Below are 123,072 nucleotides of genomic sequence, written 5' to 3' on the forward strand. Positions count from 1 at the left end.
AGATCATTTTTATAGAAAAAATGAGATTTTTTATTTTCACGGCTCTACGTTATAAACTTCTGTGAAGCACTTGGGGGTTCAAAGTGCTCACCACACATCTAGATAAGTTCCTTAAGGGGTTTAGTTTCCAAAATGGTATCACTTGTGGGGGGTTTCCACTGTTTAGGCACATCAGGGACTCTCCAAACGCGACATGGCATCCGATCTCAATTCCAGCCAATTCTGCATTGAAAAAGTCAAACGGTGCTCCTTCAATTCCAAGCTCTGCGGTGCGCCCAAACAGTGCTTTACCTCCACATATGGGGTATCGACGTACTCAGGAGAAATTGCACAACAACTTTTGTGGTCTAATTTCTCCTGTTACCCTTGTGAAAATAAGAATTTGTGGGCGAAAAAATCATTTTTGTGAAAACAAATGCGATTTTTTATTTTCACGGCTCTACGTTATAAACTTCTGTGAAGCACTTGGGGGTTCAAAGTGCTCACCACACATCTAGATAAGTTCCTTGGGGGGTCTAGTTTCCAAAATGGTGTCACTTGTGGGCGGTTTCCACTGTTTAGGCACATTAGGGGCTCTCCAAACGCGACATGGCGTCCGATCTCAATTCCAGCCAATTCTGCATTGAAACAGTCAAACGGTGCTCCTTCACTTCCAAGCTCTGCGGTGCGCCCAAACAGTGGTTTACCTCCACATATGGGGTATCGGTGTACTCAGGAAAAATTGCACAACAAAATTTGTGGTTAAATTTCTGTTTTTACACTTGTGAAAATTAAAAAAAATGGTTCTGAAGTAAAATGTTTGCAAAAAAAAGTAAAATGTTCATTTTTTTCTTCCACATTGTTTTAGTTCCTGTGAAGTACGTAAAGGGTTAATAAACTTCTTGAATGTGGTTTTGAGCAGCTTGAGGGGTGCAGTTTTTAGAATGGTGTCACACTTGGTTATTTTCTATCATATAGACCCCTCAAAATCACTTCAAAGGTGATGTGGTCCCTAAAAAAAACATGGTGTTGTAAAAATGAGAAATTGCTGGTCAACTTTTAACCCTTATAACTCCCTAACAAAAAAAAAAATTGTTTCCAAAATTGTGCTGATGTAAAGTAGACATGTGAGAAATGTTATTTATTAACTATTTTTTGTGACATATCTCTCTGATTTAAGGGCATAAAAATACAAAGTTTGAAAATTGCAAAATTTTAAAAATTTTCGCCATATTTCCATTTTTTTCATAAATAATCGCAAGTAATATCGAAGAAATGTTACCACTAACTTGAAGTACAACATGTCACGAAAAAACAATCTCAGAATCAGCGGGATCCGATAAAGCGTTCCAGAGTTATAACCTCATAAAGTGACACTGGTCAGAATTGTAAAAATTGGCTCGGTCATTAAGTACCAAATTGGCTCTGTCACTAAGGGGTTAAGGTACCTTCACACGAAGCGATGCTGCAGCGATAGCGACAACGATGCCGATCGCTGCAGCGTCGCTGTTTGATCGCTGGAGAGCTGTCACACAGACCGCTCTCCAGCGACCAACGATGCCGAGGTCCCCAGGTAACCAGGGTAAACATCGGGTTGCTAAGCGCAGGGCCGCGCTTAGTAACCTGATGTTTACCCTGGTTACCAGCGTAAAAGTAAAAAAACAAACAGTACATGCTCACCTGCGCGTCCCCCAGCGTCTGCTTCCTGACACTGACTGAGCTCCGGCTCTAACAGCACAGAGGTGACGTCACCACTGTGCTTTCATTTTCACTTTAGGGCCGGCGCTCAGTCAGTGTCAGGAAGCAGACGCTGGAGGACGCGCAGGTGAGCATGTACTGTTTGTTTTTTTTACTTTTACGCTGGTAACCAGGGTAAACATCGGGTTACTAAGCGCGGCCCTGCGCTTGGTAACCCGATGTTTACCCTGGTTACCAGTGTAAAACATCGCTGGTATCGTTGCTTTTGCTTTCAAACACAACGATACACAGCGATCGGACGACCAAATAAAGTTCTGGACTTTATTCAGCGACCAGCGACATCACAGCAGGATCCTGATCGCTGCTGCGTGTCAAACGAAACGATATCGCTAGCCAGGACGCTGCAACGTCACGGATCGCTAGCGATGTCGTTTCGTGTGAAGGTACCTTTACAAATGGAGAGGCAGTGGGAATAATGTTCTTAGTTATCTGGAGTCAGTCTGGTGGAGGTGTGAATTGTATCCATGTAGTGATTCATAAATCCAGGTGTTAAATTGAGTCCTAGTGTTAAAGAATTGAACATCTTCATTAGTTTGAATTCCCAAATTTTTCTTTCTCTGTCATCCTTAAAATGACCTTTTAGTATTAAGACTTTTAAATCTGTCATACTGTGTCCAGGTCCAGAGAAATATTTTCCCACAGGCGTGTCCATTTCATTCCTGATTGATCGCCCAATCTATCAATATATAAAAAATATTAATCGGATCAGTAAACGGAGTAACAAGAAAAAAATCAAAACGCCAAAATTACATTTTTTTGGTTGCCGCAACATTGCATTTAAATGCAATAATGGGGAATCAAAATATCTACCCCAATATGGTATCAATAAAAACATCAGCTCGGCACTCAAAAAGTAAGCCCTCACCCAGCCCCAGATCACGAAAAATGCAAACAGGTCTTGGAAAATGACACCATATATTTTTTTCTCACAAACTTTTGATTTTTTGGGTATTTGCGAACTCATAATGACCTGGGGAATCATAATAACAGGTCAGTTTTAGCATTTAGTTAACTTTCTAAAAGAAAAAAAAAAATGTGGAATTCCCCTAGGCATGTTTGGTGTCTATGAACTCGTAATGACCTGGAGAAATTTAGTGAACCTAGCAAAAAAGCCAAACAAAAAACAAGTGTGGCATTCCATTTTTTTTGCAATTTCACCGCACTTGGAATTTTTTTCCCATTTTCCAGTACACTATATGGTAAAACCAATGATGTTGTTCAAAAGTACAACTTATCCCGCAAAGAACAAACCCTCACGTGGCCATATTGATGAAAAAATGAAAAAGTTATGGCTCTGGGAAGAAGGGGAGGAAAAAAGAAACCTCATAAATGGAAAAATCCAAGGTGGTAAAGGGGTTGTCTGAGACATATCTCTTCCTTAGGATAGGTCATCAATCTCTGATTGTGGGGGTTCGAAACTCGGGACCCCCACTGATCAGCTGTTCTATGTTTGAATAGGTGGCAGATGTGCAGCACCCTGTCATGGTCATTATACAGTTGACGGAGCTGTGCTGTGCAGCTGCACAAGTGAGCGCATCCGGACAGCACTGAGAACATCATATTGGTGGGGATGCCAAGTGTAGCACCCCAACCAATCAGATATTAACCCCTTTCTGCCATTAGATGTACTATCCTGTTGAGGTGACCTGGGACTTAATTCCCAGGGACGAGATAGTACGTCATAGGTGATCGGCCGCGCTCACGGGGGGAGCTCGACCGATCGCGGCCGGGTGTCAGCTGATTATTACAGCTGACATCCGGCACTATGTGCCAGGAGTGGATACGGACCGCTCCTGGCGTGATCACAGCGTTCCGGCGGCATAGGGAAGCATTGCGCAGGGAGGGGGCTCCCTGCGTGCTTCCCTGAGACCCTCGGAATAACGCGATGTGATCGCGTTGTTCCGAGCGTCTCCTCCGTCCTCCTCCCTGCAGACCCCGGATCCAAGATGGCCACGAGGGTCCGTCCAGGTTCTGCAGGGAGGTGGCTTGCAAGCGCCTGCTGAAAGCAGGCGCCGGCAAGGCTCCAGCACTTCATGTCAGATCGCTGATCTGACACAGTGCTTTGCAAAGTGTCAGATCAGTGATCTGACATTATAGCATGGTGTCCCACCATGGGACAAAGTAAAAAAAAATATATACTGTATTATCATGTGTAAAAAAAAAAAAATCCTAAATAAATTAAAAAAAATTGTTCCAATAAATACATTTCTTAATGTAGATAAAGAAAAACAATAAAAGTACACATATTTAGTATTGCTGCGTCCGTAACGACCCGACCTATAAAACTGTCCCACTAGTTAACCCCTTCAGTGAACATTGTAAAAAAAAAAAACGAGGCAAAAAACAATGCTTAATCATCATACCGCCGAACAAAAAGTGGAATAACACGCGATCAAAAAGACAGATAAAAATAAGCATCGTACCGCTGAAAACGTCATCTTGTCTGGAAAAAACGAGCTGCGACACAGCGTCATCAGCAAAAAAATAAAAAAGTTATAGCCCTCAGACTAAAGCGATGCAAAAATAATTATTTTTTCTATAAAATAGTTTTTATTGTATAAAGCGCCAAAACATAAAAAAAGATATAAATAAGGTATCGCTGTAATCGTACTGCCCCGAAGAATAAAACTGCTTTATCAATTTTACCAAACGCCCCCCAAAAATAAATTCACGAATCGCTGGTTTTTGTTCATTCTGCCTAAAAAAATCGGAATAAAAAGCGATCAAAAAATGTCATGTGCCCAAAAATGGTACCAATAAAAACGTCAACTTGCCCCGCAAAAAACAAGACCTCACATGACTCTGTGGACCAAAATATGGAAAAACTATAGCTCTCAGAATGTTGTAACCCAAAAAATATTTTTTGCAATAAAAAGCGTCTTTTAGTGTGTGACAGCTGTCAAACATAAAAACCCACTATAAATAGTAAATCAAACCCCCATTTATCACCGCCTTAGTTAGGGAAAAATAATAAAATAAAAAAGTATTTATTTCCATTTTCCCATTAGGGTTAGGGATGGGGCTAAAGTTAGGGTTGTGGCTAAAGTTAGGGTTGTGGCTAGAGTTGGGGTTAGGGTTTGGATTACGTTTACGGTTGGGTTAAGGGTGTGTCAGGATTAGGGGTATGGTTAGGGTTGGGATTAGGGGTGTGTTGGGGTTAGGGGTGTGTTGGAGTTGGGATTAGGGGTGTGGTTAGGATTAGGGGTGTGTTGGGGTTAGGGGTGTGGTTAGGGTTGGTATTAGGGTTAGGGGTGTGTTGGCGTTAGGGATGGAGTTAGAATTGGGGGGTTTCCACTGTTTAGGCACACCAGGGGCTCTGCAAACGCAACATGACGTCCGATCTCAATTCCATCCAATTCTGCATTGATAAAGTAAAACGGTGCTCCTTCCATTCCGAGCTCTGCCGTGTGCCAAAACAGTGGTTTACCCCCACATATGGGGTATCAGCATACTCAGGACAAATTGGACAACAACGTTTGGGGTCCAATTTCTCCTGTTAACCTTGGGAAAATACAAAACTGTGGGCTAAAAATCATTTTTGTGGAAAAAAAAGGATTTTTTATTTTCACGGCTCTGCGTTATAAACTTTAGTGAAACACTTGGGGGTTCAAAGTTCTCACAACACATCTAGATTAGTTCCTTGGGGGGTCTAGTTTCCATTTTGGGGTCACTTGTGGGGGGTTTCTGTTTAGGTACATCAGGGGCTCTGCAAACGCAACGTGATGCCCGCAGACCATTCCATCAAAGTCTGCAGTCCAAAACGCCACTTCTTCCCTTCCAAGCTCTGCCATGCTCCCAAACAGTAGTTTTCTCCCACATATGGGGTTATCAGCGTACTCACGACAAATTGGACAACAACTTTTGGGGTACAATTTCTCCTGTTACCCTTGGGAAAATACAAAACTGGGTGCTAAAAAATCATTTTTGTGGAAAAAAATATTTTTTTATTTTCACGGCTCTGCGTTATAAACTTTAGTGAAACACTTGGGGGTTAAAAGTTCTCACAACACATCAAGATAAGTTCCTTGGGGGGTCTAGTTTCCAATATGGGGTCACTTGTGGGGGGTTTCCACTGTTTAGGTACATCAGGGGCTCTGCAAACGCAACGTGACGCCCGCAGACCATTCCTTCAAAGTCTGCATTCCAAAACGCCACTTCTTCCTTTCCAAGCTCTGCCATGCTCCCAAACAGTAGTTTTCTCCCACATATGGGGCATCAGCATACTCAGGACAAATTGGACAACTTTTGGGGTTTCTCTCAATTTTGAAAATTTCGCAATTTTCCAACTTTGAATTTTAATGCCCTTAAATCACAGAGATATGTCACACTAAATACTTAATAAGTAACATTTCCCACATGTCTACTTTACATCAGCACAATTTTGGAACCAAAATTTTTTGTTAGGGAGTTATAAGGGTTAAAAGTTGACCAGCAATTTCTCATCTTCACAACACCATTTTTTTTTAGGGACCACATCTCATTTGAAGTCATTTTGAGGGGTCTATATGATAGAAAATAACCAAGTGTGACACCATTCTAAAAACTGCACCCCTCAAGGTGCTCAAAACCACATTCAAGAAGTGTATTAACCCTTCAGGTGTTTCACAGGAATTTTTGGAATGTTTAAATAAAAATGAACATTTAACTTTTTTCACAAAAAATTTACTTCAGCTCCAATTTGTTTTATTTTACCAAGGGAAACAGGAGAAAATGGACCCCAAAAGTTGTTGTACAATTTGTCCTGAGTACGCCGATACCCAACATGTGGGGATAAACCACTGTTTGGGCGCATGGCAGAGCTCGGAAGCGAATGAGCGCCATTTGACTTTTCAGTGCAAAATTGACTGGAATTGAGATGGGACGCCATGTTGCGTTTGGAGAGCCCCTGATGTGCCTAAACATTGAAACCCCCCTACAAGTGACACCATTTTGGAAAGCAGACCCCCTAAGGAACTTATCTAGATGTGTGGTGAGCACTTTGACCCATTAAGTGATTCACAGATGTTTATAATGCAGAGCCGTAAAAATAAAAAATCATATTTTTTCACAAAAATGATATTTTCGCCCCCAATTTTTAATTTTCCCAAGGGTAAGAGAAGAAATTGGACACCAAAAGTTGTTGTTCAATTTATCCTGAATACGCTGATACCCCATATGTGGGGGTAAACCACTGTTTGGGCGCATGGGAGAGCTTGGAAGGGAAGGAGCGCCGTTTGACTTTTCAATGCAAAATTGACAGGAATTGAGATGGGACGCTGTTAGGGCTAGTGGAACGCACCGAGTAAATATAAATCATTTTATTGAAATAGATGCGTTCGCAGCCCGGGGTCCACCGTGCAGGAGAACCTGCTGCTAGCAAACGGTGGCACTATATGGCGGTATGAACTAGCTCTGTTAGTTTCACAGAGTAGCCGTGAAAGCAAAGCTCTGTGCCCTGTTAGACTTCACAGAGGTACAGGCTAACTACCCAAATGAGAGCATTCAGTGGTCATGCATGCACACAAAACTCCTCGCCGGAGGTGCCACCATTCTAGGGGCTTATTTCAGCCGGGTCCCTGAACACAAACTCACATGACCACACTGGCGCAAAGCACATAACTTAGAAAGATACTAGCGAGCCTTAAATAGTTGCAGCACGTACAGGACCTTCATAGAAGGACCAATGAGAGGCTGCTACAGAGCCTGCGCACCTACAGGACCTTCCTAGAAGGACCAATAGATTTGACTGCAGTATCTGAACATGTGACCCTCGATCTCCACTGAGAGATCTTACTCTGGGCATGCTCAGAATGAGAAAAGCAGGACTTAGTCCCAGAAGCGTCTGCTCACCGCTGCCCAACACTGGCTTCAATGGCAGAAGCAGGAAAAGCAGCAGTAACTCTTTGTACAGAGTCAGCCTGAGCGAGACGCTGGGACCGACATCTCCGCTGTGCAGGCTCCACTGTGGCAGAAGAATGGGAGACCGCAGCGGCGATGGCCCGAGATTCCCCCTGTGCAGAGGTGGGAACTTGACCCCTAACATTACCCCCCCTCTTAGGGCCCCCCTCCTTGGACCTCGCTACGCTCGAAGGCAGCAATGAGCTGCGAAGCCCGTATGTGCTCAGCAGGTTCCCAGGACTTGTCCTCAGGGCCATAACCCTTCCAGTCCACCAAATAAAATTTTTTGCCACATGCCACCTTGCACCCCAAAATAGCGTTCACCTCGTAATCGTCCGTAGACGAACCCGATGTCCCAGCAAATGACTCAGAAAACCGGGACAGACATGTACACCGGTTTCAAGAGGGACACATGAAAGGTGTCGGTGATACCCAGGCGTGGCGGAAGGGCTAAACGATAGACCACAGGGTTAACCTGCTCGAGGACCTTGAAAGGACCCAAGTGGCGAGGTGCAAACTTAGTGGACTCAACTCGCAGCCTGATGTTACGGGTGGAGAGCCACACCAAGTCGCCAGGAGCAAAGGTTGGAGCGGGGCGCCGATGTGCATCGGCGGAGGACCTCATTCTCTCCTTGGAAGCCCGAATGGCATCCTGAGTGCGGTCCCAAATATCCCGTGCCTCCACAGCCCAGTCTGCCACCCTGGAGTCAGCGGAAGACACGAGCATAGGCACAGGTACCCGCGGATGCTGACCATAGTTGAGGAGGAATGGGGTTTGTCCAGTGGAGTCGGCTACAGCATTGTTCAGTGCAAACTCCGCCCATGGTAGCAAGGATGCCCAGTCATCCTGCCTGACTGAGACAAAATGTCGCAAATATGTGACCAAGGTCTGGTTGGCCCTCTCTACCAACCCATTCGTCTCGGGATGATATGCGGAGTTTTGTGTTTTATGAACAACGCTGCCAAGGCCCGTGCAGAAGGTAACCGTGGTAGCGGCACCAAATGCACCATTTTCGAGAAATGATCAGTGATGACCCAAATGATGGTACAGCCGTGAGACTTGGGCAAACCCACTACAAAGTCCATCCCGACCATCTCCCAGGGCCTGTCTGCCACCGGCAAGGGATAGAGTAACCCAGCTGGCCGTTGTTGAGGAGACTTATTTTTGGCGCAGGAGACACATGCCTGAATATAATCTCTGACATCTCGGACCATATGTGGCCACCAGTACATCCTCGCCAGCAGCTCAGATGTCCTCTTTGTCCCAAAGTGTCCACCCACCCTGGACGAATGAGCCCAAGAGAGAACCTCCGGTCGCAAATTAATGGGCACAAAAGTCTTGCCCGGAGGCACAGACTCTAGCGAAACCGGAGCTACGGTTCTCAGGCTCTCCGAAGGGACAATAAACCGAGGCTCTCCTTCCTCCTCCTCAGATGACACAACAGAGCGAGAGAGGGCGTCGGCACGAATGTTCTTCTCCCCAGCGAGATAATGGAGGGTGAAGTGGAACCGGGAGAAGAACAAGGACCATCTGGCCTGGCGAAAATTTAGCCGCTGGGCTGTTTGCAAATATAACAAGTTTTTGTGGTCCGTGAAGACTTGAAAGGGAAAACGAGCCCCCTCCAAGAGATGTCTCCACTCCGAAAAAGCCATCTTCATCGCCAGCAACTCCCTGTCCCCGATGGAATAATTCCTCTCCGTTGGTGTGAAGGTCTTGGAGAAAAAGAAGCACGGATGCTTCCGACCTTGAGCATCCTTTTGGTAGAGGACTGCTCCTACACCAACGGAAGAGGCATCCACCTCCATTATGAACGGCTTATCAACATCGGGACGATGTAGGATGGGAGCGCTAGCAAAATGAGACTTAATAGAAAAAAAGGCCCTGGAGACCTCTTCAGACCACAATTTGGGATTTGCTCCCTTCTTGGTGAGGGCTACCAAGGGAGCTACCAAAGTTGAGAAGTGGGGAATGAACTGGCGATAATAATTAATGAACCCCATAAAGCGCTGCACCGCTTTAAGAGAATGGGGTTCTTGCCAGTCCATCACAGCCTGTAGTTTGGCAGGATCCATAGCCAATCCCTGGGCTGAGATGATATAGCCCAGGAAAGGTAAAGACTCCTGCTTAAACATACACTTCTCCAACTTTGCATAAAGAGAATTTGCCCGTAAGAGGTCGAAGACTCTGCCAACATCTCTCCGGTGGGAGTCAATATCTGGAGAGAAGATGAGAATATCATCCAGATAGACTTCGACCGAGGTGGAGAGCATATCCCGGAAGATGTCGTTGACAAAGTCTTGGAAGACGGCTGGGGCATTACAGAGCCCGAAGGGCATTACCAGATACTCATAGTGTCCATCTCTGGTGTTAAACGCCGTCTTCCATTCGTCCCCCTCATGGATGCGAATCAGGTTATAAGCACCCCGCAGATCTAATTTGGTAAATACCCTTGCTCCCCGAAGCCTATCAAAAAGCTCAGAAATCAGGGGCAGCGGGTACTTATTCTTAACGGTGATGGCGTTAAGACCCCTGTAATCTATGCAAGGACATAACTCTCCATTCTTCTTCTGCACGAAGAAGAACCCCGCCCCTGCTGGTGACACTGACTTCCTAATGAACCCTCTTGCCAAATTCTCCTGGATGTATTGGGACATAGCCTCCGTTTCCGGGAGAGAGGGGATAGACACGTCCCCGAGGAGGTTCTGCTCCAGGCAAGAGATCTATAGGTCAGTCATAGGGACGGTGAGGCGGAAGGGTCTCCGCAGCCTTTTTGGAGAAGACGTCTGCATAGGACCGATAGCATTTGGGAAAAGAGATCTGCGGGTATCTCAGTGGTGGAAACCTTGATGCACTCTTTCACACATCTGCCCTTACAAGCTTCACTCCAACCCAATATCCTCCCAGAGGTCCACTCAATATGTGGGGAGTGGAAACGGAGCCAGGGTATCCCCAACAGAATCTCATCCATTCCCTCGGGAAGGACAAGGGAAATAATCTCCTGGTGGGATGGGGACATGACTAACGTGAAAGGGACAGTCTGATGTGTGATTTGTAATGGAAGTGTTGACCCATTCACCGCTCTAACAGTTACTGGTTTGGCAAGCATTACCAGAGGTATTGTGTGGCGCAAAGCAAAAGCAGAGGACATGAAATTTCCCTCTGCTCCTGAATCCACACAAAGCTCAACTGTATGAGTGGATGAGCCTAAGAGGATTGTCCCTTTAAAGGACAACTTGGAGAAAAATGCCGCTGAGTCTAGTGAACCCCCTCCTACGGTCACTAGACGCGATCGTTTCCCGACCGCCGTGGACATTGATTAGCGTAATGTCCCAGTTGATGGCAATTTTTACACACCACCGGTACTCGAGCCGTCTGAGACCTAGGTCCCGCTCGAGAAACCTCCATGGCCTCATGGGAGTCGGACGCCAGAACAGGAGATTCTATTGGTTTGGCAAAGGTGGGAGCCAGCCCGAAACCTCTGCCTACACTGGGTCCGCTCCAACCTCCGCTCGTTAAAATGGAGATTGATGTGGGTGGAAATGGAAATGAGCTCCTCCAGTGTGGCGGGAATCTCCCTGGTGGCTAAGGCGTCCTTTACATGATCTGCCAGTCCTTTCCAGAACACCGGAATAAGGACTTTATCTGGCCATTCTAGCTCAGAGACTAGAGTCCGGAATTGGATGGCAAACTGGCTGACCATGGACGAACCCTGAGTAATTGCCAACAATTGGAGCGCGGTATCGTGGGTGACACGTGGCCCAAAAAGACCTGCCTCAGAGCGTCCAAGAAGAGAGGAGCACTCTGTACCACACGATCATCACGCTCCCAAAGCGGCATTGCCACTCCAACGCCCTGCCCGACAAAAGAGATATAATGAATCCCACTTTCGCCCGTTCTGTAGGAAAACGTGCAGCCAGGAGCTCGAGGTGTATGGAGCACTGGCTCACGAATCCCTGACATAGCTTACTATCACCAGCAAAATTGTCTGGAAGCGAGAGACGGGATATAGTCGGAGCAGGGGTGGCAACGGACAAACTGGCTGCAGCTACACTTGCAGCCTGAACAGCGACAGCAGTGACGTCCACAGCTGAGGTTGTACGCTCTAGAGCCGCCAACCTACCCTCCAGCTGCTGGATGTACCGCTGTAGACGCTGATCGTCTGCCATTTACTAGCCAGACCCTGGCGCTAGTATACTGTTAGGGCTAGCGGAATGCACCGAGTAAATATAAATGTTTTATTGAAATAGATGCGTTCGCAGCCCGGGGTCCACCGTGCAGGAGAACCTGCTGCTAGCAAACGGCGGCACTATATGGCGGTATGAACTAGCTCTGTTAGTTTCACAGAGTAGCCGTGAAAGCAAAGCTCTGTGCCCTGTTAGACTTCTGTCATGTCGGACGCTGTTCATACTAGAGCGTTCGACAGACAGCGGTAATTCCGCTTTTGTCCACTATTTGCTCAGTGGCATCGGCTAGATTTTGTCTAGCTGGTCCGGGATTAATTTAGCTGGTGCTCGGATTGGAAGCTGGGTCACGCCCACTGCCTTTAAATTGTTCTTCTGAACATTGGGCATCGCCGATTATAGCTTCTGTATTGTGCTTGGTTATCTCAGTCTGGAGTGGTGGTCTAGGAAAAGGAGTATCGTATCTGGTGGTGTATATTTCCCTTTGTCATATTTTCCTCCTTCCTATATTTGTATTTGTTTTGCCCTGTGCACTTATTGTGTATTCCTGAGTGACTGCGGCGTGGTGTATATTTTCCGTTATCCTTGTCTGTGCTAACTGTGGGTATTGGTTAGTGGTCTCTTCACTGGGAGGTGGGTTGTGGTTTCAGCCAGAGGTTGTAACAGGAGATAGGGTGAGGATGGAGGCCCAGACATGCACACCATCAGTGTAAACTCTGGGAGAAGGGTCAGTCAGGGTTTCCCAGAGTTGAGGGAAATCGCAGGGGCCCGGGTTATTAGCTCTTGCCTACCTAAGTTTCCCGTGACACCTAGGTTTCCCGTGACAACTTCACAGAGGCACAGGCTAACTACCCAAATGAGAGCAGTCAGTGGTCATGCATGCACACAAAACTCCTCGCTGGAGGTGCCAGCATTCTAGGGGCTTATTTCAGCCAGGTCCCTGAATACATACAAAAGCAATCTCCTCGCCGGAGGTGCCAGCATTCTAGGGGCTTATTTCAGCCGGGTCCCTGAACACAACCTCACATGACCTCACTGGCGCAAAGCACATAACTTAGAAAGATACTAGCGCATGGCTGTGCGGCCATGCGAGCCTTAAATAGTTGCAGCATGTACAGGACCTTCCTAGAAGGACCAATGAGAGGCTGCTACAGAGCCTGCGCACCTACAGGACCTTCCTAGAAGGACCAATAGATTTGACTGCAGTATCTGAACATGTGACCCTCGATCTCCACTGAGAGATCTTACTCTGGGCATGCTCAGAACGAGAAAAGCAGGACTTAGTCCCAGAAGCGTCTGCTCGCCGCTGCCCAACACTGGCTTCAATGGCAGAAGCAGGAAAAGCAGCAGTAACTCTTTGTACAGAGTAAGCCTGAGCGAGACGCTGGGACCGACGTCTCCACTGAGCAGGCTCCACTGCGGCAGAAGAATGGGAGACTGCAGCGGAAATGGCCCGAGATTCCCCCTGTGCAGAGGCGGGAACTCGACCCCTAACAGACGCCATGTTGCGTTTGGAGAGCCACTGATGTGCCTAAACATTGAAACCCCCCACAAGTGACACCATTTTGGAAAGCAGACCCCCTAAGGAACCTATCTAGATGTGTGGTGAGCACTTTGACCCATTAAGTGATTCACAGAAGTTTATAATGCAGAGCCGTGAAAATAAAAAATCATATTTTTTCACAAAAATGATCTTTTCGCCCCCAATTTTTTATTTTCCCAAGGGTAAGAGAAGAAATTGGACCACAAAAGTTGTTGTACAATTTGTCCTGAGTACGCTGATACCCCATATGTGGGGGTAAACCACTGTTTGGGCGCATGGGAGAGCACGGAAGGGAAGGAGCGCCGTTTGACTTTTCAATGCAAAATTGACAGGAATTGAGATGGGACGCCGTGTTGCGTTTGGAGAGCCACTGATGTGCCTAAACATTGAAACCCCCCACAAGTGACACCATTTTGGAAAGTAGACCCTCTAAGGAACTCATCTAGATGTTTTGTGAGATCTTTGAACCCCCAAGTGTTTCACTACAGTTTATAACGCAGAGCCGTGAAAATAAAAAAATATATATTTTTTAGCCCCCAGTTTTGTATTTTCCCAAGGGTAACAGGAGAAATTGGACCCCAAAAGTTGTTGTTCAATGTGTCCTGAGTACGCTGATACCCCATATGTTGGGGTAAACCCCTGTTTGGGTGCATGGGAGAGCTCGGAAGGGAAGGAGCACTGTTTTACTTTTTCAACGCAGAATTGGCTGGAATTGAGATCGGACGCCATGTCGCGTTTGGAGAGCCCCTGATGTGCCTAAACAGTGGAAACCACACCCCTAACCCTGACACACCCCTAACTCTAATCCCAACCCTATTCCCAACCGTAAATGTAATCCAAACCCTAACCCTAACTTTAGCCCCAACCCTAACCCTAACTTTAGCCCTATCCCTAACTCTAGCCCTAACCCTAATGGGAAAATAGAAATAAATACATTTTTTTAATTTTTCGCTAAGGGGGTGATGAAGGGGGGTTTGATTTACCTTTATAGCGTTTTTTTAGCGGATTTTTATGATTGGCAGCCGTCACACACTGAAAGACGCTTTTTATTGCAAAAAATATTTTTTGCGTTACCACATTTTGAGAGCTATAATTTTTCCATATTTTGGTCCACAGAGTCATGTGAGGTCTTGATTTTTGTGGGACGAGTTGACGTTTTTATTGGTAACATTTTCGGGCACGTGACATTTTTTGATCACTTTTTATTCCGATTTTTGTGAGGCAGATGTTTGGTAAAATGGATAAAGCAGTTTTATTCTTCGGGTCAGTACGATTACAGCGATACCTCATTTTTTTATGTTTTGGCGCTTTTATACGATAAAAACTATTTTATCGAAAAATAATTATTTTTGCATCGCTTTATTCTGAGGACTATAACTTTTTTATTTTTTCCTTGATGATGCTGTATGGTGGCTCGTTTTTTGCGGGACAAGATGACGTTTTCAGCGGTACCATGGTTATTTATATCCGTCTTTTTGATCGCGAGTTATTCCACTTTTTGTTTGGCAGTATGAAAATAAAGTGTTGTTTTTTGCCTCTTTTTTTTTGCGGTGATCACTGAAGGGGTGAACTAGTGGGACAGTTTTATAGGTCGGGTCGTTACGGATGCAGCGATACTAAATATGTTTTTTTTTTTTTTTTTTAAATTTAGATAAAGAAATGTATTTATAGGAACAATATATATTTTTTTTTGGAATTTTTTTTAATTTTTTTTACACATGTGAATTTTTTTTTTTTTTTTACACTATAACATTGCCCCGGGAGGGGTGGGGGGCATGATGTTATAGTGTAAGATCGCCGATCTGACACTTTGCTGTGCACTGTGTCAGATCGGCGATCTGACGTGCACAGCTCCTGGAGGCTTCCCGGCGCCTGCTCTGAGCAGGCGCTGTGAAGCCACCTCCCTGCAGGACCCGGATGCCGCGGCCATTTTGGATCCGGACCTGCTGCAGCGAGGAGGTAAGAGACCCTCGGAGCAACACGATCACATCGCGTTGCTCCGGGGGTCTCAGGGAAGCCCGCAGGGAGCCCCCTCCCAGCGTGATGCTTCCCTATACCGCTGGAACACTGCGATCATGTTTGATCGCAGTGTGCCGGGGGTTAATGTGCCGGGGGCGGTCCGTGACCGCTCCTGGCACATAGTGCCGGATGTCAGCTGCGATAGTCAGCTGACACCCGGCCGCGATCACGGGGGGAGCGCGGCCGATCGCATATGACGTACTATCCCGTCGGTGGTCATACGGGCCCACCCCACCTCGACGGGATAGTACGTGACAAGTCAGAAAGGGGTTAAATCACCCCCCTTTCGCCCCATTCAAAATAAAACAATAAAAAAATTCAAACCTACACATATTTGGTATCGCCGCTTTCAGAATCGCCCGATCTATCAATAAAAAAAAAAGATTAACCTGGTCGCTAAATGGCGTAGCGAGAAAAATATTCGAAACGCCAGAATTATGTTTTTTTGGTCGCCGCAACATTGCATTAAAATGTAATAACGGGCGATCAAAAGAACGTATCTGCACAAAAGTGGCATCATTAAAAACGTCAGCTCAGCACGCAAAAAGTAAGCCCTCAACCTACCCCAGATCACAAAAAAAAAAAGACGTTACGGGTATCGGAAAATGGCACAATTTTTTTTTTTTAGCAAAGTTTGGAATTTTTTTTCACCACTTAGATAAAAAAGAACCTAGGCATGTTTGATGTCTATGAACTCGTAATATAAACATAAGGGTGAATGACCTCGGGGAGATCAAAACATCCAACACCGTGGAGACACCATCACGTGTTTCTCAATGCAGTGATCCAGAACACTGCCCCCATCCCTGATGGGAAATATGCCACGGAAAAGCCACGGAGACACTATCACGTGTTTCTCAACGCAAGCAATGAATAGCCAGGTCTTTCACCGGGAAGGAACAACCACAGGAAGGGCAGCATCCAATAAAGGAAAACCTTTATTGGATGCAGCCCTTCCCATGGTTGTTCCTTCCCGGTGAAAGACCTGGCTATTCATTGCTTGCGTTGAGAAACACGTGATGGTGTCTCCGAGGCTTTTCTACTGGATCACTGCGTTGAGAAACATGTGATGATGTCTCCGCGGTGTTGGATGTTTTGATCTCCCCGAGGTCATTCACCCTTATGTTTATAGTCTTTTCACTAGGCACTGCTCCTAATAGCCAGTTTCCTACTCCACACTGATGAGGGGCAAATACCCCGAAACAGCTGTCTGTGGATGGATACCATGTTTTGGCATAGGTGGTTTTCCTTTATTGGATGCTGCCCTTCCCGTGGTTGTTCCTTCCCGGTGAAAGACCTGGCTATTCATTGCTTGCGTTGAGAAACACGTGATGGTGTCTCCGCGGCTTTTCTACATGCATATGAACTCGTAATGACCTGGAGAAATGGCAGGTCAGTTTTAGCATTTAGTGAACCTAGCATAAAAGACAAACAAAAAACAAGTGTGGGATTGCACTTTTTTTTCAATTTCACCACACTTGGAATTTTTTTCCCATTTTCCAGTACACAACATGATAAAACCAATGATGTCGTTCAAAAGTACAACTCGTCCCGTAAAAAAAAAAGCCCTCACATGGCCATATTCATAGAAAAATAAAAAAGTTATGGCTCTGGGAAGGAGGGGAGCGAAAAACGAACACGGAAAAACTGAAAATCCCAAGGTCATGAAGGGGTTAACATGCAAAGCACCCTTGGGGGTTAAGGGGCTAATGACCTATTCTAAGAATAGGGTATCTATATAGAAGTGCCATACAAACCCTTTTAATTTTCTAATAAATTCTGAATGTTAGATACACCATCAGTATTCTCCGCATATAGCTCTTATGACGATTTGTCCAAGCGCATTTAGTTCTTATTCCGTTCTCAATATTGTCAGCAGTTACTCACACATAATATAGTTAGCAAGTAGCAATCATGGTATGAAGAGTACTTAAGATAACAGGGTTAAAATGAAAGGTTATGTTCAGGAGCATGTGGAATAGGAGCTACAAAATATAAAAAGGATATGCCCTAAATGCCTGATAAGTGGAGGTTCAGCCTCTGGAACCCTCTGGTATTGAAAGGAACAATGTAACAGAGTTGCTTCCATGTTAAGTTGTTGTAATTTTATCACAAAGTTGGAAAACATTCTTAGTAACTTGAGTAAGTTAGTGAGAAACCGGTATAAATATTTTTTATTTATATTGAAAGCGCTCCCATTTATTGTCCATCAACTTATTACACATCATATGGGTCTGAATGTAGAGTCATGATTATAAAAATAGGGCAAAAGTAAATAAAAATGTTTTACATTTGTCTTAAAGTAGTTTGCGAGTATCAATATAATGAACCTAGATTGATGTGACCTTGTCGTTAGCTCTGTCTGAAATAGAAACATCAAGTGTTTTGCATTGCACTAGGAGGATCAGGTTCATCTTCTGAGATATAAACAGAAGCAATCTGGTCAAGGAAGAGTGACGATTGATCTTTGGTTCCCAAATTATGTGTTTGAAGAGTTTTGCCCTTGAAGCTCTTGTCTTCATGACGGTAATGACACCTGTGCCAGAGTTTTTGTTTATAGTCTACATAGTTTGTTTCTAAAACTAAGCAATGTTAGTGGGTTATTTTCTTAAGATTAGTAAAAATAAGTTAAACCAGATGTTTTTCATCTTTCCAGGATTTTGGTTTCCCTAAACACTACCAGTCAATGGCCACTTTTACCTGCAATCTCATCAATCTTTTTTTACCTGCAATCTCATAAAGACGTATTTTTAATTTGTTATGTGTGGTAAAAACCAGTGGCTTATTGTACCCTTTACCCATTTTCTATCTTTTTTTCAGGAATTATTAAACATGCTATGCTATGACAGGTGTGAAAGCCTAGGCCGGTACAATTCTCAGATTAGCTACAGTGCCATGTAAACTTTTAGGTTGTAAACTTTATTATGATGCGCTCTGTGGACAGAGGAACATCAAGATCTCTGGAGATGGACTTGTATGCTTGATAATTATTGATATTTTTCAACAGTTTTGTTTCTCAGGTCCTCAAACAGTTCTCTTCTCCTCTTTCTGTTCTCCATGCTTAGTGTGGCACACGCAGACACCAAATGCAAAGATGGAGTCAACTTCTACCATTCTTATGTTTTCAGGTGTGATTTTCATATTGCCCACACCTGTTACTTGCCACAGGTGAGTTTTTTAAAAAAATTATGTCCAATTTGCCTTTTTTCATTTTTTTTGTGCTGTTCCAATACGTACAGAGGAAATGTGTATAACAAAACATGTGTAACTGAAATATTTTATATGTGTAATTGAATATTTTTTCTTCATTGGCTTATCATTTACATGTCTATTGATCCTATGATTTTGGACCCATACAAACATACCTTCTTTCCCCTGTACTCACTCCTGCATTATGCTGAATGATGTCCATATGATTTGGAACAAAGGACTTATAGTTGCCAGAATTCGGTGAGTGCTGCTTTTCATTGTTCTACAATTTTTCTGATTCTATGATTTTCATAACTCCATGACTTTTCTATCTTGTTATTGCAATTTCAATGTTGAGGAGCGTATGATTATGCTCTGATCTAAATGAGCATAATGCCTGTTGGGCTTCATCATTGCATCTTCCTCCTTTTAGTCACCATCATGGTGAATAGTGGGGCATGTTGGGCTGTCAGCCATCCAAGCTAACACCTAAAGGTTTTGTGTTTTACCATGTGAAACCTCTATTGACCCTAGATTACTTCACTATGCTTCTGCCTACATTATTATACCGCATACCTGTTGTATTTAACCTATGTCACTGGTCCTTGGCTTATTTGACCATCCTGATTATGTCACAGTATTAAATCCTTGATCTGCCTGATCCCCTTTATCAACCTCAGCTAATCCAATATATTCTACTTTTCACCAACAACTCCAGTTCAACAATCAAACTTCACTTCATTGATATGTTTCGGCATAGATTTTTAATTGCCTTGCAAAGTGACTCTATCTCCAAACTACTCTAAGCAGTAAGTGGCTATTTGAAGTAGCGAGTTTCACATATCACAATTTGAGCCTCGGCACATATGTTAGGCATGAGGCACATTTTACTTATTGTAAGGTTAACATTTACTGGATTAACCTTTATTAATACAACTAAATCTCGATTGGATATTCTTTTCTCCATTACTATATTTCCATTCATTTCTATGGCACCTCAGTCAACTACTTGTTTTATGTAGCCTATTCAAAGCATACTGTGTGTCCTATGGTTTTATAGCAACAAACTAAATAGCAAAGCCACTAGAGACTCAAGGTCTACAAAAATTCAATGCAGGGTGCAGCCAGCCCATAAAGCAAGATGTTAGCAACACAGGTGCAGAATACCAGATCAACAGCCACTCTCCACATACCCACTCCTGGAGGGGGTGACTGCCCAGTATACAAGTGCACAATAAAGGCCCACATAGGGCGTTGTTCACACTGGTACTGCATAGTGTCTGGTTCACAGCCTATTAGTCACTCCCCTACTTTTCAATTAGGCGGGCTGGCCAGTACACTCTCAATGCATCCCAGTGCAACAAGTAGCAAGAAGTGATTATTGATTATTGCTGATGCATGTGAGGTCAATAGTATGGATTAACCTCAAAAGAGTACATCTAAATATCAACGACTTGCTATGTCAAAAGGTGCAAAATTATTTTTATTACTCAATAAATACACATAAACAAGACAATTAAACAAATTCATACACCAAAGTATTTATAATAAATGATAAGCAGGCAGCAGTGCAACCATGGGGCAATGGAGGCCAAAAGGTATAAACGGACAGGTGGAAGAACCCTGTTATGATCCTAGTGGCAAGGATGGCAAGTAGGACTAGCTAAGTAACTAAACCGACTACAAACTCTGGGGAACTGGTAACTGAATTGACCGCAACCTGATCCTATCCGCAAACAACTATAGGCAGCCGTGGAACGTTACCTGAAAATCCTAGACGTCTCTTCACGGCCTGAGAAACTGACTATTCCTAGAGGGAACAAAAGTCCTCACTTGCCTCAGTGAAATGACCCCAAAGATATAGAATAGCCCCCCACAAATATTAACGGTGAGTTAAGGGGAAAGCACAAACGCAGAGTTGAAATTAGATTTAGCAAATGAGGCCCGCTAACACTAGAAAGCAGAAAATAGAAAGGGAACTGTGCGGTCAATTAAAAACCCTATTCAAAATATCCACGCAGAGATCGCTCGAGCCCCCGCACCAACTAACGGTGCGGGGGAAGCAACTCTGTACCCCAGAGCAAACCAGCAGAAGAAATCACATATTAGCAAGCTGGACTAAACTCATCATACACAGAAATCATATTGCAGACTGATGAGCAAAAAATAATTAAACAGAACTTAGCTTCTCCTGAAGAGACTGAAACCGAAGATAATCAGGAGTAATCAGAATAGCACTGAGTACATTGACAGCCGGCAACAAGTGGAAGTGAAACAGAGCTAAATAGGAAACTCCCAAGTGAATAACGAGGCAGCTGATCAGCCAAAGACCCGCAGGATAACAAACAAAGCCACCAGGGGGAGCCCAAAACAAAAGTCACACAATACCACCTGTGACCACAAGAGGGAGCCTGAAAAAAGAGTTCACAACAGTACCCCCCCCCTTGAGGAGGGGTCACCGAACCCTCATCAAAACCCCCAGGGCGATCGGGGTGAGCCACATGGAAGGCACGAACCAAATCGGCCGCATGAACATCAGAGGCGACAACCCAGGAATTATCCTCCTGACCATAGCCCTTCCATTTAACCAAATACTGAAGCCTCCGTCTAGAAATACGAGAATCCAAGATCTTCTCCACCACGTATTCCAATTCTCCCTCAACCAGCACAGGGGCAGGAGGCTCAACCGGAGGACCCACAGGCACCACATACCTCCGCAACTACGACCGATGAAACACATTATGAATAGCAAACGATGCTGGGAGGTCCAAACGAAATGACACAGGGTTAAGGACTTCCAAAATCTTATAAGGACCGATAAACCGAGGCTTGAACTTAGGAGAGGAGACCTTCATAGGAACAAAGCGAGAAGACAACCACACCAAGTCCCCAACGCGAAGTCGGGGACCCACACAGCGACGGCGGTTGGCAAAGCGCTGAGCCTTCTCTTGTGACAGCTTCAAATTGTCCACAACATGATTCCAAATCTGATGCAACCTATCCACCACAACATCCACTCCAGGACAGTCAGAAGGCTCCACCTGACCCGAGGAAAAACGAGGATGAAACCCCGAATTACAAAAAAAAGGAGAAACCAAAGTAGCAGAACTAGCCCGATTATTAAGGGCAAACTCGGCCAATGGCAAAAAAGTCACCCAGTCGTCCTGATCAGCAGAAACAAAACATCTCAAATAGGTTTCCAAGGTCTGATTAGTTCGTTCGGTTTGGCCATTCGTCTGAGGATGGAAGGCCGACGAAAAAGACAAATCAATGCCCATCTTAGCGCAAAAGGTCCGCCAAAATCTAGACACAAACTGGGATCCTCTGTCGGAAACAATATTTTCAGGGATCCCATGCAAACGAACCACATTTTGAAAAAACAGCGGAACGAACTCGGAGGAGGAAGGCAACTTAGGCAAGGGCACCAAATGGACCATCTTAGAAAAACGATCACACACCACCCAGATGACAGACATTCTCTGAGAGACAGGGAGATCCTAAATAAAATCCATGGAAATGTGCGTCCAAGGCCTCTTCGGGACAGGCAAAGGTAACAGCAAACCACTGGCACGAGAACAGCAAGGCTTAGCCCGAGCACAAATTCCACAAGACTGCACAAAGGAACGCACATCCCGCGACAAGGAAGGCCACCAAAAGGACCTGGCCACCAAATCTCTGGTACCAAATATTCCAGGATGGCCCGCCAACACCGAAGAATGAACCTCGGAAATAACTCTGCTGGTCCATCTATCCGGGACAAACAGTCTCTCCGGTGGACAACGGTCAGGTCTATCCGCCTGAAACTCCTGCAGCACTCGTCGCAAATCTGGGGAGATGGCAGACAAAATCACCCCTTCTCTGAGAATACCAGCCGGCTCTGAATCTCCAGGAGAGTCAGGCACAAAACTCCTAGAAAGAGCATCAGCCTTTACATTCTTCGAACCAGGCAGGTACGAGACCACGAAATCAAAACGAGAGAAAAACAACGACCAACGAGCCTGTCTAGGATTCAGCCGCTTGGCCGACTCGAGATAAATCAGATTCTTGTGATCAGTCAAGACCACCACACGATGCTTAGCTCCCTCGAGCCAATGTCGCCACTCCTCAAATGCCCACTTCATAGCCAACAACTCCCGATTACCGACATCATAATTCAGCTCGGCAGGCGAAAACTTTCTTGAAAAGAAAGCACATGGCTTAATCACAGAGCCATCGGCGCTTCTCTGCGACAAAACAGCCTCCGCTCCAATCTCGGAAGCATCAACCTCGACCTGGAAAGGAAGAGAGACATCTGGCTGACATAAGACCGGAGCCAAAGAAAACCGGCGCTTCAGCTCCCGAAAGGCCTCCACAGCCGCAGGAGACCAGTTAGTAACATCAGAACCTTTCTTGGTCAAATCCGTCAAAGGCTTAACAACACCAGAAAAATTTGCGATGAAGCGACGGTAAAAATTAGCAAAACCCAAGAACTTCTGAAGACTCTTAACAGATGTAGGCTGCGTCCAGTCATGAATAGCCTGAACCTTGACTGGGTCCATCTCAATAGTAGAAGGAGAAAAAATGAAACCCAAAAAAGAAACCTTCTGGACTCCAAAAAGACATTTTGAGCCCTTCACAAATAAAGCATTGGCACGCAGGACCTGAAACACCATCCTGACCTGCTTAACATGGGACTCCCAATCATCAGAAAAAAACAGAATATCATCCAGATACACAATCATAAATTTATCCAGATATTCGCGGAAGATGTCGTGCATAAAAGACTGAAAGACAGAAGGAGCGTTAGAAAGTCCAAAAGGCATCACCAAGTACTCAAAATGGCCTTCGGGCGTATTAAATGCAGTTTTCCATTCATCACCCTGTTTAATACGCACAAGGTTATACGCACCACGAAGATCTATCTTGGTGAACCAACTAGACCCCTTAATGCGAGCAAACAGATCAGATAACAATGGCAAAGGATACTGAAATTTGACCGTGATTTTATTTAGAAGGCGATAATCAATACAAGGTCTCAGAGAACCATCCTTCTTAGCCACAAAAAAGAACCCCGCACCAAGACGGGAGGAGGAGGGGCGAATAAGTCTTTTCTCCAAAGACTCTTTTATATAAGTCCGCATGGCAGCATGCTCCGGCACTGACAAATTGAAAAGTCGTCCCTTAGGAAACTTACTACCAGGAATCAAATTTATAGCACCATCACAATCCCTATGAGGAGGTAGAGAACTGAGTTTGGGCTCATCAAATACATCCTGGTAGTCTGACTAAAACGCAGGGACTTCAGAAGGAGTGGATGAAGCAATTGACACCACAGGAGCGTCGCCATGAATTCCCTGACAACCCCAACTTGACACAGACATTGCTTTCCAATCCAGGACTGGATTATGAGTCTGCAACCATGGCAGACCCAACACTACAACATCATGCAAATTATGCAGCACAAGAAAGCGAATCACCTCCTGATGAACAGGAGTCATGCACATGGTCACTTGTGTCCAGTACTGAGGTTTATTCGTAGCCAATGGCGTAGCATCAATTCCCCTTAGTGGAATAGGGAATTTTAAAGGCTCCAAAACAAAACCACAGCGCCTGGCAAATGACAAGTCCATCAGACTCAGGGCAGCCCCTGAATCTACAAAAGCCATAACCGGGTAAGATGACAAGGAACAAATCAGGGTAACAGACAAAATGAACTTAGGCTGTAAAGTACCAATGGTGACAGATTTATCAACCTTTTTTTTGCGCTTAGAGCATGCTGAGATAACATGAGCTGAGTCACCACAGTTGCACAACCCATTTTGCCGTCTATAATTTTGCCGTTCACTTCTGGTCAGAATTCTATCACATTGCATAGACTCAGGTGTCTGTTCAGAAGACACCGCCAAATAGTGCGCAGGTTTGCGCTCCCGCAAACGCCGATCAATCTGAATGGCCAGAGTCATTGACTCATTCAGACCTGCAGGCGTAGGGAACCCCACCATGACATTCTTAATGGCCTCAGAAAGACCTTTTCTGAAATTTGCAGCCAGGGCACACTCATTCCACTGAGTAAGCACCGACCATTTCCGAAATTTCTGGCAGTACACCTCTGCTTCATCTTGCCCCTGAGAGAGGGCCAACAACGCTTTTTCAGCCTGGTTCTCAAGATTAGGTTCCTCATAAAGCAATCCAAGGGCCAGAAAAAACGCATCAACACTGAGCAATGCCGGATCCCCTGGCGCCAATGCGAAGGCCCAATCTTGAGGGTCACCACGCAAGAAAGAAATTATAATTTTAACTTGCTGAACGGAATCACCAGAGGAACGAGGTTTCAAAGAAAGAAACAATTTACAATTGTTCTTAAAATTCAGGAACCTAGATCTAGCTCCAGAAAACAACTCCGGAATAGGTATTCTAGGCTCTGACATAGGACTGTGAACAACAAAATCCTGAATACTTTGTACCCTTGCAGCAAGATGATCTACACTGGAGGCCAAACTCTGAATATCCATATCAGCAGCTGAGTTCAGAGCCACACCAAGATTAAGAGGAGGAGAGAAGCACACAGCAGCTAGACACACGGCAAAAAAAAAAAAATTCTCAAGGCTTCTTTTCTCCTGCTTCTGCCATGCAATTAACACTTTACCGACCGGCTGTACTGTTATGATCCTAGTGGCAAGGATCGCAAGTAGGACTAGCTAAGTAACTAAACCGACTACAAACTCTGGGGAAGTGGTAACTGAATTGACCGCAACCTGATCCTATCCGCAAACAACTATAGGCAGCCGTGGAACGTTACCTGAAAATCCTAGACGTCTCTTCACGGCCTGAGAAACTGACTATTCCTAGAGGGAACGAAAGTCCTCACTTGCCTCAGTGAAATGACCCCAAAGATATAGAATAGCCCCCCACAAATATTAACGGTGAGTTAAGGGGAAAGCACAAACGAAGAGATGAAATTAGATTTAGCAAATGAGGCCCGCTAACACTAGAAAGCAGAAAATAGAAAGGGAACTGTGCGGTCAATTAAAAACCCTATTCAAAATATCCACGCAGAGATCGCTCGAGCCCCCGCTGTTGTGAATTAGACTTTTTTGGCTCCCTCTTGTGGTCACTGGTGGTATGACTCTGGGATTGTCTTTCTCAGTTTGGCACCCACCTGGGTCGTTAGTCCAGGGGTGTTACTATATAAGCTTCCTGGATTCTCAGTCCAGTGCCTGGCATCGTTGTAATCAGATCCTTTCTGTTTGCTCCTGTCTGCTGATCCTGGTTCTTGCAAAATTAAGCTAAGTCGTGCTTCCTTGTTTTTTGGTTATTTGTATGGCTCTTATTTTCTGTCGAGCTTGTACTAAATGTGATTCCTGATTTTGCTGGAAGCTCTAGGGGGCTGGTATTCTCCCCCCGGGCCGTTAGACGGTTCGGGGGTTCTTGAATATCCAGCATGGAAATTTTGATAGGGTTTTTGCTGACCGTATAAGTCATCTTACTATATTCTGCTATTAGTCAGTGGGCCTCTCTTTGCTAAATATCTAGTTCATTCTTACGTTTGTCTTTTCTCCTTACCTCACGGTTATTATTTGTGGGGGGCTTGTATCCAACTTTTGGGGTCTTTTCTCTGGAGGCAAGAAAGGTCTATCTTTTCCCTTCTAGGGTTAGTTAGTTCTCCGGCTGGCGCGAGACGTCTAGAACCAACGTAGGCACGTTCCCCGGCTGCTGCTATTTGTGGTGCTAGGATTAGATATACGGTTAGCCCAGTTACCACTGCCCTATGAGCTGGTTTTTTATGTTTGCAGACTTGGTATGTACTTTTGAGACCCTCTGCCATTGGGGTCATAACAGTATGCCAGGCCAAAGTTGAATGTTTAATGCATTGCAGAAGTGGGATAATAAGAAAGGAAATTCTGAGTTTTTTTTTTTTTCCTCTCTTTGTTCCTCCCCTTTACCTCTGAGTGGCTTGTGCTTGCTGCAGACATGAATGTCCAGACCTTGATTACAAGTGTGGATCAGCTTGCTGCTCGTGTGCAGGGCATACAAGATTTTGTTACCAGTAGTCCAATGTCTGAACCTAAAATACCTATTCCTGAACTGTTCTCTGGAGACCGATTCAAGTTTAGGAATTTCAGGAATAATTGTAAATTGTTTCTATCTCTGAGACCCCGTTCATCTGGAGACTCAGCTCAGCAAGTTAAAATTGTTATCTCTTTCTTACGGGGCGACCCTCAGGATTGGGCCTTCTCGCTAGCGCCAGGAGATCCGGCATTGGCAAATATTGAAGTGTTTTTTCTGGCGCTCGGATTGCTTTACGAGGAACCCAATCTTGAAATTCAGGCAGAAAAAGCCTTGCTGGCTATTTCTCAGGGCCAGGATGAAGCTGAAGTGTATTGCCAAAAATTTCGGAAATGGTCCGTGCTTACTCAGTGGAATGAGTGTGCTCTGGCCGCAAATTTCAGAAATGGCCTTTCTGAAGCCATTAAGAATGTGATGGTGGGTTTCTCCATTCCTACAAGTCTGAATGATTCCATGGCGCTGGCTATTCAAATTGACCGGCGTTTGCGGGAGCGCAAAACTGCTAATCCTCTGGTGGTGTTGTCTGAACAAACACCTGATTTAATGCAATGTGATAGAATTCAGACTAGAAATGAACGGAAAAATCATAGACGTCAGAATGGGTTGTTTTTACTGTGGTGATTCTACACGTTATATCAGCATGCTCTAAACGCCTAACAAGGGTTGTTAGCCCTGTCGCCATTGGTAATTTGCAACCTAAATTTATTTTGTCTGTGACTTTAATTTGCTCATTGTCTTCCTACCCTGTTATGGCGTTTGTGGATTCAGGTGCTGCCCTGAGTCTTATGGATCTGTCATTTGCCAAGCGCTGTGGTTTTGTTCTTGAGCCTTTGGTAAATCCTATCCCTCTTAGAGGTATTGATGCTACGCCATTGGCGGAAAATAAACCGCAGTTTTGGACACAGGTAACCATGTGCATGACTCCTGAACATCGGGAGGTGATTCGTTTTCTTGTTCTGCATAAAATGCATGATTTGGTCGTTTTGGGTCTGCCATGGTTACAGACCCATAATCCAGTCTTGGATTGGAAGGCAATGTCTGTGTCAAGTTGGGGCTGTCAGGGAATTCATGGTGATTCCCCGCCGGTGTCTATTGCTTCCTCTACTCCTTCGGAAGTTCCTGAGTATTTGTCTGATTATCAGGATGTATTCAGCGAGTCCAGGTCCAGTGCTCTGCCTCCTCATAGGGACTGTGACTGCGCCATAGATTTGATTCCAGGTAGTAAATTTCCTAAGGGAAGACTATTTAATCTGTCTGTACCTGAGCATACCGCAATGCGTTCGTATATCAAGGAGTCTCTGGAGAAGGGGCATATCCGTCCATCCTCTTCCCCTCTTGGTGCGGGATTCTTTTTTGTGGCCAAGAAGGACGGATCTTTGAGACCTTGTATTGACTATCGGCTTCTGAATAAAATCACTGTTAAATTTCAGTATCCTTTGCCTCTGTTGTCGGACTTGTTTGCCCGGATTAAAGGTGCCAAGTGGTTCACCAAGATAGATCTTCGTGGTGCGTACAACCTTGTGCGCATTAAGCAGGGAGATGAATGGAAAACTGCATTTAATACGCCCGAAGGTCATTTTGAGTACTTGGTGATGCCTTTTGGGCTCTCTAATGCTCCTTCAGTGTTTCAGTCCTTTATGCAGGATATTTTCCGGAAGTATCTGGATAAATTTATGATTGTTTATCTGGATGATATTCTGGTTTTTTCTGATGATTGGGACTCGCATGTAGAGCAGGTCAGGATGGTATTTCAGGTTTTGCGTGAGCATGCTTTGTTTGTTAAGGGCTCAAAGTGTCTCTTTGGAGTACAGAAGGTTCCCTTTTTGGGGTTTATTTTTTCCCCTTCTGCGGTGGAGATGGACCCAGTCAAGGTCCGAGCTATTCATGATTGGACTCAGCCCACGTCAGTTAAAAGTCTTCAGAAGTTCTTGGGTTTTGCTAACTTCTACCGTCGTTTTATCGCTAATTTTTCTAGCGTTGTTAAACCTTTGACGGATATGACCAAGAAAGGTTCTGATGTTGCTAACTGGGCTCCTGCAGCCGTGGAAGCTTTCCAAGAGTTGAAGCGCCGGTTTACTTCGGCGCCTGTTTTGTGCCAGCCTGATGTCTCACTGCCCTTTCAGGTTGAAGTGGATGCTTCTGAGATTGGGGCAGGGGTTGTTTTGTCGCAGAGAGGCCCTGGTTGCTCTGTAATGAGACCATGTGCCTTTTTCTCTAGGAAGTTTTCGCCTGCTGAGCGGAATTATGATGTTGGCAATCGGGAGTTGTTGGCCATGAAGTGGGCATTTGAGGAGTGGCGTCATTGGCTCGAGGGTGCTAAGCATCGTGTGGTGGTCTTGACTGATCACAAAAATCTGATGTATCTCGAGTCTGCTAAACGCCTGAATCCTAGACAGGCCCGCTGGTCATTGTTTTTCTCCCGTTTTGACTTTGTGGTCTCGTATTTACCAGCTTCAAAGAATGTGAAGGCTGATGCTCTTTCAAGGAGCTTTGTGCCTGACTCTCCTGGAGTCGTAGAACCAGTTGGTATTCTTAAAGAGGGAGTTATCTTGTCAGCCATTTCTCCGGATTTGCGACGTGTGTTGCAGAGATTTCAGGCTGGTAGACCTGACTCTTGTCCACCTGACAGACTGTTTGTTCCTGATAAGTGGACCAGCAGAGTCATTTCCGAGGTTCATTCCTCGGTGTTGGCAGGGCATCCGGGAATTTTTGGCACCAGAGATCTGGTGGCTAGGTCCTTTTGGTGGCCTTCCTTGTCACGGGATGTGCGGTCATTTGTGCAGTCCTGTGGGACTTGTGCTCGAGCTAAGCCTTGCTGTTCTCGTGCCAGCGGGTTGCTCTTGCCCTTGCCTGTCCCGAAGAGGCCTTGGACACACATTTCCATGGATTTCATTTCAGATCTTCCGGTGTCTCAGGGCATGTCTGTCATCTGGGTGGTATGTGATCGCTTTTCCAAGATGGTCCATTTGGTATCTTTGCCTAAGCTGCCTTCCTCTTCCGATCTGGTTCCTTTGTTCTTTCAGAATGTGGTTCGTTTACACGGCATTCCTGAGAATATTGTGTCTGACAGAGGATCCCAGTTTGTTTCCAGGTTCTGGCGATCCTTTTGTGCTAAGATGGGCATTGATTTGTCGTTTTCGTCTGCCTTTCATCCTCAGACTAATGGACAAACGGAGCGAACTAATCAGACTCTGGAGGCTTATTTGAGGTGTTTTGTTTCTGCAGATCAGGATGATTGGGTGACCTTCTTGCCGTTGGCTGAGTTTGCCCTTAATAATCGGGCTAGTTCCGCTACTTTGGTTTCGCCTTTTTTTTGCAACTCTGGTTTCCATCCCCGTTTTTCCTCGGGACATGTGGAGCCTTCTGACTGTCCTGGGGTAGATTCCGTGGTGGATAGGTTGCAGCAGATCTGGAATCATGTGGTGGACAACTTGAAGTTGTCACAGGAGAAGGCTCAGTGTTTTGCCAACCGCCGCCGCGGTGTGGGTCCCCGACTTCGTGTTGGGGATTTGGTATGGCTGTCTTCTCGATTTGTTCCTATGAAGGTCTCCTCTCCTAAATTTAAGCCTCGCTTCATCGGTCCTTACAAGATATTGGAAATCCTTAATCCTGTGTCCTTTCGCTTGGATCTTCCGGTGTCGTTTGCCATTCACAACGTGTTCCATAGGTCTTTGTTGCGGCGGTACGTTGTACCTGTGGTTCCTTCTGTTGAGCCACCTGCTCCGGTCTTGGTTGAGGGCGAGTTGGAGTACGTGGTGGAGAAGATCTTGGATTATCGTCTCTCCAGGCGGAGGCTTCAGTATCTGGTCAAGTGGAAGGGCTATGGTCAGGAGGATAATTCCTGGGTGGTTGCCTCTGATGTGCATGCGGCCGACTTAGTTCGTGCCTTTCACGTTGCTCATCCTGATCGCCCTGGTGGTCTTGGTGAGGGTTCGGTGACCCCTCCTTAAAGGGGGGGTACTGTTGTGAATTAGACTTTTTTGGCTCCCTCTTGTGGTCACTGGTGATATGACTCTGGGATTGTCTTTCTCAGTTTGGCACCCACCTGGGTCGTTAGTCCAGGGGTGTTGCTATATAAGCTTCCTGGATTCTCAGTCCAGTGCCTGGCATCGTTGTAATCAGATCCTTTCTGTTTGCTCCTGTCTGCTGATCCTGGTTCTTGCAAAATTAAGCTAAGTCGTGCTTCCTTGTTTTTTGGTTATTTGTATAGCTCTTATTTTCTGTCCAGCTTGTACTAAATGTGATTCCTGATTTTGCTGGAAGCTCTAGGGGGCTGGTATTCTCCCCCCGGGCCGTTAGACGGTTCGGGGGTTCTTGAATATCCAGCGTGGAAATTTTGATAGGGTTTTTGCTGACCGTATAAGTCATCTTACTATATTCTGCTATTAGTCAGTGGGCCTCTCTTTGCTAAATATCTAGTTCATTCTTACGTTTGTCTTTTCTCCTTACCTCACCGTTATTATTTGTGGGGGGCTTGTATCCAACTTTTGGGGTCTTTTCTCTGGAGGCAAGAAAGGTCTATCTTTTCCCTTCTAGGGTTAGTTAGTTCTCCGGCTGGCGCGAGACGTCTAGAACCAACGTAGGCACGTTCCCCGGCTGCTGCTATTTGTGGTGCTAGGATTAGATATACGGTTAGCCCAGTTACCACTGCCCTATGAGCTGGTTTTTTATGTTTGCAGACTTGGTATGTACTTTTGAGACCCTCTGCCATTGGGGTCATAACACCCCGCACCAACTAACGGTGTGGGGGAAGCAACTCTGTACCCCAGAGCAAACCAGCAGAAGAAATCACATATTAGCAAGCTGGACTAAACTCATCATACACAGAAATCATATTGCAGACTGATGAGCAAAAAATAATTAAACAGAACTTAGCTTCTCCTGAAGAGACTGAAACCGAAGATAATCAGGAGTAATCAGAATAGCACTGAGTACATTGACAGCCGGCAACAAGTGGAAGTGAAACAGAGCTAAATAGGAAACTCCCAAGTGAATAACGAGGCAGCTGATCAGCCAAAGACCCGCAGGATAACAAACAAAGCCACCAGGGGGAGCCCAAAACAAAAGTCACACAATACCACCTGTGACCACAAGAGGGAGCCTGAAAACAGAGTTTACAACAGAACCCTAGGCACCCGGGTCAAAATTTAGATCACCGTACATGTTGCTGAATGCAATAATATATGCATGTACTAAAGTTATCCCACAAAAATTCCTAAGATGAGAAAAGAGAAAGTATCATGATGTCTGACAATTTCCATTCCTTATAATTGTAACCGAGCCAGTGTATGGGTATGAGAATATTGCCAAACACATTGTTACATAATTATAAAGTGTCACTTGTTCATGTAAAGGGATATTATAAGGGCCTCTTACCCATGATTGGTATACCAACACCCATACACTGACCAGGTTACAATTGTAAGGAGAAAATAATTGTGCACTTGTGACATAGCAAGTCTAAGATATTTAGATACACTCTTTTGAGGCTAATCCATACTATTATAAGGATATTTAAACTCTCTATGTTTCTTATTCACTCTTTATAGTCTTTGGAGAGTATCCTGCATAGAGTATATGCATTTTGTTGCACTGCATCAGTTCCAGTATGCTCTTAGAACTATTCTATAACTGTATTATGGATTTAAAAACATAAATGGATTACTTAGGGGGCAATGAAAATAAAATAAGGGCATATTGTAAAAATGATAAATAAGACCAAAATAATTCTGAATATTCCACATAAGTTTTAATAAAGTAATTGTTTACAATATAAAATATGTCAAGAATTCCAAATCGACATGGAGATGGGTGCAAACAGTAAGTACATTGTCTGTCCCTAACTCACAGTAACAGAAAACAGATGCTGCAAAGGAATTCTGGTTAATATGTTCTATGTAACATCATTTCAGCTTCCGGAAACAGGTGAAACAGATTTATTGACCAGAGAATACATTAATGCAAAGCATCAGTAGGCCTGCTCAGCAAACGTTGAAATGAAAGGCTGTATACACTTTTGCCATCACTTCTGTATTGTTCCAATGCATTATATTAACAGTAAGAAAACCAGAAACAAACCGCCTGTGTAGTCTGATCCCGTAGTCACACAGTATATTCTCTTTTTTCCCCCCTTTTTTATGGTTTGTGGGTAATCAAAATGAAGTGGAATAAAAAAAACTAGTAGCATATTAGTGAAAATCTAACACCAAATTCATAAAATTTCTACTTTAAATGCATTGGAGATGTTAAAAAAGTTGCAAAAGTGTACATGGCCTTTACTTTTCAAAAGTTACTTTCTTGGGGGACACCCAGTTTTAGAATATCCATTGATGTTGAGGTTTTTGGAAATTCTATATAAAATAGTTTTAGGTATTTCAGGTTTCATAAAATATGTTGTTTATTAGTAGTTGAGATTAATATTGGTTCACAAATTGAGCGTCATTGGGTAATTGGCTTGATAATAGTGCATGGTCCTTCTTCATGCATAGTAATGAGATGTTCAATATGTACGGTCTTTATTATGTATGCCAAGGAATGTGTTTGTATTATCATCGGTCATTACAGAAGCACTCTCATCACAGTTTTTATCCTCTTACTATATTGAAGTTATCATATTATATAGCACTGTGCACTTACAATTGCTCATTTTGCCATTATACCCAGTTAATTCCTCTTTTTTCCATTAGGTCTATGACATCACGTGATTAAAAACTGACTTGCTGAATCTTTCTAAGCTGTATGTAGAAACAGGAAGTCTCTTGTACCGGCATGAGTCAGCACTAGAACTACAAGTCTACATAACTGCAAAGTCATTAGCAGGGGGGAGGAGCAAAGCAGCGGAGTCAAGAAATGAAGGGTGATGTAGAATTGTAGTTCTAATGCTGCCTCATGCAGGGAAAAGACACTTCCTGTTTTTACATAGAGCTTAGAACGATTCTGCTAGTCAGTTTTTAATCACGTGATGTCATAGACGTAATTGAAAAGAGAATTATCTGGGTAGAAAGGAAAATTAGTAATTGTAAATGCACAGTGCTATATAATGTGATGATTGCAGTATACTAAGACGATGAAAAGTTTTATGGTGTGTTTTTTCTATGGTCATTGAGTTGTACACTCTGCAAAATATTGTGCTATTAACCAGATATTGCTGCATTTGTTACAATTTACACAACTGCTTATTTCATTACTCAAGACCACATCAGGAATAATACTCACATGACGGCTGTCGCTCCATTCATTTTAATCATGATTAGTAATGGATTAGCCTTAATAGTAACAGATTCACCTTAATAAATACACAATCAAAGTGTAAATCTTCCTCGTAGAGCCACTTAATAACACTCCCAAAACACAACGTGTATCTAACGTTTACTATACCGTTTATGCAGTGGATGGATATGTTTTAATATAAGGTGGGTTACAAACAAAAAGTGTAGCAGAGACAAAACTGAATGCTGACAAATATCATCTTCCCGAGACTTAAGGCAACTATGTACATAGAAAAAAAGGTCTATTTTGAAGAAATGCCTATATAACCTCTAAAAATAATGATTCTGCTGAGAAATAGTTTAGTGTATGTTATATGCCTTTTTAATATAAGTCTTGCATAAACAAATAATATAAAACAGCTTCTAGATATAAAAGTGTGCATCTCACAGATCTAAATGAGACTGGTATGTCACGTATTATCTCCGTTCTGCAGCTTGTGACAATAGGATTAGAATATCTTATGCTAGAAGTAGGGACCATTGATCTCTATAAAGCCCTGAATGCATTGTGTGTGCAAATTGTATCAGGTAAACAGAAGAAGACCTGAGACCAAATTGTATCAAGGTAAATCATTAAACTGCAGAAGAAGATAGACATTACAAGCTTTATGTAATGTGAGCCGTCACCTATTGTATTAAGACGACTGAAGAGTAACATGCAATACAAGGGTTAGTTAAATACTGACTTAAATAAATGCTCCACTAAGTAAAAATATAACAAGGCCTGAGATTTAAAAGTGGATACAATTGTATAATAGAAGAAAATACTAAAAAACGTGTCACTCTGTTAAATTATAGGAATTTTTTTATACATGTACAGCCTGTGCAATCTACTGATTTCAATAAAGGTTTGTTTGGTTGTTTCTTTTTTATCTTTTATTAAGTTCTTTTCTTATTGTATTTTTCAAAAGTTTAAACTGAATAACTGCTATGGAAACAGCTTTATTAACATATTTGAAAAAGGATTTTGTAAAGCAGACAACCACTTTAACAAAGAATATACATTATTAACTGATTTAACAAAATAAGAAAGGTTAGCTTCTTTTAATTAAAAAGGAATTACTAATAAATTGTAAATCATCTTTTGAAAATAAATACTAAATTCGTACCAGTAGATATGTAAATCACATGACTTTGAAATAACACTAATATGGTTGTCTTTTTGTTTTGTAACATTTGTAGCCTTTTTAATTTATTTTAGAAGTCTGTTACTTACTTATGCTGGTCACCATGTACATATTTTTGTAAAGAAATATGGTCCAACATACACAGCAGTATATATATATATATATATATATATATATATATATATATATATATATATATATATATATATATAGTCATGGCCAAAAGTATTCACACCCCTGCAATTCTGTCAGATAATACTCAGTTTCTTCCTGAAAATGATTGCAAACACAAATTCTCTGGTATTATTATCTTCATTAAATTTGTCTTAAATGAAAAAAAAACACAAAAAGAATTGTTCTAAAGCCAAATTGGATATAATTCCACACCAAACATAAAAAAGGGGGTGGACAAAAGTATTGGCACTGTTCGAAAAATCATGTGATGCTTCTCTAATTTGTGTAATTAACAGCACCTGTAACTTACTTGTGGCACCTAATAGGTGTTGGCAATAACTAAATCACACTTGCAGCCAGTTGACATGGACTAAAGCTGACTCAACCTCTGTCCCGTGTCCTTGTGTGTACCACATTGAGCATGGAGAAAAGAAAGAAGACCAAAGAACTGTCTGAGGACTTGAGAAACCAAATTGTGAGGAAGCATGAGCAATCTCAAGGCTACAAGTCCATCTCCAAAGACCTGAATGCTCCTGTGTCTACCGGGCGCAGTGTCATCAAGAAGTTTAAAGCCCATGGCACTGTGGCTAACCTCCCTAGATGTGGACGGAAAAGAAAAATTGACAAGAGATTTCAACGCAAGATTGTGCGGATGTTGGATAAAGAACCTCGACTAATATCCAAACAAGTTCAAGCTGCCCTGCAGTCCGAGGGTACAACAGTGTCAACCCTTACTATCCATCGGCGTCTGAATGAAAAGGGACTGTATGGTAGGAGACCCAGGAAGACCCCACTTCTTACCCCGAGACATAAAAAAGCCAGGCTGGAGTTTGCCAAAACATACCTGAAAAAGCCTAAAACGTTTTGGAAGAATGTTCTCTGGTCAGATGAGACAAAAGTAGAGCTTTTTGGGCAAAGGCATCAACATAGAGTTTACAGGAGAAAAAAAGAGGCATTCAAAAAAAAGAACACGATCCCTACAGTCAAACATGGCAGAGGTTCCCTGATATTTTGGGGTTGCTTTGCTGCCTCTGGCACTGGACTGCTTGACCGTGTGCATGGCATTATGAAGTCTGAAGACTACCAACAAATTTTGCAGCATAATGTAGGGCCCAGTGTGAGAAAGCTGGGTCTCCCTCAGAGGTCATGGGTCTTCCAGCAGGACAATTACCCAAAACACACTTCAAAAAGCACTAGAACATGGTTTGAGAGAAAGCACTGGAGACTTCTAAGGTGGCCAGCAATGAGTCCAGACCTGAATCCCATAGAACACCTGTGGAGAGATCTAAAAATGGCAGTTTGGAGAAGGCAGCCTTCAAATATCAGGGACCTGGAGCAGTTTGCCAAAGAAGAATGGTCTAAAATTCCAGCAGAGCATTGTAAGAAACTCATTGATGGTTACCGGAAGCGATTGGTCGCAGTTATTTTGGCTAAAGGTTGTGCAACCAAGTATTAGGCTGAGGGTGCCAATACTTTTGTCTGGCCCATTTTTGGAGTTTTGTGTGAAATGATCAATGTTTTGCTTTTTGCTTCATTCTCTTTTGGGTTTTTTCATTTAAGACAAATTAAATGAAGATAATACCAAAGAATTTGTGTTTGCAATCATTTTCAGGAAGAAACTGAGTATTATCTGACAGAATTGCAGGGGTGTCAATACTTTTGGCCATGACTGTATATGTGTATATATATATATATATATATATATATATATATATATATATATATATATATATATATATATATATATATATATATATATATATATATATATATATATATATATATATATATATATATATATATATATATATACACACACACACTACATGTGTGTATATAATATCTATAATACATAGAAAATTGATCAGTTGCATATACACACATATACACAGTATATATGTAATATATTATATATACATATGCGTGTTTCTGTACAGTATATATATATATATATATATATACACACACACACACAGTGTGTCCGTAAAGTCATGGTGCACTTTTGACCAGTCACAGGATCCATTTATAGTTTACATTTTGGTGCCCTTTCTCTGGCCCACTCATGTCCGACCCGTTCATGAAGAGAGATAACAAGAACCAATCAAACAACACAAACTCATTTAAGTTGTTGCTGAGCCCCCAGTCAGATTAACCCCTGATAAACTGAACTCTGATTAATACACTGCCAGGTCTGTGACATCATGCAATCACAAGCTTATGCCAGCTGTGTGGTTTTCCATGCCAGTCGAGAAGTGGACGGTACAGAAGAAAGCTCAGTGTGTTCTGTGGCTCGCTAAATTCAAATCAGTGACCAAAGTGCTACGTGAATATCGGCGGGTTTATAACGAAGCGCCACCACACAGTAATAGGGAAAAGCAGTTGAAGGAAACCGGCAGTTTGGTGGAGAAACCCCATGATAGGCCCATTTTTTTTCGCTGAGCGGTCTGTGACAGCAAACGCTTATCTTGACAAGTTGGAATTGTATGCAGTGTCACAATTTCCAGAAGGTGTCATCTCCACATTACGCCGCCATTGTTCGAGAGTTTCTAGATAGAACATACCCCCAGCAGTGTATAGGCAGGGATTCTGTCAAGCCATGGCCACCACGATCCCCGGATCTGACGCCCTTAGACTTTTACTTTTGCGGTTATGTGAAGCAACATGTCTACATTGAACGTATCAATATTAATCACTTAAAACAGAAAATCACATGTTATTCACTTTGTTACACCAGACATCCTCACCTGTGTGTGGCAAGTACTTCACTATCGATTGGATGTGTGTAAGGCAACAAATGGAGCCCACATTGAACTGCACTGAATAGGTATGAAACTGGGAGAGTTTTTCTTTTATTTAGAGCAGATTTCACATTTCTATCGTTTTTTGTTGCTTTCCAGTGACTGGTCAAAAGTGCACCATGACTTTACGGACAATATATATATATATATATATATATATATATATATATATATATATATATAACAAACTGATCAAATTTCTATCTTTCTCCCGTGAGATGCTACGTATTGTTGTGCACCTGATATATCTGGTTATTAAAGAATATGAAAGAAATATTATATAAAAAAAAATCCACCTACGTTTTGATAAATATATTACCTCCACATCTTACTGACCAGATTGACCTATTATCGTGGTTTTAGACCTATGAGAGGAAGTTCTTTCAAGGTTATAATATTACAAACTAAGTTCTAGATACCTATAATGCTCGGTGGAATTTGATTGCTCCTGATACCAGATTCCCAAAGGATCCCATTCGTCACAAGCAGTACAAACATGTGATGCCCTAGTACCCCATGACCAGCAGCACAGAAATGATGGCCTTTTTTAGTAATATTGAAGTGGAAAGCATTAGACAAGATGAATGCGATCAATATCATCTATCAGGGCTCTTGTAATGCATGTGACTTGCCCCTAAATTCTGCCTCAAGCATATGTAGTGTATAATCTGTTTCCACTACTGTCATCGGATCTATTTATCACGGCGTTATGACAGCTTTACTGTCAAATCCTGATGGACCGCATTGATTTTGGCATTTTTGATGGAAAGAGCAATGCAAAATGTGCTCATAGGAGTTTTAGATCCTACGCCAATCAGTTTTGTTATCAATGTGCATGAACATGGAGGACGTCACCCAACCAATTTGAGAATATTTCTATTGACCATTTAATACAATTTTGTTTTTCTTCTTTTTAATCTATTTAGATATGTGAGATGATTTAATCTCCAAAGACAAGCCCAGCAATACTAGTATCAAGTAGAATACTTTGATTTAAAGGGAATCTGTGACCAGTTTTGTCCCACCTAAGCTGAGCACATCATGATGTAGTGGCAGAGACCCTGATTCCAGCAATGTTTCACTTAATGTACTGCTTGCTGTAGTTTTGATTAAATGAGTCTTTTATCACCAGGAGATCATTACTAAAGAACTAATAAACTTACTGTAATGTAATCTAATCACGTCCACTCCATTGATTGGCAGCTTTCTGCCTATGCAAATTGAACACAGAGAGCTGCCAATCATTGGCGTAGGTAGGATTATAAAGAACTAACCAAGAACTTAAGAGGACTGCTAGATTGCTAGATCTGCAGCAGATAAAACAATGATTTTAGCAAAACTGCAAAAAGCAGCCCAGTAAGTGACACATCACTGGAATCAGGATCTCTGCCCCTACATTATGCTGCCTGCAAACGAGGTAGGAAACACCTTGTGACAAATTCTCTTTATGTATATAGGCATTTTTGGTTTTAGTGTAATTTCAAGGTCACTAGTGTAACAAAATGACTAAACTTTGTAGGAAACAGGATACAGGCACAGTATAGGTACCATTAAAAAACACCTTGACTTCACCAAAACCAGTACATAAAAGGTTTAGTTAACAAATGCATCACAAAAGTATAGAAAATAAGGATTACAGTTTTACAAAAAGCCTTATAGGAAGAGATTGCAGGTAACAGCTAAACCATCCGATAAAGGAAATAATTAGCACGTGTCTTCCAACAGATTCCAACAGCACCGATGAGCCTTGTTACCAGTTGTCAAGAAAATCAAATCCAGACTTCAAGAGTACACTACTAGTGTTAATCTGTGGAGGAAAGAAGAACTGTGGTAAAATTGTGACTGATTAAATTATTCATTGACGTCTGGATGGTTCTGTACATGGTGGTGTATGCTCTCAAACGTTATGCAATATCTGATCCTCCTAAAAATCGGTTAATATGCATTCTGTCATTAGAAAAAGAAAACAATAAAGACTACCTTGTATGTCGTAACGATGCCTAAAACATCTTTAACAAGTCCTGCAAAAAGGAAGAGCTCACACAGCTACAGCATAAAAAATAATAAAAATACAAATTATGACCGTCTGAAGATGGGTGAAAAACTTGGATCTCACCCTACACGTGAAATTAGGGCTTTAGTGTTTAAGTGTTTAACTGTAAAAAAAAAAAAAAAGATATTTTATCACAAAAATATACTTGTGACTAGTGTTGAGCGATACCGTCCGATACTTGAAAGTATCGGTATCGGAAAGTATCGGCCGATACCGGCAAAGTATCGGATCTAATCCGATACCGATACCCGATACCAATACAAGTCAATGGGACTCAAGTATCGGACGGTATTCCTGATGGTTCCCAGGGTCTGAGGGAGAGGAAACTCTCCTTCAGGCCCTGGGATCCATATTAATGTGTAAAAGAAAGAATTAAAATAAAAAATATTGCTATACTCACCTCTTCGACGCAGCCTGGACCTTACCGAGGGAACCGGCAGCGTTCTTTGCTTAAAATGCGCGCGTTTACTGCCTTCCGTGACGTCACGGCTTGTGATTGGTCGCGTGCCGCCCATGTGGCCGCGACGCGACCAATCACAGCAAGCCGTGACGTAATTTTCAGGTCCTGAATGCCTAATTCTAGGCATTCAGGATTTGAAAATTACGTCACGGCTTGCTGTGATTGGTCGCGTCGCGGTCACATGGGCGGCACGCAACCAATCACAAGCCGTGACGTAATTTTAAAATGCGCGCGTTTCCTGCCTCCCGTGACGTCACGGCTTGTGATTGGTCGCGTCGCCCATGTGACCGCGACGCGACCAATCACAAGCCGTAACGTAATTTTCAAATCCTGAATGCCTAGAATTAGGCATTCAGGACCTGAAAATTACGTCACGGCTTGCGGTGATTGGTCTCGTCGCGGCCACATGGGCGGCACACGACCAATCACAAGCCGTGACGTCACGGAAGGCAGTAAACGCGCGCATTTTAAGCAAAGAACGCTGCCGGTTCCCTCGGTGAGGTCCAGGCTGCGTCGGAGAGGTGAGTATAGCAATATTTTTTATTTTAATTCTTTCTTTTACATATTAATGTTGGTTCGATACCGATACCACAAAAGTATCGGATCTCGGTATCGGAATTCCGATACCCGCAAGTATCGGCCGATACCCGATACTTGCGGTATCGGAATGCTCAACACTACTTGTGACATGTTAAAGGAAATCGGTCACCAGTTTTTTGCCTTATAAACTATGAACACCACCTTTACAATCATCTAAATGGGGTTTCTATAACCCCTTTACACACACGTAGGTGCCTGTGCATACCTCCGAAAAAGTGCTTTATGCATGCAAATTGTGTGGTCCGGTATAATGGGCGAATCTAGATCGTGCTCAGCGCTGCACCGGGCACTTCAAATGCTGCCTCTTTTATTACGAAGACATCTCCTACATCATCCATATGGTGCTCATAGTCTCGCGCCTGTGCAGTGGGAACAGAGACCGGCAGCACAACGTCAAGTAATGTGCCGGCGCTGACTTTACTTGTATGTCACCAGCTCCCTGACTGTTCAGTATAGAGGAGTAAGTGGTGCCTGCACAGGTCTCTGAATCCACTGCCCGAGTCTCTGACTGCACTGCCCGAGTCTCTGACTCCACTGCCCGGGTCTCTGACTCCACTGCCCGGGTCTCTGACTCCACTGCCCGGGTCTCTGACTCCACTGCCCGGGTCTCTGACTCCACTGCCCGGGTCTCTGACTCCACTGCCCGGGTCTCTGACTCCACTGCCCGGGTCTCTGACTCCACTGCCCGGGTCTCTGACTCCACTGCCCGGGTCTCTGACTCCACTGCCCGGGTCTCTGACTCCACTGCCCGGGTCTCTGACTCCACTGCCCGGGTCTCTGACTCCACTGCCCGGGTCTCTGACTCCACTGCCCGGGTCTCTGACTCCACTGCCCGGGTCTCTGACTCCACTGCCCGGGTCTCTGACTCCACTGCCCGGGTCTCTGACTCCACTGCCCGGGTCTCTGACTCCACTGCCCGGGTCTCTGACTCCACTGCCCGGGTCTCTGACTCCACTGCCCGGGTCTCTGACTCCACTGCCCGGGTCTCTGACTCCACTGCCCGGGTCTCTGACTCCACTGCCCGGGTCTCTGACTCCACTGCCCGGGTCTCTGACTCCACTGCCCGGGTCTCTGACTCCACTGCCCGGGTCTCTGACTCCACTGCCCGGGTCTCTGACTCCACTGCCCGGGTCTCTGACTCCACTGCCCGGGTCTCTGACTCCACTGCCCGGGTCTCTGACTCCACTGCCCGGGTCTCTGACTCCACTGCCCGGGTCTCTGACTCCACTGCCCGGGTCTCTGACTCCACTGCCCGGGTCTCTGACTCCACTGCCCGGGTCTCTGACTCCACTGCCCGGGTCTCTGACTCCACTGCCCGGGTCTCTGACTCCACTGCCCGGGTCTCTGACTCCACTGCCCGGGTCTCTGACTCCACTGCCCGGGTCTCTGACTCCACTGCCCGGGTCTCTGACTCCACTGCCCGGGTCTCTGACTCCACTGCCCGGGTCTCTGACTCCACTGCCCGGGTCTCTGACTCCACTGCCCGGGTCTCTGACTCCACTGCCCGGGTCTCTGACTCCACTGCCCGGGTCTCTGACTCCACTGCCCGGGTCTCTGACTCCACTGCCCGGGTCTCTGACTCCACTGCCCGGGTCTCTGACTCCACTGCCCGGGTCTCTGACTCCACTGCCCGGGTCTCTGACTCCACTGCCCGGGTCTCTGACTCCACTGCGCAGGTCTCTGACTCCACTGCGCAGGTCTCTGACTCCACTGCGCAGGTCTCTGACTCCACTGCGCAGGTCTCTGACTCCACTGCGCAGGTCTCTGACTCCACTGCGCAGGTCTCTGACTCCACTGCGCAGGTCTCTGACTCCACTGCGCAGGTCTCTGACTCCACTGCGCAGGTCTCTGACTCCACTGCGCAGGTCTCTGACTGCACTGCCCAGCTCTCTGACTGCACTGCCCAGCTCTCTGACTCCACTGCCCAGCTCTCTGACTCCACTGCCCAGCTCTCTGACTCCACTGCGCAGGTCTCTGACTGCACTGCGCAGGTCTCTGACTGCACTGCGCAGGTCTCTGACTGCACTGCGCAGGTCTCTGACTGCACTGCGCAGGTCTCTGACTGCACTGCGCAGGTCTCTGACTGCACTGCGCTGGTCTCTGACTCCACTGCGCTGGTCTCTGACTGCACTGCGCCGGCCTCTGACTGCACTGCGCCGGCCTCTGACTGCACTGCGCCGGCCTCTGACTGCACTGCGCAGGCGCGAGACTTCGAGCACCATGTGGATGACGTAGGAAAGGTCATCGTAATAACCGATGCAGTGCTTAGCATGATCTAGATCCGCCCATTGGTCTGGGCCACATAATTTGCATGCAGTGTGGGACATCAATAAATAACTTTTTCGAGGTATAAAGAGGCACTTTGTGGGCATAAAGGGGTTGTAGGATCCCATTTTACATGATTTTAAAGTTGATGGGCAGGGTTTATAAGGCAAAAAATTGGTGACAGGTTCCCTTTAAGAGATTTTCTTTCTGAAATTTCTAGAGATTTAGGTATAACATTATTTAGCTAGATATTTCCCGTCTCTCCACAAAAACAAACTACAAATGTAAATAAAATCTTGGGAGAAGAGGAATCGGAGAAGAGACATAACATTTCATTTACTAACATGACTGCATTGCTAATGGGCACTGGCAGGAGATTACAGTCATTACGTTCCCAGTGTGTAAAATCATATCTGCCAATTATGAACAGTCACTTCCTTCCAAGAGGCATGCTGGCCAATTATCCCAGACAATTCTATTTCGCTGTGTATTTATTTATTTTGTGGATAACAAACCTTAGGAAAATTAGATTTCAGGGCCCATGGCTGTTGTGGCATCACAATGAAGACTCACCAGTACACAGCAATAATGAGCAGATGGCAGCTCGTCACATTAATGATCAGCTGTCGGCATCTGACCATTCTGTAGTATATTGCAACATTGTGTTTCCACAGCATACCTGTGTTTCTACTTAAAACAGATCTCCTACTTTTTTTTTGTTAATTTTCCTACATCGAAAATAAATTATTACATGCAGGAACAGTAAGAGCTGGAAAATAACAGCACTGTAATATGGCCACAAATTGTATCTTCAGAGGAAGAAGACTTGAACTCTATCGCCACCTATTGGAAGTATCAATCTTAAAAGTCAATATCAAGCCATTAATGAGCCTCGTCACATGACTAAGGCTGCCGTCACACTAGCAGTATTTGGTCAGTATTTTACATCAGTAATTGTAAGCCAAAACCAGGAGTGGAACAAATAGAAGAAAAGTATAATAGAAACATATGCACCACTTCTGCATTTATCACCCACTCCTGGTTTTGGCTTACAAATACTGATGTAAAATACTGACCAAATACTGATAGTGTGACGGCAGCCTTAGGATAAAAGCCAAACCAGATACTCCATGTGTAGATACGTGTTTTGGGGTGTTTGCCCCTTTCTCAATGCAAAGCAAGAGGTCTGATTTGACTGGAAGAAAGGCCTCTGATGAGGGTCTAAGGGTTAACCTCTCTCCTTGTGGAGAGTGCCAAGTCGATGTAAGGAGACTTATAGGCAATGCAATGCTTCTCTGTGAAATTAAATATGCAAAATGTCTCCACAAATAGGAAGAGGACAACAACTCTAGCGCCTCCTAGTGGAAGTAGCAAGCCTAAATATAATATGGCCCTAAAATCTGTAGCAAAGATTTCCTAAGTAACACTACTATACCATGACAAACAGTTCCCACATAATACTTACATATAGTGCCTATATAACAGTATGAAGACTTTATTATTCTTCCATATAGCACCAAAACAGTGAACACATAATTCTACTATACAGTGCCAACAGAAAAGGGCTAAAGAAGCGATCAAATAATTCTCTAAAATGCCTGAATAATATTATATTATAAATTATTAATAATAATAATTATATTAGAAATGGTCCTATGATTTGAATTTACACTAAAGCGATGGTAGGGTGGTACATGTCTCTAAATGGTGGAGGCCCAAAGGAGATTGCCTCCTTTTGACTAATATTAAAATTCCACTTTGATTATTATCATATCTGGGTTCCTCTAAAATCTACATGGAAAACATAGTGGGAAAATTAGCTACATTTGCTGTGCTTAATTAAGTAGTTTCCTCCAGCCTTTCTTGTGAACTGGAGCCATTTTTGTAATGCATTTAAGATCAGTCATCTGAGCATCACGTCGCCCTCAGTGAAGCCATGGGCAAAGTGCCCCATGACTTGGTTTGTAGGGCAAGCATCATTGTATGATGTATGATGCATCATGCCATCATACAAGCCCGGCAATCAGTGGCTTCCTCTGGTAAAATAAGCTGTTTCCTGTGGGTGCAGCACACTGCTGACCATCGGGGGGAGGGCTGTATTCTACAATGGGAAGCCCATAACGAGACAACTATGCAACAGAATCCCAAATAACCTACGGATACATAACCCATTTGTAACGAAGAGAAGCAATTTCAAAACCCTTTATATTTCAATTGTACCCATGCTCGGCATAGTGCTGAGTGAATATCCCCAGTATTTTCAGAAGGTAGAGGGACAAGTGCTTCCCGGTTTTTGCACAAGATCTGCCTCTCGTTGTTTTGTCTACCATAAACCATATTGTAAGAAGATGCCCATACTGTAAATTCCAAGAGAACACTTGTTAATAAGCCTGACTATTTTACACATCTTACACTGACCTGTGAAAACAGCTGAGGTCCTGATGAAGAAGCCTCATTTTCAGGTTCCTTACTGATTTCTGTCACTGGCGGCCTTCGTGCTGGTGGCTCTGGAAGAAAGACATCATCTAGAGTGCTGACAGAAGACTGACTTTGTCTTGGAGTCTCCAAAGCTAAAGAAACACTACTTGGATTGGTTGTCTTTGGCTGCTTAGTGACCACAGATGGCTTTTCAGACACAAGAGACTTCTCAGCTTTTTCTGGCTTTATCACTTCCTTCTCCTTCGGGAATGAATCTTGTCTACAGAAGACGGGAAGTGGTTTCTCTCCCTTTTCTAAGGACTTTATTTGACTGGGTGTCAAAGACTGAAATTCTGACGGTGAACCTTCAACTCTAGAACGTTCCATGCTTATTTTCCAAAATGCTGATTCTTCTTCTTTTCTGACTGGTGTAGACCCATCACAATTAGGTGTCCTGATTCCCTGAGATGGCTTGGCTGCTGAACTTCCAAGGGGAGTCTTAATTTGGTTGCTTTGACTGGCCGATTTGGGGGTTTGTTTCTGCTCACTCTGTATGACAGTGCTTGCTGGTTCTTGAGAAGACAACGAGGCAATGCTGAAGTCTATCTGACTCTAATGAGAAAGAAATAGAAGAAAATGAACAATGACAGGTTGTTACGATTCAATAATTTACATCATCCATTGCCAATAACACATGAAGATGGGGCTGGTGAGTATAATACAGGGAACTTAGATTAGTGACACCACTCCAGTGGTAAAATAAAAAAAAAGTGCTGGAGTGGTGCTTTAATTACATATAGCCATCCGATCACTGTCCAACCCCATTATGGCTAGCCAACTGGCTGTAAATAGCAGAACATTTAGCCACAGGCATTAAACGTGGTAAAATGATTATTTACCTGCCAGATCTCCTGCTGCGCTGTTGACTACTGAAAAGTTTTATTTGTCTGGTTACAGCAATGATGCATTGCAAACCCTATGACTGCTGCAGTCAATCAATAGCATCAGTGATGCATGGGAATGGCTGCACCGTCATACAACATGTCATTGCTACAGTCAAGCATTCAAAGACTGTTGACAAACTGGCAATACCTTCCCTGCCAATGGCCAATTTTTTATGTCCAAAACAAAAAAAATATTTTTTGGTACCAAATATAGTTAAAAAAACCACTAAATGTAGAAATGATGAAAGTAAACAATTAGTTTAATGAAGGTAATGGCAGAGAAAACAACGGGTTAAATATCTTACAAAGTCCTGTACATTCACTGGAAAAAGACTGGGGGGGGGGCAAACAGATGTAAGTCAGCCAAACCTGATGATTTTAGCAGGACTGACTATTGAATGTGAATGAGGGCCTCCTGTTTTTCCCCAGACAGATGATGTCAGGTTAGATAAGCATTAGGCAGTATGAAATCAAGTGCGAGATCCTTTTGTCCTAAGTGGAGATAAGCCACTGCCAAGGTCTGACACATGGTTTAAAGGGGTTATCCACTACTCGGACAACTCATTCTTGAATACTATGATCCTTAGTGTAAATTTTTCTGTGAAACAAATGGCTGAAGAAAGAACCTCCCCCATTGCGCAATCTGGAGCAGACCATACATGTTTTTATCCCCTTTGTCAAATACACATTTAGGAAATTTTAGGCAATAAAAAAAAAATATTGAAAGTGCTTCTTTAAGTTAAGCACTATATTCTTTAAAGGGAACCTGACACCCCCAAAATCGAAGGTGAGCTAAGCCCACCAACATCAGGGGCTTATCTACAGCATTCTGTAATGCTGTAGATAAGCCCCCGACGTATCCTGAAAGATGAGAAAAACAGGTTATATTATATTCACCCAGGGGCGGCCCCGGTCCGGGGCCTCCCATTCTTCTTATGATGACGTCCTCTTCTTGTCTTCCTGCAGGGGCTCCGGCACAGGTGTACTTTGTTTGCTCTGTTGAGGGCAGAGCAAAGTACTGCAGTGCGCAGGTGCTGGGCCTCTCTGACCTTTCCTGGCGTCTGCGCACTGCAGTACTTTGCTCTGTCCTCAACAGAGCAGACAAAGTATGACTGTGCCGGAGACGCAGCATGAAGACAAGAAGAGGACGTCATCGCAAGAAGATGGGAGGCCCCGGACCGGACCGCGACGCCCATCGGACCAGAACTGGACCGGGACCGCCCCTGGGTGAGTATAATATAACCTGTTTTTCTCATCTTTCAGGATACATCGGGGGCTTATCTTATTCCAGAATGCTGTAGATAAGCCCCTGATGCTGGTGGGCTTAGCTCACCTTTGATTTTGGGGGTGACAGGTTCCCTTTAAATACGTCAGGTCATCAGGTCACAAGTGGTCAGTTTTTACTTTTATTTTATTCCCGCCGCTTAATTTTTTTTCTAAATCTGCAATACAGAATACTCAAGGGAGTAGCGGGAATAAAATAAAAGAGAAAAAAAATGGCCACTTTTGACCAGACGATGGGTCGAATGAAATGTTAGCTCCATAGGATTACACTGTACAAGCCACTTCTGGCTCAGTGTGATCTGGGGAGTCAGAAGCCACGTGAGAAGAGGACTAGGGCAGCGCTGGAAACTGGGGAACATGACAATCAGTATTTGTTTGGTACTTACACTACATTACATAACAATTTAAACAAAAACAATTCTTGTAAGTTCTTCTTTATTATTATTAGTATTTATTATTATAGCGCCATTTATTCCATGGCGCTTTACATGTGAGGAAAGAACCTGTATGTTTCACACTTTCCTATGTTCCTTTTCTTTGGAAAATCTGTGTATGTATTTTTGGTTCCCTTCTTGTTGCTCTAAATAAGAATTTTAATCTCAGCCAGACCAGCTGTGAAAATAGCATTATAAAGAAAGGCCCATCAGAGACCCACTGTAAATGTTTGTATGAGTAATAGCAAATGTATAACAACTTGTGCTAACAACACACAAAGGTTCTGACACAAATGTTATATCTGGTAAGATGTGGGAAAGGAGACAAGGGTGCTCCTGAGCCTCTTCCCCCTTCCCTGCAGACCTGTATTCTGACACCCGACTTGGAGATGACTAGATGAGTCATTTGGCTGAAAACTGGAAACCAGGGATGCACTGCCTACCACCTACCTCTGTGTAACAAGAGATGCCAGAGCGCACAGGTATGCAAGTGTGTTAGCAAATGCTGCTTACGCCAGGGGTGTCAAACTGCATTCCTCGAGGGCCTCAAACCATGAGTCTTTTCAAGATTTCCTTAGCATTCCACAAGGTGCTGGAATCATTCTGTGCAGGTGATTAAATTATCACCTGTGCAATACAAGGAAATCCTGAAAACATGACCTGTTTGTGGCCCTCGAGGAATGCAGTTTGACACTTCTGGCTTACGCAGATAACTGCTATGCCACATGCTCTCCCCAGTCTTGGCAGCTACATTTCACTTTATCTTAGATCAAACAAGCTTAAATATAGGGTACATTCTGCTCATATACTTCACTGTTATATATATATATATATATATATATATATATATATATATGTGTGTGTGTGTGTGTGTGTGTGTCTGAGAACAGAACCTTCTAAATTATAAAGAAATCTCCAAGAAGTGAGTAGTGAATACAAAGACTCGGCTATGCAGAACACATTGCTCCAGCAACCAGCTGTGTAACTGCAGTAATGCCCAAAGCAGGTCTGCTTATCCTCCTATCTATAGTGATACATTTGAAAAAGAAATGGCCAGGATTTATTCTTATTCTATTCCAGCTGTTTCCCTTACTATTCTTTTTTTTTTTCTATTATCCAACATATTTTAAATCAGCTTTTTCATTTAGTTCTAATTTTCAAGGTTTTAATCAGGGGGTCAGGGGGATGTGACCCACATGTTTCTCTGTTGGCATGTATTAAGGCTTCTTCGCATAATTACTATTGTAAATTTCAAAACACCAAAACTATGGAAAATAAAGGAGACCATAATCCCTCAATTGCTAGGCCACTCCTAATTGAATATATCCTATAGAAAAAAAAAGGGAGTGATTAATCCCAAAAAGCTGAAACAAAATAATAGAGACCTATTTGAGTATAAAAAAAAAATAAAACAGCTCCTGCGAAGCGCGTGTTGGGCTGCAGGCGTACACAGGGTCATTACTTTATGGGTAAGCACTAGTCACTATACATTTTTAGACATACCGTATATACTCGTGTATAAGCCGAGTTTTTCAGCACATTGTTTTGTGCAGAAAGGCCCCACTCGGCTTATACACGAGTCATTGTCCAGAAAGCCGGCGGTGAAGGAGGAGCGGAGGAGCAGCGGCAGGAGACGGCAGAGGTTGCTGTAACTGTGCAACTGCTAAAGAGAAATGAATATTAATTTCTCTTCTAGTGCACAGTGATAGCTGCATCATACTCACTCTCCTCCACGCCGTCGCAGCATCTCATTGGTCTCTGCGCCGGCAGCTCTTCCTGTGCTGAGCGATCACGTGGCACCACTCATTAAGGTAATGAATATGCATGCGTCTCCACTCCTATAGTGGATCGCTCAGCACAGGAACAGCTGCAGGAAGCCAGAACGAGATGCTGCGACGGCGGAGGGTGAGTGGGATGTTTGTTTTTTTTTTAATAGGAAGCATGCATACCAGGATGGGGAGAAGCCATGCATACAATGATGGGACGGGGTGGGGAGCCATGCATACAATGACAGGATTGGGAGAGCCATGCATAAAACGATGAGGCAGGGGGAGCCACGCATACGTTGGGACGGGGGGAGCCACGCATACCAGGACAGGAAGGGGGAGCCACACATAGCAGGACAGTGACGGGGAAAACAACGCATAGCAGGACAGCGACGGGGGAAGCCACACATAGCAGGACAGCGACGGGAGGAAGCCACACATGGCAGGACAGCGACGGCGGAAGCCACGCATAGCAGGACAGGATTTCCGTGGCAAAATTAGGTGCCTCGGGTCGGCCTATGCTCGAGTATATACGGTAATTATATTTCGCCTATTTTATCTATATGTATTAAAAATTCATATTTTATACTCAAATAAGTCTCCATCATTTTGTCTCAGCTTTTTGGATTAGTCACTCCCTATTTTCTGTAAGATATATATGATTACCCTGTAAGTAACATGCCCTTGGTGAAGACCATACAAATTAGCCATACATAAGATGGTCCATATCCCTGGAATTGTTTGGGACATTTAAAAAAAAAAAGAAAAAAAAAAAAGAACACTCAGGGGAGCATAATAATAATAAAAATAATTTTATATCGTCAACATATTCCACAGCAATTTACCATTAATCGGGGACATGAACAGACAATACCATGCAATTCAAAAATAACACAAGGAGCGAGGGTCCTGCTCGCTAGATTACAATCTGTAAGAATAGATAAAGACGAAAAACTGGACACTATTGACCTGTAATAGGCCCTCCGTAAGTGACCCTCATGCTCCTTTTATATAATGTATTCACTGGAATATCCCAATTTGGCTTGTCAGCAAAGGCTAAAATCTCTGCTGGTTGCTGCTATTATATACAACTGGCATGTAAAAGTTTGGGCACCCCTGGTCAAAATTACTGTTATTGGGAACAGTTAAGCAGGTTGAAGATAAAATGATCTCTAAAAGGCCTAAAGTTAAAAATGATACATTTAATTTTTATTCTAGGCCCCAAAAAATATTTATAGTCATTTTTTACATTTTTAAAAATTACAAAAAGGAAAATGGACCAATGCAAAAGTTTGGGCACCCTTGGAGATTTGTGTAATTAGATTACTATGACCAAGGTTTCAGTCCTTAATTAGCCTGTTGGGGTTATGGCTTGTTCACTATCATCATTAGGAAAGGCCAGGTGATGTAAATTTCCCAGCTTAATAAAACCCAGCCTGTTGTGAATTCTGCTTTTGGGCTCCCTCCGGTGGTTGCGGTTGTTAATGCAGTTGCCCCTGAGTTGCAGTCCTGGTCAGGTGTATCTGCTGATTGCAGTTCTGACTGGGGTATTTAGGTGTGCAGGATTCATTAGTCCTTGCCAGTTGTCAATTGTTGTTGGGAGGTGTTTGACCTCTTCATGGTTCCTCCTGCCTTTCTGCCAAATCAGCAAAGATAAGTGTCTGGTTTTTTTTTCCTGTGACACACATGGTGTGTGTTTCACAATTCAGTGCTATTCTTTGTGTTTTCTTGTCCAGCTTAGATTGTGTCAGTATTTTCTCAGTCTTGCTGGATTCTCTGGAGTGGCAGATATACATTCCATGTCTTTAGTTAGATTGTGGAACTTTTTGTATTATCTGCTGTGGATATTTTTGGAAGGGTTTTAATACTGACCGCCTAGTAATCTGTCCTATCCTTTCCTATCTAGCTAGAGTGGCCTCTTTTGCTAAATTCTGTTTTCTACCTGCGTGTGTCTATTCTTCTCCTACTCACAGTCAATATTCGTGGGGGGCTGCCTATCCTTTGGGGGTCTGCTCTGAGGCAAGATAGCATTCCTATTTCCATCTATAGGGGTATTTAGTCCTCCGGCTGTGTCGAGGTGTCTAGGGTTTGTTAGGCACACCCCACGGCTACTTCTAGTTGTGGTGTTAGTTCAGGATTTGCGGTCAGTACAGGTTCCACCGACTCCAGAGAAAGTTTCATGCGGCTCCAAGGTCACCGGATCATAACACCAGCCTACTCTAACCTCTAGCCAACAAACAGCAGTCATGGGTTTTTCTAAGCAGCTGCCTTCTATTCTTCAGTGATAGCTGCTCATAGGATTGCTAGAGAGGCAAATCAGAACCCACGCTTGGCTGAAAAAACCTTCAGGAAGATTTAGCAGCCTCTGGAGTTGTGGTGCATTGTTCTACTGTTCAGGTACACCTGCACAAATATGGTCTTCATGGAAGAGTCATTAGAAGAAAACCTCTCTTGAGTCCTCACCATAAAATTCAGAGTCAGAAATGTGCAAAAGAACATCTAAACAAGCCCGATGCATTTTGGAAAGAAGTCCTGTGAACTGATGAGGTTAAAATAGAACTCTTTGGCGACAATGATCAACGGTATGTGTGGAGAAAAAAAAAGGACACAGAATTTCAGGAAAAGAACATCTCGCCAAACATTAAGTTTGGGGATGGATCAATTATTCTTTTGGGTTGTATTGCAGCCAATGGCATGGGGTACAGGGAAGAATAGATTCCAAGAAATTTCAACAATTTCTTAATGCAAACATAACACCATCAGTAAAAAAGCTGAAGTTGAAAAAATGATGGCTTCTACAAATGGATGATCCTAAACACATGTCAAAATCCATAATAGACTAACTCAAAAGGTGCAAATTGAAAGTTTTACAATGGCCCTCACAGTCCCCTGATCTGAACATCTCTGAAAATCTGAGGCCAGACCTCAAAATAGCAGTGCATGCAAGACAACCCAGGAATTTCACAGAATGAGGGATTTTCATCCATTCTTCCTTGAAAAATTGTTCTCAAACAACAATTGAAAGACTCTTGGCTGGCTACAAAAAGCATTTATAAGCTGTGATACTTGCAAAAGGGGATGCTACTAGGTGCTAACCATGTAGGGTGTATCTGCCCATTTTCCTTTTTGTAATTTTTAAAACATAAAAAATGACAATATTTTTTTTGCATGAAAACACAAAGGAAATGTCTCACCTTTAAGCCTTTTAGAGATCATTTCATTTTCAACTTCCTTAGCTATTCATAATAACAGTAATATTGACCAGGGGTGCCACTGTAAATAGGTTTCTAATATGGGGATCTGCCAAAACGAACAGCATCCTTCTAAGCGTTGCTTTAACAAAGCCACATTTTATACCCCCTGGTACTCTTAACGGGATGCCATAATCAGAAAATGTCCTATTTTTTAAACCATAGTTTTTTGTGTTATATCTGTCCAGGAGCAATTTGGTGATAAACAATGCTTTTTTTAGCATGATACCACAAACATTACAAAAGTCAAAGATGCTAAGTTGCTCAGTGAACAAAACATAACAATTTTAGGCCTATGGACAGGAAACTCCAGAGGTTCTACACGGGTTTGAGATTTTTGGTCAATCCCCAAAAAGCAGGAGGACCAACAAAACCTCAGAAATTGTGATAAACTCCAAGCTCTGAATAGACAAGAATGGGTTTCCATCAGTCAGAATTGGGCCCAGAAGCTGATATCTAGCCAACACTGCGAACTGTAGAAGTCTTGTAAAATAAGAGACAATACCGTAAATAGAGACTTTGCAAAAACTTTCGGTATTTGTTAATAAAAGTTTAAAAACTTATGAAATACTGATAGTTGTACTTCAGTAACCAAAGAAACATCTGTATGAAAGATCTAAAATCACTCAAATTGCAAATTTAGTGAAAACCAAAATTTGTATCAGTCACAAAGTTTTTGGCCACGACTATACATAAACACAATGGTCAGATACAGACCCAAACTATGCCTGTGAAAGATCATTGAGCTTTAAGTTACCCATCATTGTAATCGTATCTCTACTAATATGAAAACTGGTGTAAACGCTTCCTGAAAGGACAGGAAGTCTAAAGCTTTAAGAAGTCTCACTTGCCAGTGTGAAAATTGTAAGATTACTATTTTTGTCATTTAATAAAGACAGTGATGAAAATAAAATATGAAAAAATTATTTAAACACATACATAACACAAAAACCTTATTGAAACATTGTAATTTTCTAATAAGATCCCTTCAAAAAGTACCAAGGTGTAAATAATATGTCAACTTAAAAAAAAAAAAAAGTGTCATTCATGGTTAGACTCTGTGACAGAAACATTTAGCAGGATCCAGCTCTTTATCTCTCCTATACAGGGATCTGATATTTGTTTAATGGGCCCTTGGATTGTAGCCAAATGGCAGCTGTCTGGTGGAGCGAGTTGAGCAAAAAACCAAGTGAATCAGATCAGAACCATAAGTGAAGAAAAGGACAAATCCCGAACCAAGACAGTGGTCTGGGGAAGAAAAAAGTGAGGTCAGGCATCCAAGCGTATATGCAGAAGGGCATCTAGGGGTTAATCAGAGGAACTGCAAATAGCACCACCTGATCAGAAAAAGTAATTTAATGCAATATCAGAGCATCATAGTATCTATCTATATAATCGTCTAAGGGGTACTTCTGTCTGTTTGTCTGTCACGGAAATCCAGAGGCGCTGATTGCAACGGGCACAGTCCGGCCGCGAATTCCCCTTCCCTACTCCCCTCCAGTCAGTGCCCCCTCCCTACTCCCGTCAGTGCCCCCATAGCGGTTTAGCAGCCTGTTACACGGACTGCATTACACCGTGGCATAACGTGGTGTAACGCAGTCCGTTAACGCTGCTATTAACCCTGTGTGACCAACTTTTTACTATTGATGCTGCCTATGCATTATCAATAGTAAAAAGATCTAATGTTAAAAATAATAAAAAAATCATTATATGCTCACCTTCTGGCGCCTTTCCCGTTCCTCGCAACGCTCCGGTCCCAAGAATCCATTGCGGCAATGACCAGAGATGGTGTAGCGGTCTCACAAGACTGCTACATCATCATGTGTTATTGCCGCAATGCATTACTGGGAACAGAGCGTCGAGACAGGCATCACTAAAGGCCTGGGCTGGATCCGGGGGCCGCCAGAAGGCGAGCATATAACTATTTTTTATTTTAATTCTTTTTTTAACAGGGATATGGTGCCCACATTGCTACATACTACGTGGGCTGTTATATACTACGTGGGCTGTGTTATATCCTTTGTGGGCTGTGCTATATACTACGTGGCTGTGCAATATACTACGTGGCTGTGTTATATACTACATGGGCGGTGCTATATACTACGTCTCTGTGCTATATACTACGTGGCCTGTGTTATATACTACGTGGGCTGTGTTATATACTACGTGGGCTGTGTTATATACTACGTGGGCTGTGTTATATACTATGTGAGCTGTGTTATATACTACGTGGGCTGTTATATATTACGTGGTCTGTGTTATATACTGCATGGGCTGTTATATACTGCGTGGGCTGAGTTATATACTACGTGGGCTGTGTTATATACTGCGTGGGCTGTGTTATATACTGCGTGGCCTGTATTAGATACTGCGTGGGCTGTGTTATATACTGCGTGGCCTGCGTTATATACTGCGTGGCCTGCGTTATATACTGCGTGGCCTGCGTTATATACTGCGTGGCCTGCGTTATATACTGCGAGGGCTGTTATATACGTCTCTCTGCTATATACTACGTGGGCTGTGCAATATACTACGTGGCTGGGCAATATACTACGTGGCTGTGTTATATACTACGTGGGCTGTGTTACATACTACGTGGGCTGTTACATACTAGGTGGGCTGTTATATACTGCGTGGGCTGTTACATACTGCATGGGCTGTGTTATATACTACGTGGGCTATGTTATATACTGCGTGGGCTGTGATATATACTACGTGGGCTGTGTTATATACTACAAAGGGCTGTGTTATATACTACGTGGGCTGTGCTATATACTATACATATTCTAGAATACCCGATGCGTTAGAATCGGGCCACCATCTAGTAGCAAGCAATATAATTGTTAAAAGTGACAGGAAACTTAAATAGAATATGGGCAGCACACATTTACCCACAAAATAACTCATGGATTGGTCCACTGAGCAGCCCTTGTGCTTGGACAGTCAGTAAGACTAACTATATAACAATGCTGTAAACTACATTACTTGGGCATCGCCCAGACTGCCCAGCATCATAGTAAGTAACGCTACAAGGGTAGAGGATAGTTTAGACTGGACGGGCTTTAGGATGTTTCTTGCTATTCACACCATGTAATGGATAACAGCCAAGCTGCCAAACATAACTATTTCGAAACACAGGCTATGGTGGTGTATTAAGGTTTAAAATAGTATTGTCTGCAAGAGTAGGAATTTTCCAAACATTGACAGACACCAGATTGGAATGTGAATATATAAACTTCCACATACCAACATCTGGAAAGTCCAGTAGTTAAAAGGGAACGTGCCGCAAAAGATTTTGCTCAAAATCTAGCAATTTTTAGGATTTTTAACAATGCCACCTCCATAAAAAGAAATATGGCCTTGACATTCCACTGCTAATGTAGTATGTCAGTGTGTTAACTACTGCAATCCTACAAATGATAGAACCTCATCTCCAGCTTGCTCAGTTCTAGCTTGGAATGCTTGCTACTTCTGTTGTCCTCAGACCATACCAAGGAGGCCGGCAACACAGGCTTCAAATAAAGGATTCTTCTGATCTTTTTATACATTGTTAAATGTATTCCCATGAAGCTGAGATTTAAGCATCTGGCTGACAGAACTTACAGCTGAGGAAATAATTATTTGATCCCTTGCTGATTTTGCAAGTTTGCCACTGACAAATACATGAACAGTCTGTCATTTTAAGGGTAGGTTGTAGGTAGCATGTTGCTTGTCCAACTGCAAGCAGCCTGTGTAGCTTAAAACATGCTACCATGGCCAGCAGCATCTCCAGACTTGTATCTCATCGAACACATCTGGGGTGTCATTGGTCTACAATTGCAAAGGCCGCTGGATATATACGTTATGGAGCATATTAGGGTGTTTGGAGCAGGCTCAGGAGCTGAGCACACTCCACAAAGGGCAGCTGCTGGCTACATTACATAGCCGGCATCTGCTTTTAACTGCAGCCATCAGCGCTACCGCCAATCACTGTTGTTAAAACTATTAAATGCTGTTGACAATCACTAACAGCAGCATTTACGCATCGCAATGTGGGCCTGGCGCTCGTTCTGGTGCCCATTGTCCAGACATAAAGCAATCGCAGGAAGCCAATGAGTTGAAATGATAGCTGGTGACTTGCTGAAGTTTACTGTGTCCGTTAGGTTAATTCTCCCAGGATGTCTAGCCACAGGCTTGACATTATAGAAGCCTGTGATTTGTACTATATACAGCAATACTGGAATATTGCAGCATATGGTACAGACAATAAATCGATCACAAGTTCAGATTCACCTAAAGAGACTGAAAAATAAAGTGAAAAGTAAAAACAAACAAAACATAATTAAAATTTTTAAAATATATAAAAAGTAAAAAAGTATAACAAAAAATTGAATCACCAACCTTTTCCAGAGTTGAAAATAAAGATATGTAAAAACTAAACAAATATATACATATTTTATATTGAAGTATCCGTAAAAGTCCGATCTATGAAAATACAAGATTAACATGATCAGTAAACGTTGTAATGAGAAAAAAAAAATCACTAGCTTGCCCCGCAAAAAAACAAGCTCTTATGGGTCCATTGACCCCAAAGCATTATGGATCTCAGAAAATGGAGTCAGAACCCAATTTTTTGCTTACAGTTAGAAAAAAAAAAGTTATGGCTAATAGAAAACGAGGAGAAAAATGAAAAAAACAAAACAAAAATACAACACAAAATTGTCTGCATCCTTAAGGGATTTATAACCTTATTTTTTAATATTTTGTTTCCATTTTTTAAATATTTGCTATCATTAATATATCTATTGATCCATAATTGTACAACTTTTCCTTCTTGGTGTTGCAATTTCAATATTGAGGCGTGTATATAACCGGTCACAAAAAATATGTGTCAGTTCAACTCACCTCATATATAACCCCAAGATAAGCTGAGAGAATCACAGGCGGTGCAAGGTCAAAAGGAATCTGAGTTGGAATCGGACAAGCATGAACATCATTTCAAAGAAACCAAGGGGTGAGTAGTCCCGCACTCAAACTCCAGAAGTGATAAGATAAAGTATAACTTCATACAATCCCTGGCCTATTCTATCACTCCTGGAGTTTGACTGCTGGATTACTCAACACCTGGTTCTTTGGGAACGGATGTATGTACACTGTCTCAAAATCATTTATTTAGTAGAAATATATTCTTCACAAGCTGCAAAGAAAGCCCCTTTAAACTCAGTTGTAAAGGGCATATTATAATAAGATCAAGCATTGTTACGGGTCAATATGGGCATGTAAGTCATAGAAAGTGGAATAAAATGATATCTTGAAATCCGTAATCCAAGGTCTTATTCCAAATCCATATTTTTGTCATGTGAGCTGATAAGAGCTATAGGCCAGACACTGATCTCCATGAGACTCTGCCTCCAGAGCTTATTTTAAATAAAAAAATAAAACGGGGCATTACCAGTGTGATGTGTAATGGTTACCAGCGTGATGTGTAATGGCCGCTCTCTGCTCTCCTGATCTCACTGCAGAGGTGTGTGTGATTATACCTAACACATCTGCAGGTTCCTCTCAGCGTCCATCTCTGTTGCAATATGGCAGAGCTGTGAGAGCTGCTGCTGCAATTGTGTTTGTAATGAGACAAAGTTCAGTTCTTCTGTTTTGTGTTGGTTACAGATCTCACACTGGTAACTTCTCCTTTCATTCAAAGGGAACCTGTCACCAGAAATAATGCTGTTAACCTGCAGATATGCGATTAATCTGTACGCAGCCGACTGTTGGAGAAGAAAATGATCAATAATCTCCCCGGCAGCATTTGGCTTCAGTCATGGGGGTGGAGGCCGGTTCGGTCACCGCTGTGAGTATACAGAGCGGCCGCTGTGCCACAATGTAGAGCCAGTGTCAGTCAGGGTCTGGGAGCTTAGATTAGAGGCACTGGCATCACTCAAACGCTGAAATAAAAAAAACCCAATGGAGTGGTGCTTAATTCTGATCATATCAAATTAAAATCAGAATTGAACTTAACATTCAGGAGAAGACAAGAGGGACTATTGACTTAGACAGCATGTTGGGATTAACACTGAACAGCACTGAGCAGCTTGCAATGTATTGTAATACATACAAACTACAAAACAGTTAGGGTACCGTCACACAGTGCAATTTTGATCGCTACGACGGCACGATCCGTGACGTCGCAGCGATCGTATGATTATCGCTCCAGCGTCGTAGACTGCGGTCACACGTTGCAATCACGGCGCTGGAGCGATGCCGAAGTCCCCGGGTAACCAGGGTAAACATCGGGTTACTAAGCGCAGGGCCGCGCTTAGTAACCCGATGTTTACCGTGGTTACCAGCGTAAAAGTAAAAAAAAACAAACCGTACATGCTCACCATCTGATGTCCGTCCGGTCCCTTGCCGTCCGCTTCCTGCTCTGACAGATCCGGCCGTACAGTGAGAGCAGAGTGCAGCGGTGACGTCACCGCTGTGATCTGCTCTCACTTTCCGGCCGGCAGACAGTCAGAGCGGGAAGCGGACGGCAAGGGACCGGACGGACATCAGATGGTGAGCATGTACGGTTTGTTTTTTTTTACTTTTACGCTGGTAACCACGGTAAACATCGGGTTACTAAGCGCGGCCCTGCGCTTAGTTACCCGATGTTTACCCTGGTTACCAGCGAACGCATCGCTGGATCGCTGTCACACATAACGATCCAGCGATGTCAGCGGGTGATCAAGCGACGAAAGAAAGTTCCAAACGATCTGCTACGACGTACGATTCTCAGCAGGATCCCTGATCGCTGCTGCGTGTCAGACACTGCGATATCGTAACGATATCGCTAGAACGTCACGAATCGTACCGTCGTAGCGATCAAAATTGCACTGTGTGACGGTACCCTTACTTTTAAATGAAACCAGTTAAAGAAATGCTTCTCTTCATATGATACTTAAAATCAAACAAAAAAAATGAAAAGATATCCATAGTATTTAAGACTAAAATTAAATTTGGTTTAAGCTCAGAAGTCTATTTTTACATATTATTCAGTTAGTCGGAATGTATACTATTTCACAAGCATCTAAGGCCTCTTGTGACCAGAGGAAGCTGTTTAGTTTGGCAGGCTGGAAAATTTTAAATAGCAGAGAGAAAGGAATCTGATTCTGTCTCTTTGTACCTGAACATTAAATGAGAGAAGAACCAAAGAGACTGGCCAAAAATGTAAAAGGTCCAAGTCTATGTAAAGCCAAATATAGAATACCGAGCTATAGTTCATGGAACAACCTAATCAGCAGAAAAGCAGTACTTTACTAGTATTTTGTACTGAAAAGTTAACGAGTTGGCCACTCTGAAACTTTTTTCTGCTTAGAAAGAATGTGATAAAAAAAACAAGTGATGCCTTAGCAATTACTTGCCGCTTCCCACATTCAGCACCAGTCATATGAATTTATAAGGACAAAACCTAGATTCTTGAAACAGCTTGTTAGTCTTCATGAAGACCAGGCAACTGGGTTTTGCCCAAACCTTGTTTAAATATAATGATCTTTAGGTGCCTATTCACGCATTGCCAGAATTTTCACAGTTATAATTCTTGAATTCATTTAACGCTTCTGTAAAATCCACATCAATAAAGAGGATACAGTATGTACAACTAATCAGAAGAGGAGCGTGTACACGCAGACATGTAGTTTAAGACCTAGAAGATCCTCTTCCTACAAGTCTGCAGAGTGACTCTATGTGACTGCAGACTTGTGATTCCTCACATTGCACTTTGTGAAGATTGTCCGTCCAGGGAACAGTTGATCGTGTGACCGCAAGTACTTCTGGCCACATTCCAACTAGACTGTTGCCGGCCTTGCTTAATACATTTGCATTGAGTGAGGCCAGCCCAATTAGTCAGAATGTGGCTGGGAGTATGCATATCCCATACTTAGAGTCACATAACAGACCGCTCAAGGCACCAGCACCGGAGAATCCTCACAGAGCGCAGTGCACGCAATGTGAAGATTCACAAGTCTGCAGTCACATAGAGATATTACTGTATTGTAGCTTAAAACTGGACAACCCCATTTAAAGGGAATCTGTCACCCCAAAAATCATATATGAGCTAAGGCCACCGGCATCAGGGGCTTATATACAGCATTCTGTAATGCTGTAGATAAGCCCCCGATGTAACCTGAAAGGCAAGAAAAACAGGTTATATTTTACTCACCAAGGGGCGGTCCCGCTGCGGTCCGGGTCTGATGGGCGTCGCGGTCCGGCACCTCCTATCTTCATAAGATGACGTTCTCTTCTTGTCTTCCTGCCGCGGCTCCGGCGCAGGCGTACTTTGTCTGCCCTGTTGAGGGCAGAGCAAAGTATTGCAGTGCGCAGGCACTGGGCCTCTGACCTTTCCCTGCGCCTGCGCCCTGCAGTACTTTGCTCTGCCTCAACAGGGCAGACAAAGTACGCCTGCGCCGGAGCAGGAAGACAAGAAGAGAATGTCATCATATGAAGATAGGAGGCGCCGGACCCGGACCACGACGCCCATCGGACCCGGACAGCAGCAGGACCGCCCCTGGGTGAGTATAATATAACCTCTTTTTCCCATCTTTCAGGTTACATCGGGGGCTTATCTACAGCATTACAGAATGCTGTAGATAAGCCCCTGATGCCGGTGGCCTTAGCTCATATAGGATTTTTGGGGTGACAGATTCCCTTTAAAAAAGAAAAGCAAACTGTACTCATCGCCGAGTAGTAACCGTACAATGTCCTGCACAATATTCTACAGATGGGCTTTATTTTTCCCCCTCTTTCAAGTTCTGTATTCTTCAATGGACTCCCCTGACATCAATGGGACACAAAGAAATCAATGAAATGCCTATTGATAGATTTTAACCCCTTTCTGACATGAGACGTACTATTCCATCCATGATCCCTGGGTGAATTTGACCATGGACGGAATAGTACGTCTCAGCGATCAGCCGCGCACACGGATGGTGAGTGGCCGATCGTGGCCAGGTGTCAGCTGATTCTCACAGCTGACACCCGGCACTAAGTGCCAGGAGTGGTCAGAGACCGCTCCTGGCACTTTAAAGGTACCGTCACATTAAGCGACGCTGCAGCGATAGCGACAGCGATGCCGATCGCTGCAGCATCGCTGTTTGGTCGCTGGAGAGCTGTCACACAGACCGCTCTCCAGCGACCAACGATGCCGAGGTCCCCGGGTAACCAGGGTAAGCATCGGGTTGCTAAGCGCAGGGCCGCGCTTAGTAACCCGATGTTTACCCTGGTTACCAGCGTAAAAGTTAAAAAAACAAACAGTACATACTCACCAGCGCGTCCCCCAGCCTCTGCTTCCTGACACTGACTGAGCTCCGGCCCTAACAGCACAGCGGTGACGTCACCGCTGTGCTTTCACTTTCAGTTTAGGGCCGGCGCTCAGTCAGTGTCAGGAAGCAGAGGCTGGGGGACGCGCTGGTGAGTATGTGCTGTTTGTTTTTTTAACTTTTACGCTGGTAACCAGGGTAAACATCGGGTTACTAAGCGCGGCCCTGCGCTTAGTAACCCGATGTTTACCCTGGTTACCAGTGTAAAGTATCGCTGGTATGGTTGCTTTTGCTGTCAAACACGGCGATACACGGCGACCTAGCGACCAAATAATGTGCAGACCTTCTAGCAGCGACCAGCAATTTCACAGCGGGATTCTGATCGCTGCTGCGTGTCAAATACAGCGATATCGCTCCCTAGGACGCTGCAACGTCACAGATCGCTGGCGACGTTGCTTAGTGTGACGGTACCTTAACCCCCGGAATACTGCGATCGAACACGATCGCAGCATTCCAGGAGCAGGCAGAGGGCGGACAGCCCCTCTGCCTTTGGATCGGAGACCCCACAGTGTGGCGAGGGATCCAGATCGCTGCCATGGTAACCCAATGTCGTCATGACGACATCCGGGTTACCAGAGCTGAGAAACTTCCTGTCATGCGCAGTGCATGTCAGGAAGTCTCTCAGGTCAGTGTGCACTGATTGCAGCGCTGACAGCTTCTATAACATGCAGATGCTGCTTCATCTGCATGCTATAGAAGCGATCAGCCTGCAAAAAATGAGTGTCCCATAGTGGGACAAAGTGTAAAAGTTAACCCCTTTCAGTGAACAACATAAAAGAAAATAAAAAAGGCAAAAAACAATGCTTTATCATCATACCTCCAAACAAAAAGAGGAATAAAACGCGATAAAAAAAAGGATATAAATAAACATGGTACCGCTGAAAACGTCATCTTATCTGGCAAAAAATGAGCCACAATACAGCGTCACCAGCGAGAAAATAAAAAAGTTATAGCTGTCAGAATAAAGTGATGCAAAAACAATTATTTTTTCTAAAAAATAGTTTTTATTATATAAAAGCGCCAAAACATAAAAAAAAGACATAAATGAGGTATCGCTGTATTCGTACTGACCCGAAGAATAAAACTGCTTTATCAATTTTACCACACACGGAACAGTGTAAACGCCTTCCCCCCCCCCCCCCCCGAAAGAAATTCATGGATTGCTGGTTTTTGCTCATTCTGTCTCCCAAAAATTGGAATAGAAAGTGATAAAAAGACGTAATGTGCCCAAAAATGGTACCAATAAAAAACGTCAGCTCGTCCCGCCAAAAACAAGACCTCACATGACTCTGTGGGCCAAAATATGGAAAAATTATAGCTCTAAAAATGTGGTGATACAAAAACTATTTTTTGCAACATAAAGAATCTTTTAGCATGTGACAGCTGCCAAACATAAAAACCCGCTATAAGGTCTCTTTCACACATCATGATATTTCCGGTACCGCAGATGTCAGTGTCCGTGTGCAATACTTGCGGCACACGTGTGGCATGTGTGTGCCACATCAGTACCACATGGACGGGCATTAGGGAAAAAGCGTTGCAGTGAGCGCTGTTCCCTAGCGCCGAGTTCTGAACAAGGCTCTCATCATTCTCCCTTGCTCTGCCAGCGATCGGCACGAGCAGGAGAGAATTAGGAGAGTTACATTTAACCCCTTAACGACCACCGATACGCCTTTTAACGCCAGCAGTTAAGTACTTAAACCACGCTTTTTAACGGCGCTGAGGCTTAAGGTTATAGCGCCCCCCAGCGTCGGAATTTCTCTGTGGTCCCGGATGCTGGGGGTAGCCAACATCTCACAGAACATGATTTGGGTCGGTTTTTACCGACCCCGGAGTTGCAGTAAATGAAACCTCCCCTTTATCACCTCCTTAGTTAGGGAAAAATAATAAAATAAGAAAAATGTATTTATTTCCATTTTAGGGTTGGGCTAAAGTTAGTGTTGGGGCTAAAGTTAGCGTTAGGGCTAAAGTTAGGATTAGGGTTGGGGCTAAGGTTTGGGATTAGGGTTACGTTTGGGATTAGGGTTAGGGGTGTGTTAGGGTTAAGTTTGTGGTTAGGGTTATGGTTAGGATTGGGATTAGGGGTGTGTTGGGGTTAGGGTTGGCATTAGAATTGGGGGGTTTCCACTGTTTAGGCACATCAGGGGCTCTCCAAATGCGACATGGCGTCCGATCTCAATTCCAGCCTATTCTGCGTTGAAAAAGTCAAACAGTGCTCCTTCCCTTCCGAGCCCTACTGTGCGCCCAAACAGTGATTAATTATTATTATTATTTATTTATATAGAACCATTAATTCCATGGTGCTGTACATGAGAAAAGGGGTTACATACAGAGTTATAGATAACGTTTACAGTAAACAAATTTACAATGAAAGACTGGTACAGAGGGGAGAGGACCCTGTCCTTGCGGACTTACATTCTACGGGATTTACCCCCGCATATGGGGTATCGGCGTACTCAGGACAAATTGGACAACAACTTTTGGGGTCCAATTTCTCCTGTTATCCTAGGGAAAAAAAACATGGGGGGCGACAAGATAATTTTTGTGAAAAAAAAAATATGATTTTTTATTTTTACAGCTCTACGTTATAAACTTCTGTGAAGCACTTGGGGGTTCAAAGAGCTCACCACATATCTAGGTAAGTTCTTTAGGGGGTCTAGTTTCCAAAATGGAGTCACTTGTGGGGGATTTCCACTGTTTAGCCACATCAGGGGCTCTCCAAATGCAACATGGCGTCCGATCTCAATTCCAGCCAATTTTGCATTGAAAAGTCAAACAGCGCTCCTTCCCTTCTGAGTTCTGCCATGCGCCCACACAGTGGTTTTCCTGCATATATCGGGTATCAGCGTACTCAGGACAAATTGTACAACAACTTTTGGGGTCTAATTTCTCCTGTTACCCAAGGTAAAATAAAAACAATTGTATCTGAAGTACATTTTTGTGAAAAAAAGTTAAATGTTCATTTTCCAAAAATTCCTATGAAGCACCTGAAGGGTTAATAAACTTCCTCAATGTGGTTTTGAGCACCTTCATGTGTGCAGTTTTTACAATGCGTCAGTTTTGCGTATTTTCTATAATATAGACCCCTCAAAGTGACTTCAAATGTGATGTGGTCCCTTAAAAAAAAATGGTGTTTTAAAAATGAGAAATTGCTGTTTACATTTTAACCCTTATAACTTCCAAACAAAAAATAATTCTGGTTCCAAAATTGTGCTGATGTAAACATGTGGGAAATGTTACTTATTAAGCATTTTATGTGAGATATCTCTGTTATTTAACAGAATGAAAATTCAAAGTAGGAAAATTGCGAAATTTTTAAAATATTCGCCAAATTTCCATTTTTTTTTTCACAAATAAACGCAAGTAATATCAAAGAAATTTTACCACTATCATGAAGTACAATATGTCACAAGAAAACAATGTCATAATCACCGGGATCCATGGAAACGTTCCAGAGTTATTACCTCATAAAGGGACAGAATTGTAAAAATTGACCTGGTCATTAACATGCAAACCACTCTTGGGGGTAATGGGGTTAAGCTTGCAAGCAGGGCCCTCAATTCACTTGTACTTGTTGAATTATGTGTCACTCTGTAATGTCTGATATTGTCCCTAGTGAATTGTAAAGGGATGCAGAATATGTTGGTACTATATACAGTTATGGCCAAAAGTTTTGGCACCTTTGAAATTGTTCTAGAAAATGAAGTGTTTTTCCCAGAAAGTCATTGCAATTACACGATTTGTTATACACATATTTATTTCCTTTGTGTGTATTGGGACAACAACAACAACATCAAAAATGGCAAATTGGACATACTTTTACACAAAAACCCAAAAATGTGCTGGACAAAATTGTTGGCACCCTCAACTTAAGATTTGTTTGCACACACTTTGGAATACAGTCATGGCACCCTTGAATTTGTCCCAGAAAATTAAGTACCGTATTTTTCGGACTATAATACGCACTTTTTTCCTCCAAAAATGTGGAAGAAAATGGCGGGGTGCATCTCATAGTCCGGATGTACCTGTTCTGGCTGTGGTGAGGAGGTGCGGGAGCCGCAGCGGGTCACAGGAGGCAGGAGCCGGCTGCTGCAGCTAAAGCCTGTGCCCACTGCTAAAGAGAAATTATTATTCACTGCATTCCACGCCCATGGGCGTGGAGGGCCGTGAATATTCATATGTCTTTAATAGCATCCTGGTATGCATGGAACCATCCTTATCCTGGAATGATTGGCCTACATCCCCGTCCTGATATGCATGGCCTCACCCTTATCCTGGTATGACTGGACCCCATTCTGATATGCAGGGCCCCATCAGAAAAACATAAAAAAAAAAAAAATTACACTCACCTTACTACGCTCCCTCGCAGTATCTTGTTCCGGTGCCAGCAGCTGCTCCAAAGGTCAGCTACCGGAATACTCACTGCTCCACACATCGGGACTATGTGCGTGGAGGGCAGTGAGTATTCCATTGCTCTTTAGTAGCACGCACAGTGTTAGCAGGCTTCCTGCAACTGCCGGGCTTTCACGTGCCCCCGATATTAAAGGGAATGAATATTTAATGCTCTCCACTCCCATAGGCATGGGATGCAGTGAATATTCATTCCCTTTAGTAGCGGGGACATGTGACTGCCCAGCGCTGCAGGAAGCCTGAGGCTAACATTGCGCGCGCTACTAAAGAGCAATGAATACTCACTGTCCTCCATCTACATAGTCCCGGCGTAGGGAGAAATGAGAATTCCGGCAGATGTCCTTCGGCTTTTAAGCAGTGCATGACATCCCTGCCATAAGGGCTGTGGAGTTGGTAGGCCAAGGCTATGTGCACATGTTGCGGATCTGCAGCTGTTTTCCATGCGTTGTACAGTACCATGTAAACATATGGAAAACAAAATCCGCAGTGCACATGCTGCGGAAAAAAACACGTGGAAACGCAGCGGTGTTTTTTCTGCAGCATGTCAATTCTTTTATCGGATTCCGCAGCGGTTTACACCTGCTCCTCAATAGGAATCCGCAGGTGTAAAACCGCAGGTGGAATCCACACAAAAACCATGGTAAATCCGCAGTGCGAATTTTGCAAAAACAGTGCGGAAAAATCCACACACCAATCCGCAACGTGTGCACATAGCTTTAATCTCCGACTCCTCAATTTCGCTGACACCGACTCCAACTCCGACATACATGGCTCATGTTTAAGTTTAAGTGACAAATTTACTGTAGTAAAATGGTAACATCAGGCTTTAATCATTATTATGATACAATAATCAAGCCATTTAGATAGAACATAAAATATATTTATTGGAATACAACTTTAGAACGAAAAACTTTTTCTTACTTACAATTTATTATACACTCTGCAGTAAGTGTACAAAAAAGTTTTTAACAAAAACTTACTGAATAACATTTATGCAGTCTATGAATTTGTTCTGAGAAATAGTATCGCCTCCATCAGATCCTCCTTCATAGATGACCTCACATCTGACCTAATTATTTTAAGGCTAGAGAACAACCTCTCTACACTAAATTGGGTTGGTTGCAAAGCAGTAACCACATGGTTACTGTTTTCCATAGGTTTACACGGTACTGTAAACTCATGGAAAACTGCTGCGAATCCTCAGCGGCCAATCTGCTGCGGATCCACAGCAAAAATCAGCAGCGTGTGCACATAGCCTAACAATTTCAGGGTATAAAGGAATTACCTCATTTAATGATGAGGATGAAGGAACATGAAGGTACAGATGATTGACCTCGGGGAGACCAAAACATCCAACACCGCGGAGACACCATCACGTGTTTCTCAACGCAGTGATCCAGAACACTGGCCCAATATGCAAATGCATGTAGAGTAGCTGCGGAGACACCATCACGTGTTTCTCAACGCAAGCAATGAATAGCCAGGCCTTTCCCCAGGAAGGAACAACCACGGGAAGGGCAGCATCCGATAAAGGAAAACATCCAATAAAGGAAAACCACCTATGCTAAGCATGGTGTCCATCCACAGACAGCTGTTTCGGGGTTTTTGCCCCTCATCAGCGTGGAGTAGGAAACTGGCTATTAGGAGCAGTGCCGAGTAAAAAGGCTATGAAGGTACAGATGATTGACCTCGGGGAGACCAAAACATCCAACACCGCGGAGACACTGCCCCTGTTCTGGATCACTGCATTGAGAAACACGTGATGGTGTCTCCGCGGTGTTGGATGTTTTAGTCTCCCCGAGGTCAATCATCTGTACCTTCATAGCCTTTTTACTAGGCACTGCTCCTAATAGCCAGTTTCCTACTCCATGCTGATGAGGGGCAAAAACCCAGAAACAGCTGTCTGTGGATGGATACCATGCTTGGCATAGGTGGTTTTCCTTTATTGGATGTTTTCTTTTATCGGATGCTGCCCTTCCCGTGGTTGTTCCTTCCCGGGGAAAGGCCTGGCTATTCATTGCTTGCGTTGAGAAACACGTGATGGTGTCTCCGCAGCTACTCTACATGAGGATGAAGGAACGGCAGCAGCAGCACTGGCAGGACCCGAGTCCTTTTGCTCTTGGCCATCCTGTAGCTCATCCTAACTGCTACCTCAATCAAAGCTACTTTTCCTTTAGTAAGCTGTTGATCATCCATCAATACACGATGACTCTGGTCCACATAAACTGCTGCTAGAAGAGTTTTATTTTCTAATACCAGTGTCTCTCTCTGCTTCATTGAAGCAGCAATGCCATCCGTGATTAAAAGGAACCTGTCACCCCCAAAATGGAAGTTGAGCTAAGCCCACCAGCATCAGGGGCTTATCTACAGCATTCTGGAATGTATCCTGAAAGATGAGAAAAAGAGGTTATTTTATACTCACCCAGGAATGTTTCCGCTGCAGTCCGGTCCAATGGGCATGGCGGTCCAGTCCGGGGCCTCCCATCTTCATAGGATGACGTCCTCTTCTTGTCTTCACGCTGCGGCTCCGGCATACTTTGTCTGCCCTGTTGAGGGCAGGGCAAAATACTGCAGTGCGCAGGTCCTGGGCCTCTCTGACCTTTCCCGGAGCCTGCGCACTGCAGTACTTTGCTCTGCCCTTAACAGGACCGCCCCTGGGTGAGTATAATCTAACCTCTTTTTCTCATCTTTCAGGTTACATCGGGGGCTTATCTACAGCATTCCAGAATGCTGTAGATAAGCCCCTGATGCCGGTGGGCTTAGCTCACCTTCGATTTTGGGGGTGACAGGTTCTCTTTAAACCTCCTCTTTGGGACAGGCAAAACAACAAGTTCTTCCACTCCTGTATAAAAATGCCAGGAGTTAAATTCTCAGCTTGTAACTTTTCAGTCACTGTAAATGGGTGATGAAGAAATTCCTTCAGTTCAGCCACCTGTGTCCATTGACCTTCATGTAGTGTTACCTGGGGGCTGGCCATATCTACAAGGAAGGGATTCAGCTTAAACAATCAATCAATAAATCATTAAATAGGTGCTGCCCCACCGAGTGGCTCGATCCACAATTGCCCCTTTTCCAGCACGTCTCTTCAAGATGGAATCAATTTTAGGGGTTCTGGCAGCATAGCCCATTTCCTCACTTTGCTAATCAGAGTTCCAGCATGTCCCTCTTCCAGACAATCTCTTATTGCCAGCTGCAACATGTGCACAACACAGCGCATGTGATGAATAGGAAAGAGGTGTGAAGCAGCTTCAACAAGATCATCTAATTGTAAAGAATCATTTTGATGTTCTTCTGTAGTAATATCTGTTTGTTCCTCCGTTATGGGAATAGGACTGTGGCCTTCCATCTCCAACATACTGAATGTGGACTGTTCTTCTAGCTGCTGTTCACCTTCATTATTCTCATTCATCAGTTTAATTGTACTTATCATGTTTGCAGCATTATCAGTTACACTAGCAAGAACCTGTTTTTTTAGTTCATAATCTTGCAGCTTTTTCCACTAAGGTGTGGAGAAACTGGCTGCTGTGAAGAGCTTTAGTATCTTTTAATGCCAGCATCTTAGTAACAATTTTTTTGTTGTCACAAACATATCATTGATAGCAAATTATTTCACTTTGTGCGTGTGTAGGCATCCATTTTAAGAAATACAAATCATCTCTTGAGTCTTGTTAAGATCTTCCTTTTGGTTAAGGGCTTCTTCAATCACTAATTTTCTTATATTTTCTCTTTCAAGAGAAACACTAAGTTTGTGGGCCATTTCTCCATTAAGAGCTGTAAAAGCTTGTCATGCAGATAATGATAATGGTACACAATCCTTCACAATAAGCTCGATGAGCTGTCTTTCAAGCACATCTTCTGTCATTGTTGCAGTAACTTTGTCACTTACAAAATATCTTGTAACTGATGTTTGAGATGCTCTTTCCTCCTCCTTTGCCTGGCGGGAAGTGCTGGTCTCTGGTTTCTTGGTGCTGCTGTGATCTTTTTCAATCACAGCTTTGTAAATTTATGGGTGGCAGCGTTGGAAATGTCTTCTTAGATTGGAAGCTATTGAAGGAGCATTTTTATCACTGTCTGAGTATGCACTGATTTTGGCATCACAGCATTTGTTTTCATCTGGGTCACTTATACACTGACACACAAAATGTTTTTTTACCTTGGGTCACTGTAAAATGCTCAAATACAGCTGACTTCATAAGATGCTTCTGAGACATTTTGTAATTATGTAAATTCGCTCTCAAAATATTTTTGTCCTGTAAAAAATAGGGTATATTTTAATTCTTGCAAGAATAGGGAATCATGCACTGTATAATTTAGGATATAAATAAAACAATCTTTGCATACATCAATAGGACAGATGATGAGCATAAAGTTTGTAAAATATGTTAGATAGCTTTATGCTGAACTTTCAATGTCAGGCTTGTCTAAGGGTACAGCTCACTAAATGCTTCACATCATATTTCTTCACAGTCTATGAAGAGGGGAGGAGGGAGTGAGCATATTTGTGCTGAATCATATTGTGGAACACACACACAAAAATATATATGTTCTCATCAATCCTGTTACTGTATTTCTGAATTTGAGATGTTAGAAAATAGTTTTTCCTCCTTATATTCTATGTATAGTGTATATAAGTCATCAGGGCAGCTGATTTCTCCAAACATGAGCTAAGAGGAAAAACAAACTAAAACATCAAGCATACAGAGACAACATATACTGGACTATTGATTTATGCACAGTTTATTGAAAGTTTAGATATGCTTTAGGAAGTACTTACCTTCCTTAATCCTGCTTTCCTGTTCACTCCAGAAGTTCTGAGATGAATGAAGGCTTTCCTTCCCTGTGTGTTTGTGTTTGTTATTTTTTCCCCTTATCTGTAGATGAGGAGCTTCACTTATCATGAACATAAACTGCAGCACAGATTCATCTCAGCTAAAAGTCTAGATCTTAGATCAGGAATAGGACAGACATTTATAGGACATTTCATATCTTTCCCAAATTCTTATGAAAAAAATATTCCCTACAAACTGCATTGAACTACTGTACCCAATTTATGATATATTTTAGGAGTCGGAGTCAGTCCATTTTATACCGACTTCAACTCCACCAAAATGGGCTTAGACTCTGAATCCGACTCCACAGCCTTGCCTGTCATGTGCTGCTTACAAGTATAAATCAGCTGCTGGCACCAGAACTAGACATTGCGAGGGAGCACAAGAAGGTAGGTGTAATGTTTCTTTTTTTTATGTTTTTCTGATCATACCAGGATAAGGATGAGGCCATACATACCAAGGCGGGGATGGGGGTCAATCATACCAGGATAAGGATGGGGCCATGCATACCAGGACTGGGATGGGGGCCAATCATACCAGATTAAGTACAGAATTGACCATATTTTTTGCTTCAATTTTTTTTCCTAAATCTTCCTCTAAAACCTAGGTGCGTATTATAGTTCGGTGCATCTTATAGTTCGAAAAATACGGTATTTCTCCCAGAAAATTATTTTTTTTGTATTATTACAATTTTAAGATCCCTCCACAGGTGTTCAATGGGATTTAGATACGGACTTATTGCTGGCCACTGCAGAACTCTCCAGGGCTTTGTTTCCATCCATTTTTGTGTGCCTTTAGAAGTATGTTTGGGATCATTGTCCTGCCGGAAGACCCATGGCCTAGGACGCAAACCCAGCTTTCTTACACTGGGCACTGCACTGAAACCCAAAATCCGTTAGTAATCTTAAGATTTCATGATGCCTTGCACACAGTCAAAACACCCAGTGCAAGAAGCAGCTAAACAACCCCAAAACATCTTTGAACCTCCTCTATATTTTACTGTAGGTACTTTGTTCTCCTTCTAGGCCACATTCTATTTTAGGTAAACAGTAGAATTATGAGCTTTACAAAAAAAAATCTATCTTTGTCTCATCTGTCCATAAGACGCTTTCCCACAAGGATTTTGGTTTACTCATGTACATTTTGGCAAACTGCAGTCTAACTTTTTTATGTCTCTGTGTCAGCAGTGGGGTCCTCCTGGGTCTCCCGCCATAGCATTTCATTTCATTCAAATGTCGACACGTAGTTGACGCTGACACTGATGCACCCTGAGCCTGCAGGACAGATTGAATTTCTTTGGAACTTGATTGGGGCTGTTTATCCACCATCCGGACTATCCTGTGTTACAACCTTTCATCAATTTTTCTCTGCCGTCCACGTCCAGCTAGATAAGCTACAGTACCATGGGTTTTAAACTTCTTGATTATGTTGCACACTGTGGACAAAGGAACATCAGGATCTCTGGAGATGGACTTGTAACCTTGAGATTGTTGATATTGTTCAACAATATTGGCTCTCAAGTCCTCAGACAGTTTTCTTCCCTCTTTCTGTTCTCCATGCTTAGTGTAGCACACACAGACACACAAAGATTGAGTAAACCTCTCCCCTTTTTTATCTGGCTTCAGGTGCGATTTTCATATTGCCCACACCTGTTACTAGCCATAGATGAGTTTGAACGAGCATCACATGCTTGAAACAAAGTAGCTTACCCACAATTTTAGAAAGGTGCCAACAATTTTGTCTGGCTCATTTTGGGGGTTATGTGTAAAATTATGTCCAGTTTGCCTTCTTTTCCTGTTTTTTTTTGTGTTGTTCCAATACGCACAAAAGAAAAACAGTTTATATGATCTCCCCATGTTTGCGTGGGTTTCCTCCAGGTACTCCAGTTTCCTCCCACACTCCAAAGAAGTAGACTTTAGATTGTGAGTCCCAATGGGGACAGCGAAAATAATGTCTTTAAATCGCTGTGAAATTAATTGCGCTATATAAGTGAAAAAAATAAATAATTAAATAAAATAAATGTCTATACAAAACGTGTAGTTGCGATAACTTTCCAGGAGAAAAACCTCATTTTCTGGAACAATTTCAAGGGTGCCAACACTTTCGTCCATGACTGTAAAAAGATGATGATTATTATAATTATTATGAATAATAATAACATGAGCAAAACTCAATAAAGGCTTGGTGAAGAATAAAAAGTGTAGTGAATACTGCACAGATTTGACCAGGAGCAGACCATCCTGACTTTGCAAACACTGAAAATTGCAGAAGGGCTGAAGGATGGGCAGACTCAGACTGAATTAGCTCATCATAAAGAGGGCCCCCTTATGGGTCTGAAAAAAGCTGCTGGTTCCTTTGGTGGTGAAAGTAGGCCCATTTTACTGTTTGAGCCCCTTTGCAGCAATGGTATGTCTGCCCCTGGGCTGAAGTTATCTCACAATCAATGTGTGGAGACAAAGTTCAGTAGGTGCTCTCGTCCGCTGGCCCGGCTGTCTTAAGACTGAATGGACCAGGACTCATCCCACTAAATACATGCACTCCTTTTCCAAGGGCATAATACCATTCAGACAACACAAGGTGAGGGTCAACAGTGTGACAATTTATTGAACCACCAACAGACAATAACATATACAACAGTCCCATCAAATATCTAAGATGGCACAAAATACAGGGTCTCACCCTTCTGCTGACTTGCCTGGATTAGTGCAGCTGCAAATTTGGGGCTTCCATGTCCGACTACCCCCACCAGTGGCACCCCCCTTTTTGGGGGGCAGTCACAGAGAAGAGGTGAAGACAAGCTTAAGAAGCTGACAATCCATTAAGGTATGTGGACAGGTGATCTGTCCCAACCTGGCTTCTTCGACCGACTTTGTGGGGTCAGAATACCGGACGATCCAACCTGGCTTATCCAAACATCTTTGAGGGTTCAGTGATGGTCAATGAATCAGATCTGTATTCAGGGCCGGCCTTTGCCCTGTGCGGCCGCACAGGGCGCCAAGGCTCGTTAGCATACAAGGGGCGCATTTGAGCTCAGCAGATTAATGTCACATTACATCACAATGTAGACGCTTAATGGCCTGAGGGCGCCCGCACCTCTTGTGGCGCCCCCCGCCGCGCCATTTGCGCTATCTGTATCTGCTGCTCGCCTGCTCCTGCCCAGTGCCGCCCGCCCTGTCGCTCGGCTCTCTGCGTGTGACGTAATGTCACACGCGCAAGCCGTTCTCCCCGCTGGGCAGGGACAGCACGCAGAGGAACTTTAGTTCCGCCTTCTGCTGTCCCCGGCGGGAGAGAACGGCTGCACAGCGTGTGACATGATTACGCCACACGTCCCCGCTCGTGCCCCGCCGCTCTCTTCCCGGCACTGAAGAGCAGAGCAGAGGTGGACCTGAGGAGCCAACTGTTACTCAGCCAAGCAAAGCGTGAGTAATAACCACCTCACATGGCCTCCACTATGCTGGCGGTCGCCCCGGGGGGGGTTGGGGGGGGGGGGGGGTTGGGGTGCAGCCTTATTTTTTGGTGTGTGTGGAGGGTGGGGTGGGGTTGGGGTGCAGCTTGCTTTATTTTTTGCAGAGTGTGTGTGGGGGGGGTGGGGTTGGGGTGCAGCTTGCTTTATTTTTTGCAGTGTGTGTGTGGGGGGGGCGGGGTTGGGGTGCCGCTTGCTTTATTTTTTGCAGTGTGCGTGTGTGTGGGGGGTGGGGTTGGGGTGCAGCCTTATTTTTTGGTGTGTGTGTGGGGGGGTGGGGTTGGGGTGCAGCCTTATTTTTTGCAGTGTGTGTGTGTGGGGGGGGGGCGGGGTGGGGTTGGGGTGCTGCTTTATTTTGCAAACGTATTATGTGTGGGGGGGGTGGGGGGTTGGGGTGCAGCTTTATTTTGGAAACGTATTATGTGTGTGGGGGGGGGCGGGGGGGGGTTGGGGTGCAGCTTTATTTTGGAAACGTATTATGTGTTGCCGCAAGCAAGGGGCCCATCCGCAAGCATGGTCGCTGTGACTGGGTCCGGACACTGTGGCTGGGCACCATTGCTGTGACCCTTTTGCTGTGGGGCCCATTGTGTGGCTGGGCCCTGTTGCTGTGGGGCCCATTGTGTGGCTGGGCCCTGTTGCTGTGGCTGGGCACTGTGCTTGTGGTGGGGCCTAGCCACAGCAATGGGGCCCAGCAGCAAGCACGGGGCCCAACAGCAGCAATGGGGCCCAGCCACAAAAAAAGGGGACCAGCCGCAAGAAAAGGGCCCAGCGACAGCAATGGGGCCCAGCCACAAGCACGGTCACTGTGACTGGGTCCGGACACTGTGGCTGGGCACCATTGCTGTGACCCTTTTGCTGTGGGGCCCATTGTGTGGCTGGGCACTGTGCTTGTGGCAAAAATAAAAAAAAAGGACACACCATGGATGCGGGCGGGCGGCACTGGGCCCCCCCAAGCCACGGGCCTGGGTGCTTCCGCATCCGTCGCATCTATGGTGTGTACGCCACTGCATATGGCTCTAGGAACACAAAAGGGTGTTTAGCCTGATTTTCAGGCGTCCTATGGGTCTACCATGTAACATACTACTATGTCCAGGGCAGAAGGGGCTAAAATAGCCCTATGGTGCCTAACCTAACCATGGCAACCGGGGGGGGCAATTGGGGGTTAGGTGCATTGCTCAGGAGCCACCCTACTCTCACTTCCTCCCGCTCCTCTCTGCTAAATGTATTCATCCATCCTTCTCCTTCTCCCCCTCCCACTCTTCCCAGACTTTGTGCAGTGTACAGTGGCTTACTTGTTTCTAGTTACTTATCACCTGCTCACCTCTGCCACCTTAGGTTTAAATGAGCAGATAGATGGTTATAGTAGCATGTGGACTGCACTAATAAGACTTTTGGTCCACACCTAACCTTTTCAGGGAAGAATAACATTTGTCAGGCAAGATGAGCCCTAAGAAAGCATCTGGTGCACAGAACAGAAAGCGAAAGGCCTTAGCAGAACAGGCAAATCAAAAGCAAGCAGGGTCTTTAAAAAGACTGTTCGAAAAATCTTCTGAACATGGTGGCACCAATGTACCGAGCACTGCTGAGGAATCAACATCAGATATTCCACAGCAAGAATGTGAAATAAGGAGTGGTATGGATACAATCCCATTGGAGCCAGGGGAACCATCAACGTCATTGAAAATTAGGATCAGCGAAGTTGACCAAGAGTCTACCATAGCAGACGTTTATGAGGTTGCAGTAGAACAAGATCAGTCTACCACACCAGCCCTCACATCAGAAGGGGATAACACATGCCAGCATGTGGAGGGCATTGATGAGGCTGAAAGCAGTGAAATTTCTGCAATCAATGACTCAGATCCTGCACTTTGGCCTACATTAAATTCTTCATCAATTGATCTAATCGTAGAAGCAGGCCCTGTGCAACTTAAAAATATAGAATTTAAGAGAGATGAGAGGAATCGACATTTTTCAGAGGACTTTTACTCTAGAATTTTGGACAATGGCGTGAAACGAGCAAGAAAGTGGTTGGTGTACTCCAAAAGTTTGAACAAAGTATTTTGCTTTTGTTGCAAACTGTTTGATAGAAGATCCCGTACGGCACTTGCATTGGATGGATCACAGGATTGGAGCCATATGAGTCAGATGTTAAAGGCCCATGAAACTTCCATTAACCATTACTCAGCAGAAACAAAGTGGATAGAAGTTCAGCTTCGCATGAAAAACAAAAAAACAATTGACCATCAGTTACAGAGCAGAATACAGAAAGAGCAGCAGCACTGGAGAAACGTACTGGAAAGACTCATGCGTATTACTCAGTTGTTGGCTGAACGGAACTTGGCATTTCGAGGATCTTCTGATCGTCTATACACCGCAAATAATGGAAATTTTCTTGCTATAGTACAGTTATTAGGAAATTATGACTTTGTAATGGCAGAACATCTGCGACGAGTCAAGTCAAAGGAGACATCTGACCACTACTGTAGTAAAACTATTCAAAATGAAATAATTAATTTGATGGCCAAAAAGGTTATTAGTGAAATTCTTGAAAGATGCAAAAAGGCAAAGTATTATTCCTTAATTCTTGATTGTACAACTGATCTAGCACATCAAGAGCAGATGTCTTTTACCATCCGTTTTATTGATGTTAAACTTGGGTTATGCCAGATCAGGGAACATTTTCTTGGATATGTTGCTGTAACAGACACAACTGGTAGAGGATTATCAGATATTATTCTTAATTTCCTAATTAGCAAAGAGCTAGATATTGATGACTGTCGTGGCCAGGGCTATGACAATGGTGCCAATATGGCAGGCAAAAATAATGGTGTTCAAGCCAACATACTAAAAAAAAATCCAAGGGCGTTTTTTGTACCATGTGGATGCCACAGCCTCAATTTAGTGGTTGGAGATGCAGCAGAATCTAACATAGATTCTATAACCCTGTTTGGAATTATTCAGCGTGTATATACTATTTTTGCTGGGTCAGCCAAGAGATGGAAGGTTTTGACAGACCATGTATCAGGTCTTACTGTAAAACCTCTATGTACCACAAGATGGGAATGCCGGATAAACTGCCTCAAACCACTGATCCAAAATCTAGCAGGTATACAGGAGGCATTATTTGCCCTTTCTGAAGACAGCAGTACAGAGCCAAAAACAAAACATGATGCTCTAGAGTTGTCCCAACATATCCTTAATTTTAAATTCATGGTGTCCTTAACCCCTTCCCGACATTTGACGTACTATCCCGTCGAGGTGGGGTGGGCCCGTATGACCGCCGACGGGATAGTACGTCATAGCCGATCGGCCGCGCTCACGGGGGGAGCGCGGCCGAGTGTCGGCTGCATATCGCAGCTGACATCCGGCACTATGTGCCAGGAGCGGTCACGGACCGCCCCCGGCACATTAACCCCCGGCACACCGCGATCAAACATGATCGCGATGTGCCGGCGATGCAGGGAAGCATCGCGCAGGGAGAGGGCTCCCTGCGGGCTTCCCTGAGCCCCCCGCAGCAACGCGATGTGATCGCGTTGCTGCGAGGGTCTTACCTCCCTCCCTGCCTGCTCCAGACCCGGATCCAAGATGGCCGCGGATCCGGGTCCTGCAGGGAGGGAGGTGTCTTCACAGAAGCCTGCTCAGAGCAGGCACTGTGAAGCAGCCTGTACTTCTCGCAGATCGGTGATCTGTCAGAGTGCTATGCAAACTGGCAGATCACCGATCTGTATTGTCCCCCCCTGGGGCAAAGTAAAAAAGTAAAAAAAAAAAATTTCCAAATGTGTAAAAAAAAATAAAAAAAAATATTCCAAAATAATGAAAAAAAAAAATATATATTATTCCCATAAATACATTTCTTTATCTAAATTAAAAAAAAAAAAACAATAAAAGTACACATATTTAGTATCGCCACGTCCGTAACGACCCAACCTATAAAACTGCCACACTAGTTAACCCCTTCAGTAAACACCGTAAGAAAAAAAAAAAAAAACGAGGCAAAAAACAACGCTTTATTACCATACCGCCGAACAAAAAGTGGAATAACACGCGATCAAAAAGACTGATATAAATATCCATGGTACCGCTGAAAACGTCATCTTGTCCCGCAAAAAACAAGCCGCCATACAGCATCATCAGCAAAAAAATAAAAAAGTTATAGTCCTGAGAATAAAGCGATACCAAAATTATTATTTTTTCTATAAAATAGTTTTTATCGTATAAAAGCACCAAAACATAAAAAAATGATATAAATGAGGTATCGCTGTAATCGTACTGACCCGACGAATAAAACTGCTTTATCAATTTTACCAAACCCGGAACGGTATAAACGCCTCTCCCAAAAGAAATTCATGAATAGCAGGTTTTTGGTCATTCTGCCTCACAAAAATCGGAATAAAAAGCGATCAAAAACGGTCACGTGTCCGAAAATGTTACCAATAAAAACGTCAACTCGTCCCGCAAAAAACAAGACCTCACATGACTCTGTGGAGCAAATGTGGAAAAATTATAGGTCTCAAAATGTGGAGACGCAAAAACTTTTTTGCTATAAAAAGCGTCGCTGGTTTCACACTTCCGTTTTTGTCTGCAGCGTTTTTTGCACAAAAAAACGCATGCGTTTTTTCCCTATATTTAACATTGAAAACGCATGCGGTTTTTTTGTACGCGTTTGGTCGCGTTTTCAAACGCATGCGGTTTTTTTCTGCATGCGTTCATTTTCAGAAATACAACCTGCAGTATTTTCTTGCGTTTTTAAGCACATGCGTTTGTTTGCGTTAAAAACGCATGCATTTTTATCGACAAAAACAGAAAACACACTGAAAAGCCACCCACCACCATCAAGGTGATAAAGGGATCCAAACCCTAACCCTAACTCTACCCCTAACCTCACCCCTAACCGTTTAATGAACATTTTCTGACAGTCATAGTGCCACGTATTTCAGTGCCACGTATTTCAGTGCCACGTATTTCAGTGCCATGTATTTCAGTGCCACGTATCACGTATTTCAGTGCCACGTGTTTCAGTGCCACGTATTTCAGTGCCACGTATCACGTATTTCAGTGCCACATATTTTAGTACCACGTATTTCAGTTGCACGTATTTCAGTGCCACGTATTTCAGTGCCACGTATCACGTATTTCAGTGCCACGTGTTTCAGTGCCACGTATTTAAGTGCCACGTATCATATATTTCAGTGCCACGTATTTCAGTGCCACGTATTTCAGTGCCACATATTTCAGTGCCACGTATTTCAGTGCCACGTATTTAAGTGCCACGTATTTAAGTGCCACATATCACATATTTCAGTGCCACGTATTTCAGTGCCACGTATTTCAGTGCCACGTATTTCAGTGCCACGTATTTCAGTGCCACGTATTTCAGTGCCACGTATTTCAGTGCCACGTGTTTCAGTGCCACGTATTTAAGTGCCACGTATCACGTATTTCAGTGCCACGTATTTCAGTGCCACGTATTTCAGTGCCACGTATTTCAGTGCCACGTATTTCAGTGCCACGTATTTCAGTGCCACGTATTTCAGTCACGTTTAGGGTTAGGGGTAGGGTTAGGGTTAGGGCTAGGGTTGGAGGTAAAGTTAGGGTTGGGGCTAAAGTTAGGGTTGGGGCTAAAGTTAGGGTTAGGGTTTGGATTACATTTACGTTTGGATTAGGGTTGGGATTAGAATTATGGGTGTGTCAGGGCTAGGGGTGTGGTTAGGGTTACCGTTGGGATTAGGGTTAGGGGTGTGTTTGGGTTAGGGTTTCAGGTAGAATTGGGGGGTTTCCACTGTCCAGGCACATCAGGGGCTCTCCAAGCGCGACATGGCGTCCAATCTCAATTCCAGCCAATTCTGCGTTGAAAAAGTAAAACAGTGCTCCTTCCCTTCCGAGCTCTCCCGTGCGCCCAAAAAGGGGTTTACCCCAACATATGTGTTATCAGCGTACTCGGGACAAATTGAACAACAACTTCTGGGGTCCAAGTTCTCTTGTTATGCTTAGGAAAATAAAAATTTGGGGGGCTAAAAATCATTTTTGTGGGAAAAAAAATATGTTTTATTTTCACGGCTCTGCATTATAAACTGTAGTGAAACACTTGGGGGTTCAAAGTTCTCACAACACATCTAGATAAGTTCCTTGGGAGGTCTAGTTTCCAATATGGGGTCACTTGTGGGGGGTTTGTACTGTTTGGGTACATCAGGGGCTCTGCAAATGCAACGTGACGCCTGCAGACCAATCCATTTAAGGATGCATTCCAAATGGCGCTCCTTCCCTTCCGAGCTCTGTCATGCGCCCAAACAGTGGTTCCCCCCCACATATGGGGTATCAGCGTACTCAGGACAAATTGGAAAACAAATTTTGGGGTCCAATTTATTCTGTTACCCTTGTAAAAATACAAAGCTGGGGGCTAAAAAATCATTTTTGAGAAAAAAAAAAAAATTATTTTCACGGCTCTGCGTTATAATCTGTAGTGAAACACTTGGGGGTTCAAAGCTCTCAAAACACATCTAGATAAGTTCCTTAGGGGGTCTACTTTCCAAAATGGTGTCACTTGTAGGGAGTTTCAATGTTTAGGCACATCAGGGGCTCTCCAAACGCAACATGGCGTCCCATCTCAATTCTGCATTGAAAAGTCAAATGGCGCTCCTTCCCTTCCAAGCTCTGCCATGCGCCCAAACAATGGTTTACACCCACATATGGGGTATCAGCGTACTCAGGACAAATTGCACAACATTTTTTGGGGTCCAATTTCTTCTCTTACCCTTGGGAAAATAAAAAATTGGGGGCAAAAAGATCATTTTTGTGAAAAAATATGATTTTTTATTTTTACGGCTCTGCATTATAAACTTCTGTGAAGCACTTGGTGGGTCAAAGTGCTCACCACACATCTAGATAAGTTCCTTAGGGGGTCTACTTTCCAAAATGGTGTCACTTGTAGGGAGTTTCAATGTTTAGGCACATCAGGGGCTCTCCAAACGCAACATGGCGTCCCATCTCAATTCCAGTCAATTTTGCATTGAAAAGTCAAATGGCGCTCCTTCCCTTCCAAGCTCTGCCATGCGCCTAAACAATGGTTTACACCCACATATGGGGTATCATCGTACTCAGGACAAATTGTACAACAACTTTGGGGGTCCATTTTCTCCTGTTACCCTTGGTAAAATAAAACAAATTGGAGCTGAAATAAATTTTGTGTGAAAAAAAGTTAAATGTTCATTTTTATTTAAACATTCCAAAAATTCCTGTGAAACACCTGAAGGGTTAATAAACTTCTTGAATGTGGTTTTGAGCACCTTGAGGGGTGCAGTTTTTAGAATGGTGTCACACTTGAGTATTTTCTATCATATAGACCCCTCAAAATGACTTCAAATGAGATGTGGTCCCTAAAAAAAAATGGTGTTGTAAAAATGAGAAATTGCTGGTCAACTTTTAACCCTTATAACTCCGTCACAAAAAAAAATGTTGGTTCCAAAATTGTACTGATGTAAAGTAGACATGTGGGAAATGTTACTTATTAAGTATTTTGCGTGACATATGTCTGTGATTTAAGGGCACAAAAATTCAAAGTTGGAAAATTGCAAAATTTTCAAAATTTTCGCCAAATTTCCATTTTTTTCACAAATAAACGCAAGTTATATCGAATAAATTTTACCTTTAACATGAAGTACAATATGTCACGAGAAAACAATGTCAGAATCGCCAAGATCCGTCAAAGCGTTCCAGAGTTATAGCCTCATAAAGGGACAGTGGTCAGAATTGTAAAAATTGGCCCGGTCATTAACGTGCAAACCACCCTTGGGGGTGAAGGGGTTAATTGTGTGGTATGACATATTATTTCAAATCAATATTGTGAGCAAAGCTTTGCAAAACCAGACCGCCAACCTCATCACAGCAGCAGACATGATTGAAAAAACCCATGATTTTCTTAAGAAATTCAGGGAGAATGGTTTTGAAGGCTCTTTCCAAAGAGCAAAGAATATAGCAGAGGAAAATGGTGTGGACCCCATATTTAAGAGTACCTCACGTGTTAGAATTAAAAAACCCACTTTTAGCTATGAAGGACGGGATGAACCAATTGTGGATGCAAAGCAGAAATTTAAGGTTGAGTTCTTCAATGTGTTGGTGGATACTGCTTTAAATTCAATGGAGGAGCGTTTCCAGCAACTCAGTATTCATAATAAAAAATGGGGCTTTTTGTACGATATAAAGAGCCATGAATCACGGGAAGACTTGTTGGCACATAGTGTAGAACTGCAGAAGTCTCTGACTTATGGCAATAAGTCTGACATAAATGGTGCTGAACTTTCTGATGAATTCTGGCACATTCGGAATGTGCTCCCTGATGATGTTGAGACTCCGCTGCAGATACTTGGTTTCCTCACCAAAAATGAGTTTACAGAGCACTTTCCACAAACCTGGACTGCACTTCAGATTCTGTGCACCATCCCGATTTCTGTGGCCTCAGGAGAGCGCAGTTTTTCAAAACTTAAGCTCATTAAGACATATTTAAGGTCCACTATGACAGAGAGCAGGTTATCCTCACTTGCAGTCTTGTCAATTGAAAATGATGTGTTGGCATCTCTAGACTTAAATGAAACTATTGATGAGTTTGCCAAAGTAAAAGCACGGAAAGTTGCTTTTTAAATCAGTTTATGTAGCACGTTATTATGTTCTTGTTGTTGCTGGATTACAGTATAGTGCACTTTATTTTTATTTTTTTGTCTTGAAGGTTGAAAATTGTGCACATATTTAATGACAGTTTTTCTCATGTATGTTGCATATTTATTATATTATTTATATTTGATATTTTAAGATATTTTATTTAGTATTAAGGTGGATCAAAAGTCATAGAATGACTCTTGGTCCGCACGGCACCCGACCTGCTGCCACCCGTCCGGAACTCTTCTCCATGCTGGCCATCATCTCTGCACTCCGATTGGCTGTCAGCGTTGGGCTGACAGCCAATCAGAGTGCAGGGCGGTGTTTTGCCTTGCAGGCCGCCGCTCTGCACTCTGATTGGCTGTCAGCCCATATGGCTTTGGACCAAGCGTCATTTTTTCCTTTTGGTCCGCTTTAAAGCACTTTATAATTCCCGTTATTGCAATATTAGTGTTTCTTCAAGTGTTTTGCGGGGAAACACAAGTTTTCTAAGTAAACGTGTTGTTGTGAATATTAAAGAGTTATTGTTTTCTTTCAAAGTTTGGAGGGGGGGGGCGCCGTCCTGCAGTCTCGCACAGGGCGCCTTTTGGGCTAAGTCCGGCCCTGTCTGTATTCCTCCAGCTAGGGCCGTGGTCCATTAAGCTGCTATCTCAAATCAGTATTCCTTTTGATGGAGCCATGATGTCCTGGCTGCTGTTCTGTAGAGTCTCCTTGTAGAAGGATAGGGATCATTTTTATACCCAGAGCTGTCCTCCAGGCCATCATCCTCAGGTCAGGGGGAAGGTGGGAAGAGGTTAACTCTCATTGTTTGAGAAATTAGTCAATCTACATAGCTTGTCCTTCACTGTTTTCTGGTCATCAAGCTACAGGGACTTACACAATGGGTAAATAACATATTACCAAACATCGATTGTTCAATGATCCTGCGTCCCTGTCCTCCAAAGATAGCAACACAATAAACTGCAGAAGCTGATATAATAGGTAGACAGTAGCCAATCAACAATTCACAAACATCAATTCAAGAGTCAACATTCAGACTCATATGAACATTAGTCTATGTCGCCTGGCATACTGAAAATATAAGTGTAGCATAATTAAGAGAGTCATCACACTATGCAATACTTTTAACTAAAGTAGTGTCCAAAGTAGTTTTACTTTTAAAAAGCATCTTATTAAAGGGCAAGAATGAAAACTCAAATAAGGTAATTTCACTTTATTTATGAACAACACAAGTGTCTCTCTCTCTCTATATATACAAACACATACATACACACACACTTACTCTAGTTTCCCAGGAAAACGGTGCAGAATGTTCATCTTGCCAAGTAATATCCTACAATAGAAAAAAAGAATGGAATGTAAATATGCTGCCAACACGTTCACTACATTTTAGGCTCTGATCACATTGTTTTTTTTTAAATAATATTGCAAATTATGAAGTTGTAAAAAAATAATAATAATAATTTACGGATATACTTAAAATTTCCAAACTATGCAGATCAGGCAGATAGCCCCCCTTTCCATCAGCAGACTCTTACGCTACTGGAGGGGCCTGGTTTTCACAATAAACTGAGTCCAAAAGCCAAACACAATACTTTTTTACCTCTGTAGTGTAGAGTTTCAACTTTTTATATAAAAATATGTCTCCTTTATAGTTTGATATTTAGCAATTTGAAGTTTCAATTGCTTTATTTGGATTTTGAGACCATAACTCCTAGAATTATGTAATGTACTGATGGCTTCTGAAAGACTAGTTACTAAAACTGACTTTAGATAAGTTATAAAAAAAATATATTTGTGTTAGAGCATCTTTCATTTATATTATAAGGCTGCTCCAACTAAATTACAGAGCTCCTGATGTCATATCTAAATACAGACACACGGAAACACATAAATATAGGTTTACCCTACCATACTTTTGAACAGACATGAGGACAACCAGAAAAATGCACTCTCAATTCCTGTTTGTATTATTGTGGTGCCAAGCATGTAAGATAGGAAGCCGCAGAGGACGCCTAGTATACGCACTTAGGCTGCTGTCACACTAGAAGTATTTGGTCAGTATTTTACATCAGTATTTGTAAGCCAAAACCATGAATTGAACAATTAGAGGAAAAGTACAATAGAAACATATGCACCACTTCTGCATTTATCACCCACTCCTGGTTTTGGCTTACAAAGACTGATGTAAAATACTGACCAAATACTGCTAGTGTGACGGCAGCCTTAGGGTACCGTCTCACATTGGCACTTTGATCGCTACGACGGCACGATCCGTGACGTTCCAGCGATATCGTTACGATCTCGCTGTGTCTGACACGCTACTGCGATCAGGGACCCCGCTGAGAATCGTACGTCATAGCAGATCGTTTGAAACTTTATTTCGTCGCTGGATCTCCCGCTGTCATCGCTGCATCGGTGTGTGTGACACCGATCCAGCGATGCCTTCGCTTGTAACCAGGGTAAACATCAGGTTACTAAGCGCAGGGCCGCGCTTAGTAACCCGATGTTTACCCTGGTTACCATCGTAAATGTAAAAAAAACCAAACCGTACATACTCACATTCCGGTGTCCGTCAGGTCCCTGGCCGTCTGCTTCCCTGCACTGGCTGTGAGCGCCGGCCGCAAAGTCAAAGCAGAGCACAGCGGTGACATCACCGCTCTGCTTTGGCCGGCGCTTACACAGGATGCAGGAGGAGTGCAGGGAAGCGGATGCAGGCACCGGAATATGAGTATGTGTTTTTTTTATTTTACGTTTACGCTGGTAACCAGGGTAAACATCGGGTTACTAAGCGTGGCCCTGCGCTTAGTAACCCGATGTTTACCCTGGTTACCCGGGGACTTCGGCATCGTTGGTCGCTGGAGAGCTGTCTGTGTGACAGCTCCCCAGCGACCACACAACGACGCTGCAGCGATCACGGCCAGGTCGTATCGCTGGTCGTGATCGTTGGTAAATCGTTTTGTGTAACGGTACCCTTAGTCTGTGTCTCAGTATGGTGTGATAACACCGGTGATATGTTTCCGTTTAGCTACTTCTGCTTTACTTTTGCATAAAACATACTTAAATTATCTATTACATGTAAGTCTGGATTTATATTTGAGGGTTTATTTTAAGATTCAAAAATTATGACCTTCTGTACGTTATAAACAATTCTCTTATACTCGGACATTGAAAGATCAGACATTCCTATCAATTATGATGGCAACGTTATAAAATGTAAATAATGGACAAAAAAATCAATATACTTTTATTTAAAGCAGAGATCACTCCTCTTGTCAGGTTTTGTCCAAAACAAGGAGTATCTATTCATCATTTTTACTGACTTGTCCGGCATTGGGCTATGCTACCTCCTTCTGTGCGCAGCACCTCAATGAGCACCAGTGTTATCACTCTCTTAGGCCTTTCTGGTTGGCTCAGGTGGCAGCACATCGCCTCGACACTGCTAATCCAGGGTGCCTGTTCACACCCTCGACTCTGATGCTCCATGTTTCCTGTCCGCCCTCGGATGTGCTGTTCGTCGGCAGCTATCCATATTACTGGCTCTGCTGCTTCACATGCTGTCTAGCATACCCAGCTCTGTTGTTCCATGTGTCATCTGGCTTATCCAATACAGCTGTACCTCACTGCATCAATGCCTCAACTCCATGCTGCTCATTCAGCCCTATCTCTTAGGCCTCTTTCACACGTCCGGATAATTCCGGTACCGGAGAAATCAGTACCAGAGTTATCTGTGTCCGTGTGCTCAAGTGGCACATCAGTGTGGCACACGTGCGGCATCCGTGTGCCGCCTGAGGACCACACGGACTGTGCAGGAGAGACAGCGCTACAGTAAGCGCTGTCCCCCCCGCTGTGGTGCTGAAGGCGGCATTCATTTCTTCTCCCCCGCGGGAGAGAAGAGATGAATGATCAAGTTTTTTTTTCTTTTTTGTTAAAAATAAAGTTGCATGTGACCCCCGCCTCCCACCCCCAGTGCGCCGCCCGGCCCCTTGCAGAAGAAATACTCACCTAGTTCCCGCGATGTCTCCACTCTCCTCTCAGCGCTGGCCCCTTCTCCTGTGTGAGCGGTCATGTGGCACCGCTCATTACAGTGAGGAATATGCGCATAATCCTCACTGTAATGAGCGGTACCACGTGACCGCTCACACAGTAGAGGCTGCCAGCGCAGAGAGGAGACAGGAGACATGGCGGGAACTAGGTGAGAAACACGGACATGTCTCCGTGTTTTGCACACGGACACATGGTCTGTGAAAACACGGAGACATGTGCATAGACCCATTCATTTGAATGGGTCTACGTGTGTCAGTGTCTCCGGTACGTGAGAAAACTGTCACTACACGTACCGGAGACACTGACGTGTGAAAGAGGCCTTAGCGACTCCAACTCACCAGGTGAGGAATAAAAACTATAAAATGCTGCCCACAGTAAAGTTGAGACTTTTTACAATAGAAAGCTTGACATCCAGAGGTCTAGAAACAGAGATTGATAGGCAAATCCTGCTAATTGAATGGTAAAATTATTGCTATTATTTGTGATAATACAAAAAATGGAAAGCTAAAAACATTTTTTATTAATTAAATACATGTCCAGTAATTTGCATACACTGTACTAATTGTATATGTCACTGACATCTATATATCTACCTATTCTATGTGTATTTACTGTATGTAATCCATCTCTTCTATCCTGGTGGCTCCTGCTGCGATTTTACAGAACATGGCAGATGAATTACCGGCTTTTCTTCTATCTATGTAATATAAGTACATATATACAGTATATGTGTGTGTTACTGACATGTATATATCTACGGTATGTATTGTGTGTATATCGTATATCTATTCTATTCTAATTTGTCAGTGTGATTTTACTGTATGCGGCAGATGAATTACCGGCTTTTCAAAGGACACCGATGCATAAAAATCGAACAGCACTCACATGGTCCGAGTGCTGTGTGATTTTTTTCTCGCATCCATTGACTTGCATTGGGGAGTCTTGGCTGAGATATGCAGCAAATCTCAGCATGCATTTTTTTTCTCAGTCCGATTTCAGATGAGAAAAAACATCGCAGATGAGATGTAAGTCATTGAATAACATTGGTCCTAGTGCAATCCGATTATTGCACTCGCCGTTTTTCTCGCAAATGAGTATGAGCCATAAATCTGAGCAATGTTCTGAGTCTCCTACACTCAGTTTGAGAAAGTAGCTACAGGAGATGTTGTGTGCACCAACAATGCTGCAGAGTTTTCACATGTGCCAGAAAGGGAGATAAGTGTACAAAGTAGGATCCTTTAGGCTATAGTCACACGTCGTGTTTTCTTCAACATTTTTTAATGCTTGCTTTTTTTAATCCCATGCACACAGCTTAGTTTTTTCTCCTCAGTATTTTATGCTAAACGATGGTTCTTTCAGCATTTTTCACCAATTGACAGCAATGAGTACATGCAAAAAAACGCTGAAAAAATGCTGCAAAAACACAGGTATAAGGTTTTGCTTTGTTTTTAGTGCCAAAACCTGAAGAAGTTAAATCAGATTATTTTTTATGCACTAAACTTTATCACCATGTACAATAGACAAATGTACCCTGACAAAAACGTAGGAGAAAATGCAGCAAAAAATTTAACAAAAACGAAGCAAAAGCTGCTTTTTTTGAAGCAAGTTTCTTACTGCCAGGCGCCTAATCATCAGAGGCAGGATTACAATAAGGCCGGGATCACACATGCGAGAAACACGGCCGAGTCTCGCATGTTAATACCCGACACTGCCGCCGTCACTCAGGAGCGGAGCGTGCGGCTCCATGTATTGCTATGCGGCCCAGAGTGCCGGCGGCAGTGCCGGGTATTAACATGCGAGACTCGGCCGTGTTTCCCGCATGTGTGAACCCAGCCTAACTGGTAATACCTCTACATATAGATGATAACACAGGATCCCCCAATCACAACAAAGCTGATCCCGGTTTTCTCTCTCTTTTGAAATGACCTTTGCACAAACTCATTAGATGCATCAATACAAAAGATAGGGTTGTAGTCCATTCATTGTAGCTAATGTACATGTGGATTTCTTGAACCAATGTTAAAGCCTAAAACAAAAACAAAAGCTGCAAGATTTCAAATGTTTTTTTTAAATAAAAATTGTAGTATGGAAACATTAAATTGCCCAAATTAAAAAATAAAATAAAAATCTTTAACCAAAATGCAATTTTCTGATAACACATTCCCTTTAGGTTAAGGTCACACTGGGCGTTTTTGCAGCATTTTTTTATGCTTATTTTCAGCTTCAGTTTTACAGCACCAGCAAAGTCTATGAGATTTTGTCATCAGGATTTTGTGCTTTGCATGATTTTTGAACAATGGAGTAGGTCACTCCAATGAATGGTTGGTGAAAAAAAATCCTGAAAAACCCACCAAAACTGCAGGTATCGTCACCGCTCTTAGAATCGGGACGACTCCTATTGAAGGTAAGAACACTGGTCTATTCCTCTACTTATGGTTCTCGTACATATTGCAGGGGATACTTACTTATGGTGGACATTAGAAATACGAGGACATTAGATTCATGATCCCCCCTTCCTTCAGTTTTATTACCTTATATTTCCGAAGTGGATTTTTCCACCACTGTTCATTTTCTGCTATTGCCCAGCGCGTAGCGGTATATACTTAGATATATACCAGTTTAATACTAGGTATCGGGTTTTGCTGTGTTTTTTGTGTCAAAACCTGATTCTATAGAATAGGACTTTTTTCAACACAAAACTTTATAAGCATGCACAAAAGACAAATCTAGCATGACAAAACTGCTGCTGCAAAAAAAAGTATCAAAAATGCCACGTAAAATGCAAGAAAAACCAAGGAAAACATGCTGAAAAAATGTCTAGTGTGAGCCTACCCATAAGGAGAATTAGTACCTTTCAAGATCAACTAAATCCAAATTTTAAAAAAATGCATAGCCATTCTGGCATTAGTACTGGCCCAATATATACAAGAGATAGAATCACTATGTGTCTTCCTATAATCCTGAAAAGAACGACCTGGGTACAAACAAGACTTTGCCATCACAACCTCCCCTATATTACATTGTCCATCGCTGTTATTATACATCATCGGAAAGTCGATTCAAGGTGACAGGAGTATTTTAAGCTCAAGCACACAGAGGACATTGTATGAGCAAACCACAGTTCACTTTGATAATCCAAACTTAACCCCTTATACACAGGGCCAGTTTTAGACAAAGTGGGGTCCTAGGCAAAAATTTAAAGTGGGGGCCCCAAATGATAACATTGCACTGTGGCCCCCATATTTAGGGGCCTTATATCAGCCGACGGGTCTGCCACTATTAGCTGTACGCAGGGGCGTTGCTAGGGTCAGAAAAGATTGGGGGCCCAAGACAAAGAGTTGCCCCCAACCCCCTCTTAATTTTTTTTTTAACTCTTCAGATAAAACAGTGCTAACTCTCCGAGAACAGATAATGTAGTAGATGTCACCTGCAGTCCTATGTAACACCAGAGATAGAAGTGATAATTCTCTGAGAACAGATAATTTAGTATATATCACATGCAGTCCTATGTAACTCCACATGTAGCCATAGCGTTTCAGAGTAAGACTATGTTCACATGCAGCATTTTTTTCAGTAGCCAAAACCTTTTCTATTAGCAGTAAAAATGTTGCGTTCAAAACACATGTTTTCAGCTTGTTTTGTGGTGTTCTTCACACTTTTTTTTGGAGTGAGGATGTTTGTTTTGTCTACAGTATGTTTACGGCCACGTTCACACGTTAAGTGTTTGGTCAGTATTTCAAATCAGCATATGTAAGCCAAAACCAGGAGGGTGAGAAATACAGAAGTGGTGACGTGTTTCTCAGGGTATGTGCACACGTTGCGGATTATGCTGTGGATCTGCAGCAGTTTTCCATGCGTTGTACAGTACCATGTAAACGTATGGGAAACAAAATCCGCAGTGCACATGCTGCGGAAAATACCGAGCGGAAACGCTGTGTTGTATTCTCTGCAGCATGTCAATTCTTTGTGCGGATTCTGCAGCGTTTTACACCTGCTCCATAATAGGAATCCGCAGGGGTAAAAAACGCTGTTGAAAACCGCACAAAAACCGCTGTAATTCCACGATAAATCTGCGGTAAATCAGCAGGTAAAACGCAGGGCATTTTACCTGCAGATTTTTAGGAATCTGCGTGGAAAAATCCGCAGCAGATTCCGCAACATGTGCACATAGCCTCATTGTTCCACTGCTGTTTCTGCATTACAAATACTGATGTGAAATACTGAACATCTGAACGAGACCTAATAGTTTAATTCACCAAAACCACTTAAAAAATTGCAGTGAAAAATGCCGTTGCAATATCTGCAGCTTTTTTATTCTTTCATAGCTTTCTACGGGTGAAAACACACTGAAAGAAGTGACGCACTACAGATTTAAAAAGTGCTACAGTTCTGAAATCCAGTCAGAAAAAAAAACAAGCGCCTGCAGGAGATTTCGGAAATCTCCTATGTTTTGCTGGCACTTTGAAAAGCAGCTTTTCGCCGCCATGTTCATATGCAGAATTTTTGCAGCTTTTTCTTCTGCAAATAAGACGTTTACAGCATTTTACAGCACAAGCAATAACTGAGATTTTCAGAAATCTCCTGCACACCCTTTTATTTTCTCCTGACTTAATTTCACAACTGCAGCGTTTTTTAGATCTGCAGCGTGTCACTTCTTTCAGCAATTTTTTTCACCCGTAGAAAGCAATGAAAAAGTAAAAAAAATGCTGCAAATGTTGCAACGTTGTTTTTCGCTGCGTTTTTTGTGAATAACACTAACTTTATTAAACATGTACTGTAGACAAAATGCATACTGTAAAAAAAAAAAAAACAGCAAAAGCTCTAAGGGTATGTGCACACAATCAGTAAACGCTGCAGGTCGGCTGCTCTGTACTTGTACAGCGTCCAACCCGCAGCGGCCACATGTTACAGTATAGTGGATGGGATTTCAAGAAATTCCATCTCTACTATGCGTGCACTGACACCCACACCTCACCCGCAGAGACGGACATGTTGCGCGTCTGTCCAGGCTGCAGCATGTCAATTTATATGGCGTAGACACGAGTCTCCGCAAGAGAAATCTCACCCCAGCAATGTATAGGACGCAGGGATTCTGCACAGATCAATGAACACACGCGGAATCACCTGTGTTCAAAAGATGGCAGCACTTTGGACACCGTACATGTCCGCTGTATCCAAAGGGCTGCCATTTCCGGATCCTCTGCACATACCCTAAAAAATGGGTGTTTTGAAAGCAGTGTTTTACTGCCAAGAGAGCAAGTTTTGGCTGCAAAAAAAATGCACCAAAACCGCTGATTCCTATGCACACCTGTACTATATGTGTATGGTTTACCCTTATTGTTTCACGTGGGAATTCATTTATTTCTATATAATAAATACCCTGATTCAGCAGACAATATTCCTGTCTTGTGTCATCCAGACAGTAGTGACAGCAGGTCGCCCTGTCAGATTAAGAGCAGTGATTCAGTGACTGGTCAGAGCCTATGCTGATCCCTGCTGTATGTGACTGTGAAACCTGATCCTACAGCAATCAGCACAGAGCTCCGGGACCACATGAGTTAATCACTGCACTGAGGGGGTCTCAAGGGGGGTTTGGGAGGGACATTCCAGAACAACAGAGCAATGCACAGCATTATTCACTGCTGTACACCCTCTGGGCACTTCATACAGGGGCTGCAGAGGCAGGGGGCCCCCTTTCTAGGTGGGGGCCCCAGGCGTCTCCTTGTGCCAAACACCGGCCCTGCTTATACATCATATATATCAAGCCAATTTTGTTGTTTAAAGACAACAGTAATTTTTTTACACTGTCATATGCAGAAATCCATTACTTTTTTTTTCTGATGTCGCTGTGTAAAAGCTTGGTGTTTGTTTTGCAGGAGGCGTAGTTTTAAATGGCATTATATTGATGGGTATATAAGTTATTGATTAGCTTTTATTACCTTTCTGTGGGAAGGAAACTGCAGTTCCATTGGCGTTTTTTGAACTTTAAAAAGTAATCTTTGTTTTAATTATTTTTTCATGTAAATCAAATGTGCATGTAAACATAAGAAACTTTGTAATATATCTTGTTAGAGAAATCTTTTTTTCTCCCCCCAGGACTGATCATTCATTCTCAAAAGTCTTAATTCAGGGGTAAAATGTGTCGAGTGAGTACAGACTTTCCCATTAGGCCGGTTTCTCACGTCAGTGTCTCCGGTACGTGTAGTAACAGTTTTCTCACGTACAAAAGACACTGACACACGTAGACCCATTCAAATGAATGGGTCTGTGGACATGTCAGTGTGTTTCCACGGACCGTGTGTCCGTGTGCAAAACACACAGACATGTCCGTTTTCACCCGGACACACAGGTCGCAAAACGTGCCACACACGTGCACACGGAGAACAGTGTACACGGTCCTCTGTGTGCACGGATGGTGGCCGGGGAAGTAGCGCTACTGTAAGCCGCTGTTCCCAGGTGGCTGGTGCTGATCGCGGCTTTCATCCATTCACCCCTGCTCTGCCAGCGAGCAGGGGAGAATGAATGAATGAATGAAAAACCCGACGTGGGGACCCCCTATGTTTTTAAACCAACCAGGCTGGTAAGGAGCCATGAATATGGGCCCCCCCAGCCTAAAAACAGCAGCCCGCAGCTGCCCAGAAAAGGCGCATCTATTAGATGCGCCAGTTTTGGAGCTTTGCCTGGTTCTTCCCACTTGCCCTGTAGCGGTGGCAAGTGGGGTAATGGGGGGGTTAATGTCACCTTCCTATTGTAAGGTGACATTAAGCCCAGCTTAGTAATGGGTAGGTGTCAATAAGACACCTATCCACTACTAATGCTATAGTTAGTAAAGGGTTAAATAAAAACCACACAGTAAGAATAAAGTATTTTATTGAAATCATGCACCACACAATTTTGCCATCTTTATTGTACTGGTAATCCAAGCGACGCCCTCCAACTCCTGTAAAAAAATAAATAAACGAACAATATACCCATACCAGTCTGGCGTTCAGTCAGTCCCACGCCGTAATCCATATCTAGAGGATAGACAGTTTATAACCGGGAGCGGTGCTAATGCGACAGGCCGGCTTTAAACTACTGGGGAATGAATGATACACAGCGGGCACAGGCTCAGTAACTAGCGGTGACGTCACTGAGTCTGTGCTCGCTGCCGGCATGAACTCCTGTGACCTCAGGACCATGGAATGCAAGTAATGAGGTCACTGTGACAGAGCTTGAACTGCCATGACCTCATCACTTGCATTCTCCCACGGTCCTGAGGTCACAGGAGTTCCTGCCAGCAGCACAGACTCAGTGACGTCACCACTAGTTACTGAGCTTGTGCCCGCTGCGTATCATTCATTCATTCTCTTCTGCTCACGTTGCTCGCTGGCAGAGCAGGGGAGAAGGGATAACAGCCGCGTTCAGCACCAGCCGCCGGGGAACAGAACTTACAGTAGCGACACTTCCCCAGTGGCCTTTCGTGTGGTACTGATGCGGCACACGGTTGACACACGAGTGCCGCACGTAATACACACACGGACACTGATATCTCCGGTACCAGTTTTTCCGGTACCAGAAATATCAGGACGTGTGAAACCGGCCTTACTGAGATAGGAGATGGCAGTTAGTGCTCATAAAACCCTATGGAGACTTGTAACTGTCGTTTCAGGAGAACTTTTCTGTCTCTAAGGCCGGAGTCACACTAACATTGAATATGGACGAGTGCTATGCGATAAAAAATGGCATAGCACTCAGACCAGTATTCATCTATGGGGAAGCTCACTTCACCGTATTTTTTCTCGGCCGTTTTCAGTGTGCGAGTGAAATCACAGCATGCTACGATTGTCACCGACACTCGGCCGAGTCTCGGCTCACTCGCACCCATATAAGCCTATGGGTGCGAGTGAGACAGCGCACATCACTCAGATATTATCCGAGTGATGTGCGATATACGCTGACCCAGGCAATGGAGGAGATGGAGAAATTCATCTCTCCGCCTCCTCCGTAGTTGTGCTCTGATCCTCTCTGTGCGAGCTCGGAGCACAGACACACGACACTCGGCTCCCGCTCGCAGCAGAGCAGGAGCCGAGGGTCATTAGCATATTGCATTTGATGTGACTCCAGCCTAACAATTCCCTCCATAGAATTTTAAAAGCATCAATCTCCTATCTCTGCAATGACAAAATCTGTTTTCACTGAATATAGATTGTACAGCTTTAACCATGAAATGAGAGTGAAAAATCAGTCCAGAAGGAGAAAGATTGCAAAGATGCTGATTTTCATGTCTATTACTGATTTATGAAATAAAATCTAAAACGCCAGTTAACCTTTAAATGTACACCAATCGTTATTTGTCGTAATCACTATGTTAACAATAAGGGTGGGTACAATTAAGACAAATATATATTTTTTTAAGTTTTACCACCAGGTTTTTTATTCTTCAAAAGCCATGGAGGGAATCATGGTCGCCATATTAGAAAAAATTGTGACCTTTTCATTTGTTTTAAAAAGTAGACAGAAGTTTAGAGCAAATCCATGACTACTGGTGATTTTATTTTCTGTCCAGGATAAGCTAAATTGATTAACCCCTTCCTAGTTTGAGACGAAGGGTGCCATTCAGTTGTCATGGCAGCTGAGAGCCCCTTAGGCGATGTGGCCACAATCCAGAAGCAGCGCATGTTTGATGCCTCCAATGTGCTGCCATCTATTGAATGCAGGTGAATCCTCTGTGATGACTGAACTATGCGGATTTACAGCATCCAATACATTCTACCGATTACATTTCTATTGCAGCGACTAGCATCCCCACAAGAAAAATTGTCATGCTGCGGTCCTGAAAGACGCACCACATGTCAGTGTCCTCGGGAGATCCGCAGGCACACATACACGCATAGTGGACATGGGATTTCTAGAAGTCCCATCCACTGTGCTGTAACATCTGGCCGCTGCGGGTTTGACACTGCATAAATGCACAGAGTCAAACCAACAGCAGTTCCTGATCATGGGCACATACCCTTTGCCCGATGGCTGGGTTTTATACAGGTCCTTCTCAAAAAATTAGCATATAGTGTTAAATTTCATTATTTACCATAATGTAATGATTACAATTAAACTTTCATATATTATAGATTCATTATCCACCAACTGAAATTTGTCAGGTCTTTTATTGTTTTAATACTGATGATTTTGGCCTACAACTCCTGATAACCCAAAAAACCTGTCTCAATAAATTAGCATATCAAGAAAAGGTCCTCTAAACGACCTATTACCCTAATCTTCTGAATCAACTAATTAACTCTAAACACATGCAAAAGATACCTGAGGCTTTTAAAAACTCCCTGCCTGGTTCATTACTCAAAACCCCCATCATGGGTAAGACTAGCGACCTGACAGATGTCAAGAAGGCCATCATTGACACCCTCAAGCAAGAGGGTAAGACCCAGAAAGAAATTTCTCAACAAATAGGCTGTTCCCAGAGTGCTGTATCAAGGCACCTCAATGGTAAGTCTGTTGGAAGGAAACAATGTGGCAGAAAACGCTGTACAACGAGAAGAGGTGACCGGACCCTGAGGAAGATTGTGGAGAAGGACCGATTCCAGACCTTGGGGAACCTGAGGAAGCAGTGGACTGAGTCTGGTGTGGAAACATCCAGAGCCACCGTGCACAGGCGTGTGCAGGAAATGGGCTACAGGTGCCGCATTCCCCAGGTAAAGCCACTTTTGAACCAGAAACAGCGGCAGAAGCGCCTGACCTGGGCTACAGAGAAGCAGCACTGGACTGTTGCTAAGTGGTCCCAAGTACTTTTTTCTGATGAAAGCAAATTTTGCATGTCATTCGGAAATCAAGGTGCCAGAGTCTGGAGGAAGACTGGGGAGAAGGAAATGCCAAAATGCCTGAAGTCCAGTGTCAAGTACCCACAGTCAGTGATGGTGTGGGGTGCCATGTCAGCTGCTGGTGTTGGTCCACTGTGTTTCATCAAGGGCAGGGTCAATGCAGCTAGCTATCAGGAGATTTTGGAGCACTTCATGCTTCCATCGGCTGAAATGCTTTATGGAGATGAAGATTTCATTTTTCAGCACGACCTGGCACCTGCTCACAGTGCCAAAACCACTGGTAAATGGTTTACTGACCATGGTATTACTGTGCTCAATTGGCCTGCCAACTCTCCTGACCTGAACCCCATAGAGAATCTGTGGGATGTTGTGAAGAGAAAGTTGAGAGACGCAAGACTCAACACGCTGGATGAGCTTAAGGCCGCTATTGAAGCATCCTAGGCCTCCATAACATCTCAGCAGTGTCACAGGCTGATTGCCTCCATGCCACGCCGCATTGAAGCAGTCATTTCTGCCAAAGGATTCCCGACCAAGTATTGAGTGCATAACTGAACATTATTATTTGATGGTTTTTTTGTTTGTTATTAAAAAACACTTTTATTTGATTGGACGGGTGAAATATGCTAATTTATTGAGACAGGTTTTTTGGGTTATCAGGAGTTGTAGGCCAAAATCATCAGTATTAAAACAATAAAAGACCTGACAAATTTCAGATGGTGGATAATGAATCTATAATATATGAAAGTTTAATTGTAATCATTACATTATGGTAAATAATGAAATTTAACACTATATGCTAATTTTTTGAGAAGGACCTGTAGAAGGTTGTTTTGACTATACTCTATACTGCAATACTGTAGTAGTGTGTAGGACTGTAAAATTGCACAGCAAAGATCAAGCATTTGTAGGTTCAAATCCACTAAGAAATATATATGGTAACAACGTTTTTAAAAATATTAAACTTTTTTTTAATCACTATTTGAATTAAGCACATATAAATCATTGATTAATTTTAAGGATTTTTGGACTGCATTCAAAAATTATTCAACAGATTCTTATGAGTTGAGTGCCAAATTTTATTTTCATTCATTGTTTGGCTTGGGAACCTACTTGAGCACCATCACAGCTGTGCCACGATATATACTTTTTTACTCTATGTGACTACAGACATCGGAATTCTCACATTGAGTGCACAGAAAGGATTTTCCAGTCCCGGCGAAGGGAGTGGGTGGTCATGTGACCTCAATTATGGAATATGCTTACTCGCTCAATACACTTGCATCTAGTCGGCACGTGTCCATATGTATGCAAATCACATACCTGTGATCACACGTCCATCAGTCCCGGCACCAGAGAATCATCACAGTGCGCATTGTGCATGATGTGAGGATTCACAATTCTACAGTCATATAGCGTGGCTGCAGACTTGTAGCTTGAAGAGGGTGTCAATTACTTTTTCATTGCTGACCTATCCTTAGGATAAATCATCACTGTTTGATCGGCCACCGGGCATCCTCGCTGATCAGCTATCAGTGTCGTGCCAGCAGCCGGAAATACTCACTTGTGGAGCTGCTCCGTCCTCTGATAGTGGCCTCCGCCGGTTACTGCACATCCACATCCTATTCAAATCAATAGGAAACGGATGTGTAGCATCCTGTGGTGGCCACTAGCAGAACATGGCCAGCTCCGCAAAAAAGTATTAATAGCCACCAGTCGCCAACAGCTAATCGGTGGGGGTGCTGGGTGTCTGACCCCAATCGATCAGACATTGATGACTATCTTCTTTTTTTTATGTAAACCATAATGAGATCTGATAATTGCGTATTTGGTGTATTTGGTGTAGTTATTATACCAAAGGATTGTTGTCTGTCAGTAATTACCTAACCAGCAATCCATTAGGTGGACCAGACCTTTTGATATGAAAATATAGATCAAATGCAGATATACATCAAGAAAACAGAAAATACTTGGTATCTTCGTTAAAAATTATTTTGATAATTTTATTGATAATCCATTAAAAAATCGTCAAAGCAGGAAAGCGATACATGTTGACATGTAAGTGTTACAATTAAGACTGCCAAGTTGAAATGTGTCAACATGTATCAATGTCCTGCTATGACTATTTTTCCAGGGCTGTGGAGTCGGCAAGCCAAACTTCCGATTTCCCTGATTACCAACTCTGACTCCATAGCACTGCCTCACTACTGAGCTTGTAAAGCAGTAATGTGGAGTTGGAGAGTCAGAGTCGGTGTTCATTTTGGTGGAGTTGGTATAAAATGGACCAACTCCGACTTCTAAAATATATAATACATTGGGCGTTCAGTAGTTCAATGCAGGATGTGCTGTAAATGTTTTCATAAGAATTTGGGAAAATTATGAAATGTCCTATAAATGTCTGTTCTGTTCCTGATCTAAGGATCTCGGGTTTAGTTGAGATGAATCTGTGCTGCACTTTATGTACATGCTCAGTAGTGAGGCAGTGCTGTGGGGTCGGAGTGGAGATGAATCTGTGCTGCACTTTATGTACATGCTCAGTAGTGAGGCAGTGCTGTGGAGTCTGAAGTCAGGGAAATTGAAGAGTCAGAGGTTTGGCTTAGGGACTCCACAGCCCAGAGTGCAGCACAGATTCATCTCAACTAAAAGCCGAAATCATTAGATCAGGAACAGAACAGACATTTATATGCCATTTCATAACTTTCCCAAATTCTTATGGAAACATTTACAGCACATCCTGCATTGTACTGCTGTGCAAGATTAAAATAAGCTGATTGACAAGCTGGTGTATACCGGAGGAGGAAAAGCCTCAAACAACTGGACGCGTTTGGAACACGTGTAGTGTTCTTGGAAACTGAAGACTAAGAACACTACACGTGTTCAAAACGCGTCCAGTTGTTTAAGGCTTTTCCTCCTCCGGTATACACTGGCTTGTCAATCAGTTTATTTTAATCTTGTTCAATAAAGAATCTTTTTAATTGTATTCCGGAGCTGGATATCTTCGTTCTTATGTGCAAGTGCCAAGCGTCAAGCAGAGACGTTTATCCATGCTCAGATCAAAACTCATGGGCTATGAGACTTATCTTCATGTGGGTGAGCTGAATTCATATTGTTTTCATTGTACTGCTGTACCCAATTTATAATATATTATAGGAGTCCACAACTCCAAAACCAGGGATTTTTTAATTGATTATCAATAAAATTATCAAAGAAATTTGAATGGAGATACCAAGTTTTTTTTATTTTCTTGAAGTATATTTGCCCACTCTGGCCGACAGGCTTTCTGGATCTCTGTAACTTCACAAGCGGTGAGGAAGACATCGACCTGGTGAGTTATAATCCTTTGAATTATCAAACACAGATGCCCAATATAGATGTTTCTTTTATTACATTTTTTTTTTATTTCATTTCCACATTGTACTTGTTCCGTAATGTTATGAGTTGTCTGTTTTCATCCATTTTTCTTAACATTTTAGGATTTTAGGTGGTGGTTATGGTTGCAATTGATTTTTATATATTTCTTCAAATAAATCATTGGATTTTACAGTGCCACACAATCACATCATGGGGTGACAGAAGGAGCCGTCTCCCTCAGTCATAATATATAGATGCTTCAGATGCTACTGAACTGAACCGATACTGTTATCTGAAAAATATAGTCACGGTAAACGGTATGTGTATTCTTCTTATTATTTATATTCTGCCAACTCCTTCTCCCATGTCAGCCAACATAATATAGGACCCTCTAATCATTTTATACCCCCCTAACGTGGCAGGTTGATGACCACTTTGAGTAGGTGAAAGTGAAATGTTGTGGATGGGTTAAATCTGTGTCTGAATGCCATATTTACTTCTGGTAATGTCCATAAGACTATGGGTAGCCTCAGGGCCAAGACAAGGGGTAGGCGGATGCTTAGGGCTCCACCTCAGGTGAAGAAGCAAGGGGCGCGCATTATTAAAGGAAAAAAAAAATTGAATGAATCTTCAACCCCAGTGTTGTGCGCTGGTTTCTTATTAACCTGTTGCGCGCTGCTACTGCCTATGTCACCACAGGAGAGTGCCGTCGGTCCTGGCAACTCTCAGATCTGCTTGATGCCACTTATGCCCCGAGGGCTGGCACCGCCGGGCGCAGATTGACTACTCTTCACTTCTGAAGCGGTGTTCAGCAGTGATCCTAGCCTACTTGTTGGTGGTTTCCATCTAGCAACAGGTTATTCCTGTGCTGCAAGAGTAAAAATAAGTTAGAGATGAAGCAAATATACTGGCTATTACCTTGTGCACTCAGGGCTGATCAGTGGCATAGAGGGCGGCCACGATGATCTGTGCAGTCGCCCACCTGATCGCTCACAGCATTACCCACTTTTGGAACATGGTCATTATGGATGATCATTTAAAAATATATAAAAATAAGGCCCTGTTCATACGGTCATCAAGAATTCTACCTGGAAGCATATGACAGATCTGTCATTTTATGGGGTGTAATAAGAGTGTAAAGCCTATCTAAGTAATGAGTGCAGACTTTCCAGGCCTATTACTAATGATGGCGCCAACGTTATGAAGCCTCATATTGCCATGTAAACATGATGTAGTTTGTCCCATAATATTTGTATTATAAGCAGAGCCAGTAGTCAGACATGTCCCCACCTCTGTCACCATGGGCCCCCCAACACTGTGACATCAGGCCAGAAGGTACAGGCAGCTTACTGTCCCAACCCCAGTGACATTCTATAATCATCTGATCCCTCCAAAATATTACATCCCCTTCACTTGTCTGTGGTTTCCTCTTCTGAATACTACGGTGAAATACTGTGGATTTTACGTGGGGACAATGTGTGACCACAGCCATGACTAGTGTCCATGGGGTCTCTGTGGTGCCCACCTCCCTGGCACAGCACTTACCTCCTCCCCAAAGTGCACCACCTTCTGTCCGGTCTGGGTCTTGAGCACCGGGTAACAGGGCACGGACTCGGTGTGGCCGGGGCTCCGGTGCAGGGCATATCTCTTCTCCAGCTCCGGGTCCACCATGCTCTTGTCTATGGCTTCCTCCTGCTCCTTGGGCTGCATCTTCTCCCAGTGAGCACCATAGCGCTCCCGCACCCGCTCCTTGTCCTGCATGATCTTCTTCGCCATGGAGTTCAGGGAGGAAAAATAGGCAAATCTGTTCCTCTCCTTCTCGTCCAGGGGTCGGTTCCCCGACACCGAGATCCGGGCTGCGGCTATTGCCGCCGCCATAGAAGCCATGTCCTGTGTCCTTTGTGTGGGCTGTGTCCCTGACAGCCTGCAGCTCGACTGGCACCGAGCAGACGGAGCAGCAGCCCTCAGCCCTCCTCCCTCAGCCCTCCTCCCTCAGCCCTCCTCCCTCAGCCCTCCTCCCTCAGCCCTCCTCCCTCAGTCCTCCTCCCTCAGCTCCTGTACATTCTGCAGGCACAGTCACTTCCTTTATTCTCCTTCCCTCCTCCTCCCTCCACAGACACACGCCAGCCTCCATGTCTCCTTATATGTGGCTTCCTCTGGGCTCAGCACTGCCCTTCTCCAGCCTCCTGGTGCCAGTCTGTTCTGCCCCCATTACTTCAGAAGCAAATATCATCATCACCTACAAATTTTGCTGGAGAAGTAGTGTAAGGCCATGTTCACACCTTCAGTATTTGGTCAATAGTTTACCTCAGTATTTGTAAGCCGCCGGGGTAACACTACCGTAGAATATGGACGAGTGCTATGCGAGAAAACATCGCACTCGGACCAGTGTTATTCTATGGGGCAGCTCACATCACCGTATTTTTTCTAAGGTGTATTCGACGTGCGTGTAAAATTGCAGCATGCTGTGATTGTACACGTATATCGTCCAAGACTCGGCAACACCAATGCAAGCCTAAGGGTGCGAGAAAAACGCAGACGCCACACGGACCATCCATCTAGCTTGTGGCAAATACGCACACATTTTCCTCATTTCAGCCCTTTGAGCAATTTCATTCAATGGTGAAAATCAGTGAGAAATGTAAAGCCATGCGCATGTCACACGGATACATAGGTGTGAGAAAATCGCATCATCACATTGCAAATGCATTACACACGGATGACCATACGGAGAACACTTGTGCGACTCTCGGCAGGGAGACTCACACTGATTTTTCCATACGTTCAGGCTAAGTGCACACGTCGCAGAATTGCCACGGTAATTTCCGTGGCAATTCTGCAACTCCTGCCGCGGGTATATCGCATGCGGAATTGGCATGCATATTCCTGCTAAAAACTAGCATTTTGCAAGCATAGCTAGCAGAATGCTAGCGTTTTCCAAGCGATCTGTAGCATCGCTTGGAAAACTGACAGGTTGGTCACACTTGTCAAACATAGTGTTTGACAAGTGTGACCAACTTTTTACTATTGCTGCTGCCTATGCAGTATCAATAGTAAAAGATATAATGTTGAAAAGATATAATGTTAAAAAAAATAAAAAAAATGATTATTCTCACCTTCCGAAGGCAGCCGATCTCCTAAGCGGCTTCCGTTCCTATAGATGCTTTGCGTGCAGGACCTGCGATGACGTCCCGCTGAGAGGCGGGAAGACTCTGGGGCCATCAGATGGTGAGTATATCACTATTTTTTATTTTAAGTCTTTTTTTTTTTTTTTAACAATTATATGGTGCCCAGTCCGTGGAGGAGAGTCTCCTCTCCTCCACCCTGGGTACCAACCGCACATGATCTGCTTACTTCCCGCATGGTGGGCATAGCCCCATGCGGGAAGTAAGCAGATCAATGCATTCCTTGGTGTGCGGAATCCCCGCGATTCCACAAATTTAATGAACATGCTGCGTTTTTTTCTGGAATGCGATTCCGCTCAGGAGAACAACACAGCATGTGCACAAAAAATGCAGATTGCATTCTATTAAATAGGATGCTTAATGTGAGCGTTTTTTTCGCAGTTTTATAGCAAAAAAAAAAACGTGAAAAATCTGCTACGTGTGCACACAGCCTTAGTCTGACTCTGGCCTAAACCAGAGGAGAAGTATAATAGAAACACAACACCACTTCTGCATTTTTCACCCACTCCTGGTTTTGGCTTACAAATACCGAGGTAAAAAACTGAACAAATACTGAACGTGTGAACGTGGCCTTACACAGTGAGTGCTTCACTCTTGTGCCAACCACCAATAAAGGTAGATATGAGCAGAGCGCACCATATACAAGTAATACCAATACTGAACTTGTGCTACATATTGTAGTGAACCATAGTAACAATATCGAAAGAAGAAAAAAGGACTACATGACAGTGTGCATACCTGAGATATCTAAAAAAATCAAATCAATTTTTATTAGAAAAATGGACAAACATAAAACATTTAAAAACCGCGTACCCTGCCAACACCTGAAATAATGTATAGCTTACATAAGTCAAAGTACTAGACAGATAATAAATGTAAAATGACACAAATAGCGGACCTGAAATCACCAGGTAATTAATACCAGTTTAGTCATTTTTTATATTTATATAATGTGCAGTGAACCATAGAGCTGAGGTATATAGCCAATAATATAAATAATGCACAGGCATTGGAAGTGCAGTCATGCACCAAGGGATGCACAGGAGAATTATCATATAACATTAGTGGTATAGATAACACCATAAGGATTTGATTAAGTCCTGAAAGGAAATATGACTAATGTAAGACTATAACAACCGTGCACATAGCAAATATAAACCCATGCAATACCATAAAGATGGATACATAAAAATGAAAGAGAAGAAAATCTTGTCCCTCTAAAAAGCCCCTACCTCATGTATAATCAGCAAAATAAGCAAAGGGATAAGAAAGAGGCTAGGCAGAGATAGGGATATACCCACTGGCACTTATAATATGGCGACCCATAAAGCTGGAAGGAGTACCCTGAAGTAGTAAACCATGGTGGGAGAAAGTACCACGTGTATCGCCGTGTCAAGCACGGCTTTTTCAGGGAAAGTAACCCCAGCGGTTTAAATACAAGTGCTTCTCACTAAATTAGAACATCATCAAAAAGTTGACACCAGACCCTACAATAAAGGCAAGCTAAAGGCAGCTATCAAAGCAACCTGGGCTTCCATAACACCTCAGCAGTGCCAGCCACAGGCTGATCGTCTCCATGCCACGCTGCATTGATGCAGTAATTGATGCAAAAGGAGCCCCGACCAAGTATTGAGTGCAATTACTGAATATACATTTCAGTAGACCAACATTTCAGATTTTATAATCATTTTTCCAGCTGGTGATATAAAGTATTCTAATTTACTGAGATAATAACTTTTGGGTTTTCTTTGGCTGTAAGCCATAATCATCAACATTAACAGAAATAAACACTTGAAATAGATCACTCTGTTTGTAATGACTCTATAGAATATGAGTTTCACTTTTTGTATTGAAGAACTGAAATAAATTAACTTTTTGATAATATTCTAATTTAGTGAGAAGCACTTGTAGATTCCTAATCATGAATAAAGTACACCCCAGTGGCAACCGATAGTTGCCTTTAGTGGGTGGAGAAATGGACGCGCGCCATGCTGTTGAGGGCAGAGGCGTATGCTCATCACCAGCTGCACACATGCGCAGAGATGGGGAAGGTCGGCGTGGCTAATCATTTTCAAAGTACATAATGCTAGTGAGGGTGGAAGAGACCGTGCCCAGGAGAACCAGGAGAAACTACTCACAAAGGGTATCATGCTGGCTAGGGCAGGGTATCTGCCCCGTTACCAGCTACGCGCATTCGCCAAAATACAGAGGCAGCCATGATTAACCCATTCAAAGGGACAGATTATAATGGCAATAAATTATCTATGGAGTACTTTGACTTACATAAGCCTTATATTATTTCAGGTGTTGGCAGGGTACGCGGTTTTTAAATGTTCTTTAATATTTTAATGTTTTCTCCTAATAAAAATCGATTAGATTTTTTTAGGTATCTCAGGTGCGCACATTGTCATGTCGTTCTTTTTTCTTCTTTAGATAATATAACTACTAACAGAGGTGACACTACAGAGCAGCTGTGAAAACTACCCAGAATTGTACAAGCTCTTGCCTGACTGTCTGAGCACCCTGGCATCAGTCAGGGTTATAAACCACCATCCCTGGATCGGGCTGTTGAGCTTTTTTGTTTTAGGGAAGATAAGGCAATTGCACAGCGCTCAGGATGGGCATGTCACAATCAGAGTAGGGCTCTGTGTACACTGCTAGATTCACCTGGAAAGTGAAGAGCATCCTGTAGGCATCGTTTAGTGGTAGTAAGCACTGGCACACCCATTGTACAATGGAAAGCATAGCAGACTGGTTTACTATATAGAGAGATAGGTAAAAACACATGATATAGTAGGCTGAATTATGACAAACATGTGAAAACAAATACATACTTTTTTCATTCAGAAATCTAGACTATTTTCATCCATATAGTATCCAGTTTTTTATGGCCTTGAGTCATCTGTATTCCATCCATGTGCTGGACATATTTGTACATCAACAGTTTAAACAGTACATGATCAAATATAGTTTCCAATGTTAATAATGGTAATGTATCTGTCACAGGTTCCTTCTCCGGTATCACACAATCAACAGAGCAAGAGAATAGTGAACAATTCCAGAACCTTTATTTAGGCAAAAACATGAAAGGTCCATATAATCCACCACACAAAGGATAAAATAGTCCAGAACACGAACGCAGTTCAGTAACAGGATAAAAGTCCAACAATCCAGCAGACAGAGGATAAAAAATGGTCCATATGCTTCCCCTTCTCTCTGACATGCTGTGTTCACATCATTCCACACAAGACTGATCTGTGTCTCACCTCCTTGATATTTACAAGTCTCCCTCCTCATTCACAGGTCAGGAGGGGGAAGGTCTCAGGGGCTCATTGTTTCAACAAGCTAGGTCAACATGTCATTAGCATATTAGCAAACAACATTATTCACTGACCCTGTGGAGAGATAACAATACAGAACTGTGGTCTTAGGCAAAATGAAGACCGCTGTCATGATTCTCAATGGCGAGAGAACATAGCCCAGTATATATGAGAACTAGCTCTTGGAAGATGGAAACTATACTGACCATGAACTAAACCTGCCGCACAACTAGAAGTGGCCGGGTAGCATGCCTACGTTTTTTTTATCCCTAGATGCCCAGCGCCAGCCGGAGAACTACCTAATCCTAGCAGAGGAAAAGACAGTCCTGGCTCACCTCTAGAGAAATTTTCCCAAAAGGCAGACAGAGGCCCCCACATATATTGGCGGTGATTTTAGATGAAATGACAAACGTAGTATGAAAATAGGTTTAGCAAAATCGAGGTCCGCTTACTAGATAGCATGAAGACAGAAAGGGCACTTTCATGGTCAGCAGAAAACCCTATCAAAACACCATCCAGAAATTACTTTAAGACTCTAGCATTAACTCATAACACCAGAGTGGCAATTTCCGCTCACAAGAGCTTTCCAGACACAGTAACGAAACAGCAGCTGTGAACAGGAACAAAATGCAAAAACACACAAGGACAAAAGTCCAACTTAGCTGGGAGTTGTCTAGTAGCAGGAACAAGCACAGAAAGGCTACTGATTACATTGATGACCGGCATGAAACTGACAGAGGAGCAAGGTTATATAGCGACTCCCACATCCTGATAGGAGCAGGTGAACAGAGGGGATGATGCACACAAGTTAAATTCCACAAGTGGCCACCGGGGGAGCCCAGAATCCAATTTCACAACAGTACCCCCCCCTCAAGGAGGGGGCACCGAACCCTCACCAGAACCACCAGGGCGATCAGGATGAGCAGGATGAGCCCTATGAAAGGCACGGACAAGATCGGAGGCATGAACATCAGAGGCAGTGACCCAAGAATTATCCTCCTGACCGTATCCCTTCCATTTGACCAGATACTGGAGTTTCCGTCTGGAAACACGAGAGTCCAAGATCTTTTCCACAACGTACTCCAACTCACCCTCAACCAACACCGGAGCAGGAGGCTCAACGGAAGGCACAGCTGGTACCTCATACCTGCGCAATAATGACCGATGAAAAACATTATGAATCGAAAAGGATGCAGGGAGGTCCAAACGGAAGGACACAGGGTTAAGAATCTCCAATATCTTGTACGGGCCGATGAACCGAGGCTTAAACTTAGGAGAAGAAACCCTCATAGGGACAAAACGAGAAGACAACCACACCAAGTCCCCAACACAAAGCCGAGGACCAACACGACGACGGCGGTTGGCAAAAAGCTGAGTCTTCTCCTGGGACAACTTCAAATTGTCCACCACCTGCCCCCAAATCTGATGCAACCTCTCCACCACAGCATCCACTCCAGGACAATCCGAAGATTCCACTTGACCGGAGGAAAATCGAGGATGAAACCCCGAATTACAGAAAAACGGGGACACCAAGGTGGCAGAGCTGGCCCGATTATTGAGGGCGAACTCCGCCAAAGGCAAAAAAGCAACCCAATCATCCTGATCCGCAGACACAAAACACCTCAAATATGTCTCCAAGGTCTGATTAGTCCGCTCGGTCTGGCCATTAGTCTGAGGATGGAAAGCAGACGAAAAAGACAAATCTATGCCCATCCTAGCACAGAATGCCCGCCAAAATCTAGACACGAATTGGGTCCCTCTGTCAGAAACGATATTCTCCGGAATACCATGCAAACGAACAACATTTTGAAAAAACAGAGGAACCAACTCGGAAGAAGAAGGCAACTTAGGCAAGGGAACCAGATGGACCATCTTAGAGAAACGGTCACACACCACCCAGATGACAGACATCTTCTGAGAAACAGGCAGATCCGAAATAAAATCCATCGAGATGTGCGTCCAAGGCCTCTTCGGGATAGGCAAGGGTAACAACAATCCACTAGCCCGAGAACAACAAGGCTTGGCCCGAGCACAAACGTCACAAGACTGCACAAAGCCTCGCACATCTCGTGACAGGGAAGGCCACCAGAAGGACCTTGCCACCAAATCCCTGGTACCAAAGATTCCAGGATGACCTGCCAACGCAGAAGAATGAACCTCAGAGATGACTCTACTGGTCCAATCATCAGGAACAAACAGTCTACCAGGTGGGCAACGATCAGGTCTATCCGCCTGAAACTCCTGCAAGGCCCGCCGCAGGTCTGGAGAAACGGCAGACAATATCACTCCATCTTTAAGGATACCTGTGGGCTCAGAATTACCAGGGGAGTCAGGCTCAAAACTCCCAGAAAGGGCATCCGCCTTAACATTCTTAGAACCCGGTAGGTAAGACACCACAAAATTAAACCGAGAGAAAAACAACGACCAGCGCGCTTGTCTAGGATTCAGGCGCCTGGCAGACTCAAGGTAAATTAAATTCTTGTGGTCAGTCAATACCACCACCTGATGTCTGGCCCCCTCAAGCCAGTGACGCCACTCCTCAAAAGCCCACTTCATGGCCAAAAGCTCCCGATTCCCAATATCATAATTCCGCTCGGCGGGCGAAAATTTACGGGAAAAAAAAGCACAAGGTCTCATCACGGAGCAGTCGGAACTTCTCTGCGACAACACCGCCCCAGCTCCGATTTCAGAAGCGTCGACCTCAACCTGAAAAGGAAGAGCAACATCAGGCTGACGCAACACTGGGGCGGAAGAAAAGCGGCGCTTGAGCTCCCGAAAGGCCTCCACAGCATCAGGGGACCAATCAGCAACATCAGCACCCTTCTTAGTCAAATCAGTCAATGGTTTTACAACATCAGAAAAACCAGCAATAAATCGACGATAAAAGTTAGCAAAGCCCAAAAATTTCTGAAGACTCTTAAGAGAAGAGGGTTGCGTCCAATCACCAATAGCCTGAACCTTGACAGGATCCATCTCGATGGAAGAGGGGGAAAAAATGTATCCCAAGAAGGAAATCTTCTGAACCCCAAAAACACACTTAGAACCCTTCACACACAAGGAATTAGACCGCAAAACCTGAAAAACCCTCCTGACCTGCTGGACATGAGAGTCCCAGTCATCCGAAAAAATCAGAATATCATCCAGATACACAATCATAAATTTATCCAAATAATCGCGGAAAATGTCATGCATAAAGGACTGGAAGACTGAAGGGGCATTTGAAAGACCAAAAGGCATCACCAAATACTCAAAATGGCCCTCGGGCGTATTAAATGCGGTTTTCCACTCATCCCCCTGCTTGATTCGCACCAAATTATACGCCCCACGGAGATCAATCTTAGAGAACCACTTGGCCCCCTTTATACGAGCAAACAAATCAGTAAGCAGTGGTAACGGATATTGATATTTAACCGTGATTTTATTCAAAAGTCGATAATCAATACACGGCCTCAAAGAGCCGTCTTTCTTAGACACAAAGAAAAAACCGGCTCCTAAGGGAGATGACGAAGGACGAATATGTCCCTTTTCCAAGGACTCCTTTATATATTCTCGCATAGCAGCGTGTTCAGGCACAGACAGATTAAATAAACGACCCTTAGGGTATTTACTACCCGGGATCAAGTCTATGGCACAATCGCACTCCCGGTGCGGAGGTAGTGAACCAACCTTGGGTTCTTCAAAAACGTCACGAAAGTCAGACAAGAATTCAGGAATCTCAGAGGGAATAGATGATGAAATGGAAACCAAAGGTACGTCCCCATGAGTTCCTTTACATCCCCAGCTTAACACAGACATAGCTCTCCAGTCGAGGACTGGGTTATGAGATTGCAGCCATGGCAATCCCAGCACCAAAACATCATGTAGATTATACAGCACCAGAAAGCGAATAACCTCCTGGTGATCCGGATTAACACGCATAGTCACTTGTGTCCAGTATTGTGGTTTATTACTAGCCAATGGGGTGGAGTCAATCCCTTTCAGAGGTATCGGAGCCTCCAATGGCTCCAAATCATACCCACAGCGTTTGGCAAAGGACCAATCCATAAGACTCAAAGCAGCGCCAGAGTCGACATAGGCGTCCGCGGTAATAGATGACAAAGAACAAATCAGGGTCACAGATAGAATAAACTTAGACTGTAAAGTGCTAATTGAAACAGACTTATCAAGCTTCTTAGTACGCTTAGAGCATGCTGATATAACATGAGTTGAATCACCACAATAGAAGCACAACCCATTTTTTCGTCTAAAATTCTGCCGCTCGCTTCTGGACAGAATTCTATCACATTGCATATTTTCTGGCGTTTTCTCAGTAGACACCGCCAAATGGTGCACAGGTTTGCGCTCCCGCAGACGCCTATCGATCTGAATAGCCATCGTCATGGACTCATTCAGACTCGCAGGCACAGGGAACCCCACCATAACATCCTTAATGGCATCAGAGAGACCTTCTCTGAAAATCGCCGCCAGGGCGCACTCATTCCACTGAGTAAGCACAGACCATTTGCGGAATTTTTGGCAGTATATTTCAGCTTCATCTTGCCCCTGAGACAAGGACATCAAGGCCTTTTCCGCCTGAAGCTCTAAATGAGGTTCCTCATAAAGCAACCCCAAGGCCAGAAAAAACGCATCCACATTGAGCAACGCAGGATCCCCTGGTGCCAATGCAAAAGCCCAGTCTTGAGGGTCGCCCCGGAGCAAGGAAATTACAATCCTGACCTGCTGTGCAGGGTCTCCGGCAGAGCGAGACTTCAGGGACAAAAACAATTTGCAATTATTTTTAAAATTTTGAAAGTGAGATCTATTCCCCGAGAAGAATTCAGGCAAAGGAATTCTAGGCTCAGACATAGGTGCATGAACAACAAAATTTTGCAAATTTTGTACCTTTGTGGCGAGATTATTCAAACCTGTAGCTACACTCTGAAGATCCATTTGAAACAGGTGAACACAGAGCCATTCAAGGATTAGAAGGAGAGGAAGAGAGGAAGGCTGCAGTATAGGCAGACTAGCAAGTGATTCAATTAAGAGCACACTCAGAACTAGAGGGAAAAAAAAAAAAAAAAAATTGTAGCAGACTTCTTTTTTCTCTCCTTTCTCAGCCAGTAATTTAACCCTTTTTTGGGCCGGTCAAACTGTCATGATTCTCAATGGCGAGAGAACATAGCCCAGTATATATGAGAACTAGCTCTTGGAAGATGGAAACTATACTGACCATGAACTAAACCTGCCGCACAACTAGAAGTGGCCGGGTAGCATGCCTACGTTTTTTTTATCCCTAGATGCCCAGCGCCAGCCGGAGAACTACCTAATCCTAGCAGAGGAAAAGACAGTCCTGGCTCACCTCTAGAGAAATTTTCCCAAAAGGCAGACAGAGGCCCCCACATATATTGGCGGTGATTTTAGATGAAATGACAAACGTAGTATGAAAATAGGTTTAGCAAAATCGAGGTCCGCTTACTAGATAGCATGAAGACAGAAAGGGCACTTTCATGGTCAGCAGAAAACTCTATCAAAACACCATCCAGAAATTACTTTAAGACTCTAGCATTAACTCATAACACCAGAGTGGCAATTTCCGCTCACAAGAGCTTTCCAGACACAGTAACGAAACAGCAGCTGTGAACAGGAACAAAATGCAAAAACACACAAGGACAAAAGTCCAACTTAGCTGGGAGTTGTCTAGTAGCAGGAACAAGCACAGAAAGGCTACTGATTACATTGATGACCGGCATGAAACTGACAGAGGAGCAAGGTTATATAGCGACTCCCACATCCTGATAGGAGCAGGTGAACAGAGGGGATGATGCACACAAGTTAAATTCCACAAGTGGCCACCGGGGGAGCCCAGAATCCAATTTCACAACAGACCGCGCTCACGGGATATATTTTAGATGGTTTATTTTAGCCTACGCGTTTCAAGAGCGTTCTTGCTCTCTTCCTCAGGGCACATGCCCTGAGGAAGAGAGCAAGAACGCTCTTGAAACGCGTAGGCTAAAAGAAACCATCTAAAATATATCCCGTGAGCGCGGTCTTCATTTTGCCTAAGACTACTACTCCCAACATCCTTTTGGATTTCTGTGGAGACCTGCTGCTACGGTTACACCCGCATGGGAGTTGTGACCTATTTTCACAACTGCAATAGGTGAGCACATTCCCTACAAAGTCTGTATTTATTCATATACAGTGTGACACATTGGGGGCGCCTTGTGTTTTTTTTTCCTTTTTTTTCCCTTTTTTTTCCTTTTCAATACAGAACTGTGGGGAGAATATCAGATGGCAAATAACAACTCATCCTACAAGAGAACACCATGAAAATAAGTAAAATAGAAATATACACAAAAATGATACCCACATAGTATATCACACCATCACAGTATCCATAAAAATCACATGCTATTGGGTTGATCCGTATGGGATACAATTTTTGTTGCACGCTCATAGACTTGAATGGGCAAATCTCATCCAAAACAGAACACAGTAGTGCACTGTCATGGTTCCCAATGGCAAGGGAACGTAAGAAACATATAAATAACGAACGAGCTCTCGGGTGATGGAAACTCGAGTTGACCGTGAGCTAAATCTACCACACAACTAATAGTAGCCAGGGAGCATACCTACGGCTTCCTAAATGCCACGCGCCAGCCGGAGGACTAACTACGCCTGGTAGAGGAAAAAACAGACCTGGCTTACCTCTAGGGAAATACCCCAAAAGATGATAGCAGCCCCCCACATGTAATAACGGTGAATTAAGAGGAAAAAACATACACAGTATGAAAGTAGATTTAGCAAAGAGAGGTCCACTTACTAGATAGCAGAAGGATACAAAAGAGGACTTCACGGTCAACTGAAAACCCTTTCAAAAACCATCCTGAAATTACTTTAAGACTCCTGTGTCAACTCATGACACAGGAGTGGCAATTTCAGCCCGCAAGAGCTTCCAGCTACAGAGAATTACAAAAACTGCAAACTGGACAAAAGATACAAAACAAAAGGACAAAGTCCACTTAGCTGATCAGCAGACTAGTAGCAGGAACATGCAACCGAAGGCTCTGGTTACAATGATGACCGGCAAGGAAATGACTGGAGAGCAAGGCTAAATAGGAAACTCCCAAACACTGATGGAAGCAGGTGAACAGAAGCAGCAAAGGCAAACAAGTCACCAGTACCACCAGCAACCACCAGGGGAGCCCAAAAAGCGGATACACAACAGTACCCTCCCCTTAAGGAGGGGGCACCGAACCCTCACAAGAACCGCCAGGGCGATCTGGATGAGCCCTATGAAAGGCACAAACCAAATCCGAGGCATGAACATCAGAGGCAGTTACCCAAGAATTATCTTCCTGACCATAGCCTTTCCATTTAACCAGATATTGAAGTCTCCGTCTGGAAATACGGGAGTCCAAGATCTTCTCTACGACGTACTCCAATTCACCCTCCACCAGCACAGGAGCAGGAGGTTCAGTAGAAGGAACCACCGGTACCTCATATCTCCGCAACAGCGACCGATGGAACACATTATAGATAGCGAAAGATGCCGGGAGGTCCAAACGAAAGGAAACAGGGTTAAGAATCTCCAAAATCCTATAAGGACCGATGAACCGAGGCTTAAATTTGGGAGAAGAAACCCTCATAGGGACAAAACGGGAAGACAACCACACCAAGTCCCCAACGCGAAGGTGGGGACCAACACGACGACGACGGTTAGCAAACTGCTGAGTCCTCTCCTGGGACAATTCCAAATTATCCACCACTTGTCCCCAAATCCGATGCAACCGATCCACCACCGCATCCACTCCAGGACAATCCGAAGATTCAACCTGACCAGATGAAAAACGCGGATGAAACCCTGAATTGCAAAAGAAAGGAGAGAAAAAAGAAGTCTGTAAATTTTTTTTTTCCCCTATGCTTGCTCCATAGTTGGATCAGTTGTATTTCAGCTCTAATTACTGCATTTGCCTTTCTCTCCTTATAATCCTTGAATGGCTCTGAGCTCACCTGTTTAAAGATGGATCCTCAGAGTTTGGCTGCAGGTTTAAATAATCTTGCTACGAAGGTTCAAAATTTACAAGATTTTGTTATGCATACTCCTATTTCTGAACCTAAAATCCCTACACCAGAGGTATTTTCCGGAGATAGATCTCGGTTTCTGAATTTCAAATATAATTGTAAATTATTCCTTTCTCTCAGACCTCACTCCTCAGGAGATCCTGTCCAGCAGGTCAAGATTGTAATTTCTTTGCTGCGAGGTGACCCTCAAAATTGGGCATTTTCATTGGCACCAGGGGATCCTGCGCTGCTCAATGTGGATGCGTTTTTCCTGGCTTTAGGGTTGCTTTATGAGGAACCTAATTTGGAGATTCAAGCTGAAAAAGCTTTGATAGCCCTATCTCAAGGGCAAGATGAAGCTGAGATATACTGCCAAAAATTTCGTAAATGGTCTGTGCTTACTCAGTGGAATGAGTGCGCCTTAGCGGCAAATTTCAGAGAGGGCCTTTCTGATGCCGTTAAAGATGTTATGGTCGGGTTCCCTGCGCCTACAGGTCCGAATGAGTCCATGACAATGGCAATTCAGATTGATCGGCGTTTGCGGGCTGAAATACAACTGATCCAACTATGGAGCAAGCATAGGGAAAAAAAAAAAAAATTTACAGACTTCTTTTTTCTCTCCTTTCTTCTGCCAATAAGTTTAACACGGGCCGGTCATACTGTCATGGTTCCCAATGGCAAGGGAACGTAAGAAACATATAAATAACGAACGAGCTCTCGGGTGATGGAAACTCGAGTTGACCGTGAGCTAAATCTACCACACAACTAATAGTAGCCAGGGAGCATACCTACGGCTTCCTAAATGCCACGCGCCAGCCGGAGGACTAACTACGCCTGGTAGAGGAAAAAACAGACCTGGCTTACCTCTAGGGAAATACCCCAAAAGATGATAGCAGCCCCCCACATGTAATAACGGTGAATTAAGAGGAAAAAACATACACAGTATGAAAGTAGATTTAGCAAAGAGAGGTCCACTTACTAGATAGCAGAAGGATACAAAAGAGGACTTCACGGTCAACTGAAAACCCTTTCAAAAACCATCCTGAAATTACTTTAAGACTCCTGTGTCAACTCATGACACAGGAGTGGCAATTTCAGCCCGCAAGAGCTTCCAGCTACAGAGAATTACAAAAACTGCAAACTGGACAAAAGATACAAAACAAAAGGACAAAGTCCACTTAGCTGATCAGCAGACTAGTAGCAGGAACATGCAACCGAAGGCTCTGGTTACAATGATGACCGGCAAGGAAATGACTGGAGAGCAAGGCTAAATAGGAAACTCCCAAACACTGATGGAAGCAGGTGAACAGAAGCAGCAAAGGCAAACAAGTCACCAGTACCACCAGCAACCACCAGGGGAGCCCAAAAAGCAGATACACAACAGTGCACAGTCATACACTACCAAAACTACCAGATAAATACAAAAGGAATCAGCTTTATTCTAAACTAGCTGAAGAGCCCGGCGTTGCCCGGGCATAGTAACTAACTGTGGTTAGTTATAATATAATGATTATATTACACACAAAAACATTACACATCATATATTCAACACTAAAGATTTGCAACACAAATTAAATGATTACCTCTTATTTTCCCCCTCACATCTCTTATTTTACCCTCACTCCTTTCATTTTCCCCCTCACACCTCTCATTTCCCCCCTCACCCCGTCATGTTCCCCCTCACACCTCATTTTCCCCCTCACACCTGTCATTGTGACCTCACACCTGTCATTTTTCCCCTCACATCTCTCATTTCCCCCCTCACACCTGTCATTTTCCCCCTCACCCCTCACACCTGTCATTTTGACCTCACACCTCTCATTTTCTGATCACTCCACTATTTTCCCCTCACTCCTCTCATTTTCCACTCACACCTCTTCATTTTCACCTCACACCTCTCATTTTCACCTCACGCCTCTCATTTTCCCCACTCCACTATTTTGCCCTCAGTCCTCTCATTTTCCCCTCATTCCTCTCATTTTCACCTCACTCCTCTCTTCCCCTCACACGTGAACAGCAACTTTTTGTTATGAGCACAGCGGTGTAATCCATGAGGCTCCTCCCTTTCCCTTGACGTCATGCCTCATAGGAGCAACTCCATTCTAGACACGACAGAGCTAGATGTGGCCTGTGCCTGCCTCGAACTGATACTCTGAAGGCGATGACCCTGATTGTAGCTCGCAGCGGCTGAGACATCACAGCCGGGGAGTTTTGCAGGGTGGCTTTCGAGGTGAGTGTCTCCGCCCGTGTGCACAACAACGTGGGCTGTGTGGATGGGGCTTTGCGTGTGGAGTGAGTGTGGCTATGCGGAGTGGGAAGGGCTATGTGGAGTGGGCATGGCTTGATACATACACACACACTCAGCTTTATACATATACTGTAGATAGCACTTTAAATGGAGTACCTCTTCCAGTTGTTGTTGCTCCATCGATTCTGGAAGTTTTTAATTTTCTTCTGTGCCCCTTCTTTCCAAAGTTATGCCCCCTTGAAATATAGAGCCACATTTTCCCTTCAGCCAACTGGGAGTCGATCACAAATCTTCTAGATGTGGGTGCTGTGTTTTGGTTGGCCATCATCAGAGTAGAACAAAAAATGCCCACAAATAAGTAAAAAAGCCCTTAATTTTGAAATGCAAGGGCTCAGAAGAAAAAGAAAACCTTTTCCAGAATAGGTGGAGAAGTGACAATTAGAGGCGATTCTCAGTTTAAATTAGAAAATCTAATGAAAGGTCCGCTTTAAAAACTAAAAGAGCACATAAGCTCCAAGGGTACCTATGGCCCTACCCCAGACACCGTTCCCCCACACACATGCAATAATAAGAATCCTGAGACCCCATTAGAGATGTACACATAATAATAAAGACAAAAAGAGCAAATAAGCATGGCCATTGTCAAGTAATAACAGCAAATGAATGCAAAAAAGAAACCAATATAATTAAGGGGTCTCCAGGTTCCTGGGGTGACTTGTGCCTACTACTCCTCTGCCTGGAGACCCCTTGTCTGATTGTAGTATATTGGTTTTATTTTTGCCTTCACTTGCTTTTACTACTGGTCAGGGACGGATTTGCCGTCTTGCAGTTCTGGCAAATGCCCACACTGTGAGCAGTTGTGACACAGCACAAAGTCGCTGGTTTCATCACCGACCCCAGTAGGCCACGAGCATCCCTTTCGTCTGCGACCTGCTGAGGCCAGCATCAACAGGGTAACATGAAAAACTGTAAAGGTTGCACCATGAATTACCAAGAATGATTACTTTAGAACATTGAAACTGCATTACAGCTATAGAAAATGGGGAAAAAAGCACTATATAGTGTATATATGAAATATTCATCTGCAAAATTGCTATGAAAAATAGAGTAAAAAAGAAGGTACTTAGCGCATAGATTGGCCAATATATGTGAGCCCAACTACCACTTCAAGGCCCTGGGTCCCTGTCCTGATATGTCACCTCTCCTGGGCAAAAAAGCAAAAACTCTAATGGGGCCCCCAATTATTGCACGTCTTTAATAGCATTAGTCTTTTTTTATAGGCCAAAAGGGACTTTTGGGGCCCCATAGGTTCCAAGGCCCTGGTGCGATTGCAACCCTTGCACCTACTGTAGTTTCGCCCCTGATCATTTTACCGCAAGTATGCAATATGCAGAAATGTGGTCACGTTTGGAAAATGTTGCAATTTTAAAACTTTGAATTTTTATGCCCTTAAAACAGAGAAATATGTCACACAAAGTAGTTAATAAATAACATTTTCCACATGTCTACTTTACATTGTTACAATTTTGGAAACAATTTTTTTTTTGTTTGGAAGTTATAAGGGTTAAAAGTTGACCAGCGATTTCTCATTTTTACAACAAAATTTACAAAACCATTTTTGTTAGGATGGAGTCACACACAACATATTTAAAAAAAAAAAAAAAAAAAATAAAAAAAATCGGTCGTGAATCGCAGAAATGTTCCCTGAACAGTAATCCGTATGTCATCTGTGTGCAGTGCGAGGACACGATTTTCTCACATCTAAGCATCCGTGTGACATCCGTATGGCATCCATATCGGCAAGAATTTCTCGCCGGCTTGCAAAATGGACATATAATGGATTCATGGGCTCAAATATTCGTGAAAACATGTATACAGTCTATATATATATATATATATATATATATATATATATATAATATATATCTATATATATAATTGTCTAAGGGTTTTTCCGTCTGTCTGTCTGTCTGTCTGTCTTTCTGTCTGTCCTGGAAATCCCGCGTCTCTGATTGGTCGAGGCCGCCAGGCCTCGACCAATCAGCAACAGGTACAGTATCGACGTAGATGTCATAATGGTTGCCATGGCGACGATGATGTCATAAAGGTTGCCTCGACCAATCAGCGACGGGCACAGTCTGCCGCGAATCACATACTACGGGGACATGCATATTCTAGAATACCCGATGCTTTAGAATCGGGCCACAGTCTAGTATATATATAATTGTCTAAGGGTTTTTCCGTCTGTCTGTCTGTCCTGGAAATCCCGCGTCTCTGATTGGTCGAGGCTGCCAGGCCTCGACCAATCAGAGACGGGCACAGCATGGCGACGATGATGTCATAAAGGTTGCCTCGACCAATCAGCGACGGGCACAGTCTGCCGCCAGGCCTCGACCAATCAGCGACGGGCACAGTATCGACGTAGATGTCATAATGGTTGCCATGGCGACGATGATGTCATAAAGGTTGCCTCGACAATCAGCGACGGGCACAGTCTGCCGCGAATTCTGGAATCATCATTGTCCATATACTACGGTGACATGCATATTCTAGAATACCCGATGCGTTAGAATCGGGCCATAATCTAGTATATATATATATACACACTAGATTGTGGCCCGATTCTAACGCATCGGGTATTCTAGAATATGCATGTCCCCGTAGTATATGGACAATGATGATTCCAGAATTCGCGGCAGACTGTGCCCGTCGCTGATTGGTCGAGGCAACCTTTATGACATCATCGTCACCATGGCAACCATTATGACATCTACGTCGATACTGTGCCCGTCGCTGATTGGTCGAGGCCTAGCGGCCTCGACCAATCAGAGACGCGGGATTTCCAGGACAGACAGACAGAAAAACCCTTAGACAATTATATATATAGATATAGACTGTATATATATATATATATATATATATATATATATATTTCATAGAGAGCTAGATAGAATAGCCGATAATTAACTTTTCGGCTTTCGCTAAATCATAGCAGAAGCCGACAGGATATGAGACATGGTTTACATACAGTAAAGCATTTCATATCCGTTAGATTTTTATATATCCCACACTAATAATGTTAGTAATGAAACACACAGGTTTTATCATCTTTATTGTACTCTCAATCCAAGCGAAGCCCACGCTCTCCTGAAAAAAATCCAAAATAAAAAAGCAACAATATCCCATACCTGTCCGACGTACAGTCAAGTCCCAAGCAGTAATCCATATCTGGGGGCATTTACATTTTCCAACCAGGAGCGCCGCTAATGCGGCCACTCCCGGCTGTAAACGACTGGGGAATGAAATGCAGGGAACGGAGCTTCGCTGACTAGCGGTGTCGTCACCGAAGCTGCGCCCCCTGTGGCGGCATGAACTCATATGAACTCTTGAGTGTGGGAATATCAGCTGGCAGTTTCCCAGGATGATGCTGGGTACAGTATAATGGCCCCACATGATGCTGGATTCAGTATAATGGGCCCACATGATGCTGCATACTGTATAATGGCCTCACATGATGCTTTGTACAGTATAATGGTCCCACATGATGCTGGGTACAGTATAATGGCCCCACATGATGCTGCGTACAGTATAATGGCCCCACATGATGCTGCGTACAGTATAATGGCCCCACATGATGCTGCGTACAGTATAATGGCTACACATAGTTACCCCACCCCATCATTGCCTTCTCTCCAACCCCCATCTTTGACTTCTCTATCACCACACACACACCTACACCTCTCACCGCACTCCCCTCACAGCAGCCGGCAGCTTCCTCTCCCGTGGTGCTGAATGATGTCATCCATCTGCGCCGCTGACTGCTCACCTCACTGCAGCTCCGGTACGCCACTGATAAAGACTTCTCCGTGTCTCCTGTGCCAGTCAGTGTCAGCGCGAGGAGCAATATCTGCTCCGATCCAACACAGCTAGCGATCGTGTAAGCAGTTTAAAGCGGCAGTACATTTGGTTTGAGGCCATGCGGGAAAAGGAGGATCCCGGCCGGGACAGAGTCTCAAAATTGGTGGATCCAGGACGGTTGGGAGTTATGCACACGTGACTCCGCTCCGTACACACACACGGCTCCGCTCCGTACACCTCGTACACACACGGCTCCGCTCCGTACACACGGCTCCGCTCTGTACTCCTCGTACACACACGACTCCGCTGCGTACACCCTGTACACACACGGCTCCGCTCCGCACATCTCGTACACACGTGGCTCTGCTCCGTACACCTCGTACACACGGCTCCGCTACGTACACCCCGTACACACGCGCCTCTGCTCCACACACCTCGTACACACACGGCCCTGCTCCGTACACCTCATACACACGACTCTGCTCCGTACACCTGGCACCGCTCCAGACACCTCATACAAACGCGGCTCTGCTCCATACACCTCGTACACACGGCTCCGCTCCGTACACCTCGTACACACATGGCTCTGCTACATCCACACTGTAAACCCCTCCTGACCCCACACAAACTTACCCTCATCCAGCACCATGACAAGCACAGCAGAATCCTGCAAAAACCGAGGCCCCTGATCATGTGATCCCTGACTCCTCCCCTCCTGTGACCTCATCACAGGTCCTGTGCGCACAGAGCAGCCATCCGAAGTTTCCCGGCGTCTCTTAGCAACCAGTCGGTGAATGAATAATGGATCACGGTCAGTGCAGTGCGGGAAAACTAAGATCCCGGCCGTGACCGCGGGGCAGACTCTTAAAATTGGGACTGCACCGCTGGATCCGGGATGGTTGGGAGGTCTGGTGGTGACATCATCGAAGGTCCTGGAGCTCCACTTGGACCTACATCTACCTTGATCTGAGCTGCAGAGCACGGAGCCCCCTTGGCTGGTATATTGGGGGATACAGGGGTGTGTCGAGCCCCCATGGCCAGTATACTGGGGTATGCAGGGGAGCACAGAGCCCCCATGGCCGATATATTGGGG

General features: G+C 43.7%; 1 protein-coding gene across 1 annotated transcript; it reads right to left on the bottom strand.

Moving 5' to 3' along the window:
- Nucleotides 1–38,884: 38,884 nt before the first annotated feature.
- C2H1orf198 (chromosome 2 C1orf198 homolog) lies at nucleotides 38,885–103,386 on the bottom strand. Its single transcript, XM_077283040.1, has 4 exons — nucleotides 102,871–103,386; nucleotides 85,398–85,448; nucleotides 45,757–46,368; nucleotides 38,885–39,767 (listed from the first exon to the last, which is right to left on the bottom strand). Exons 1-4 carry the CDS (start codon nucleotides 103,210–103,212, stop codon nucleotides 39,711–39,713), a joined length of 1,062 nt encoding a protein of 353 aa, XP_077139155.1. The 5' UTR covers nucleotides 103,213–103,386; the 3' UTR covers nucleotides 38,885–39,710.
- Between the last annotated feature and the right edge of the window lie 19,686 nt (nucleotides 103,387–123,072).

Source organism: Ranitomeya variabilis, chromosome 2, assembly GCF_051348905.1.
Source record: "Ranitomeya variabilis isolate aRanVar5 chromosome 2, aRanVar5.hap1, whole genome shotgun sequence".
NCBI lineage: Eukaryota > Metazoa > Chordata > Amphibia > Anura > Dendrobatidae > Ranitomeya > Ranitomeya variabilis.

What these genes read in the sequence shown, in the direction of transcription:
- C2H1orf198 (XM_077283040.1), bottom strand. Translation starts at nt 103,212, where the DNA reads ATGGCTTCTATGGCGGCGGCAATAGCCGCAGCCCGGATCTCGGTGTCG. An exon ending in CGTTTTCCTGGGAAACTAGA is followed by an intron (nt 46,369 to 85,397) that starts GTAAGTGTGTGT and finishes CTTTCTCATTAG; the next exon opens with AGTCAGATAGACTTCAGCAT. An exon ending in GACCTCAGCTGTTTTCACAG is followed by an intron (nt 39,768 to 45,756) that starts GTCAGTGTAAGA and finishes TTTCCTCCACAG; the next exon opens with ATTAACACTAGTAGTGTACT.